Here is a 144,179-nt window from a genome sequence, read left to right as displayed (position 1 = left end):
AACAGCCTTTCTTTATACACTGAGAGCACAACAAGAAGCATTTTTATGTTTTTTTTTTAAACAATTCTTTAACCCTTTCTTTAATGTGCACCAACACAAATGATATATTATTTTTCCTGGACCGACACAGCTTTCTTTTGTAACTTTTTAGGTGTTTGGTTCCCAAACCAGTTCAGTTGAGCAAAATATCCCAAAATATATGAATTATTTTGTTTTGTATTGTTTTTTTTTTAAGTTACAGGGCACAAAATGAAACATGCCCGTTCCTTATTCAAAACGTTTAAGATTGTATTTTGTCAGTCCTATGTTTCATTTGGGACTGTTTAGCGGCCCATCAGCTCAAAATATCCCAACAAAAGTGTAGTTTTTGGAGAGAGGACAACACCACATCTCCCACCCCCCTTAAAATTACCTTGACTGAGGGTAATGGGATTTGTAATCAACAAAAGCAGGTGCACAAGAAAACTTTCAACTTTCATTGAAAATAAGTTGACTAATCTGAATCACCATCACTTTTCTACAACTTAAACGCCTCAGTTGAGATCCTGTTGGGATCAAACAAGGAAATCTAATGTCAAATGTAACAGAGAGAGCAACAACCAGATACATTACAAGAAACATCTAACGCTCACATTCTTCAGAGGTAAGATGCTTTAGCTAATATGTTTTTAACAGGTCTTACAATCTAGATATTACTGCGATTATAGTAACTTAATTGAAATTAAAATAATAATCCCAATGTTTGTAGATAACAAAATAACCAAGATGTTTTTTCTTACTTTGTAATTAGTATCTAAACTATAGGGAGTTATTTATTCTGATGAACAGCAACTGAATAATTCATCCAGTTGATAGGGACATCCCCTTGGTTGCTATGCTGCTAATACTATTTTTCAAACTATTTTTCTTTACTTGGGCCCTGAGAACCTCATATTTTGGGCCAAATCAAACCTTAAATCAAATAAAGACAATTCTCTTGCAAAAGGGCAACTGCACAGCACGTATACTAGCAACTGGTGTGTTGCTCTCTGCAATTCCTCTAAAGAAAACTTTAAACTGATTTATGTGATATCACCCATTACGTTTTAAAAAAAAATAATCTGTTAAAAAAAAAAATAAAAATGTTAATGTCACGTTTTAATGAAATTAAGAATAATGGCATTTCTTAAAGGTGCAGTTCTACCTACCATTTTTTTTTCCAATGGGGACTCTTACATTTGAAAAAACATTAAATCTGAAATGACATTTCTGCTTATTTTCTCTCTCTACATGATGCAACACTTCTCTATTGATATTTCATGTGGAATAGCATTTTTAATGTGGTCTTTTTTTTTACCCCTTACATAGTTACTGTAACTGGCCTTTGTTATCATTTTGTATATAATAATAATATTTCTAAAACATTTTGCCTGAATCTGTTACTTTCTTTAAAGGTTTGCAAGTCTACCGTGGTAAGGAACGTTAACCCCTGTGCTTGTGATTCCCTTTTCTAATTTGCATTCTTTGTACCACATGTTTGGTTGAGAAAAGGAGACCGGTGTTAAAGGAAAGCAGGACCTCAGGTGACCCTTCACCCAGTAAATTCATGTATTTCACATGTCACTTCTGCTCCCAATGGTATAAATTAGCAGTATGAGATTAGCATGTTGCTCTCAATTAAACTTCCAGTCTCCAGTAAACACTCCAGTCAGATTCAAGTATGATTTTCACTGGTTACATTTATTATTTATTAATATACATTTTGTGACAGCCAACACCTACCTCATCCTGGTGCCCCAGGGTCATGTAATTAAGACTTACCCAGCTAGTCAGTGGCAATAACAGGACTTTGATCAAATATGGTATGATGACATTGCCTTATTGTGCCCAGAGAAGGTAGTGTGATTAGTAGCATGTAATACTTTTGGTTGTCCATGATTTCATAGAACAACCCCTAACCTAGATGTTCCTGTTGGTGTAAAATGATAGAGGTGGAGATCTGTGGAGCCACAACCACATAACTCTCAACTTGTGATTCCTCATTTAGGTAGAGGCAAACACAGCGGTCCCACAGCAACAATTAGTGCCGCTTCTGTTCTCTCACAGCCCCTTACATTTCCTATGAGCAATATGAAAATGTCATAATCCTTGAGTGCTTTTTGGTCCCAAAAGCAAACATAAACTGTCCGAATATTGTCACCTGATTTTATGTAGTCACTGGTAGTAACTTTGGTCATTTGTTTGGCTGACAAAGACTAAGAAACCATTTGGATTTTACTTTCTTTAAACCATAGCAGACAGCTACATAAAGCTACATATTTTATGTCAAAATGTTTGTACCACTAACACTTCATTATAGCAACCACAATTACGGGTATGGCACATTATCCTTGCCCAGCAGTTACCCTTACCCATGCTGCTTCTCATTGTGTCCATGCCCTATCTATCTTATGCCCTAAGGTAATCTTTGGCCAGGGTGGCTGCCCCTTTTGCACCTCATAAAAGATGGGCCTAATGATTATCAGATATCCTGATAATGCCTCCTCTTGTACACCATGGCATTCTAAGTTATTTCCTCTATGAACAGTAAAATTAAGCTAGTTATAAACATCAGGAATGTATTTCTGAGAGACATACTGTACAGAGGCAGGGCCGGCCCTACCATGGAGCAGAGTGGGGTAATTGCTCCAGGCGGCACTTTTGAAGGGGCGGCACTTTGCCGTCCCAAGCCCCTTTTTTTTTTTTTTTAAAAGCGGAGGAGAGAGAGGGCGCCGAGTGGTTTTCGCTTATCCACTCGGCGCCCCTCTCTCTCCTCTGCGAGCCCTCTAGCTCGGTCTCGGTGCCGGCTTGTAATGCTGAGCGCCGGAAGATAATTACAATCCGGCACCGAGACCGAGCAGGGAGACTCGCCACAGGACTGCTGAAAGGTAAGTACAAAGGGGGGTAGCTAATAGGGAGGGAGAGGAAGGGTAGATAATAGGGAGGGAGAGGAAGGGTAGATAATAGGGAGGGAGGGAGGGAGGGAGAGGAAGGGTAGATAATGGGGGGGCGGCAGAGGAAGGGTAGATAATGGGGGGGCGGCACTTTAAACTTCGCCTCAGGCGGCATTATGCCTTGGGCCGGCCCTGTACAGAGGTACTTGTCTCCAAAATCCTACGGATTTCTGCATTATTGTACTTGCATTTGCAGAAGATAGGAAGCAGCCCCTAGGCTAAAAGACACTGTTTCTAAGTGAAACACTGCTCTTTATTGAACAAACACAATCAATAAAGCACTGTATGCATTTCTGATTCATGGTCATAATTGCTCCTTTAAAATGCACCTGTCATCTTACAGATCATATGGTGTCACTTCATACAGGGTTCAATTTCACCTCATTCAATTTGCAAACCTTTTGCGGCATTCTGCCACACAATAGAGAGGAATCTTGAACGCATGCACAGCCCACCCAGTGGCTTACCTGGCAGGTGAATGGTCTACTACCTTGTAGTTCAGGTACTATCTATTACCGTTTTGGTCCATTTGCTTTCAGACAATGAATTTTGTTTCCTGCCGTTTCAGTTTGGATGAAAATTAGAGGGCTTTTTCAATTCGGAAAGAAACTTGTTGTCACTCACCCGCATTCACTCACTCTCACTCAATGTCTCCCCTACTTTCTCCGCCAACTGCGTCCGCTTCTCCCTGCTATCCGCTGCATTATCCAGACCTCCCAGAGCGCTTCCACTAAAGTGCACGGCCTCCACGCACACCCCAGCGTGGGGGAGATGGTGTGCACGGTAGCTATGGCCAGGATAACGGAGCAGATAGCAGGGAGAAATGGAATAAGAAAGAATACAAAAGACAGACGAACAGAAAAGGAGACAGGAACACGGTTAGCGGAGAAGAGAGCGTCAGAGTGAAAAAAAAAAAATGCAAAGAAAATTCTGAGCTCTCTGCTTCATTTTCCTTTGGTTTTCTTGGGGTCCCTCCTTACTTTCGGACATTCGTAATTTAAAATTCATACAAATCCGAATGCATATATATATATATATATATACACACACACACACACAGGCACAGGTGTGTGAAAAAATGGGTATGAATGCCTTCTCTTTCACTTGGACTTCTAAAAATTCCTTGGAACTTTTTTAATTGCATGAGTAACAGACACCCTCTAGAGTACATTTAAAAGTACTGCACATGCTTGTAAATATCTTGGTTTTTCAGGCTGGAAATTTTTAATAATTCCAAAATAGGAAAAATGTAATTTATATGAATATAAATAAATACAAACACCCCCAATCTCTCCCATTAATCACTAATCATGCAACTCTTTAATTTCCGAGAAGAGAAGAAAAGCATAACTGTATATTGCTATTGGTTGTGTCTATCTATAATGTTATGATTCATCTATAAGAGCACAAGCCTGTAGCATTCATGTAAGCATAAGCGTGTTTGAAGAAATAGCGACCAAAAGACAAGGGGTATTTGAAAGGGTATATTATGGGGTGAAAGGCAGAAGTGAATAAAAAATGCATAGCGTCCTTGATAGGATATAAAATGAGGGCACCTCCATGCTTGCTCTGCTCTTAAATCACACTTCAGACACAGCCCTCAGTATCTACATACCTGCGCCCCTTAGTAGGTCCTTCTGTGGCCCCTAGAAAGCTTCTAGCCTAATTCACCATGTGAATTATCCACCTATGAATGGAGTTTTAGACTTGCTTAATATTAGGATATAATGATATTTATGTATAGCAGGCCAAAAAGGCATATATTAAAATTTGGAGAAGCTATGTCATTAAACCTCCTTTGGACGACAAGAACCATAGATGAAGAAGAATAAAAACACGTCTCCCCTCTGCCTGGGATACCTTATCAACTAAAATGAAAATGTCTCTGTCTCAGATGCATTCATATAATATTCTACTCATACACTGTCTAATAATGTTAACCTTCTTCCGATATAATCAGCATACATTGATCACTTTTAGTGATAGGAAGAAACAGGCTTTGTGGCAGATGGATCACAAGATGCCACAGATGTTCCAATGGTGTGAACAACACTGGTCTTCTTGCCAAGACATTTTGGGACATGATTACTATTCATAAGGATGTGAAATGCAGAAAAAAAATATTTCTGGTGGACAAAACCTGTATCCTAAAGATATATTTTGGATATCACAGTATTACACACGAAGAGCGCGTATGGTTGGTTGATACTGTATACATCCACAATAATTACCTTCAAGCAAATCCCAGCATCTGGCAGTGTTAGACACTATATATGAGGTAGATATAAAATAGTAATTTTCTATTGCCTTTCATATTAAAATCAATAAATACAATACAATCTAAAGGAACCTGTATTTGGAAATCCATGGAATGTGAATTAACATTAACTTCTGAGAAAACATCTTAAAAAATGTTAATATTTTATGGTGTAGAATTACCGTATGTGTGAGAGAGTTCTTAAATCTAGAAAATTTGACAAGACAAATAGCGTTCAGCATGCATTACAGAGATTTCATGCTTAATTACTTGAGGAACATATACTGTTTCCACCGTTCTGCACAACATAATCTTTTTTTTATTTCAGGGTCAAGGGTCATTTGGAAAGAGTAACAATGACAAATACATGGTAGGGAGCTACGTAGAGTGAGACAGATTGACGGATAAAAGGCTAGAAATAGACAGCTGGACAAAGAAATGGACACACTGGGTAACATTTAAATAAATAACATGGAAATTGTAAGATTGGATACCAAATAGGCTTTTAGGTTCAGAATAGAATGAAATGTACTTATCCATTTTACTAGCATTTACCATATGTTACCTTTGTTATAGAATGTCAGATATGTTACTTAGCCTTTCCAGAGTCAACCTCAAAGATAAGCTTTGAGCTGTCAGATCAAATAAAATTTTGAAGAAAGCAATTACCCTGGATACATTTAGCACTTTCAGGGTCAGATTGAAATTTCACAGCATCAAATAATAGTAACAAGAGTATGCCTATGTTAGGATTCTTGGCATCGTATTCACTGTGAATACGCCAGGTATAATTAATGCAGTTTAGTTGGCGGTACATGGTTTGAATACCTTTTTCTGTTGAGGTTTAAAAATAGTCTTATCTAACAAAGCAGCATGTGATGAGATTAAACTGTCTAGATAAAGATGTAGGAAGCATGAAAGAGAAGCACCAAATATGTATAAAATAATCTAAGACCTAGAATTAGTCCATAAAATAATCAGCACCTCAATGAGGTGCCAGATGAGTGGGAAACAAGAGTCATCTTAGCTTTAGTTAAATAATGATTTTCTGGAATATATATTAAAGACAATTGAAAAAAAATTGCAGTCTAACTGCGACTGGATGGCTCAGGACAAGGTGCTGCAGCAACTAAAGAAAGTCAATGTCAACAAAGCTCCGGGGCCTGACGGTATTCACCCTCGAGTACTTAAGGAGCTGAGCCAGGAAATAAGTGAACCTCTGTTTCTAAACTTTCGGGTTTCTTTTCTTTCAGGAATTGTACCAGAGGATTGGAGGAGGGCAGATGTGGTTCCTATATTCAAAAAGGGTTCAAACTCTGTGCCTGGAAATTACAGACCTGTGAGCTTAACGTCTGTGGTTGGGAAAGTATTTGAAGGCTTATTAAGGGATAATATTCAGGAATTCATAGGGAAGAACAATATTATTAGCAAAAATCAGCATGGTTTTATGAAACATAGGTCCTGTGAAACTAATTTAATTGCATTCTATGAAGAAGTAAGTAGAAGTATAGATCAGGGTGTTGCAGTGGATGTAATCTACTTGGATTTTGCGTTTGACACGGTTCCACACAATAGGTTAGTATTCAAACTGAACTAGATGCAAATTCTTGTTCTTGGTTAGAACATTGGCTTAGTGATTAGTGAGTACAGAGAGTTGCCATAAGCGGTAATTTTTCAAGCTGGACAAAAGTGGTAAGTGGTGTCCCTCAGGGTTCTGTTCTGGGACCACTTTTATTCAACAGATTTATAAATGACCTGGCAGTAGGCGTTGAAAGTCATGTTTCTGTGATTGCAGATGACACTAAACTAGGTAAAGTTATACAGGGCGAGCAGGATATTACAGTGCTGCAGAGGGATCTAGATAGACTGGGCACACAAATGGCAGATTAAATTCAATGTTGATAAATGTAAAGTTATGCACTTCTGGGTAGGGAATGCACAAGCAACCTACACCCTAAACGGTAGTGAATTGGGGGTAACGGCAAATGAGAAAGATTTGGGAATTGTTATAGGCAACAAACTAGGCAACAATGTGCAATGCCAGTCAGCAGTTGCTAAGGCCAGTAAGGTATTGTCGTGTATAAAAAGGGGCATCAATTTGCGGGATAAAAATAAATGGTAAGGACACACCTTGAATATGCTGTGCAATTTTGGGCACCTATTCTAAAGAAGGATATCATAGCACTAGAAAGGGTGCAGAGGTGGGCTACAAAATTAATAAAAGGAATGGAGCACCATAGTTATGAAGAAAGGTTAACAAATTTAAATCTGTTTAGTTTATAAAAACGGCGCCTCAAAGGTGGAAGTGCAGAACGTTATACAACTTCCGGTGCTGGAAGTGCCGGCACCGGAAGTCGTATACCGTTTTGCGTAGAATAGATGTCCCCCGCAAGACCCCGGGGATTCCGGGAGTCTGCACTGGTAAGGAGGATTGTTAAAGCTTACCGCGCAGACGTTCACCAAGCAGACGTACCGGCAGCGGAGGCTGTTTACGCGCATCGCCGCTGCACGTCGCGCCTAGACAACCTCCCGTGCCGGCACTCCCCCCCGTGAAAAGTGCCGGCAGGGGAGTGTCACGGGGTTAGGTAGCGAAGGCGGATCCAACTATGCAGATATATGGATGTGGCACGGAGCGGAGGCAGGACTACCCTGCCGACGTCGGGTCGCGGCGGAGGTGGAGCCGCGACACCGACTTGACCATACGGCGCCGGTGGCAGTGAATGGCGCGCCGCCGCGATCACTTGAGGCGCGTGCCGCGGCGGCGCGTGTGCCGCTCATCTGACGTCGGGTCGCGGCGGGGGCGGAGCAGCAACCCCGACCGCACGGCGTCATAGGCCGGAAGGAGAGAGCCGCCGCGAGCACCCGAGGTATGTGCCGCAGCGGCGCGCGTGACAGGGAGGCTGTCTGAGCATATCGGAGAGTAGGATGCAGGTCCCCTGCAGTGCTGCGGGGGATCTGTATCCTAATCCTGCTGCCTGCCCGGCGTCCGGAACTGCATGTCTAAGGTGTGAGTTGATACGTCAGGAAAAATAGGCAGACTAGATGGGTTACATAGTTCTTATCTGCAGTAAAAATCTATGTTTCTATGTAACAGCACCCTCATTGTCCCCCATCTTTTTTATATTTAGCTACACCTCCATGGTGTACATGGATTCGGCTCTATCCATGATGACTTTAAAAAGATGACACACACACATTAAAAGGTACCTCTGTATGATTCGGATTAAATATTAATCTCTAAATGCCATTACAATAGGGTTTACTAAGTGTACTAAACCTCCGCTTTGAGCGCAAAATAATTTTGCAACATACTGCAAATGGCCATAAGCTAACGTGGTTGAACTTGGAACCGTACAAGCGTTACATCTAACGTGAAGACACGCAACCATGTGAAGTCTTTATTTAATTAAAATTTGGTCTGTCTGCGTTCACAGAACGGCTTCATTACAAAAAAAAAAAAAAAAAGAACAGCAATAAAAATATTAATGGAGCGTAGCTTCCACTTTAAAAAATCCATTAAAAGGAAAACAAAAAAAAAAAGACACTAAAGTCCCATCATAGCAGAATACACTGGCGCATCTGTAAACAAAACAAAAGCGGAAATCAGTTAGACATTTTTCACATAGTAATTTACAAAACATTATGGCGACTCCTGCTACCGTCATTTATATGTGCAGAAATCTATAACTGGTACACATTTTGCATTATTGCTCTAAACACAAAGGTGTCCACAAAAAAAGTATATTGAGCAGATGTGCATGTGCTAATCACCTTCACCTCGATTAGATCATGGAAAAGCAACTTGACACAGGCTAAACTTTGTGATTTACAGCATATGTGTTTAGGAGATTAGCAATGATCCAGTAAACTACTACTCAGTAGTCTACCAGTGTCTGACCCACATATCAACAGAATGAAAACCCAAGTGTTATAAATCACAATCAGATGCATAAAGCAGAGCGGACAGTAACATACACTTCAGATTGTTATTTTAAATGCCATGGCCTGCATGCACAGGTAATGTCTAGTCAACATTATTAGGTCAGTAAGGAAAGTATAAGTATGAACAGTTGTCTGTTCAATAGAAGTATCATGTGTTAGGTCGGTGAAAGCAAGTGAGGGCCAGTCACTGAGTAGAGGAAGGGTCATCATTGCGGTCAGCGTCAAGGAGAATCTCATTGATTTTACTTTTTGGGCTGTTCTGATTCTCTGGCTCCGGAACTTTCCAGTCCATCTTACGTCCCTTTTCATACAGCCCTTTTAGAACCTTGCGGAAATTTTCTGGCTCTGTTCCATTCCGGCTCAGCTCCAGGTACTTGCGATATAGCTGCAGAGCAGTCCGTGCATCCTCTATGCTGTCATGTGTCTCCCCTTGGATTTTAAGGTCTAAAAAAAAAAAATAAAAAAAAATAAAAATCCAAATACATTGAACTAAAAACAGTACAAACTCTTAGAAAAAGCTCAAGTAAAAACAGGGGGGGAATAGAAGTAGGCAAACGTAAGAGTAAGAAGATGCGAACAAGAGAAAACATTTCAGTAGACTGAGGAATACAAATTGACACTGAAGCCAAGACATAACAGAAATACGCATAACTTGTTTAAATCAAGATAACAAAGCAAACACGATCCAAGCTCAAAACCTTACCAAGGAAGTACCAGGCCAAATAACGAAGCGAAATCATCCTCTTGCGTGGAATGTGAAACAAATACACTGTGTCGATCACCTGGTCTTTTGGCACCTGACAGGACAGATTGAGAGCAGTTCATCATACAGAACATCTCAAGTTTTTTTGTTTTTATTAACGTAATGAACATGCAATTTGTCATACCATCAGGTTTATCACTCTAAAGTCTTTCTGCAGTCCATGTCCAACAAACTTGACCCCCACATCAATTAGGAACCTTAACTTTAGGTAGGTAGATTTGAGGGTTGTCAAATGCTTGGATGAGATCTTGGCATCTAAGTCACCTGGTTTAATGCCGGAGTACTGTGTGAGGTAATCCACTACCTGCAAAAAACGCAATGCAACACAGCAGTGAGCAAGCCTAATAAAACAGTACTACAACCACACCATGACTATGCTTTAATTTACCGTATTGGCTTGATTATAGGCCGCACCCTAAAGGTTTCATGCTATTTTAAAGAAAAATGTAATAGCCATTTTAAGGTCCCCCCTTAATTCATAATACACCTTACTTATAGATATGCCACTCTGCCCCCCAGAAATGCTTTATGCTCCTTAGAAATGCACCCTGCGCCCCAGAAATGCTTTATGCCCCCTAGAAATGACCCCCCCAGACTCCCTGGTGTCTAGAGGGGCCGGCCGGTGGACGTCTGCGCAATGCACTTCGACAACCTCCGCTGCCGGCACTTCCGCCGGGGCTTCTATGGTGGAGGACCAGAAGGGTGCACTAAACCCTGAATATAGGCCACACCCCCACTTTAAGTGCGGCCTATACTCGGGCAAATACAGTATTTCATATGTTAATTTAATATTCAATGTCCAACTTTCGCTCGTACCTAGGAGTAGCAACTCACCTGTTCCTGTGTGGAGATGTAGTCATCAATAAATGGTACTCCCTCATTTGGTCCTTGGCCCCTAACGCAGGTGATCCGTGCCACAGACATTTGACTGGGTTTTATGGTGGACTTTGTACCATCGCTTCGAAGTTCAGCTTCCTCCTACGGTTAATGAAAGAGACAAAAGTTGGTCTAGGTGGATGGACCCCATGCAGTTCAGGAAACAGGGTCTGAGCTTTACAGATTAAATGAAGCACCTCCAGATAGGCTTTCCAAATTAGCACATTATTAATTTGACTAAAGAAGGTGGTACATAAATGGAACAGCCTACAATCAGAAGTGGTAGAGGCCAATGCAACGAGGGAATGTACACTAGCATGGGATATGGCCTGAGTCCCTACATCAAGAAAAAATGGGCAGACTAAATGGTTCTCATCTGCTGTCAGATTCTATGTTTACTGTCACATGAAATAAAATAAGATTTTCTACTGTTTTCACAATTAAATGAAACGTGTACCTGATTAAGTGTAACAAATTCTGCATCGAGCCCCACCAGCTCCCCTGCCTGCGGCATCTCATTTAGTAATAGTGGAATAAACGTGGCATGACATTTCCGCTGTTTCCTAGCAAGAGAAGCCTCTGCCAGCAACACGCTTGCTTCTATTGGGTTTTTAACTGAAAACGAAACGCACAATTACAGATGGCACAAGATAAATAAAAGACCGAGAGGGACTGTACACTGGCCAGGCCTCATTCTGCTTGTATCACACACATGCCAAAATCCACATCTTACTTGTCAAGTTGTACTTTGAATTCAGATTTCGTTTGGCATAGAATAAAATAGTTGGGACTTTCCAAGACATGTCAAACTGTGCAGCTTCACACTGGAAAAGAGGACAAGCTTAGAGTTAGTAATTTATAAAAACAAACAAAAACTAGAAAAACCTACTGTAAAAAAAAAAAAAAAAAAAAAAAAAACTTACCTTATCCACTGGTTCTATGAGAAAATCATTAAAAAGGTACCACTGCTGGTGTGTAACACCCTAGTAAAGAAAGTCAAGTCTGTTAGTACTGCAGTGTAAGAAACATTTAAGTAAAATGTAAGTATTGGGATAAAATAAGATACAGGCACATTATGAAATAAACCACAGATGGAAACCATCTGCAAACTGCAACACAAAGTTACCTGTATATTGTATTAAAAATCATTATGATCTAGGCTACAATATGGCAGGCATTAGAAAGAAATCTCATAAGTGACATCACTAAATGGTAGCAATATAAAAAGTCTGTATTATATCTTTCTCCAAAGTCTCATTAGAATTTGAGATTATTCTAGTATTTACAAATGAAAGAATGAGAGAAATTCCTAGAGTAAAGAAAACAAATCTAGCAGAACAGGATCACCACTCTCACCTCTTTCCTTTGGTGGTAGGTCTCTCCCACTTTGATGTGCGCCACAAGACTGCCACCGGTGCGTGGATCCAGGATATGAACAACGGTTGCCATAAGGTCATACACATTTGTTGCTTCATCCGTGTCTTCCTCTGACTGGCTTGGCTGCATATTAAAATAAACACGGAATTTCTTTATTTTGGCTGTAAATGGTGAATTTGCTTCTAAAGAGCCAAAAACGCATAGCCTACACCGGGGTTGTTTTGCATTACCCATAGAGCAAGATATAAAATGTGAAACAACAAATAAGCCTGACTCGGCTGTAGACAAGAAACTTTTCTGTTCCAGTCTATATAATAAACCAAATCCATCATGACTTCTTATTTCTAGAAGTACATCTCATGAATGAAACTCACAGCCCGGCATAGTACATGTTGGAACAATGTGTTTTGTGCCACTTGATTCACTACTCACCTCCTCAGCCTCTGTGCAGTTCAGAACCTCAAGCTCTTTGTTTTTTGAAAGTTTCATCTTGAGAGAGTAAGGAATCCAAACATTACGAAGTTCTTCAACTGAAGGGATGAAAGGTGCCGATGCATCAGGACCAGGTTCACCCCTACCCAGTAGAGAAGACAGGCTATGACTTCAGAACCAATGTTTCATTGCACACAAGAGCTACCGCAAGCTCATATGTGTACTCGCTAAATAGGGAGTTTGCAGGCAAGTACAAACATTTATCATCATAAACTTTACAATGCACTATGAAGGTCCAAACCATGGCGTTCACTGTACCTAAAGCGCAAAGCAAGCCCACCATAAGGCATAGCTAGCCTACTAGGAAATTTCAAGTTCTCACTGATTTAACTATTCATAATACAGGATCAGATTGGCACTTTGGCAGCAAAAGCTGGGGTTGCTCTTCACAACGCGTAGTTAAACAGATGAAGTTAAAATGTCAATCTATAGTCCACCTCACATTTTTGTATAAAATGTCTCTAGGAGACCAGAATTTGTCTTTTCTGAGGCTACATCTTGGAACCTTCTGCTTACTCTCAAAAGCAGAACATGTTACTTTTCACATGTGACTTACTGTAAGACTTGCCATCAACTTGAGAACACTGAACATCATGAGCAATTTTACATATAGAATGACATCATAAAATGGGTTATGCAATGGGTACCCACCATTGTCCTATGCTGGGCTCCTTGGGAGGGGGAGGAGGAGGAGGAGGAAACATTAACTCCGCTTTTCTCAAGGCTTTTTTAAAAGCATACTGAAAAGAAAATATATATATAAATTATCAAAATCATTGTTACTTATAATAGGCTGTTGATTCAAAGAGGATCCCAGTGGTGGGGTTGTTTTGCAGATCCATAAATCTACTTTATTAAACACACTTTGAATTCTCTATTTTATTTCAAAGTTTTAAACACCGAGTACTAAAGAACATCTTTTACCAATTTGGTCCACTATTGGTCTTCCATGTTGTTATTTAAAAAGACCAAAATTTAAATTTGAGTAAAAGTGGTCAAGACAATTTTCAAAGTTCTGCTATAGTTATGTGTAGGTTTCCGGCCTATGGGAAGAGCTACATTTTTTCCAGGTATTCATAGATACCTAGTTCAAGGTAAATCATGCATAACATTTTTATCTCCATTACCTCCCCCTATATGTCATAACAAATAACGAAAGTAACAAAATGTTCTCATAAGCCATGACCCTCAACTAATGGAATATAGGAATCCCATGCAGAAGGCTGCACACAAGCACCACAATAATACTACAGGAAATACACATTTACATGAACAACATCTTTTTTTCGCACCTCTATCGCCACCAAAGATTTCCCTTGTAATCAGCCCATGGAGTAGTGGTGCACCAGGCAGCTTGATCACCCAACAGGAGATTTGTCCCTTACTTTGCAGCAGAAGGGCAGCTGTCCCACTCAACCTACCACTCCATGCCAGAACACAGCACAGGGTACAGCTCTTGTAGACTGGAATCATTGTTTCTTCCACTTGATACAAGTTTTACCATAATATGAAGCCATTTAGTGTCTAACACCACCAAAGTGAACTTTGTCAATGTTTCCATGTGATAAGAATCTTAATACGCACTTCAATTCTTGCAACCACCACTTACCTCTGCTTGCACCCTCCAGAATTCTGCCTCCTTTGAGCTGTTCACCTCACAGTTTATAACAAGAACATCAGGAAGACAGCGAATGTTACGGGTCTGAACCTATGAGAGCATAAGATAGCCACATGTCAGCACATCAGATCCCTGACAAACGTCAGCTTATTTGCTTGTGCAACATGAACTAGACAGAAAAAAAATAATTTTGCCTGTCAGAAAGAGCTTTTTTTTTTTAATGAAAGTGGATTTAAGTGAATTTTTATTCTCTTTTTATATGAATCAGTGAAAATGGTTGTGTATGTCACTGACCCCCCCATCTTCCAGTGAAATAAGTGCTTTACAAAAAAAAAAAAAAAAAGCATGCTTTAGTTACCGAGTTAAAAACAGTCTAATTTCAGTCCCTACCCATCTACCTCTAATGAAACCAGGAAGCATCAGTATATAAACATATTGGAGAGCACACGATCGCATGCATGCCAGCAAAACATCAGTGCTTAGACAGCATACACGCGACTGACTGATGCTATTCCCATTCATTTCAGCCGGAGCTCAGATCTCAATAACTAGAATTAAAGTTCTATTAAGCCTGAGCGAGAAGCATACAGCCCATGCTCCCATCTTTCAGTAGAGGCAGCTTTGAAGAGACTTGAACGGTTGAAATATGTTCTCTGGAGTGATGAGTCACGCTTTATTAGCTGATGGATGATTCTGGATTTGGCGGATGCCTGGAGAATGCTGCTTATCGGAATGCAAACTGCTTACTGTAAAGTTTCCAGGAGAAGCATCCACTTCACATTTTAAAAGAGCTCTATTAATAGTCTATGCGGAACAGCACTTCATAGGACGTCTCTTTCAAACCCATTCTGAATGAGCACGTGATAAGGGTATAGCGTTTCTTCATTATTATGCAAACTACTGGAGACTTTCCCAGGGTTTATATGCTTAACAAACCTTTCATCGTTTGCAGTTGCTATTAGTTCTTGTTGAGTATTTAAACTAAATATAGTCTTACATATAATTAACTAAGAAACTACAATGTTGCATTTACGTTCAACAATAGAAGTCAGTCTTATTTTCACTATTTAAATCTATTGATTTTAAAGGGACATGTCTCACGCAGCCTCACCAACAGTACTTACCTTTAGAAGAAGCTGCAGACTTCAGGAGTATCAGGAAAGTGCACTCACTGAAATCAATGAGAGGGCACATGCACACAGGAGGTCTCTTCAGACCCCCCTCTGAAACCATCAAACCAACGCTGGAGCTGACTATTGGCAAGTAAATCACGTAGCAGGAGGTGTGTTCGGTTCAACACATCGCCTGCACTGCGAATAACTGGGAAATCCATATGTATTTGCGACACTAAATGCAGGGAAATGTAGAGGGATCACTCAGCTATTACATGCAATAAAGTGCATATCATTCCTGGAGTTTCCCTTTAAATTTATTATTTATCCCCCCCCCCCCCGTGAGCTCTTTAAAAACCCTAGCTCATCTAATGACTCCTACGATAAGGAAAACAAGCGCCCCCTCCCAAAATATAATCTGTAAATTAAGAATATATGGGACCAATGGTTATTTCCCTAGACACCATAATATTATATTGACCCCTGCTATCCTGAATTTACCGTGGGCTGATACTTTTCACAATTCTCACACCAGGCTTGTGTATTCTGCTCGAGACAAATGCTTCTTCTGAGCACCTCCACAAACTCAGTGTCCTGGGGGGCTTTATCTAAGGGTTAACACACACAAAAAAACTTCTTAGGGGATACAAAAAAACGAAAAAACAGATAAAAGATGACAAACTGACAATTATCTTGGGGTGGTCATTACTGTAATAGGTTTCAAAAGTCAATCTAGAATCTCATCCACTAAACTAAAAAGTGTATTTAAATTCTACACACCGTTATTGTGGAGGTCTGGGTAGTACAAGGTGAAAAGAAGAGTTGTAGAAACACGCACTGTTTCTTTGCCACACCGGCACATGCTGCAGTTTTCTACTTCACATCCGAACAGCTGACCGATTACAGAGCCTCCTGGAGATGCAAACGAGCTGCAGGGACACAGACGCCAGAACATCAGCATCAGTTAAGGAAGTGGGGAGACAATCAACATTCAATGCTAACAAGCCCTTTATAGGATCAGAAAAAGCAGGAATTTCTTTCACATTTTCTTACTTGAGAACGAAATATAAAGAGTGCTTTAGATAAATAAGCATATTCCCAGGCTAGGGTATACGTAACAAGGACTTGAGAAGACAACATTCAAGTGCTGTCTCAATCCATTCAAGTAATACAGTAACGTGTTTACTCATTTGTACTGAGATATAACTGGATTCTACTTACATGTGTTATATATATCCAAAAGAAAGGGAAAGGTGGTTGATAAATGGAAAAGCTCTCCAGCGCAAGTGGTAGAGGCAAATACAGTGAGGGGATTTAAACATGCATAGGATAGGAATAAAAATATCCTGTATCTAAGACAAGACCAAGGACTGATTAAGGATTGAGTCCACATGAGTAAAAATGGGCAGATTAGATGGGAGTTGTAAGTGGCATATCACAGGGAGGGAACGAAATGTTAAACTCCACTTACAGAAATAGACAGGGCACTGCATACCTAGTATTTCCAGCTCCTCTATAAGCTTGCGGTCCTTCAAGTTCCTGTGTCTCTTGATGAAGCTGGGTGAGAAGGAAACGGCACCAGCTCTGAATCAGGCGGCCTATATTCATTTTTCCAGTGGCTTCATCGGAATCAGCCAGAATAAGGCCAAGGGCTGCTGCCTCAGGAATGGTTCGGAATGCACGCAAGAAATTACTGGCCTTGTGAACAAAAGTAGAAAGCGGGTAAATAAATTTAGCATCCTCGTCATACCAGTATTTATTTATTTTTTGAGCAATTTTAAAGGGTAAAGGAGCTCATAGCTTTAATGTAGTAGGGTGACGTGACATCTTACCGACAGATAAACAACAAGAACACAGTGCACACAATTTGTTTATGCTCTAAAGTGAGAGTATTCAAGGCTGTTTTGGTGACGGAAGTACAAAGAGGACCTAATTAGCCGTGGAAGTATGCACATTAGTACAGATCATGTTACTCGTAGGGTATAAAGTGACTGAATGTGTATCTCCTGTTTTTGCACAATAATAATCCCTACAATTTTTTATCAGTCCTTCTAGATTGCCGACGCACGTGCTATGACCTTACCTGGCAGGGGTCACCCCGTGACAAATCCAACATGTGGAACAGGAAGCCCAATTCACAGCTTAGACAGAACTCTTTCTGGCAGAGGTGGTTTTGGACCAGGCGCCGGACCGGTTCCAGCAGATACATCACCTGGAAAGAGAGGCCCAACCAGGATTAAATGATGTAGGATCCGTGCCGCACTACAATATGGCCAGCCAGCAAACATGCACTTGCCAAACTACCTACCTGTATCATGCAATTGCAGTAGGCATTAGGAATGTGAGGCTCTAGCCCTGCAAACAACGTTTTGTTGTAGTGTTTAAAGTCAAAGTCTTCAAGTCCAAGCTTTGAATACTTAATAGTTACCTGCAGAAATAAAACAATTTTAATCATTCAGCAGTTTGGGAAACATTCTTTTAAAACACAATAGGATGTTTTCAATTCACGCAACTCCCCCTGCTGCCCCCACTAAAAAATGAAGGTTTAAAAACCACCTTAAGCCACCTGAAGAATTGCACTTACCTTTCGGTACTTTTTTGGGACCATATAAAGATGAGGTTCCTCCTCTCGCCCGATTGGAGATTCTGGAACTTGGTTAAAGTTGTCATATTCACTATCCAGTTGATATGGTACCTGAAGGTACGGTTAAATAATGCAGGATTTACTCAATCAATGCTTGCCTAGCACTTAATACAGAAATCAAAAAACGATCACCAATGTATTGCTGCTGTTGCATTTAACCAGGTCAGTTGTGAGGTTATGCTATGACCATATTGATTCAAAGATTGGACTGAAGACTGGATTATGAGACACAAGTCTAACATACAGTGTAACTTTCAGAGTAACCAGGAAAAAATCCTTAAAATTGTTTGGCGATTTCACCACAAAGGCCTTAGATGCCTTGCATTTTATGTGAAAGTCGTTACAATATGTGTATACCGCGCACTATAGCCATTTAGTAGTTATGCAATAATATATTAATAGAAGAAAATAGCATCTTACAACATGACGTTAGTTCATCCTTCATTTAAAGTGGGTAGCATTAAAATATGAGAATGATAACATTTTGTAGGATGTATCAATCACTACAACACCTAGCAGCACTCTATAGGGAAATAACACAATGACAGCATAGCCAGAGAGAGATTCTACCAATGCACCTGCTTTACGATACATTTAGGACCATACTGAAAAGGTGTGTCCAGTGTATAAAATAATCTGTGGTCACATTTAATGCAACGACGACTGAAAGATAGTACATTGACAAATTTAGATTATTGAACCTGGATGAAAATAAGTTTGGGTTTCTGTGCTTAGAAAAATAATCAGACTAGAACAAAATCAACGATGCCACTGCAATGCACTCACCTGGTTCCGAAGTTTTGTTCTAGGGTTGGGAGAGTAACCAATAAAGCCAACTTGCTTCATGTTGCGCAAGATCTCAGGGTCTACTGGAGGAGCACGTCTAAATGGGGTGGGGGCAAGGATAAGAAAGCAGGATTGATATTCAGTCCCAGCTGTTTGGAAGTCAGAATGTTATACCAACCAGAAATAGTACATATTGTTATAGTTTATTAGAATTCTCATAAATAATGTATAGCCCTTGCAGAGACAGAGTGTAATTTTCTGGAAGTATACCAGTCTAGGGTACAAGCAGTACAAGACTGCCCAAAATTTTACAGAAAAAAAAAACCAAACATTTACGAATTTACAAGGTACAAAACAAAGAAATTCAAACTGTATGTATAATAATCAACAGTGTTTGGCAAGCTGTATATGTAATAACTTCATTAGCCATCACCTACGCTTAAAATATGACAGCATTCACGAAGCCGCCTCCTAACTGGCTTTATTTATCTATTTATGTCACATCTTTGCAAAAAGCAGACAGAAGGTAGTAGAAATAGAACCCAAGGTAGTAGAAATAAAACTATTTTGATGACAAATTTCTCTTGGAGAGAACTATGAGTAAAAAAAATAATGACAGAGTTGAACCAAGTTAGCCACAGAAAGAAAAAGTGCAAAGGATGGCACCTTTACTTGCTAACTGAAGTATATGTTTCTTTAGGCATAATATCTGAATAACCTAGCTAAGGGAGGATTCTTGGATTAATAGGAGAAAGTTTGCAAGTTTGGAGTTTTTTTTGTTTACCTAGGAGCTGGAGTACAGTTAGCAGCAGGCCAATCTGAGAGAAGGGTCTCGTTGATCAGAGGCATAGGAATAAGCGAGAGTGGTAGAAGATCCTGTGTCCAGTCCAGGTGTGGTAGGTTGTCCACCATGCAGGGTAATGCAAATTCTGAGTCACGAGAGTATGTGTTGAAAGTTGCATCAGGAGTGGCTGACCAAAGGTGAACGCAACCATCAGAGTCTCCAAAAGCAAACACCTGCTTACTAGAGGAGACATCAAATGACATAATAGCTTGGCTTACAGTACTGACATGGAAGATGTCTGCAGGACTGGCAAGACCAGTGGGCTCACAGAACTGGCATTGACCTGTTAAAGAAGGAGAATAGAGTAAATACGGCTCTAAAAAGTTTCTTTATAAAAAAAAAAAAATACTTCATGTTCAATGTATTATAACATCATTAAAGGTTGTACTTAATGTTTCATGTATTGCAGGAATTCTTATTTATAACAAACCACTGTATAAGTTGTGCAATCTCAAACTCGAGAAGAAAGGGAGGGGCGAAATAAATAAATATCATTGCTATAGGTTAAGCAGGAGTGATTAGGATCAAAACACCTTTGCTGACAACACCATAAACACACATGCCAGTGTTAGAAAGGGTTTTATGTTGTGGAACAAGTGTTAGCACTTGGCTTACCCCGTTGCGAGATGATCGCTAGTCGAGAAGTGTAAGTTGGAACAAAGCGCAGAAAAAGAGGGTCCACGTGGACTTGAAGAGGAGTGATAGCCCGCATCATGCGTAGATCATATACTTTCAGGAAACGGTCACAAGTCAGTACATTCATGCGACTTGAGAAACCACAGGTTACCACAAGGTTTCCATGAACATCAAAATCAGACAAGCTTCCAGAATATGCATCAAACTCATGTTCCACGTTGAACGTGCGAAGATCCCGTAGGGATAACTAGACGGCAAGTGTAAATAACAGAATATTAGTGCACTAGAAACACACTTACCTTTAAATATTGAGAAAATGGAAGAACTAGCCAGGACAACATTATGACATGAGGTAGAGGGGAAAAAGGATAATATAACAAATTAAAATCAAACCATCAGGTGTTAAAATCCTCCCATGGCGATGTTTTGGTTGATATAACGGAATCTAATACAAACTAGTCCCTTAACTGGTAAAAGATGAGCATGCACACACAAACACATATTCCAGATTGCAGAAGTGCACAAGAACATACTAAGGATTTACTTAAATTGTGTGAAATCAAGCTGAAAAGTCACATCTTGCAACGTTACCGGGACACACAAAAGTTAACAGTCAATACCTTTCCTGACGAGTGGCCACAGAAAAAGAAGCGATTGGACTGCCTCATGACTGTAATTCCAGGAACCTCTGTTGTATACTAGAATATACCAACAAGAATCATGAGCTCTAGACTTGAAAGTAGTAAAGTAAAACAACTAAAGCCTAAGTTATGATACATTATAGTGTTTGTTACAATATGTCACAGCACATTTGTGATTTTTTTCTACATTGTATGAGAGTGGATAATATACTCAGGGAGCGAACTTTTTATCTATCTAGGTGAGATGTAAAAAGGATAGTTTGTGGTTTTCAAACTGATGATTTAAGTTTTCAGGCAGAACATGAAACAAAATTATTTTCATACATGAAGGTGACGAAAAGCAGCGCTAAGTCTAGTGTTCCCCTCTACACACTTAAAATAAAAAATAACTCACAGAAACAAATTTAAGTTGGAATGAAAAATTAACAGGTATACTATAGAGATTGTTATAAAGGGATCTAAGACAGGGAATGTTACTGTAACGCCCTACATTTATATCAAAACAGTAATTCCCATCACACTTCGGGAAATCTTCATAAACCGCCCCCCCTCGCTTTTTAATTTTTTTTTTACCCTTTGAGTCTCCTGCACCGTGTTCAGGTCCATCTGTATCACATGGCTTTGCATGCCTCCCATAAGCAGGGTGCTGTTGTCTGTGAGCAGGAGGCTGTGGTTGTCCACACTTTCATCCATCCTAGAAAGGAGTGTTAAAAAAAACCCACAGCAGTTATGCATCTAAAAGGGAAAGTTCTAGTCCATAAAAATACAGGCTACTAAGCAAACATGCGCAATCACAGGTAAATTCAATTTGACTCACAGAAATTTGAATTGTTTCTGCAATTAAAACTGGAATAAAAAAAAAAAGTTACCAACTCACAGGTAGTCAAAAATAATAAGCCCCCCACGAGTCATATACTTCAGATTGTTTTTGGTGAGGAACATAATCCCAGACTCTAAACTTTGAATCTGGCGGATGTCGTTAGAGGCATGCACTTGGAAGGAGGAGTATCTTTCAAGAGCAGGACTGAAGAACGAGGTAGCATGGCCCTGTGGAGAAAGTAAACAAAAAGGCCATTCTAATAAGAGTAATTCTATTATGTTATGTGACTCTATACACAGGACATATATATTAGAATATTAGAAGGGGGGGATGAGAAAACAACCTGTATGTGGCAGCACTTGGCAGGTTTATAATATTTAAATCTGTATAAATCATTTCATTCTTAAAATGTTTAGTTATTAGAGTAACTGAAATCAATGAGAGAGCTTTTTGCACACAAGAGGTCTCACTTCAACCCCCACACAGTTTGCTGAGCCAGTGTTGGAGCTGACTGGAGGGATGTACAGTACGGTGGAGGGATGATGCTATAGATATTTATTGTTTTCTGTTTTTGCAAAACACTTTAAGGCAATAAGACTACACTGAGGGAGTTGGGGAACATGATACTACATACATGCAAACCCAACTATTAATGTATTTAGAATGTTAGTCCCACAAGGAAGAGCCAAATCCCAAATCTAACATCAGCATCATATTTATTAATTTTAAACTCCTGTTAAGGGATAAGGTGTTTTTAACGCATATAATCAATTTAAAATTAAATATTTAACTCACTCCATGGTTGCCGACCCATAGCATTTCTTCATGGACATCAAAATGCGCAGAAGAGATAGGAACTCCAACTTCAGACACAGCACTATGAAGTTCAGAGTATATTCCATCCATGAGACCCACATTGTCTTGCACAGAGAGTCCATCCAGTCCCACCCCATCATGATCAAGCTCCACAGGCTGCAAGAGGTTGGGGTTTAAATGTGGATCAAGGACTGGGTCCAAGGGTGCATGAAGTGCAGGTGCATACTCTGCCAGGGCAGGGTCCAAGCTATCGAAATTCATGATGACATGCATAGGTAGCGATGGAGAGGCTAAAAACAAAGTCAAACATATAGTTAAACACTTGAGAGCTGAGGTGCTGGTCTGTAATAAAGGCAATAGGCATTTCAAGCAACACCTTTCAGGTTACTAAACTGAAACCTACTGATCCATCAGCCTCATGTTAAAAAAGAACTGCTTGCCCCTGCCCCTTCCAAACTGGTGCACGTTACCGCGTCTAACACGCCAGTGTGCCATTGTGACGTTCAGATGCCAGTAATCACTCAGTGGAGAGAAACGCATTGGGAATGTACTATAAATGACTGTGTTTGCACACGTGCAGTAGTGACAGTGTTGTCTGATTTGGTATAACGCAACTTCAAACATTGGATCGATATTGAAAGGAACAACACGTCAGTTTTCCATAGCTCCATCTCCCTCTTCTCCGCAATGCTTTTAATCTGGGCACTACTTTTCCTATAAATATCAATATTAGAAATTGCCAGTGTACCACGGCTCATCCCTTGAAAATGATTTCATCTCCTTACCCCAACTTACCTAAATCATTTTAAACTACATAGATGATTTTTTAAACTGCAATTGTCCCTTTTTCAGTGACAGATGCTGTTCATTTGGCTTCCACTGTCTAAGCTCCACACATACACATATATATATACACATACATATATATATATATTCCAAAGCAAGTAGTATCATATGTAATGTCAATTATTCACTGTAAACTACTTCAATGACCATCTCAATCTATCTCAGGATGTAATTAATGGGAGTTGCAGTCCATTAATGTCATCTTAAGCGTTCCAGGCAATCTATCCTGGATCTTTTCATTGAAAACAGGAACTTACCTACGAAACAGGTATTTATCTTAATTGGACACTATCTGATCCAAATGCAACGAAATGAGCAGAAAGAAAATAGATAAAGCCTTCCCATAAAAAAATATATATATATATTTTTAAAAAAACAAGAGTGGTACTGCTACAGCTCTCTATACACCGAATTCAAAGACACTAATTATTTGCGCACTACGTTTTACTTTTATAAAAACCATATGCGTTCCTCCAACACTTCTGTCATTTTAAATGCCTTCGAATTCTAATTTAAAATGAAATAAGCCCCGTGAATACCTGTTACGAAACCATCTTGAATATATAGATAACTGGGTTACAACCTAACCCAATAATCGCAAAACATAATGACAAACAGCAGTTTGTACCAATGAAAAGACCGTAATATCCGGCTTCACCAATCAGAAGTGTGATTGGACGGGACGAGCGTAGGAAAGCTTGTTGACGGAAACACCATGCGCTGGGGTAAGGTGAGAGTACAGTACGGGAAGGCCGCAGGGCCAAACTTCATGTGTTAATGCGGGAACGCGAGAGCATCGTTAATTGACAGCGATTTGGAATAAATCGTTTGCACTGGACAGAGGTTCGAATTCTTTCTCCTGAAAGGCGTCTCAGACCTACATTATTGAAATATTAGGGAACGCCTGGACTTATCTACTTCAATGCTTCGTTTTTTGGGCAGCACAAATGTTGTCGTAGGCATGCCTCTCAGATGGCCTTTTTTTTATATATATATATAGATAGAAAGATGTACATTGGTGATACTATGCTATTTTTCCAAAAACAACTAAAGCGCTGCTAAAGGCCACTGCCACCATACCCACGGTTTCAGCATAAGTTAAAAGTTGTCTTATAGCAATCAACTGAACCATCATGAGGTGAAATGAGCTTGGAAAGCGATCAGCGATTGCTTTCTTTGCTCAGCCGGTGTCGCGAGCGATACTATCAGCAACATCCAATAATGGTGACAGCTAGGCGTGTAATTGCTCAGGAAGGTGATCACCATTTGCATAGTCAAAGACAGTAATTATAAATGTATTAAAATATTGTGACCGTGTACAGCTCGGGGAGATATTCTGTGTGTATTTTGTGCACAAGTGATGTGCAAATCGCGTATGGGTCCTTGGCGTGGAGCATTTGGAGAGCAGGCTCGGCGAAAGCTCCAACTCCAGTACTTTAGCAGACTGGGTGCCTAAGCTGGGTTTGCAGTTTTCAAGCCTGGACTTAGATGAAGCCTACATCAGCCACAGGCGCTGGCCATTAAAACCCCATAGAGCCTGACAATTAGAGAGACTGCTACGTGGAGAGGAAGTTCCTGAGCCAAGTCTGTCTCACAATGCTTATGGGTCATTATTAAAATGTCCACTCCTACTGGAGCACAAGCCCCATCTAGAGTACCCCCATTTACACCCGGTCTATGGCTAGGCAATGATCCTTTATTTTAGCTACTAGGAAGGACCCTTATTTTGACAGGCTATATAAAATCCACCCCCTGATTACCCAACATGTTTGCAAAGCTTTATGCACCTGTAATAAATACCTGTGCGGATGAATCCCTGATGAAGTATAATGGAAGGTTGGGGTTCAAACGTTTTTTTCCTCCCAAGCGCTGCAGGTATGGAGTGAAGGTGTATAAGCTCCACAAGAGCGAGACTAAGTATGCTCAAGTCTTCTGGATATATAAAGAAAAGGATAGCCACCTTGACCCTTTATGTTGCCCAGAACATCTGCGAACCTGTCCCAAAATCATTTGGGACCTAATATTCCCTCTTATAGGGAAAGGTTACCACTTGTGTGTAGATAATGTCTACACAAGTGTCCCTTTGTTCAAGCGACTGTATTGTTTTGATACAGTAGCTTGCGGTGCTATATGTCTGAAACACATAGGTTTCCCACAACATCTTGCACAAGACCTCAGTTTTGCGCTGAGAGGGGCTCTTGGCATTAAAGTTTAACCCCTACATGTACAGGGTCACGATGGAATGCATTGGTGACAAAGCCCGTACACTGTTTTAGCCGGCCATTTTTTTTGCGGGGCAGAGTTTTCCCTCACATGATCCACTTGTAAGGCTTCTGTGGATTCTGCAAAGCCACAGTTTTCGCCATGACCGCTGCATTGCAGCTATTAAACGGCAGCCCGTACATGTGCATCGGTACATCGTTACCCCGTACATGTACGGGCTTTGTCATGAAGGGGTTAAGAGAAGCATTTTGGATCTTTGAACTTGGCACCTGTAAATCAGTAGGTATGAACTCTGAATGGGATGTAGGCAGTTATTTTTAATAAGCCTTATTGTTATATAATAAACATTAACAATATTTTTCTTTCCCTTTTTCGTATGAAACTTAATTTATGTTTTTTATTTTGCATTTGCTAGTAAATACTTACTGCTTTTCATACTACAGGTTTTTGGTGACCCCTAATGGATATTTCATTATATTTTCTTACGTAATTTAACATAGTGTTATAATTAGTGTTAAGTGTAGCCAAGTATCTTTTCAAAGTGTAACATACTATTTTTATACTCACCATTGGGTCCTTGCATCTAATTGATTGAATCGACCCATTTAACCCCTTAATGACAAAGCCCGTACATGTACGGGCTCAAAATGCATTGTTTTCAATGGGTTTAGGGACCGCCCATTGTCCTTAAGGGGTTAAATGTGCACAAATACCTTAGCGAACTATTGTATTAAACAGGTTTATTCCCTTTTCTCTTAATTATCGGGAGGTTGTGGTTTAGGTTACACGACCACCCTCATTTACATTCCATATATCTATATAACTTCTGTTGTTGATGGACGTATACCTATGACTAAGTCTGGCATTTTGGACGAAACACCTCAGGAGTAACTACCGCCCGGCTGAGGGACTTTAGCTTTGTGTCATCTGGCGTTATATATCTTTGACTTTTAATTTCATTATTCTTAAAAGTTGTTAATTATACCTACAAATGCACTTAAGGTAAAGTGATTTTCATGCCTGCTTGGGTTTTTTCTTTCTATTTGTTTCCAATCTGACGGCTTAATTCAACATACCCCGGAAGCAACACTTACTACTCTGGAGTTGCTGCACTTCAATTTTGAACATTACTAAACTCAAGACAAATATTAGAATATAGTTAGTAGTTTTATTTCATTAATTGTTGTGTATATATACTATTATTTCTATCATGTCATTTAATGTATCTAAAGAAAACACTCATTATTATTTGAGTGGCTACAGAAGCCTTGCAGAAATGTGTAAACAGCCACAGTCACAAAGGGTGCAACAATTTTAAAAAATACCCGGTCACAAAAAGGTTAAATGTTTTGAATTAGATCATACAGAACTTTTACAGTTATTGTGGGAAGCACTAGTAATATTAACTATTTTTCTAATATTATCTACTTTTGAGTAATTATCTAGAGAGTAAGCTAAGAATATTCAGGTCTCATTAGCAAGTTTGAGATCTCAAAGGTTTTGGCTTGCATACAGGAGATATGCGTGGTAATGCTCAAAATAATTAAATGCTTAGGGCAACAGTCCACAGCTGTTCAAGCCATCTTCTGCAGATATTTGCATATTTCATCTAACGTAGTTTGGGAACTTCCTTTGCTCAGCCATATTCACCTCAAAATAGCTGCAGCCCCTAAGGAGGGTTGAAACTGGAATGAGGTATCCAGATAAAATTAGAAAACATATTTTCTTATTTGTTACCATGGTAATTTGCAGGAGAGCTGCAGTTTCAACTCTTTACTGTATATTTTCAGGGGCCAGTTAAGTGAGCTTTTGCTGTACAAGGGAAGGTTTTTTCTGCTAAAGTAACATATCACGGTACACCACACTAACATACATACTCACTTACATACACACCAACAAACGTCCACACACAGTAAAACACCTCACACCCTTACAATCCTCTGAGACTAATAGACTGTGTTATATGACCCAACTGTGTCGGACTAGGAGGCAATTTCGCACCCTGACTATTCCGTTAAATCAGTGAGATCAGGAACTCGCATTATGTTTCTTGCAGAAGAACTTTGTCAGGGATGGTCCTAAATAATACAAACCAAAGCGAGTGAGTAAAACTCACAGCTCCCCAACTAACACATGACTGGACAACTGTGGCCACAAAGATGTTGCAGGATTATTACTCCCATATTGCCTAGTTAGCCTAATTGATGCATATCCTCAACCAAGTCATGCCCTCCTGCATAATATTCGCAGGTCTCACAAATTTTATTAAATATCCAACTTCCCACTATCATTCAGAACCGTTTCAAGGATGAAGATCAAAATTCATACATACATACATACACACATGTAACTCTCAAGCCTTTTTTTTTTTTTTTGAGGGGTCAGAACCTCTCGGAGCCCCAAACCCCTCTGCCTCTCTTTCTTCCCTTCAGTTAGATTTGACTTGACAGCGGTATGTGTTAGTAGGGCCAATATGTGCATAATAGTGAGGTTCTCCTGTTTAGCGAGACCTGGACAATAGATAGCTCAATTTGTAAGGTAACTTTCAAGAAACCTCACTAGTTTTAACTATGAAATATGCAGATCCAGTCTGGTGGTTTTAATCTGGTTGATCTTAATAAATGGGAAAGGAAACTGCAATTCCTACTTTAGTGACTAAATTCTGATGTTTCTCTACATCTGCTGAGTGGCCTGGTGCAATCGATGATGAAGGCAATCAACATGTAGTTGGATTAAACATTGCATATTGCATACCAATAAACCACTGTTAAATGTATTCAGTATCATAACCAGGGGCGGGCTGGGCCGGGGGGCAGGGGGCCAATTCCCCCCCAAGCCGCCCGAAATCTAATCTAAATGGCCGCTGGGTGCTGATGCCGCTGGCCGGCACTACTTTAATACTTTTTTTTTTTAAATTTAATATGGCAAGCCGGATCGGCTATTAAATGGAAAAAAAAAATAGTATTAAAGCAGCGCCGGCCGGCGGCATCAGCACCCAGCGGCCGTATGCGATGGCCTCGCACGGACCCTCACGCTGCTCCCATCACTAGGCGGCCATCAGATTGTTGGAAATCTAAACGGCCGCTGGGTGCTGATGCTACCGGCCGGCGCTACTTTAATACTTTATTTATTTATTTATTTATTTTTAATATGGCAAGCCGATCCGGCATATTAAATAAATAAAAAAAGGATTAAAGTAGCTCCGGCCGGTGGCATCAGCACCCAGCGGCCGTTTAGATCAGTTTTCCAGCAGTCTGATGGCCGCATAGTGATGGGAGCAGCGTGAGGGGTGAAAGGTGAGTGCGAGGGGGGCGGAGCTTTCACCCCTCACACTGCTTGCCCCCCAGGCCTTAGGCTGCCAGCCCTCCCCTGATCATAACATTATTTTTTTACCACTAGCGGGCAGGTAAATTAATATATAAAAATAAATAAATGACGAAGCTGAATAATACTACCAATACTACCAAATACACTCAGGGAGTTTTGTGAAAATGGTAGGCTGGTATATTTAATGTTCAGGAAAACTCAAAAAGCATTGAGTGCTGCCTCACTACATCTTTAAAAAGTGTTCAGCACATTAGCCTGCCATTGATCACAGGGAACTTAAAATCCAAAAAGGTTGATTGGGGTGAAGTCTGTTTAAATTCCAGACAATATTTACAAAATACATTATGACAAAAAATATAGCAAAACTGTTACCGTGTCATGTGCCAAATTTATGGCTAATGTATCCCATGGACTAGGTGAGTATTCTTTCTTTCCTCTTGTCTTGACATTTAGGAGGCCTTATAAGAATATTGAGTCATTGTGACAGAAACCAGTGTTGTAACGGTTACTCTTTGATGCTCTGTGACGGGTGGCTACCAATGAATTTAGTGCCAACCCTGCTCATGTTACTCGAGGGGGACAGGTGACAATGACAACCGCGCCTGCCCCCAGCTCAGGTAGTGCTAGTTAGTTCCCCAAGATGTTTAGAACAATCTACATATAAGAAACAATCCTGTTTTGAAGACAAAGGGTGATTGTACTTAATATTGATTTAGTTTTTTTCTGTTCACTCACTTTGCATTTTGTTAAATGATAAAAATAAACTATTAACATGTCTATTTTTGAAAGCATTCTTACGTGACAGCATTTTTTTCGGAGAAATGCTTATTCGTGTCGAATGTTCCCATTTTGGCGTTTCGTCCGAATAACGATCGAGTGCAATCGATATGAAAATCTGCGTTTATGCTGCGCCCCCATTTTAACTACATTAAGAGGAGGAGAATTACACCATTTTGCTTGCACTAAGAGTGGGGATATTGAGTGAGCTGATCGTCATTTGTCCAATCAACTCGCTCCTGTCCCATCATGGTGAGGGCTTGTCCAATGGCTGTGATGCATCTTTCAAAGAAAGAAAAAGCGGACTAGTACTGAAGAGAGCCTATATAAGAGCAGAGCAGGTAGGGGATCCGTTCATTTCACTGTGATGGCTTTATGTGGTGCTGCTGTTCTGCATCTGAGCATTTTACAGGGTGAGATTCTTCTGTGTAATGCTTGGTGAGCATCAGCTCATTTCTCACAGTGTCTAAGACTCTCTAAAGTTTTGATTTAATCAAGATAATTGAATTTAAGTCCACTACTATCCTATAACAGTAAGCTAATTTTGACCCTTTTTCTTCCATCAATTTCTATTTGGAATGTTTTCTGCATGTTTATTTCTTGTTTCCATGGCAACCGGACAAACAAATGGGAAAATTGTGTTGAATAAGAAGACAGGGGTGTACAAATATCGTTGAATATGAAGAACCCCCCCCCCCCAATAATGGACACGAAAGCAAACACGAACTTTCTGCCAGCGCGCAAGTCTACTGCAAAAAATTCAAAAAATGCGATCTTCACGGTACAAAATTCACATTTAAGCAGGACCTGGAGCAAATGGGGTTTTTGTCACCAATGCTACAAGGAAAATTAAAAATGAAACAAGTGCCCTTGGATATAGCAGCACTGACAAGCAATGACAGGTGCCCTTGGTGCTCCAAGTTGAAATAAATCAAAATGTACATAAAATTCAGACTTCAGAGTGGTAATTACAGGCCATGAAAATACCTTCCCAGCATGCCAGTGTAAAAAAAAAAAAGTGGAATGTCACACTGTCATGATTAACTCATGGGATATAGTGGATGCATGGAAGGGTAATCCAGCAGAGGTGGTACATTTCTTTGTGTAAGCGTTCAATGAGTTAATATGATGTTGATCAGTTTCTTTGTACATGCCCTCTGTATCTGTTAGAAGTGTCATCTTCCCAGAGGACCCCTGTGGTGATTCATGGTCTAACTGATAAGGAGTTATAGGAATTCCATTCCTAGCTTAAGTGGAGGGTTTTCCATCACCTTTACCCCACCATAAAGTATCCTCTAGTCCCCATTTTTTATTTGTAATGCATATTTAAGTCAAGTTTATATTTCATTAAAGGTTGGAGTAGCAGACCTCCTGTATGCTTCTTCTGAATTCAATAAGAGTACAGCTCTCATATCTGTGAACTCTTCAGGTTTTACTTGGAGCCTCCAGGTGAAGTGATTATTCCTTGGGTCTTTCCCCTTTTGATATTCATTCCCATAAAAGGCACTCTGGGATTAAACCGGCCCCAAATGTAACTAGTTCTGCCCCTATGCCCAATTAATCCTGCCCCTATACACAGATAGACCAGCCTCCACAAAAAGCCAAACCCCAATAATAAGGAAGTTGTTTTTAGATCCTTTTCTGTCTTGATTTTCTGCACCAACCTTCTTCCTCCAAATGTATTTCTCTCCATTTGCACTATACCCCCTTCCCTTTAATCCAAGCCTCCAGATGCAATTCCCTAGGCAAGGTTCTTTGTTTTTCTCTCCAATACCTCTCTACTCTAGAAAACATTGCTGAGCCTCTAACATTTCTCTTCATTTCTAGGCACAGAATGGGTCCTGGCTGCCCAGTTAGGTCTGATTATTTGTTGGAACATTCCCACAATGGCTAACTTTTGAAGTAGTGTCCCGGGATAAGAAGACATTATAATACAAGTACAAAGGCCATACATACAGCAATAAAAGAGGCTCCAGCAGTGGAATGTACAGCCCTATTATATATTTTTGTCGTACATTGTAAAGAAAATTAAGATGGAAAAACTCAAAATATAATATAAATTTGGACTTCCTTTTTGGAACTGGGTGATTCCCCTGATGGTGGCCAGCCCAGAATTATTTTTACATGTTGCCACATTTTTTTTATTTTTTACTATTTTTTTTCATTTGTTATTTTTTTTTTTTTATTTTACTAAATTCATGCTGTAATCCATGAGCAAAAGGGGGGGGGGGCAGCATCGGACGGCATTTCTGCACATGATGTCGTACTTCCCACCTGTGTGCAGAAAAAAAAACGTAGGCAGGCTTCACTATCATTTAGGGAGCAAGTTTCTTACAACCAATTTTAATAATAAAGAATTGTTTATATGACTGCATTGCTAAAGATGTAAACTATGTTGTAAAGTCTGTAGATGATTACCTGAAAGAAACACATAACACGTTGAAAAGCAAGAGGGAAAGAATTAGTTTACCAGTTGTGTAGGAAGGGAAACCCACAAGAGGGTACTCCTACCGAGCATACTTATGTAAATAAAAATGGGGAACCTCTTACAATGTAGAAGCAAAGTAAAAAATAGAACATCAACAAATAGGGGAACTCCATTTACACTGAGAACATCCGAGTTGTCTGCTCTGTTTAAGAACTACAGAATTTAGTAGTTTCTTTCTGATTAAGATGATTTCTGGTTATTCTCAGACATTTAAAAATAGACTTTAATGTATTTTTCCAAAATAATCTTAATTAGCAGATATTTTTGCAGACAACCCCCATAGTTCAGTGTGATCTGATGAAGTAACAGTAGATAAAGAAGAGGTCACTGAAATAATCATATTAAACCAGGTAATTTGCATTATTGTGTATTATGTGTGAGTAGACAGTTACTACCCGTGCTGATGTTAAAGTAACAGTTGTGTCTTTTATGATGGTGTTGGCCATTTTTCTAAACTTTTATTAAGTCTCTAAAACCTACCTGTGCTGAAAAGAATGTTTTTACTATGCTGCTCCGTGTGCCTTTTGGCTTGATGACATTTTAGTCTTCTCAGCCTTTGTGGAGGACTAATGCCGGCTGGGTCCAATATTGCAACCTGCATGTGGCGTTGATAGTCGAATTGGATTTTAATGTAATAAGGTTGTTTCCTGCATATCATTTTAGGCATATTTGAGCTTGGACCATTGAGACCTATCAGACATGTAATCCAGAAATAAATTTTTGCATTAATAAAATGTTTTGGTTTTTTTTAAGTTAAGTATAACTGGATTTATATGTCTTACCTGCTTGAGTCACAATTAAATTACATTTGTGAGCTCTTAGTTTTTGTTATGGTTATGAGTCGTTCTCATTATTTTTTTATTGTTAATCTAGGCTGTCCATATGCAAAAAAGTGAACAGTTGCTGATAAAATCATGATTATATTACGTAGAAATATATTTTTTTAGCATAACCCACTAAACTCCAATGTTTTAGCAGTTCAAACGGTTAACATCAGCGGAACTAAGCATGCCTGAGGTAAACTCATCTGTAGTTATCTTTTCCATCTGTGGGACGGAGATCTTCATGAGCTGTGAAAACAATCCTATAGAGCAGCAATAAGAAAGAGGAAGGTGACTATCTAACATGAAAACAGTTTAAACTAATGTAGGCGTTCAGTTTGTCACCAAGGGTGCCACTTGCCACGTTTCACCACAAGCGGAAAAATATAGTTTTACGTTAAAACTTGTTGGTTGAGTCATATGATATGGTTAAAATTGAAGGAAAAAAAAATAATTATATATATATATATATATTGTGAGATAGGTCTGGGATCGCCCCTCGCTGAGGTCAAGGGACAAGTGCCTGTCTTCATTCAAACCAGGCAAACAGCAGTAAGTTCGTGCAATCTGACACAGGGTCAGGTTTATTAGAAAGGTTGCAAAGACAAAAGAAATATAACAACACAGCAACAAAAGAAATACCTTGCCTGTCCGGCACTTACTATACAAGGGATGTCCCTCACTACCAGCTGGAGAGCTTCTCTCTGCCAACTTAACATAATATGTCCAGCAACCTTTACTCACTTTACTCAAATGTCTCTCCCACAGACAGGCTTTCTGTGTCCTCAGCCAGAGCTACCTGCCCTCCTGGCTTCCCTTTTATATCCGCCCTCTCATTCACCTAAATTAATCACCTAGCAGGTGGGAGACTCTGGTGTTACTTCACATAGGAAAGGAATCTAGGGGAAACATACCTCCCTTCCACCACCAATCCTACATGAATGTCACAATATGTATATATATAATAATTTTTTTTTGTTGACTTTCCCTGCCCAAACATCATATTAAGTTGATTATTTATGGCTGTCTGAAAAACATTATTACATTTGCATTATTATGCAAAATCTAGAACTCCTTTAAAAAATGTAATTTTATCTGATACTAATAATAAAAACTGTGTTGGAGGTTCCTCTTTAAGTCAGGGTAATAAGGGCAGCTGCTCAAGTGCCCCAGCAGGTCTTCCATGTATCCATCAGTCACTGCATGTTTCTTCGACTTCCTGTAAGGGGAACCCCACCGGCTAAAAGACAGAGGAGTCCCAGATGAAGGTATGGTAAGACCTCTAAATTGTAAGCTCGTTTGAGCAGGGCCCTCCTCACCTCTAAGTCAATTTGTTATGTTACATACTACTTGTTATGTCCTGTCTACCCATTGTACAGCGCTACAGAATTTGATGGCGCTATATAAAATAATAAATAATAATAACAGGTACTGGTATGGGGGTGCTTCAAAAGCCTTCAAAGCTCCTGAGGGGCCACAAGCCAAGTCTTGACTGCAGCCTCTTTAATAATAAAGATGGTCCTGTTTATCCTGTTTGTCCAGAGAATTTTTTTCCCCGTAAAACTATTATTATTACTCCACCCTATTATACACAGATACACACGGAAATACCCAACATGTTACAACAGACTGCATAAGGTTTCCCAGTTTTAAGTGCATTTTAAAGCAGACATCTGTGGATGACTTCGGTTAAAAATTATGTTTTAAGATATTTTACAGTCTCTTCCTAGGAAAGCCTGATGAAGGGTTTTGAGGTACACTTTACACGAGTGTCCACAGAATGGGGGTCAAAGCACGTATATTCTTAAGATGGAAGAAGAGAGTTCTGAGGTTCCAAAAGCTTATGTAACATCTTTTTCTATGTTGACCTAACACAAGATACCAACTTCAACTAAAGACTTCTGCTTCATCAGCAACTGACAAGCCAGTGGTGTGCATCTTGCAGGATTCAGGTGGTGGATGTAGGTGCACTGTGTGGTTTTTTGCCTTGTCTGATAAGCTGTCACTTCTAATCATTCTACCTGCTTGTTTGAAGAAAAAAAGTGCTGGGAGCAGCATTGTTGAGGTCACCGGCGCACATTTCAGTAACTGAGCAGCAAATGAACATCCTGCCTCTTCAGTACTCCCACACTGATCTCTGTGATCAGATAAGGTTACTCAGCTGCAGCATCCGGCAGTCTTCTCTCTCCAGCCTTAAAACATTTAAAGGGAGTTTTTTTTTAAAAAAAAAACCTTTTCTAAATGTAGAAGTTTTACTCAAAATGTAAGACTTATGTTTTGTGTCTATATTTAAATTAAAAAGTTAAATAAAAGCATTCTTTATTTTTTTTCCTATTTCCATCAGCCCAGGCCATGTCAATAGTTGAGCATCTGCATTAATCATTGATACTTTAAATCAGGGGTGGCCAAACGTGATTAACACAAGAGCCACATACAATATATTTCAAATGTTTGAGAGCCACAAGATATTTTGTTACAAAAAATATTTAAATATTATATATACATGTAATATTTATTTACTTTGTATGTGGTTTATAAAGTTTATAAGCTACACATATAAATAAATAATTTTAACTGTTATTTTATGATAGAGGTTTTGTAAATCATTGAAAATCTAGCTGATTTGTTGTCAAGGTTGTAGAAAGGCCCTGTCAGGTCTTGATTTGTAAGGATTCCACAATGCTTTGAATTCACACACTCCATTTCAGAGAACACCCTCTCCCATACTCACACTCTGACTCTTACAACCTTACAAGAGGGATTTTGGAATAATTTAACCCCTTCGCGACCTTTGCCGGTTCAGGACCGTCATGACAAGAAGGTCACTAAATGACCTTTGACGGTCCTGAACCGTCAAAAAGTTAAATAAGCTTAGAAAGTGATCAAGGATCACTTTCTTCGCTTAAACGGCCTTGCTGCAATGCCTCGATGTCGAGGCATTCAGCAAGGCCGAGATCGGCATCGGGGGCCATGTCTGGCCCCTCCCCGGGGCGTCAACAGCCGCCATACATTGTATGGCGGCGGACGCCCGTTTTAAAAGCGTTTAGGAGGCGATCAACGATCGTCTCCTAAACTTAAATGGTGTCGCTGGAATGCCTCGATCAGGAGGCATCCAGCGACACCAAACACTTACCTTTAGGTGGGCTGTGACCGCTCCGGAGAGCGGTCACAGCCGCAGCTGCCGGTGATCTTCGCCATCAAGTAAGATGGCGGCGGCCCGGGAAATAAAACAAGAGAGACGAAAAAGTTCGCTAGAGGGTCTCCAGACCCTCTAGAGAACTGGCTCCACTTGCTGGTTGAATACAGGTACTGCATTCAACCATGCAAGTCAATGGAGCCCAGCTTTCTAATCACTATGTGATTAGTAAAATATTCAAAAAAAAAAAAAAAAAAAATGGAAAAAAAAAAAAAAATGTGCTAACATTTAAAAATAATTATGCAGTGATGTCACTAGATGAACCATCCAGTACCAGCAAAATGTGTAAAAAAAATATAAAAAAAGTATTAAAAAAATAAAAAAATAAAAAAATAAAGTTTATTATTTTGAGCAAGTGCTAAAATTTCTCAAAAGTCTCAAAGAGTTAAAATAAAAGCACTTCAAATACCCAAGGGGTGTCTAATATATAAAAAAATGGCTGATGGGGTAAATTGGAGTGGCCTAGCTCACAGATAGGGCATAGGTACAGACTGACCAAAATGGAGAAAAAAAGCGCACTTCCCAAATGTGGCATTTTAAATCTGAAACAACCCGACAAACCCATGCATGTCGGGTATCACTGCACTCAGGAGATGTTCCTGAACACATATTGGGGGGTTGTTTGACAGTGGCATATACCAGAACCTGTATATCTATAACTAAAGTACAATTTGTGTGAAAAAAATTACTATTACAAAGTTTGACAAAGTGTAGTTCTATAATTGGTGCATTGAAAGGGTTAAAATAACAGCATTCGGAATACCCTGGGGTGTCTAGTTTTCCAAAATATATGGTTTGAATGGGTTAAATTGAGTTAACCGGCTTCAAAGATATTCCAAAGAGGAGATGGAGGCAGAATGACCAAATGACCACCTGAATTACGCATGCCCCAAAAGTAGCCTTTTACCAGCCAAACAATCTGACAAACCCATGCATGTGGGGTATCGCTGTACTCAGGAGATGTTCCTGAACACACATTGGGGTGTTGTTTGATAGTGACATATACCAGAACCTGTATATCTAATACTAAAGTACAATTTGTGTGGAAAAAAAATAAAAAAAATTACTATTACAAAGTTTGACAAAGTGTAGTTGTATAATTGGTGCATGGAAAGGGTTAAAATAACAGCATTTGGAATACCCTGGGGTGTCTAGTTTTCAAAAATATATGGTTTGAATGGGTTAAATTGAGTTAACCGGCTTCAAAGATGTTCCAAAGAGGAGATGTAGGCAGACTGACCAGATTTGTTAAAAAAGATTTGGAAATCATAAAACGCTGCTTGTACGTATTGCCCTATAACGTACAAAAAACAGCAAAAAAACATAAAAACATTGGGTATCTCTAAACTCAGGACAAGTAGTAGAATCTATTTAGCTAGTTTTTTTACTTGCTTTTTTAGGTGAGTAAAAGATTTTTCAAATAAAAGTCATAAAATGTCTTTTTTTTCAATTTTTCACCATGTTTTTTTATTTTTTTTTATAGTAAATAAGATGATACGATCAAAATAATGGTATCTGAAGAAAGCCCATCTTGTCCTGAAAAAAACAATATATAACCTATGTGGGTACACTAAATGGGTGAGGAGAAAATTACACCTGAACACAAGCACCACAAAAGTGTCAAAACAGCCTCGGTCCCACAGGGTAGAAAACGAAAAATGAGCCCGGTCCTTAAGGGGTTAAAGGTAAGCGAGCAATGCAAAGTGTCAAAAAAAATAAGCAGTTGTATAGTGCGAGGCATTAGTCACATTATAGTTTTCTGGACTGACCACACCAAAAGTGCATAGCCCTGGCTCAACTTAGCAGCCGGGGCTGCATGTGGTTGTGGGGATAAGGGGTCAGGCAGGTTAGGCAGGTTAGGATCAAAAGTTCAGTACTTCATTTTTAAAAAAAAAAAAAAAAAGGGTAGAATGTTCTATTTGCGCTTGCGCTTCCAGCGCTGCCCAGGACCAGCCTTAGGAGTGTGCGACCGCACAGGGCGCCATGGTAGCAGGGGCGCCTGCCCGGGACTTAACTTAAAACACCGTTTTTTTTTTTTTTTTTTAAACTTTATTTAACATCATTCATGTTAAATAAAGTTTAAAAACAAAAAAACGATGCTTTAATCTATGTCCCGGGCAGGGGCGCCGAGCGGTTGCTCGTGAAGTTCTCAGCAACCGCTCGGCGCCCCTTACTCTCTGTGACTCCGTCGTGGTGCCGGCATCTCATGTTGACATGAAATGCCGGCACCGCGGCAGAGCGAGAAGACGGTGCCTCCCGCACTCACCGCAGGACTCCGGCAACAAGGTAAGTGTGTGTGGGGGGTGTAGTTTGAAGGGGCAGAGGGGGGGTGTAGTTTGAAGGGGCAGAGGGTGTAGTTTGAAGGGGCAGAGGGGGGGTGTAGTTTGAAGGGGCAGAGGGGGGTGTAGTTTGAAGGGGCAGAGGGGAGGGGTAGTTTGAAGGGGCAGAGGGGGGTGTAGTTTGAAGGGGCAGAGGGGAGGGGTAGTTTGAAGGGGCAGAGAGGGGGGTGCCAGAGGAGTAGTCCGCACAGGGCGCCACAATGCCTAAGGCCGGCTCTGGCGCTGCCCATGCTTTTTTGCCCACCTTGCTCTCGCATGTGTGTCACGCTGCGCAAAGGGCGGGAATCTGTTCTATAAATAGCACCGTTTCTGAGGTGCTGAGCATTACCTGAGGTGGACTGCAAGCTGTCTGCACTGACCTCGTAGGAGCGTCTGGTGAGCAACAGCATAGCAGGAGAGCCAAAGGTGGAAGAACTTATTTTCAGGCGAAAAGACTCTCCCACCCAAAGAAAAAATTGTCTGTGGCTTTTATTGGGGTTAAGATCGCCCTTTTTTTATAAAAAGAAAAAAGAAAGAGAGGAAGAAAGAGAAAAGGGTGGATGAGGGTTCAGTGGGCCTTCTGGCTTTAGGGCGGATGTCCTGGAATAGTTTTAAAGTTTGTTCACTCTGGGTTTTGGCCAAGAGTGCTAATATGTTACAATGTGTTGGTATATTTTCATAAGTTACTGTTTTGTTTGGTAAATATATTGTAAGCTAAATAAAAGACCACGGCCTGTTGATCACGGCCTGTTTCAGTTGTTTGTCTTTATTTATTATGCGTTCATGTTTATAATTTGTGTTTATGAATGGGTTTGTACAGGTTTAGTTCATTTATCCCTTACAATCACATGTGTACACTCCTAGAAACCTCATGTTCATTGACATTTTGGGATGAGTTTATAAGAGGCCTGCAAAAATTTTGAATGATTTACAAGGTAAAAATTATCAAGAAGGACCAAGGGAACTCAATATGAATAGTTTGGCGAAAAGAGAAACAGGATGTGATATAAACACTGAAATACTTAAATGGACAGCACAGTATAGGAGGGAAGTTTATTTCAAAGGAAGAAAAATGTTAGAACAAGAGATCATAGTCTAAAAGTAGAGGGTAAGAAGTTAAGATGTAGTGTAACAAAGTTTTACTTTACTGAGAGCGTGGCAGATAAATGGAGCAGTCTCTGATCAGAAGTGGAAGAGCCTAATACAGTAAGGGCATAAAGCTAACCTGACTCCGAACAAGGACTGATTCATACCTGAGTCTTACATCTGGAAAATGGGTATAATAGATGGTTCTTATCTGCTGGCAAATTCTGTGTTTCTTTGTTACCCTGCTGGTGAGAGGACTGCAGCCCCAGACAACAAGGAAGTGTCTTGAAGTACAATGTCCTATATCAACTCTAGGTTGGTTTAAAGGACCTTAAGTCTATATTTTTTTAACACGTCTGTGATGCGTGGTATATGTAATATTATCAAGTGCTCCACATTATATTTTTGCCAATATGTTGCACATGGGACAGTCTTGACCAGGAGTTATGTGCCACTTACCAACAATCCTATCCATTGACATAACAGCCTGGTACTTTGTTTGCTGCACCGTCACAGTATGTGTTTTACATAGAAAAATATGAGGTAAACAGGTATAAACTTCAATATTAATATATAAAAGCATGTGTATAAAAGCATATGAAAACATGCACAATCCCCCTCAGTCTACAAGTGCACCTTATGTTAAACAAAGTTTAGTGAAGCAAACATGCTTTACTTCATGTCTCCCTGAAAAAAACAATAGCTAGAAATGACTGTCCCTATAAAATGGCCAAAAACAATTAACAACTCAAGGATTTACCCAAGGACACTCACTAGCTGTAAAAAAGAAAAACTAACATGTATAAAACGACATAAATTCCCATCCCTCGTGTCTTGTACTACATAAAGCATTCTTGATATATCCTTTAAAGTGACCTTCAAAGGCATGCTTTCTCAGTAAAAAAAAACTCAACTATTTATAATTCTGTATTTCCAGACAGTTTTATCTTTGCCATTTTTCTTTTTTCAGCAGAGTAATTTTGATTGTATCATGTACATTTATTCTGCAGTTTTTGTAATTGTATATACTGTATATATATATATATATATATATATAATTTATTTTTCCTTTGCGAGATAACTTACTTCCAGTAATATCGGCTCTTCACATGGCCACTGCCTACAACCTCATTCTCAAGCACATTAAGCTCTTCCAGATAATGCATCCCTTAAGGGACCCTCAACCATCCCTAGGCTCCTGCAGAGATATAACCCAAAAAAAGAGCACAGGAAGGATCCAGTCATCCTATATATGCTACCTGTAGTATTTGTTACAATAGACAATCTAGTGTCTAAACAAGAAAAGCTTCTGGTAGTGACCCTAATTCATTACATCAGAGTATCCCTTCTCTGGACACAAGGCTGATTTCCATGGCTATAAGACTCCCAGGGATATGGATGTGTAACAAGAGTAATAAAACAAAAGCCTTTACTTGGGCAAAATTGGTAAGGCTGCTCCCATCATGCCCCCCACCCATTCCAATCATACCTGACTGGAGGTCTGTGCTCACTGATGAGCACTGGGATATGATGTCATATCCTCACACAGTCCAAAAGCAGTTGGGGCCAGGCTTTTAGAAGAAAGTGTTAGTGGGAGTGCGTGTTTGTGAATGCACAAATCCCCACCTCCTAACTATGCTAGCTGTTCAGGGGCCCAAGAAACAGCTGCTGTGTGGCACTAACGTAAGCCTGGGCCAAGGGCAATTGCCCCCTTTGGCTCATATTAAAGATAGCCCTGAACACGAGGCAGTGGAGAGGAGAAGGGAGTGGAGCAACAAAACCAACAGTGGCAAAAACTAGAGGTGCCATCAGGATGGTGGTAAGAACATCACACATGCAGATAAATAGGATGGGTCGTGTCTCACACATAGCCAAAAAACGGCAGCCAAGCATCTTAGACTAATGGGTTTTTCAGTTATTTAGGGAATATATGCTAGATTGTTTGTCTTACTACATCCCTTTGACACTTTAGTTGCTAAAACAATAATCAATTTACACCAATGCATAATTAATGATCCATTTGAAAGCTTTTGTCGTTATTTATTATTGGTGTCAAGACAAGTGCTGTTATTTATATCTTGGCATAGGTCTGGGCAAAGCATTTATTTCATAATTATTAATTACTATTCTGGTTACCGTCCATTTCATTACACAGTTTATGCTAGCTATACTTGAATGTACGTGTTTAATAAAATGTTAACCTTTCTTTCCTAGGTTCCTAGGATGATTTGCAAGATTGTCAATATACATTATTTACATTATATACAGTACTTTTTAGAGCTTTTCATTTTTTAATGGCTGGGCAGGAACAAATCAATCGAGACAGCGTGTAAGGAGGATAATGTATTCTACAATTTGCTTCCTTATTGAGTAGGGTTAGTTTTCTTATAACATAACTTATGCAAAACATGTAGGCGGCCACATCTACAGCATAAAGGTTCAATGGAATAAATCCATAACCTAGAACAAAATAATAATAATTTTGACCACTTTTTTCTTATATTATAGTCCTATAACTTCCCATATTCTCTGGACAGACTTCTTAGACCTATGGGGGGATGGATGGGTAACTTCTCAGTGAGCTTATATGGTAGCACCACATCTGCTGCCTTTGCAATTAATAAAATACAAGGTAACAACATAGATATCAACTGCTGCTCTAAATTAAATATTACACGCCCTAGAAATGGAAAAGTTCCCATCTTGTCTACTTATGTTGCCTACCAGTCTGCCTTCATCAATAACCACTAAGCAGTGGCAACATAAGTAAAGTTACTCTATTTCCATTTCTAATTCACAAAAGGGGCATTTCTACCAAAGTTTTTTTATTGTTTTTTATTTCTTCAAGGAAATTTTTTTTTAAGAAATTAGGAAAAATAAAACTTATTCTGAATGCTCTCAACCCACCAAAAATAATGTACCGTATATACTCACTGCCTAGGTCTTATACCACCGGGATTACTTCCAGTTTATAAAGTCACAAATCCAACAACTGCGATCTTTGTGGAATCCAAAACAATAATAATGACAAATACATCAAATCCAAAGATTTATTCCTCAGTACATAATAAAAATCATAGCCTTTTAGACAATACTTGCCAGACGGACCACATCAGGATGTTTCTTTTGGGATTCTAATTATGATCATGGTGTTTTTATCAATGATCAATAAAGCCCTGGATTGTCATCATGGCTATTGTTTCAGATTCTACATACACATTTCAGTTGTAAAGAAGCCAGGTGGTTGTAGCAATTCAGACCCAAGTAGCTCAAGTGACTCCATGGCTATACATTTCATAATAGCCCTTGAAATGTTTCATTAATGTGAGACTGATGGACAGAAGTCTGGAAGAATAGTCCCTGCTTGCCGGTGGATCGCTAGATGGTTTTGTTGTTGTGTAGGTTTCTAAATTGGTTTTTACAGCAATGTTTTCTTTCCCATCAGGCCTCAAAACCCATTACAGAAAAATGCTATTAGTGTGTGTTCTGTCAGTTCTCACATTTGGACATCTTGTGTAGGTGTGCAGAGAAACCTTTCTTGATCACAGGCTCCATTTTGATAAAATTAGCAGTTTGCATTGATTGTTCTTGAAACATTTTATATTTATCGAAATGTGTTACCTCCTGCCAGTCTCTGGTTGCGAAGGGTTTGGCTTTGTGTCACACAATCGTTACTACTGAGAACTGAGTGAGTGGGAGGCCCATTGTGCAAATCAGACTTATCTACAAGCGTGTACAATTCTAAAAGTAAAGCCGATGCTTACTGCAATTAAGGAGTATATTTTAAAAGTAAAAACCACGTCCTCTGTGTTTCTAAGATTGAAGCTGCCAGTGCCTCAAGTTTCTAAGTTTGCGCTGAATGATAACTCCACAGAGAGAGAAAGTTTTTCAGAAAATTCCACCAACAGAAATTTCTTGATGAGTCGATAAAGAAATGACATAGTGTAAATTGAAGGATTTAACATGCAAACCACTGGATTGTGTGAAACCTGATACAGCCTTGACTTGGATTTCACCTGTTTGAGAGATGAGCCTGTCCTTGATTCATGCAGCCATTTCAGAAAATAAAAAAGGGGGTATAGTTTGTGAGCTAGGAATGGGGGTGGGAGGTGTTTTTTGTGTGTTATAGTCTGCACCTCAAAATTCTAATGTACATAAAATAAAATCTGTAAAAAATTGTAGTATGTTATAGAGCACTATGATCCAAATTATTAGCAGGTATAAGGAAAAAAGGTGTATAGGGCTATCAAAATTGACTTCATTATTTTGCCCAGTTCATTTTGCAGTATTGTGTTAAAAGAGCCGACGTAGGGCACTCCTCATCTAATGGCACCTGACATATCATTGTCATAAAAACTGTATTTACCTTAGGGAGAAGCTACAATTTCCCACCCTCTCCAGGTCCTGATGTTGTCACTGGGAGTCAGTGATTGGCTGCTTGAAGCAACCAATGAGTGGTAGGAAAGCGCTCCTATTATTCCCATGCCCGGAACGTACACCAAGTTAGCGATGAAGTTAACTGGTGGTTTAGGCTGAATACATCTCATGAACAAAAAATTGTATGAAGGCTGGGAAAGGCGCAAATGCATAATGGAGGATTCTATTAAAAGGTGGACACCATATAATTTAAAGGGACATCTAGGCTTTCATATGCAGTAAATGAAAGGTCATTTTAAGAACTTCTATTCTGTGCCATGTAGTATATCTATTATTTCATGCTTGATACATATAAATGTGTATGTAGGTGCGTTCTCTTGGAATGCGGCTTAGTGCTAGTATTGTTATTATTTAGTATTGTTACTCTTTTGGCCAAAGGCACTTTTTCTGTCAACCTTTTGTAAATGTGTTTTGGGGCTGATATCGCTGGTTCATTTGGCTCATCTTAATCACTGCCAGCTGCCCATTAAGAAAATGGCAGAGGTCCCTGCCCTAGTTGGCGTTTCCTACGGCCACTAAGTGGGCCTCCCACCATCCGTTTCTCAAGGCGACGCTACGTGTCTGGCACTCCTTGTTGCGAGGCACTACGCTGTCTATCATCCCGTCGCCGCTCACCCTGGTACGGGATAATCCGGAGTTCCCGCCGGGTATGGGTGTTGACCTTGTCTACGTGCCTACTTGTCTCGTTCCGGTCTAAAGCCTTTGGGGGACTTGGTGGCTCCGGGTCCTCCGACCCTGTTGGCCCGCTTTCGTTATGCGCAGCTTTGCCACTTTTTTCAGTCTTTGAGACGGCCCCATCATGTCCTAAGGAGCCTCACCGCGTTTGAGCGCCTCTGCGTTACCATCTCGCTCCCTGCTCATGGCATCTCCCTTCTCTACGGTCTCCTCCTGACAGTCCTGCACCCCGCCCCACCATCCTTTATGGGCAGATGGGAGTCTTCTCTCCACATGGTCTTCACGGAGGATCAGTGGGAGAAGATGTGTGTTCTTGCACACCGCTGCTCCATCAGCAGTAGGGACCAAGAAATGTCCTATAAGCTGCTCGCCCAGTGGTACAGGTCTCCTGCTTCTACTGGGCGCTACACCTCTGCTGGGTCAGATGCGTGCTGGAGATGAGGCTTTTCGCCCTGTTCCATCCTCCACCTTTGGTGGGAATGTCCTAGCATACGCCCTTTCTGGTCAATTGTACACTCATACCTTCAAACCCTGTCGGACAACACTATCCCCTTTACCCCTGAGTTTTTGCTTCTCAACCACGTGCCTTACCCGACCTCTTGGTATAAAACCTCTGTGATCCGCCACTTGGTAACTGCGGCGAAGGCCCTGATCCCCCTGCACTGGGGAGATTCTGCCCCCCCACGATTCGGGAATGGTTTCAACGTGTTGAGAGGGCGCGGACCCTTGACGAGCTTATATGTTCCGCCTCGGATGCAGAATCTAAACATCTACGTACCTGGTTCTATTGGATGCAACTCCTTTCTGATTCTCCGGTCAGCTCCTTGTTTGACACGCCCCGTGCATGGGTTTTTTTTTCTCCCCCACTTTCTTCACTTTCTTTCTTTCCTCTCCCCCCCTTTCCTTCTGGGGCCACACACACCTCTCTCCTTGGCACGCCTCACTTGTACACTCGTAGGTTACACTTTTCGTACAGCATCAACCTTGTTCTTACATGTGAAGTACTGGTGTGCTATGTCATCTCAGCACTAGATTCATCTAAGCACTAGGTTCCATATATGATTATGCTGGTGTGATCCTATGCCTTGTTTTTTCTATCTGCTGGGATTTCACCCATTCTGTATTAACGTTGCCTGCCACCAGTGGGGGTCACGGTCACGTGACTATGCTCATTTGGACTTCTTGGATGTGCTTCGACTGCTTACTGGTTTCACAGGTTATTGTGCTATTGTATGTCGCCTGCTGTAACCCCCTTACATGCTATATTGGTGTATGTGTTCCCTAATTTCGCTTCCCTGATTTTTCTTTTCTGTACCCCTACAAAATTTGAAAATTTCAATAAATATTAATTTACCCATAAGAAAATGGCAGAAAAGAAACACATCTTCATACCAGAATATCATACTAGAATACTTTATCCAAGAAATATTGTCCATTAACCATGTCATTGCTCTCTATTTCGTATTCCTTTAGCTCACAAAGGGTTACATTTCTGCATGAGTGTTCAGCTTGGAATTGTGTCACATGAATGGTATACTTGTTTGTCTGTTTTACATAAACTCAAACAAAGAAAATGATTGATTTCCATTGTAATACCCAAGTGTATAATTTAGTTTGTTTCAGCCACCTACTTGCATTTTGTATCAGACTGAAGAAACATGTAGTGTTCTGTGAGATGATTGATTGTGTTCTCAATTCATTTTCTTCTTTTTGCATTATATTTCGAGAGATTTGTTTTGGTAAGCCTTTCTTTTCAGGGTCGACTTCACATTTTGGTAAGGTGTTTGTTACCACTGTTACAATGTCACTTGTGTGTTTTATTAGACTTGCTTCCCAGATCTGGCAGTAAGGTCGCAATTATTGATCCGTGTTCCCTCATCAAGGGTAATTCTGCCTCTTATTTTGGGTATTCAACAGTCATTTTCTAATGTTGTGTTTAGTTATAAAAGGGTCCAATCCAGCAGGGTAGGTGCTGCACAAACTTCAAATATTTCCTTCAATGTCTCATCAAACATCTGTCGAGGACTCCTTCTGAGATCTTCCCAGGGTAAGCATGAAGTGCATAGGGGCGTGGCTAACCCCAGGCAGTCTTTATGTGGTGGGTGGGGCCTGACCAGACACCACTTCCCTGCCCATAGAAAGAAGAAAGTGAACCAGAGACTGGGGGAAGTTGGACTTCAACCGCAGCCTCTCAGTCAAATTCAAAGAATTCCTAAATATGGCAAGGTGCTGCAGACTAAGCTTGCATTCGTGTCATTGAACACAACTTTTTTTAAAAGAAAACATTTATCAACTAAAGACTCCTTCTAATGCCAGTCCTGGACTGACCGTGTGGCATTCCCATAGCCTTTAAATAACACGGCATTTATATCGATATCTGAGAGCTCCCCGGTATTTATTTACATGTGATATTTTAATTTGCTTATTTACTTAAACATACTGGTTAAATGAGGTAATATCAGATGCTGTAACTGTTCTTTCGTACATAACCAGCACCTGACTGTTTAGCGGCAAACAATTGCAGCCGGAAAGCTAGGTTAGTGCAACTGTTTGAAGAAGATACGTCATTCACATATGTGAAAGCCTACATGATACATATCACAGCTAAAGCTTGAAAGGAAATTGATTAGCATGATGACATATTACACTTTTACAAAATTGTAATGTACATTTCCCACATGTAACATCATATTGCATGTTTCTAATGACTCTTAGATTAGACACTTGATATTACGATGGGAACATTATTTTTTTTCTTTCGCTTCCCCTTCATTATGACTAATTCTTGCCAAAACTGATTGTATGCCCTGCAGGATCATAATTCCCTTTCCTGTTTTGAGCCTTTATGACTGCTTCTATTATTACTTTTCTTTGCATTCAATTTTGTTCTAAAACAAGTCATAGGGAGAACACAATGTATTCATAACCTCAATACAATTAAAACCTGGCAAAATGTTCAAACATGACTTCAAAGTTGTCCTATCAAACAGCCTCCTAATGTAAAAAGGGAAAAAAACAACAATAAGAGATTTCCTTTAAAAGATTTACATTTTGCTATTGATACTATTTTAAAATTCTACTATCGGGTGCAAAAACAAATCATATTAAAATTGTAGACATGATAAATCCCTAGTTTTGCTTTTTATCGGTGAAGAGGGAGGTCCCATGGGGGGGGGACATTTTTGAGCCTTAAGTGCAGGGCCGTATACAGAAATGTAGATTAGTGTTAAGGAAAACCTGGTTTTTGTTTAGCTTTGTTCCAATAAACTACCGCTTTCCTGATACAATGCATAATGTCCTCAGGTTCTTGACAAGTATCTTCCAAAGCACATGCTAAATAATAAAAAACAAAAGAAACAAATAGTGCAACATATTTCTCATAGGAATAATGAAAATATATAGTGAAAAAGAAAATGTATATGAATGTATAGTCCTGCTCCCAGGGCCGGCCCTACAATGGAGCCGACTGGGGCAATTGCCCCAGGCGGCACTTTTGAAGGGGCGGCACTTTAAACTTCGCCCCAGGCGGCATTAAGTCTTGGGCCGGCCCTGCCTGCTCCCTAGGTAGTAAGGTGTTCTCATCAGGAGATCCAGGGGAAAATGATTGGCAGAAAAGCAGGATAAAAATGCAATAAAATAGTGTAGTATGTTCGGGAAAATGCATTTTTATCCTGCTTTTCTGTGTGAGCCCTAGTACTACTGCTGCTCATCTCTTACCTGAGAGATCAGTTCTTATTTTTTCTGATATGGGGGGGGTCAGTTTTGTGGCTAGATGTGCCTGTCTTCTCTGTTCAGTGCCCCTGCATCTGAATGCCTTTCCTTACTCTGGGAAATATATATATAATAATATTTTTTGTAATATGAATGGGGGATGGGTCTTGGAGCTGGATGTGACAGCCTCTGTGCTCTGTCCTGTGTGTCAATGCCATTGTTTATAGCAAAGTGGTAGATGGTTGTGAGAGAGTTAGAGTGACATTATCTGCAAAAAGGGGAAATTTATATTGGTCGTGCCGTGATGCCCCTTATATGGTTGTGGTGCCTAATGCTGGCAGCTAGCACTTCAATCACTAATGCGAAGAGGGGGGCAATGGGGGCAATCCGTCTTGTGTCATTATGTGGAACCTAGGGGACTGATCCCCCACAAGTCTCAGGGACACGTACAGTTATAAATACAAAGCCATGAGGAATTCTCCTCCAGGTCCCACTGCTACCAGCGTGGTCCTCCATGAAACCTTGATCGAATGCTTTTTCCGCATCTAATGACGAAAGCATGGGTGCTCTCAGCGTTAGCGTGTTAAATAAGAATCCAGTGGATGTTATCTGGGGCCTCCCTTTGCTGAATGAATCCCACTTGGTCCTTATGTACAGTGCTGTGAAAAAGTATTTCCCCCTTCCCGATTTCTCCTATTTTTGCATAATTGTCACACTTCTATGTTTCAGTTCATCTAACTAATTTTAATATTAGACAAAGATAACCCAAGTAAACCCAAAATGCAGTTTTATATGATGATTTTGTTTAGAGGGGAAAAACTATCCAACCCTACCTGGTCCAATGTGAAAATGTAATTATCCTCTTTGTAACTAAATCAAGCAATTAACTAAATGTAAATGATAATTGGGTTCAATTTAACACACCCAGGCAATATTATTGAATGCAAACATTAAACACAATTAAATAGAACCTGTCTTGCAAAGTCATATAGGCTAAAAGGTCTCAAAAAGTACCACATGATGTCAGAAACAATGTAATTGACTTCTGTCTGTCAAGAAAAGGTTACAAAGCCTTTTCTATGGCTCTGGTACACCAGCAAACTACAGTATGAGTTGTTACCTACAAATGTAGAAAACTTGGAACAATGATGAACCTCGCCAGGAGTGGCGGGCCTACCAAAATTCCAAAAACAAGGGCATTGAGGACTAATCCAGGAGGTCACAAAAGAACCCAGACTAACATGTAAAGAACTGCAGGCCTCACTTGCCTCAGTTAAGATCAGTGTTCACGATTTCACAATAAGAAAGTGAAAAAATGGCATCCATGAGAGAGTTTCGAGATGAAAAACACTCCTGACTAAAAGAAACACAAAGTTTTGTCTCACATTTGCCAAAAAACAAGACTTTTGGGATAATATTCTTTGATGAGTCAAATGTGGAATGATACATATGCGCATAGGTGCCATTACATCTTCGTAAAACTAACACGGCACTCCACATCATACCAACAGTCAAACATGGTGGTGGTAGTGTGATGGTCTAGGGCTACTTCAGCACCATGGTGACTTGCCATAATTGATGGAACCAGGAATTTTGCTCTCTACCAGAAAATCCTGAAGGAGAATGTCCAGCCACCAGTTCGTGACCTAAAGCTCAAGTGTAGCAGGACAGTGATCCAAAGCAAATAAGTCTACCTCTGAATGGCTCAAAAGAAACAAAATGAAGGTTTTGGAGTGGCCTACTGAAAGTGTTAACTTGAATCCGATTGAGATGCTCAGATGTATTATCCTCGCCAGCGAGTACACCCCTCACATTTTTGTAAATATTTTATTATATCTTTTCATGTGATAACACTGACGAAATGACACTCTGTTACAGTAAAGTAGTGAGTGTACAGCCTGTATAACAGTGTAAATTTGCAGTCCCCTCAAAATAACTCAAAATAACTCAACACCTTGGCAACAAAAGTGAGTACACCCCTAAGTGGAAATGTCCAAATTGGGCCCAATTAGCTATTTCCCCTCCCCGGGGTCATGTGACTCGTTAGTGTTACAAGGTCTCAGGTGTGAATGGGGAGCAGGTGTGTTAAATTTGGTGTTATCACTCTCACACTCTCTCATACTGGTCACTGGAAGTTCAACATGGGTCCAGAGCTAATCAAAGCATATCATGAGCCAGAGCACATTTCCTGCACAGCAAATAACTGAAGCTGAGGAAGGGGGCAAATGCATTTGGTGGGGGGGGGGATTCTACAGAATCTCCTCATACATTTGCAACAGGCGCCACTCGGAAATGTAAAGGCACCGTTCATCATATGCTTGGAGGCTGCAGTGTCTTTCCTATGTAAGCAAGCTAGTACATGCAGGGGGAGGAATCAAAAATTAGCCTGGGGCACTAGAAAACCGAAGGCCGGGTCTGGATAAATTGATAAATAAGTAAGTATACAAAACAAAGAAAACCTTTCCATATACTCTTTGCAGTGTATTAAAGGAACGTTTTGGTGTTTTAGTGTAACTAAATTCATTTACCCAAACTACCTATAGCTTGTACTCTCGTTTTTTTCCAGCAGTATAATTTTTAAAGTGAACCTTGGATGTGGAGGATAACTTTCCTTAATTATTATTAAAGCCACATTTTCAAGAGAACACATTCACAAACTTTAATGATTAGGTTTAGCCTGACATACCAGTCCTGCAAGGGCCTCTGGTCAAACAGCATTTTAGTTCTTCTTTATCTACCATGTAATTAATTACCTAGGTTTACTATGCATGGCTCTAAACCTTAAAGGCAATCTGCTATATAAACAGTGCTTAACAATATTAGGGACAGGTGCAGAAAGCATATAAATGAGCAGATGGAAGAGGTTTAAAAATGGTTGACTGCGTCCTGATGGTTTCATCATGTGACCTGCATTTAGTTCAATCGGGTGATATTACAATTGGAGATGCTGATTACAATAATCTATACGTATGATTGTTACTTTCCGTAGAAATATATTTGATTTTCTATATCAGAACTTATCGAAATAAGTTGATCCAAAAAAGGCAAAAATACCCTACTTGGGGGCAATTACCAATTATGCCACAACAGGGAAAAAATTCCTTCTTGATTCCATAGCGGCAATCAGATTACTCCCTGGATCAACTTTTTAATACGACTGTCCTTTTAGCAGTTGTAGCCCTTTATGTTATGCTGAACCAGAAAAGTATCCAGACCTTTCTTAAAAATATCCACAGAGTTAGACACAACATCCATGGGCAGAGAGTTCCATTTTCTTATTGTTCTTACTGTGAAGAACCCTTTCCTATGCTGATGGTGAAATCTCCTTTCCTCAAGTCTCAACTGACGACCCCAGTCTCAACTGACGACCCCAGTCACAACTGATGACCCCAGTCTCAACTCCTTAAAGCTGGGCCAGTGTTTTCTGTTTGTTATGGGTAAACAATAAACAGGTCTGTTCATTAAACACCAATTTGTGAGTCCAGTTGGAGAGATAACAACCTATTAAAAAGGAAAGTCTAGTTGCTGCTGAGCTTAGGCGAGTGTTGTTGAGTTAAACTTTTGAAGATTGCTATTAAATTTTATTGGACATTAGACGTTTCTGAGTGAGTTACTGTCAAATGCAAGTTGGAAATCCAGCCTGTCAATTGAGTTTAAAGGAGTTCTGGATTAACCCACCACTTTGTAAGCAGTCACGTTAATTCTGTCATCTTAAATTAAGTTCAAGTTGGTCTCTGAGTTCATGAATACATGAATTCCACATTTCCCATGAGCTCGGTTGATGTTAGTTACTTGACCAATTGAACTTAACAGTCAAACAACCATGGGTGATAAGAATAATCTGCATGTCAATATCTAACTTCATGAAAATATATGTCAATATAACTGGAGGTAAGGAAAAACAGGATGAGTGCCAGACATTGCTTACTTATATTTGTCCACTCTTACAGCCTATAGCTGTACATGTATTTATTCCATTTTAATTAATGTATTTTATTTATTGAGCATTGCATCTCATTTCCTGTGCTGTACTCCAGAACATTTCCACTGTTTTCCTGTTTTTTTTATTATTATTATATTAGCCTTCTTATCCTTTTTATGACATTACTAGGCACTCAACCTATGATTATCATCATTAATTTATCAAGCACCAACAGTCAGCAGACTTGATTGAGCAGAGTGCCCATAAAGCTCAGTAAATGCACTGTGGCTAATGCTTTATGGAGCCGGACCATTGTCACGATTGAGGGTGGCAGAGCTAAGATACAAAGGTAAGTGTTGTCACTTTCATTCTTGGAAGGTATGCTTATAGCTTCTTGGTGAAGGTTATCCCATTTGTAAAGGCTGTCTGTTCTGTTTTCTTTTCTCATTTCCTTATCATGTGGTTATAAATGAAACATTTAACAAACAAATAAAATCAAATTTACATTAACAATCCTCTATCTCTGAGCAATAAAAAAGCATCAAGTCAATTATTTTTACAAGACACTTTGTGTAAAAGCCCTGTCATCTGGAAACTAAACATAAACTTACTCATATGCTGTGTTCAATGGTTTCAAAATGTTTTAGCATGGTTTGGTGAAGATGTCCTCTTACTTGCTATGGAATGTATTTTGGACAAATGTAACCTTCTTCCTATCTCCAGCTCCGATTAAAATCTTACTAAAATGTCCATACTGACTGAGCACCCAATCTAGAGGAGGGTGCGCTGATTGGCTAGCGGAAGAAATAATAATATAAGAGATAATATAGGTTACATTTCCCATTTTGGGGGACAATCATTTCATTTGCACAGATTCAGATTTGGACAGATTCAGCCAAGCAGGCCAAAAATATACCAAGTACCATCCAGTCCTGTACAAAACACATATACAAAAAACAAATGGGTAAAAAGTCAATTACAGGAACACATAAATACACAAAGTACAAATGCTTCCTAAAGCCCTTGCCAGCCCTCCCCTATTTTAAACTAGCATTACCTATTGTTTGTGTTTAAATATGTGTATATATAATATATATATATATATATATATATATATATATATATAAAAATGTGTGTGTGTGTTTATGTGTGTATATGTGTATATATATTATATATAACAGATCTACATCAAGTATGTTATTACATATCCACAGCTCTTCAGTAAAGAAACTCAGTTTTCAGCTATTTATTGTGGAAAATGATATTTTACTTTAAAATATATTAAACTCAATTTTCAATTTCCATCTGTTTATTCATGAACAATATCAGGTATTTCAAAATGTGAGACTGGCTTCTCATTTTAAATTGAAATTCAGTATGAGCTTTATTGATATTCATACCCTTGGAACTCATAGGGTTTAATCCAGTCTCCTACTCTCAAGGTAAAAATCCAGATTTTCACTTATTCTAAACCAGAATCACCTCATTTCTATACTAGGTTCATTTTGTTTTGCAAATTGATTGTAATCAATGCTTTTCATATTTAATAACCATAGAGAAATTGCCTTCTTGCATACAGATGCCAAAGAAAATACATTACTGCATGATAAAAAAAAAAAAATGCTATTTTGTTGACCGCATCAACCATGCTTTCAAGGATATATAATTTCCATCATATGCAAAGTGCTGCACTGCAGTATGTGAGCTGTATGAAATTATGGAAAGGGGATTTGGGATTGGTTAATCCGTTATACATCACACATACTGCAGGGTTGCACATATGATGATTATTTATTTAGCACCATCATATTCCTTTAGCATCTAAGGGAGAGAAGATGTGGAGTTCAGTTTGGTAGAGATTGACTTTTAGAAATCGTGTAGAAATCAGGTTAGGCTGTCAGTTACACAGTCTAAGATGGAGGGAGAGAGATCAGGAGAGAACAGGTAGATTCTGGGTGTCATTGGCATACAAGTGGTATTGAAAGCCAAAGGATGAGATTAGTTTGTCAAGTGAGGCAGTGTAAAGTAAGAACAAAATGGGTCCTAGAACTAAGCCCTGTGGGGGACCGTCTGAGAGGGGAAGGGGATAGGAAGTGTTACTGGAGAGGGAGACGCTGATCAGGAAGGTGGCATGTGAACCAGGAGAGTGCAGTGTCACCGAGAACAAGATCGCGAAGGAGAAGAGGGTGGTCCAAGTGTCAAAAGCAGCAGAAAGGCCCAGCACGATTAGCGAAGGGATGGGATTGAGGGGACGTGTGGCTAGACAGGAGGAGAAGAGCACGACCCTCGACTTCAGTGATGAGAGAGAATCTGTATAATGTAGAAGAGGAAGAAGGGTTCAGTATATGGGAGGGTGGAGACCAGAGGGAGGGCAAATGAACCATGAGGACTGTACAGATATTTCACATCTGCGTTTTATATTTATTATAGCAACTCTCAAAGTCAGAGGCGGTAAAGTTAGTGGAAGGAGTAGTTGTTATAGGGTGAAGAAGGGAATTTAAAGTACTGAAGAGGCATTTGGGGTTAAGAGACAAGAAGGAGATATGGGAGGTGACGTAGGTTTCCTTAGCAAGGGAGAGAGCAGAAGGAACGTAGCATGAATTTATAGTGCAGGAAATTAGACATAAAATAAGACTTCTGCCAACTAGTTTCAGCAGTGTAGGAACAACGTCAAAGGTGTCGGGATTAGTTCCATGTGGCAGGATTCAAGGCGTGAATGTCATCAACAGCAAGTAGTAGTTGGGGCTACGTCCTCTAGAGCAGTGGTTCTCAACCCGTGTATCCTCAGGACCCACATTTGTCTTTGGTCATTAAGTCGCGACCCAAAAATAACCTCAGAAAAGATGAGGGAGTGGAAAGGCTGCCCGCGGGCTGCAGCAGGAAGAGGGGAGGAGCAATCAGAGAAAAACTTTATTCAGCTTCCACTAGGAACAGACAGCGACTGCAAACCAATCAAGCAACTTGCTTTGCGGTTGGGGAATAATGCTAAAGTACATGCCGGACCGGAGGCTGCCTGATGGCCCTGATTGTTGCAGCCGCGGTCCTGACAGCCTGCTGCTCGCGGATTGCCGCTAGAATGTGTAAGGCAGCCCCAGGAAAGTGAAATTTTCCCGGTATGCCTCCAGTGCGTCCCTGACCCTCCGCGACCCTGCACAGTCAGTTGAAGTCCGGTCACCCTTACTAGTTGTTTGAGGGCTCCATCATGTAGAGAGAGGGGAAATAAGTAGAATTACTTATGTATTTTAATTTCTTCCACGATCACTGTCCCAAAATAGCAGGTAAATGAACTTACCAACATTGCTTAGCAACCGAGTCCTGCCTTGTATGTTACATCGCTTGACGAAGCTTTGCTGAAACCAATCACAAGATCAAGCACACCTCTGTGATGTGAGAGATGGCTGGTCTAAGCAGAGTACAGCAGGCTTGTTTCATTGCAGATTTAAGAGATCCCATATTATTTGTGTAACAATTACAGAAAAAAAGAAGTGTCTTTTAGAACAGAAGTAATCTCATTAGCACATACAAGAGAGGAACAGAATCATTTAAGTAATAATATTTGGGGGGAAAAATGAGTATTTGGAACTGCATCTTTAAATGATTACCTGTAGGCATTTTTGAGACTAGGGTCAGTTATTTTTCCCAATTTGCATGTCCTGCTAATGTGTTTCTATAAATTATATAGAGAGAGAGAGCGAAATTCATAGCGGAATTTGCTACTTCAAATTTGTAATGAAAATAAAAGTTTTTATTCATTCTTTTTGCATTGAGACTTTAACCATTTGTGATTAATATAGTAAGAGCAACAATGTTCTTTTCTTGCTGTTTTTAATGAAGTAAAAGGAATTTCCATTGAAGCCAATTTAGTGGTAACACACAATGAATGGGAAATGCAGATGAAGAAATATCTGCAGACTTTAGTGTGTGTCTGTCTGCTGAAAGCATGCAGGTGATGTAAGAGTGTAGCGTGTGAATGCATGTATCCAGAAGATGATCACACATGTGATTTATTGACTGTTGACCTTAAAGTGACAATTTTCATCCCCAGCCCATTCCTGTGTATGATAATGGACCTGGGGTCTCAGGACTTCTATAGCAATGTTAGGGTGAACAGGCAGATTCTTGGAGTCACACAGACATAGTATATAGAGAGGTTCCTTTATATTCCACTCATTTAATGACATCTGAGTATATATATATATATTAAGGCTGAAATCCTTGCTTAAATACTAGTTATCTTATTCATATTATCAGAGTAGAGGGTATAGAACAGCAAAGAGGAAACATGAAGTGGTTCACAGACAGTCATCTAGTAATATGACTAGTGGGTAAGAAGCCACATTTTCTACAAAATGAGTTATGTGACTGGATGGGAACACTGGTGGGCATCATGTACCTCTGTGTGTGGCCAAGTCTTGTATCCGATTCCACCTTAAGGTCTAAGGGTCTGATTATATTGGGTGCTTCTCTTCAAATGTGGGATGGGAGTGCTATCTCAGATCATGTAACCAAGGTGGACCCATAGGTCCACACTGAGTAAAGCAGGAAGCAATCCTGGCCAGAGGATCCCACCTCCTAAAAATGCCCCGTCTATGCTGCTGTTTTCCTAGTAGATGGAGGCCACTATGGTCACAAGGAGAGCTGCAGCCACACCACCTATATTTACATCACAAATAGAAAGTGCTTTTTATCTAGAGCTTTCATTTGTAGACTGTGTGTAACAAGGAATGGGGCGTTCAACAAAGTCCACGGCTTGTACTATATCTCTGACATTCAAGGAGCTTGAGAGCACCATGAACTGTTCACCACGGACAATCCACGACACAAAGTAACATCACCTCTCACTTATGACATCAATAACACAGTACTAGCTGTAGTATAAAAAGTGTGTCATCTCTACTTTTTCCAAATGTTCCTCTTGTTTAAAATGTATACGGTTAAGTACGGATAATAAGGTGTCCCGTGCTACCTCAATCACATGAATTGCTGAAATGTAAGGGAAGCAGAGAAATTACATAATGGAGGGCAATGGAGCTTCTTTGATATAAAAATATACTTTTATAGAATACAGAGTACTGGTGGTAAGGGTCCTGATAGTTTGTGTATGTGTGATTGTAGTTATGAGCGGCCATGATAACATGCGGCACATGTGTTGGTAAATATGTATCACCAGGCTGTCTATGGAAGGAATAGAGAGATCCGGCGCTTATCAGGACTCCAGCAAACATGGTGATGTGTGGTTTTAGGTCAGAGGCTCCCTCTTCCTGGATAGTACAAAGATCAGGCATGTGGAGGAGGCAGGGAATCCTCAGGCACTCCACTGGCGTGTCACATATGTGTTTGGGGGAGAGGCCGGCTCTCCATGGGTGTGATCTCACCGGGAGCCCCGCTCTGTCACTCAGACCCGCTTTCATCTTCTCGCTGTCTCTCAGAGACAGTCACGCTCTTAAAAGTTTCACTTCCTGACTCGGGTTTATTTTGTGTTATAGAATTGCTCGCCGCCCACTCGTTTCTCTCCGCGATATTCTGTCTATCTCCCTTTTGTTGTCATATCCTGTTTGAGGAAAGATAGAAGACAGAAGACCGACGGAGGAGAGGATCGTGCAGTGAAAGCCAGGTAGGAGCATTCCTTTCCCCTGCAGCTTAGCACTCTCCCCGACTCCCGCCACTTACAACAAACCTCACTTTCTATCTCCCACAGGGATAGCTTTCCTGCCCACACTACTTATATAATGCAAAGAAAAAAGGGAAACCTCACAAAAAAAAGCATTGTGTGGCACTTAGTACACAGGTTAACCCTTTCTGTGCTCCTTTCAGTGCATTAGGAACATCTACCCAGCACGGAAAGGGTTAAGCCCAGAGTACACATGTTTATTGAATACCTTATAGAGTAATCTATAGGTGTGTGCAGTAGTGTGCGCTGCTTATAATGCATATATCCTGGTTTGTGGCGTGGTTACCTTTCTTTAGATAATGGGTGTGAATCTTTGAAAATATGTTTTTGGACACTTTTTACCCATTTTCAATATGTATATAAGGTGTGGTTTTTTACTGTGTCCTTACTAATGCACAAATGGTTCAGGATCTGGACATATAGCCATTCTATATTATACGCAGAACTCATAGTATGTATAGTGTAGAATGTGAACCATATTTTAATGTTATATATAATTATAAAATATATTTATTGTACCGTAATATATATATATAAATACATGAACATTATTTCATGGTAAAATATATATCCTGAATATTAATTTTATTATAAAATGACATCTAATGCAACTTATATAGAAAGAGCGATTGCAGTGTAAAGTTTGAAATATGGTGTTATCGTCATGGCACCCAATAAAGGGGTCCAATTCTGGAGTAACTTTACATTGTTAATGTTAAAAAAAACCAAAAATCACCATTTATACATAGCCACCTATACATCTTATTCATCAAATGCGTATAGATTTGACAGGGTCCGGTATTGTACGGAATCAAATCTGCCTCTGGTCTGCCAGGCAACCTAATATGGATTATTTATATAACTATCTATAGGATGGCGTGGATTCCATTTTCACCATAACAGACATTTGTCATATTAACCCTTTGCGTGCTAGAGGTGTAACGAATGCACAATGTGTTGACCCTGTATTTAGACTTTTTTTTAAAATTTATTATTATTGTTGTTTGTAAATCACAATCACAGGCGTGATTCCGCATGTCTCGTATACATGTGTATGTCTTATGCAGAAAACAGAATTCTAAAGAGCACCAAAGGTTGAAACCATCTTATGTTTTGGTGCCAGTTCTGTACAAAAATAAACGTGGGATATGATAATATCTGTCATATACTCTGCTGGCAGGCGATATTAGTATAAAGGTTTTCCGCGCACCCCTTGAGCGCCAAGATGCCGCTAGTGCCTGTTAAGATACCCGTGAAAGGCAGTATTAAGACCTTTGGGTTTATAATTGTTGGCTTGCACTGACGTCCTGATAATTTATTGCTACATGTCTATTGTAGCAGCATTGTCATATCTTTGTGTACATTTGGGTAATGAGATAATGTGGAAGGAGTAATAAATCGTGTTCATATATATATATATATATATATATATATATATATATATATATATGTAGTGAAAGAGAGAGACAAGTAGTCAATGGTTATTAATTCTAGATTGTAAGCTGAATAGAGCTCTGTGTGTTAGCTTGCCTCTGTCGTGTTTCTCGTAACTCGATTTTAAATGCACCCCGATAGTAGTAATCTTCTGCAAGAAGGGCCAAGTTGCACCCTATATAATATTTAGTCTTTGATATTACTTTACCGTATGTAGGGCCAGCTGACCAGAGGTCATAATGCATAGTGAGTTAGGAATTTGGAATGTTCACAAACACCCATTCTACTGAATACAAGTGCGTGTGTCGTATCAAGTACTGCGTAACCTGGCAGAGCTATGTAAACAACAATAAGAATAAATAGCTCTAAGGTGCTCCTTGGCACATGTATACTTTACCCAAGTCACCTGGCCGTTGGAAAACAGATCTCTGCAATCTAAACGGTGGGATGCATTTGCTTTCCAAAACTGTACTTTATTTAAAAAATATACAAAATACAGTAAAGACATAAACAACATAATGGGACCAGTTGGATTGCAATACAATATTTGCCCCTCTTTAAGTTTACAGTTTAAATATTACAAAAACTAACACTGTTCCCAAGTTAGATGAGTATTTTGGGCCCAGCTTCCCAGAATTACTAAACACTGAACAATCGACGACCAGTTCAAATTACCTAGATAGTCAGGTCTGGCTTGGCTTCTAGACCAATAGTAGGGCAAACTGTGTTGATCATAAAGGAGGGACTGTCCCCATTGCCTCTCAGTACCTATTAGATCATCTTGTTCTAACGTAGCCCTTAAGAACTTAAACCATTCTTAGGAGAGTGGAGATTAGATCATTAAGGACCCAATAACAATGGACAGAAGAAGAAAAGAAGAAAGAAGGGAGGGGTAGAGGAATACAAACCGGCAGAACAGGGTTACCCAATCAGTGGCTTAATCTCTGGTGACATGTTGTATTCCAACCAAGTATACCAGGTTCAGCCATCTGATCTGCAGCGTATGTAATCTATAATCCCAAACTTTCATAAACCAATCCTGATAGTGAGAATAGTCATTGTCCACCAGTGGAGGGGAATCATACATTTAGCAATGTTGATAAGATGCATGAATCTGGGTGTGAATCTGCAACCAAAAAGTTTTAATATTTAGGCATTCCCACCCAATTCTGCAGCCCACGTCTTAGTGGCAGTCGGAATTTTGTTTTTGAATGCCGGAATTGTGGATCTAGAGCTGTCCTATTCAAGTATCTAAAAAAAATACATTTCAAGCATTACAAAATGTAGAAATACAGGGAGATTTTTACATAATTATATTTATATTTCCTTTTGGATGTTAGTAAGGATGTTCTTATAACTTGGTTTGAATTTTGAAAATCTCCTCTAAGGCTTTTACAGTTTAAAACAATAAAAAGATCTGCTAAAAAGCCATTTCACTAAGAACTGATATCATTATCGTCCAGCAAAATGCAATTGCAATGCTAATAGTCACATTTGCCTTGATAAATTCATAAACATGGTCATTTTTTAAAATAAGAAATTCACATTAATCACACAAAATAATATCGTAATGGTTTGTTTCATACACGAGACTTCTTTTAACGTGAAAAATGGTTTAACATTTTCTTTTATGGCACAGACTTTGCACGTTCTAGACAGGATAATAACGAAAGGCAATAAATCCACTGAACTGACCAGACTTGACTGAGTTTGCATGCTATTGATTGCAAACACTTGCAAAGCAACTTAAATGCAAACCAGTATTGATTGAACGGCAACTCGGATGTGTTTGCAAGGCCCGAAATTATCAAAAGAAAGCAAGGGTCAGGAGGACATGAAGATATAAGTCACTAAATTTTGAGTACATAGTAAAATAAAAATATGATCTAATCTTAAGTATCACCTACATCTGTCTTGGGATAGTCTAAGTACTAACATCTCCATAGGTCACCTGCGCGATGGACCCTTTAGCATCGTAAGAAGTAGTTATATGTCTTGCATTTGTGGTTATCACTGCCCAAAACAGCCTCAGCAAACAGGAATGCATATTAAAGCACTTAGTAAGTATGAAACGCCTCCCCAGCACATGTAATTCTCACAAGTTGAAATCTTGTCGCGCCAGATGGAGGTAAGTACTTTGCGCTTGTGCAATACGGAGCCGGAAATCGATTCGATGCATCCACGGCAAAGGAGCTGAGGCCTCGGGGAAACAGACCACACGTATAGAATGGAATCTGCTAATCCCGCTAAACATTCGGATAAATATAAATCAATTATAAGGTAATACTTAGTCAGCATATGTATTAAAGTGGATATGAGGGCTGGAGTGTATCTTTAATTTTAAAGAGATTCAAGAAAAGAACGGGTTTCCCGTAAATTTGTCAATAATATCATCTGCAAAAAAGAAACAGTTTATAATTCTTGTTGACTGTTTTAATCCCCTTAATGTTTTTGGGATTGTCGTATTTTGGGCATCGTTGACTTTATTGAAATTAGAGGGGACCGGTTGTTGCCTGGATCCACTTTATCTTATGGACATGAATGTATGGAGTGTTATATATATTGTCTCATATTGTGCTAGAACCTGGTTTATGATGTCATAGTTTTTAGTCTCTGCTTGCAAGAGCCAGCAAGGAGAAAGGGAATCAAATTTCACTGCCTCTCTGTCACTTACTTGATTGTCCACCTCGAGTCCCATTCCTCAGGTCCGCCAGCGGAGACTCCCAAGCTCCACCATCCCACACTGCGGCAGCATCCAACGAGGAACCCTCCTCAGCCATCCCCATGCACAAGATGGCTGCGGCTGTGTGTCCTGAACGGAGTGACGTCACTCCTTTCTCATATTGAGCCTCATATAAAACCTCAGAACACACTAAACCTGGCCCTCTGGTGATGATGTCATAGTGTGCCTGCCATAGTGTTTTCGATTCTAGTGTAGTCGTTCCTGTATTTGATCTTGGCATTGATCCTGACTATCCTGAACTCCGACAACCTGACCTCTGCATTTATACGCCTTAGCTTGAACTCCGGCTTACTAACTACGTCTTGTCTTGACTATTCTGCATGTGTACCCTGGAGTCTGTCCCCAGTCTCGGAGGATCCTCAAAAAGTCCCAAGGCCCATGGCACAAACCGAGGGGGATCCAGTTGGAGGATGCAGAACTCTTCTGAGACCGATGGGCTTTGTCTTGTGGGGACACCGTGTCCTACCTCAGCATCTCCCCTGCTATGCTGAGTGTGATACTCCCCACCATACAAGAGCAGACACCTCTGCATGAAGTAGAGGCAAGGCTATCATGTAAAATAATAAATATGCATGTTTATTTAACAGATTTATTAAACAATAAACAAGAAGTTTTTAAGAAAAAAATCTTAAAGATAATACAGTGTCTGCTACTAATAACCTTTTAGAAGAATATATCGTGTTAGATATAACCCAATCATCTTTACAATATAATGTTTTTTTGCACATTATACAGAGTTTCCTTAAAAAAAAAAGTTACGTTTTTAGTAGAATCAGTGAAAAACAGACCATAATAAACCACTTATAAAGCCGGCCGTTACTTTATCATGTATTCAAGGCATTCTAGGCCAGGTAGGGGACTGCTGGCTCAGCAGATAATATCCACTTATTTTGTCCAAGAAATGGCAGCTGGCCCAGCCTTGCATCAGTGAAGGAACACCTTGTGTCATAATGACATATTAATCGTTAGATTGGCTGGCATCCGCTCTTTCTTAATGACAAGGAAGTCCGTGTGCAAAGTGAATGAACCATTGGCGTGGGTGTAGCATTTGTGTGGGCAAAAAGAAAACACAGGCTTATCTCAAATGCATATAACAATGCACCTTACAGCAATCAGGGCTTAATTAGTTGAAAATATAACACTATATAATGACTACAACTTAGTCTTTTTAGTCTTAGTGCTAAAAATATTCTTTTTTTTCTCTTTTTACATAAATGTACGTTTATACGATCTCAGGGTAGCATTGTGGGAATAGAAGTCTACAGCAGCTGACGTGCCAGAAGCAGCCATAAAATATTGTATATTTGTATCCCTCTCTTGTGTGGTTGTGCAGCTGTGGTATTACCCGCTGTAGCATTCTGCGCGCATCTCCATCATCGCATCATACCTACACGCTAGCTCTGGACTTATTTAGATATGGATTAAGTTAGATTTCAAGGTACTTTGCCATTCAGAGTATCCATATTTCCATTTATGTAGATTAATACCACTGCAAACTTACTAAACCTATCGGTTTACAAACTACCACGACTCGACTGCTTTGCTTGGGATTAACGAAGTGTTTATGTCTCGGGAATACTTGCTTTCATTTGGAAGTAAAAGCAGTCAAGTTGCCGCACTTTGATTTAAACACATTTGCTAAGTATTTTCTTTTTTCTTCTCTCCTGGTCTTGCCGTAATAGTCACTGCCAAACTTAAATCCAAATTTAGACTGGCAGGGATTCAGGTTTGTCTGTAAATTATACAGAGCATTCCCTTAAAGGCCAAAGATTCCATAAATACAATTATTATTCTGGCATAGTTCTGATGGCATACAGAGATTTCAGGCTAGTTTTTCCAATCGCTCTTGTAAAATGTTAATTAGCGCAGAACTAGAAAATATAGGATTTAAAAAGGTTCAGGGGCAAACTTTCACATGGTTTTTATCCAAAACCACTTTATATCAATAGTAGTGGCAATTACCAGATTTTACTATTACATGACGTAAAGTCATGATTTTATTAATGACACGGAGGCGAGTATTATGCTATCTCTTTCTTTATTCCCAACAGCAGCAAAGAGATATAAACAAGGAAAACAAAAACAACCAATAAGCAGCTAGTGCCTGTAATAACATCACGCCTATTCCCATAATCCGCCTCTTTCTTGCTGGAACCGAAGATCCCGAAGACGGCAAACGCAAACAGCCCTTCAACAAATGTAGAAACCGGAACAGAAGAACCTCCAGAAGAGTGCTTCAAGCTGAAAAATGAAAAGATATACGGTAATATTGGCCCAAAACCAAACATCAGGTGAGATATAACAACATAGATGCATGATCAGAAAGATATAAAGAAGGTCAAATAATAACACATACCGTAATAAAGACAATAATCATACATAAAATATCACTCCCTATCAAACAAAGAACTTACCTCATGATGGAAAAATACCAACCCCCTAGAAAAAACAAGGGTATGGGAGGGAGGGAATAATACTCGCCTCCGTGTCATTAATAAAATCATGACTTTACGTCATGTAATAGTAAAATCTGGTAATTTTATTAAGACACGGAGGCTTCGTATTATGCTAGTTCAAAGCTGATGAACTACACGTAAAGCCAAGTGCTGAATGGGTCTAAAATAGAAATTACGGAATGTAGACTCAGATGACCAGTCAGCCGCCTTCATGATATCCTCCAAGCGACACCCTAAAGAGGAAGCTTTAGAAGCCATAGCACCTCGGACAGAATGAGGCGCGAAAACAGTAACATCGATACCCGCCTGGGCTAGTAGCCACTTGACCCAGCGAGCAAGAGAAACAGTAGAGACTGGAAGATGAGGCGAAAGCAATGATAAGAATAAAGGTGCAACACCGACACTCCTGAAGGAAGCAGTACGATCCTCATAATCACGGAGACATCGCACCGGACAAAGCCGGGGCCGATCGGGAAAAGCTGGATAAAAAACCGATGAAATAGAAGTCTTGGTTCGTCGAGAAATATCAAACCGCACACCCTCCGGTACAAAAGAGCGAGCAGTAATATCCAAAGCCCGAACGTCAGAAACCCGTTTGCAAGATATCAAACAAAGTAAGGTGACCAATTTAGCTGACAACTGCTTCAAGGATAAATCCTCATTAGGACCCCACCGGTCTAAGAAATCCAAGACCAAATTGACATCCCAGAAGGAAGCATAGCGCGAAGCAGGAGGGCGAGAAAAACGAATACCCCTAAGAAGGCGACATATAAGAGGATGACGACCAATGGGAACGCCCTCGAAAAAAACATGGCCAGCCGAAATGGCCGATCTATATACATTCACTGTACGATAAGCTTTCCCTTCTTCAAACAGCATAGTAAAGAATTCGAGGACCTCATTCAGAGGAGCAGATACGGGATCCACGTGTCTCCCCATGCACCACTTAGACCAGGAATCCCACGCAGAGCGATAAGCTCTTCTGGTACCAGGCGCCCATGCATTCGCCATAAGACGGAGAGTTGACTGCGGAACTCCAGGGAAAGACCATGGTCCCGGGAAAGCAGCCAAACCATCAGACGAAGTGTGCCGGAACACACCAAACCGTGCAAGTTCCCCTCCGGATCCGTCAGAATGTCCGGACGATCCGGGAGCATCCGAGGCATGTCTATGGACATCTCCAACAACTGAGGGAACCACGGTTGAGACTGCCAAAACGGGGTGATCAAAACGAGAGTGTCCCCTCGGCTCCGGAGCTGGAGAAGGGTTCTGGCAATCATATTGAATGGTGGGAAAGCATAATGCCTGCCCTGAGACCAATCTTGGAGAAAGGCATCCGTAGCTAGGGCATCTGGATCCGGTCTCCAACTGACGAACCGAGGCAGTTGAGTGTTGAGACGGGAAGCAAAAAGATCGGTATGTAAGGGACCCCAGAGATCGTGTATCCGACAGAAGACATCCGGATGAAGACGCCAATCGCTCGCATCTCGGAGATATCTGGAGTTCCAATCCGCCGTGGTATTGGAGAGGCCGGGAATATATTCGGCCACTAAAGAGATGTTGTTGTGAAGGCAATAGGTCCAAAAATCCCGTGCCAAAATTGCCAAGGCTCTCGATTTGGTACCTCCCAGATGGTTGATGTAACGAACCGCTGAGATGTTGTCCATCCTGAGGAGGATAGAACAACAAGCTTGAATGGGAGAGAGGCTGCGAACCGCGAATGAACCCGCCAGCAATTCCAGGCAATTGATGTGGAGGAAAGATTCGTCTGGAGACCATCGCCCACCTGTAGAGACGGTCCCGCAGCGCGCGCCCCAACCGTGTAAGCTTGCGTCCGACTCTATTACCAAGTCCGGAACCGGTCCGCATATCGCTCTCCCATTCCACGCTTCCATATGTAGAAGCCACCATGTCAATTCTTCCTTGGCCTCCGCGTCCAGAGCTATCTTGGTCTCGTAAGAAAGGCCTTGCCGCAGATGAGCAGCCTTCAGTCGTTGTAGCGCTCTGTAATGTAGCGGCCCTGGGAAGATGGCCTGAATGGAAGAGGAGAGAAGTCCCAGCATGCGAGCTAGATGCCGCAGAGAAATCAGTGGAAGACGTAGAATTCTCCGAATCTCCTTCTTGATGGCCACGACCTTCGTAAGAGGGAGATGTAATGTCTGTAGAACCGCATCGACACGAAATCCCAGGAACTCGATGGATTGAGAAGGATCCAGGATGGATTTCTCCCAATTGATTAGAAAACCCAGGTTTTGTAGTAAGGATACCGCCCAACTGAGATGAATCTTGAGGAGCGCCTCTGACTGAGACATGATGAGGATATCGTCGAGGTAGATGATAAGACGAACACCCCGACTCCGTAGGAACGATACCACCGGTTTTAGCACCTTTGTAAAACACCATGGGGCGGATGATAGGCCGAACGGGAGGCAAGTGAACCTCCATTTCTTCCCGTGCCATGTGAACTGAAGAAAATCCCTGTCCTCGAGAGCTATGGGAATCGAAAAATAAGCGTCCTTGAGGTCTAACTTGACCATCCAATCGGATGGGAGCAACAGATCCCGAAGACAATGGATACCTTCCATCTTGAAGTGATGATACACCAGGAAGGAATTCAAAGGCCTCAGATTTATCACCGGACGTACTCCACCTCCTTTCTTTGGAACGAGAAAGAGGTTGCTGACGAAACCTGGGGTATCCCAAGGAATCTCCTGAATGGCCCCTTTTGCCATCATTTCTGCCACCTCCGCAGAGATCATTTCTTGATCTTTTGCTGGAAACGCGAAAGGTCTCGCAGGAGCCACCTGAAAAGGAATGGTTGCCCATTCCAAACGATAAGCCTGTACAGTTTCTAGCACCCAAACATCTTGAGTCACAACATGCCAAACCTGAGCAAACAGAGCTAATCTCCCCCCTACTTTGACATGGGAAAAAGGCTGAAACCAGGTACTTACCGTAGGGTCTCTTCCCAGGAAAAGCTCCTCTGGAATTGCGAGCCTGCCATGGTCGCCCTCTGGACGGGAAGAACGGAGTAGACTTGGGTTCAGCATATGCCGTTCTACTGGTGAAGGAGCCTCGATTGTGGCGGAATGACCCGCGAAATCCACGGCCGGACAGACGGCCCCTAGTTCTGCCGGCCCCTCCAAAAACCTTAGGCGTAAAAACACGCTTTATGGAGCTTTGAGCCTTATCTAAGGCCGTGAAAGTCTTAACAAAAGACCCCAGATTCTTAATAAAAGAATCACCAAACAACAGGCCGTTGGCCGAGGGGCCAGGTTCATTATCAGCCATGTTGACCAGCTTAGGCTCAATCTTGAGGAGGATGGCCTTCCTCCGTTCAATAGCTAGGGAGGAATTAGCGTTCCCTATAAGGCATATCAAACGCTGAATCCACCCCAAAGCGGTATCAATATCTAGTGGGAAATTACCCAGTTTAGCGGCCTCCAACAACTCATATAATTTGGTGACAGGACCCAGTGAATCCAAGACTCTGTCTTGGCAATTCTTTAAAGAAAACTCAAGACCCTTTCTGGGTTTCCACCCAGTCTTCCCCAAAAACTGAATGATCTGTGGGTCTACCTCAGGAGTCTTACAAACCCCATCGGGAACTATAGGCCGGGGGCATTCGGCTCTCAATTTATTTCGAGTCTCCTTAGACAAAGGAGTCCTAACACGAGATGCCAAATAGTTTGCAATATGTAAAGGGGGCTCCCATTCCGCAGAACGAGGATGACGGAGATCATCCGGATCAAACAGTGGTGAACCTAGAGGATCCAGAAGAGGACCCCGAAACTCCACAGCTTTATCACCCGAGGTCTGTTTAATATCAGTCACCTTAGGAAGTGCATCCAGCCGTTTAGGGGAAACATCAGACCCATCCGAGTCTGCACCCTCCAGAGGATCCCTATAGGAATCCATAGACTGAACATCCTCACCATCACTGGCCTCTGATTCAGAGGACTCAACTAGGGCACGCGCCCTTTTCCATTTCCTGACCGATTTAGCCCGATCAGAGGCACAATTGCGCGGTGCATACGCGCCATCTGTGACAGTCTGGGGACCGTCCATAATAACAGGGGGAACCCTGACATCATGCAGTGAGGGAGATAAATGCTTGGTCTTAGCAGAGGCTTTACGCCCAGCTGACCTAGATTCGGAATGATCTGCGGTACGAGCCCCAGGCTGAACCAGGCCGGGACCCTGAGCCTGAGCAAAAGCCTGCACAATAGACTGTGAAATGGAAGATGACATAGCCCCCACAGCTTGAACTAAGGCTTGGTTGATAGATCTGGACATAGTAGTGTCCATCATCAATTGGAATTCCTCAGAGGAAACCAAATTATCCTCCCTAACTAAATCCCTAGTAGGGACAGAAGAGGGAACATTAGCCCCAGCAGGGAGATCATTACCTGAACTCTGCATGACTAGAGTAATAAAGAGTAATACCTGCAAGGAAATAATAAGGGTGAAATAACCCTTAAAATGAACAGAAAAAACGGAGCAGATGCAGAGCAGAAAACACTAGAACCGTTATGACAAAAAACCGCGAAAACGCACATAAAAAATGGCCGCCGCGCACAGAGAAAAACTGTGACAACCGGCAATAATGAGGACACCTAAAACGAGCCGCGAAGGACCCGCTGCAAAACAGAAAAGATGGCCGCCGCGACACCAGTGCGCATGCGCGGCCGCCTCAGCGGCCGCAAAAACAACGAGGGCGTGACGGTATAGAAGAGAACTACCCGTCAAGCCGAAACAAGAAGAGGAAAAACCCACGAACGGGGAGAAAGGAACATCAGCACCTCCGGCGAGACGCTGGTAAGGTAAACACGGGCAATAAAATAAAAGGAACACACAGAAGAGGGAGAAATATAACAATCCCCACCGAACAGAAAAACATATATATAGACAGAGAAAATATATATCGACAGAGAAAAGAAATAATAATATATAACGAAATATACGAAAAATACACAAACAGTAATCAAGGAAATATCCAAAACAAAATAATGATAACCATATCAAATACAAAATACGGAGAGCAAAAATGGTACTTAGCTGTCTGAGGGAGCAGCAAAGAAAGAGGAGGATTATGGGAATAGGCGTGATGTTATTACAGGCACTAGCTGCTTATTGGTTGTTTTTGTTTTCCTTGTTTATATCTCTTTGCTGCTGTTGGGAATAAAGAAAGAGATAGCATAATACGAAGCCTCCGTGTCTTAATAAAATTTATATTTTTCGAGGTTGGAAAGAGTTCCATAACTAAGCAAATGTGTAAACATGTCCTCATGGAAAATTGCATGGGCTATTTTTCTTTAACTCTCAGTAAATGTTACAGTAAATGAATACAATGCTTCTTGGCATTTTCAGCTAACCCTTTCTTTACTTCCAGAGCAAAATCAGGTACAGAGGTAAATACCAGGTTTGAATGAGTAAAGCAATTTAAATGTAATCTACATAATGTAATTGTCCTATGTGTCAATAAAAATGATAATAATAACCTCAGCTTAATCTACCACATACATATTGTGTATATATTAATGTGAAAATGCCATATATATATATATATATATATATATTGTGACAAACCCTATAGCAGGAGGGCCATACATGTCACTTTTAGGGGTCTTAATCACAGTCCTCTAGGGCAATCAGAGTCAGGAACACCAGTTTGTAACAAAACAGTGTTTTATTTTTAATTGCTCACACCCAAAAACCAAATCATAAAAACAAAACCTAGCTCCCAATTGGAGCCCTCTCTAACTGAACTACGCTGGTCCACACTGACCAGCCTAATCACTCACTACCTGAACCTCCCAGCCAGACCCAGCTACGCCAGGCTCTGGAAAACCTCCCCCAGACAACACACAAAATGTCCAGGCAGGTATTGCCTCACTTGGCTCAGGGATTGTCTTCTTCAGGGCCTCTCCTTGCCCTGGGAGCACAGGGAAACTTCCTCTTCCCCCAACAGTCTCTCTGAGTATCAGGCTCCAGGGGTTTTTAATGTCCAGCACCTGTGCCTGATGCCGGCCTCATAGAAATCCCGTACTGGATCCTGCAGACTTCTAGCCTCCTGGAAAAGCCGGCATGGAATTTCCACAGAATGGGGGAATGGAGCATTGGCCCACCCTGCTCTCCAATTGCTCCACCCCAGGGACCCATATGTATAATCTGCATAGCAGCTGTACCCAGATGCCATGCTAATCATCTCCCTGGGGTTTACAATCTCACAATATATATATATATATAACCAGTGGGTGGCGTTCTGTGCCAGTGGGGGGCGTTCTGTGTATACAGTGGGTCTCATTAAACCCCACTCCAGAAGCCTCGTCCACGTAGCATTGTAGCTGACTGGCGGTTCGTAAAACGTGGCTGAAGATGACTTCGGAGGGTAGGAAAGATGGCAAATAAATGACTGCAGAATCCCTCCATAAATTTTTTAAGGGACCATAAAAATTATAAAGGGATCACTCAGCTATCATATGCGTTAAAGTGCCTGCTTCACTATTATGCATAATCATTTCTAGGATCGATTTCAACAATACTAGAAATGATCTTTCTAAGGAGCATAACATTGAAGAGAACACGGCCTTTACTGCAGCATTCCAATGCATGATGTCACTTTAAAAATAACTTCAAATAAGCTTGACCCCAATTGAAGCGAGGACCCATCTGTATTCTCGGAGCGTTGCATTCTGCCTTCACTGAATATCTCAGTCTTTTTCTAGCTGTAGTGGACTTATTGAAACAGACTTTCAAACATTCAAAAAATAAGTAGCATTATATAGATAATATATAGCATTTTGACTATTTGAACTTTTATTGGGAAAGGACAGTTTACATCAGAATATGTAAATATATTAATAACATGAGGAGCATTTTATGACTGTAAATGGATTAGAATTTACATGTTTTTTTGTGGATCACTTATAATCTCTGGTACTGTATCTGTATATCTGTGGCAGATGTATTCCTTCAAGTACACTACCCTGGAATTCCCTTTTAAACGTAATCACGCAGGCCACTGGCAATCTGGACCAAGAATGCCAACGGCATATATAATGCGTGGTAGCCCTTCCATTCCATTTTCCTATAATCACAAGGGCTCTGAGGAAGGGCATCTCTCTGTATTAAAAAATAAAACTGGTCCCTGCATCTTAGTGTAGCTGCTATTACTATGATGATAGTATTTACGTTACCTGCTCGATCGATTCAGACAAAAATAGGGTGGCATTTTTAATTTGGAAAGAAATCTGTTGCCGGTGCCCACATTCACCCTCTCACACTTGCTAAGTATTTCCCTACCTTCTCTGCCAACCTCTTCTGTTTCTGCGTCCACATCTTCTTGTTCTTCATCTTTTATCTTCTCGCTCTTCCATCTTCTAACCTTTATCTTCTATCTTTGTGCGCATCTCCGCTGACATAACCCCACAACTTAACCGCAACTCTACGGCAAACAAAAACAAGTCTTTTTAGTGAATAACACCATATGAATTGTAATCTCTCCTCTCCACTGACTTTCAACTTACAGTTCAGAGATGAAACACCTGAGAACAATTAAATGTAGTGAAAACCAAGCTCCAGGAGAGAGATTCCACATATAGCATGAGTGCGTGTGAATCCATCCAAATGCATTTATGGTAATCTTCTTTTTCTATTGGAGTCTGAGGATGGACTTTATGAAACTATGTTATAATGCTAATCATGGATTTAAGTATAACTGACCTCTATAGGGACAGCTACGTAGGTGAAACGCAGCAGGCAAAGTTGGCTCAGATGGTCATCTCAACCTCCTAATAGAATGTAAGTCTTAAAATCAGATAATCTTATAGTCAAATTGTATATTGCCAGTTGTAATATTGTTTCTGCTGTCCCCCTATTACATTAAAACCACTTTTATATTAATAGCACCTTTAGGTTAGGAACAGGCAAGAGAAGACAATGAAACAGACATCTAATTAAGCATATTGCATACATTTTTGGAGACTCTAACATCTCTTTAATTGACACACAGGACGTTTCTTCTATATTTGCATTGTGCGGTACTTCTAATTAAATAAATTATGCTGGAATCCAAATTAGCAACCCTCTCAATATTTTACAAGAAATTCCCAATACTGATTGTCAACATGAACACGCCAGGTTAATGACCCAAGTCAACTTGAGGTCAGATGAAAGACCTCGGTTGTGCAGCCTGTTACAGTTGTGTTGATGTATGGGGGGGGGGGTCGAAGTCTCATTTTAAAGCACTGACAGGTCGGCATATATATGTTAAATTAATATAGCCTCTATATGTTATATGGTAACTTGCAGGTACTTGCAAAGCGAAGATGTGTTCAATTAACACGGCAGTGCTAAGGAGGCCACACAAAAAACAAATCCATCTACTTGTCTATATTGTATGAGTGTAACACTATGTTATGATGTGGATTTTTATGACGTTGTCAAAGCTAAGTAACTTATTAAAATATGGTGTTTTGTTGCATTTAAAGCCACAAAAGGCCCAGGCAGTTTTAAAATATAAATTATGCTTAGGCCTAAGTAAAGTTAATGGGGTGGTAAATTCTGGTTAAGACCTATGACTGCAGGTGCAGGAAGCAGCAGTCAGGAACAAACTGGGGATTAAAATCCTTCCAGATGGATCTGTGCGGTTGCCATACTTTCCCATTTTTTCAGCATGCAGCTGTATTCAGTAGGCACATGCGCAATAAAGGTATGTGGAAGCTCCTGGGGGGCATTCTGGGATTAGCAATTGTAATCATGTTCAACAATGAGAAAAAGATTATTGGGTTGGTTGGGGAGATCAGATGCCCCTTGTATTAAGCCTATCCATGCTGCAGTGGGACATTATCCATTAGGCGTGTGCTTAGGGCCCCCAAGCTTTAGGGGTCGAAGCAACTGTATCACGCAGGCTAACATACCTGGTAGGCTGGTGCTCAGTGACGGTAGCATTACATGTGTCTAAGGGGATCTGCTCAACCTCCAGAGGTAGCAGGATGTGATGAGGAAATAACCTGCCCCTTCAGTTGCCCCAGTTGTGTCTGGTTAAACACAGCCACAAGTGCTTAGATGAAGAAAACAAGTCAAGTAGGTGTCTGAAAAGAAAACTGATAATCTGCAGCTTTCATAAGAAGGAATCAATGCAAAAGCCATTGCGTAATCACTACAGGAACAAGTGCTTCCCATCCCAAGTGCTACTCGGCAGGTAGGAATAAATTGTTTATAACAGGGCACCTACCCCTTTAGTTACTAAATTCTGCTATCTAAGCAGCTTGTTATAACACTGAAGGCGATCTGAGCCAAGCAGGGATTTTGGTTGACCCTCCCCACGCCCTGAAACCCCAGGTGCTGCACACGTGTACAAGAATGCAGGAAGAACATATAAAGTAAGCCTTTGTTTTTTTTAATAAGCATATTTACCAAAGCTCCGCAGCATTTGTTTGAAAAGGAGCATATGGTGTGATAAGTGTTTAACCTATTGAGTACCAGACACTTTTCATAGCAATAATCTACCTCACTTGGACTAATGGTTACTGATCTATTGCGTTCACCTGTGTCATAGAAACAATTACTGGTTTCCTTTAAATGTAGCCCTGGATGCTGAATCTTTCAGTGTCCCCCCCAAATGTATGATCTGCTCACTTAACCTCTCACACCATCTGATCTAGTGTTTTCCAGATTGACCGATCCCAAACATAATAATGATGATGATAATTGCTCTCTTGCTGCTTCTGCACATTATAATGGATGTGGCCAGTGTTATTAGTGTTATTTTCTTTTACATTTGGCATCATTATACAGTGATAATGTCCATATACACCTTTTTAAATGTGTTCTACTAATGATTGGGTTTGATGGTTACGGGATAATGGAAAGTGATTTGTTTCTAGTACTTTGGGGGTTAAGATATGTCTGTAAAGTATAATACCTACAGAGCGTCTCTCAGCCAACATATGCCATGATACGTTTTAACCCATTATGTGCCACTCAATCAAATGCATTTTGTGACATTTCCTCTTGGTTCTACCGTGTAAATAATAGATTGCCCATTAAATTCAACAACCAATGTTTTTTGGCTTCTTCTAAATATGGCAAAAGGCAGAGCGTGTCTTTTTATAGGACCGTAGGAAAAGTACAAAGTGTTTTATCATTAAGGCTGTTTTCGCGATGGAAAATACACAGCTTGCCCCAAGCTTTAGTGTTCCAGTAGAGGAATAACTCCCAGCACAGTGCCCTGATTCTGGCAACCCACTCATGGACTGCAAGCCAAGCTCTTTTCTGTTACTATTAACCCATATTCTTCAGGTGCATGTAATATATATGTAATGAAGCTCTAGCGTATCACCCAGGCCTGCATTAATTTAATTGCTACTTTGCATGCGTTCAGGGCCATACATAGAGATTCTAGCGCTCTAGTTCAACTGTAATCTCTGGAGCCTCCTTTTGCATGCAAACATTAGAACCTCACTCCACCTGTCTGAGCAGGTACAGGATACCACCACGATGTTCCCTCTCTGCCCTGTAAACATATTTTATTAAGGACACCCAATTAAAGGACACCCACGGTATATGACACAAAAGTAATTAGACCCTGGATGGCTGGATATATTATCTAGTAGTGTTTCTCAACCAAGTAACCCTGGTTCCTGATTTCTCTAAACAAGCACCCTCTATGTACAAATTATGTTACCAGTACCCCTTCTTGTGATACATTTCTAGCAAACGCTGCTAGCTTTTTGACATTAGAGAGTATTTTTAAGGACTGTTTTTTACTGTTTGCTTCCCCTGACAAAGGATGACCGGTGTAGCCCTAAATCTGCATGGACTTATGTATTCCACTGCACTGGAAGGTTGTTAGAAGAGCGCTACACATTTCAAAACCAGTTGTGTATGTGTGTGCGAATTGAGTTGGGAAAATCTGTGATTTGTTCATTGTACATAGCATGTATTGTTTCTCTTTTATATGATTACAGTATTGCTGTAGACCTATGTTAAGCTGTTAAAGATGCATATTTAGATAAATATGCAAAGAGGATGGTGCAGGATCACTAAAAACACTAAAAAAATACACATCATAGTGTAATATGTTCAGAAATAATATTAATATATAATGTAACAATAATGCACTCTGAACAAAAAGTAAATGAGCCCATCAAAATAAGTATCTGTTTCAGATCTTCTCAGACCCAATCTTTAACCCCTTCAGGCCCTGGGGTTTTCATAACCAAAGGACCAAATATTTTTTTCCATTGTTGCCATATGTTTGTTAAACTGTGATTCCCTTTTTCCATACTTGCGGAACATGCACAAATTATACATCGTTTTGTTCAGGAGAAGTGGGGCCTTTATTAAAAATCATAGAACTACGTAAAAAATAATGATGTGTGATTAAATATAAAAGAAAAACCAAACAATACTACAACATCTAATTTTCACAATATTGCTTACATTTTCTTTAATACTGTAAGTGCCACAGCTAAACAGTGACCAAATTTATGTTCAGCAACATCTCCTGTTTACAGTCATATCCCACATACGTATTATTTTATGTTTCAGATGGCCACATCCATGCTTTACATATTATCCCACATTACATTTCTTTTAATACTATTGACTTAAGGGGTTTGGGGGGTAGTTTTTTACTTTTACTTATGGTGGAAGGGCTAAGGGGCATATTTATTTTCATTTGTTTTGCACTGTTCCCAGTGCTGTATGGTTCAAGATCCCATTGGGGATCTCTCATACATTTTTTTATGATATCACTGGGCTCCCATTTTTTTTTTATTCCTTTCATATATATTTTACTTTTTTCCCCTGACTACACTCTGATCAGCAAGCAGGACTCTGCCAATTGCAATAATTGAGTTTCTCCTGTCTTCAAGTGTTCTTCCAGAGAGTGTCAGCACTGACATGTCCCTGCTGCAAGTCAGGGACATACCTGTACGTCCTAATGGGCTTTTTGCCACAGATCTTAAGGATGTACAGATACGTCCTAAGGGGACTGAAAGGGTTAATAAAGTCTAAAAATATATATAAAAACAAAAGCAAACACAAAAATTCAAAATAAAATCCCCCAGATATTAGAGTCACTCACAATATGTTGTAGCAGACTTAAATAAATAAATAGTGCAAATAGGCAAAGTCTAGCAAACAGAGGAGAATAAGAAGAAGATGTAGATATTCACCACCTCGTAACACATTTCACCGGAACAGGTCACGGCTTTATCAGAGGAAATAGCAAGCCAATGCTGCAGGAGCGACATTGCTTCTCTTGGGAGCGTTGTCAGGCATCTGCAGGTATTGAGAGCTCCCCTAGAAACCTTTCATGAGTTACTGTTGGAGCATGCTGGATAGACCTGACTAGGTTAATTAAACGCTTGGTGCCTTTTGCAAGGCTCTTAGCGGTTTGTCAGTATTCCCTGGCTCCTACTGGCCCCGTTCTTGCCACCTGCTTCTGCCCACCAACCTGTTTTCCCCTCATACCTGCTCCTGACCTGAACTCATACAGTATTGATCCTATACATTACTCTCCATCATCAGGATGGAAACTGTGATGCTTGCTCCTGTCAGCAGAGGAGACGTCTGGTGTGGAAATGTCCCAGATGGTGCAAAATATCAACAACTATTACTTCCTTAGGGTGGCTGGGGCCACTTAGGATATGATGTTAACCCGCAAACACCAGATGCAGGGCAAACAAACTAAACATGGGTTAAATCCAGTACATGTTCACCTAATTTATCAAGTGTATGTATTTGATTGTGTGGGTGTATTTCTACAGTCCTAAAAGACAAAAATCCTCATTTGAACTGAGTACTGTTGAACATAAGAACCTGATGGATGTCCTTCACTTAGGATGTGTGGGAGTTGTGTTGTGTGACTGCTTACAATTAGTAGATAGGTAGGAGGAGGTTTCCCAGTGGGAACTGTTAGTCACTGACCTGTGGGGATTCAGAATCATATTATATAAAATCCTGGAATGTGGTCTTACGTGTTCTGAAAGATCCGACATACACTTTATGTTAACATTCTCTTTAGACATGATCTAAACACACCCATAAGTGCATCCACCTTAAAGGGACACAACATATATGCTATTAAGCTATCAATTAATTAGCAAAAAGCACACAACAGATATGTAAAGGGACTTCTAAGCTACTAATTACTTTGCTAAAAGGACACAACAGAAATTTAAAGGGCGCGCTAAAGTGCATATGATGGATGGAGTGTTACTTTAATATGCACTGAAATAAATGCACATACATAGCTACCCATAATCCCGACACCTATATGCTTAAACATTAATACATGGTATAATCACATACGGTATATGCTTCAAGCTACCTATATCCTGACCTAAATGAACATACAAGGTCTGTATACTTAATAACGAGTTTTGCAAGGGTTGTTTTTTTAGGTGCTCCATCTCACTGAGAAAACACTAACTGTAGTAATAGAGACCTATGATTTTATTAATTGCTAAAAAAAAAAAAAAAAATCCAGGGCCCCCCGGCTCCTTTTATTTGGACAATTTGCTATTTATGTTTGTATTTGGGAGTGCCAATATCGAAAATAATTCTGTAAATGCAAGTAGGTGCCAACCTGCCTCCATGACACACCATTTAGTTTAGTAATCATAAAGAACATCAGTGGAAGTACATAAAGCAATTACAGTACAGTGAAATGTTCCTGCTGGTTGCTCTGTACACAAAACAAGGGTGACATTGAGCATTTTTCCAAGACACATACATTATTATTATTATTATTATTTATTGTTTTATATAGTGCCATTATATTCTGCAGCACTATACAACGTGTAAACAGGACTTAACAAGTAATATATAACATAACAATTTGACTTACAGAAACAACAGGTAAGGAGGGCCCTGCTCAAACGATCTTACAATAGGTTACTAACCAGCATGTGTAAAGTGCTATCTTACACTGTGTGGGATGTATAGGATCGCTGGGAAAGAATCTGTTATTTAATGATGATCAGTCTATACTTTTAATGGTAGGCTTATTTGAACAGTGAGAGACAGAATAACAACAAAAAATCCAGAATAATGCATTTCAAAGAAGTTATACATTTATTTGCATTTGATGCCTTTGCAAAACATAACTTACTACATGGTGGCAAAACTCTTGTTGGCAATCACAGAGGTCAGATGTTTCTTGTAGTTGGCTACCAGGTTTGCACACATCTCAGGAGGGATTTTGTCCAGCTCCTCTTTGCAGATCCTTTCCAAGTCATTAAGGTTGTGAGGCTGATGTTTTGCAACTTGAAACTTCAACTCCCTCCACAGATTTTCTAAGGTATTAAGGTCTGGAGACTGGCTAGGCCACTCCAGGACCTTAATGTGCTTCTTCTTGATCCACACTTTTGGCCTTGGCCGTGTGTTTTGGGTCATTGTCATGCTGGAATACTAATCTATGACCCATTTTCAATGTCCTGGCTGAGGGAAGGAGGTTCTCACCCAAGATTTGAGGGTACATGGCCCCATCCATCTTCCCTTTGATGCAGTGAAGTTGTCCTGTCCCCTAAGCAGAAAAACACCCCCAAAGCATAATGTTTCCACCTCCATTTTTGACAGTGGGGATGGTTTTCTTGGGGTCATACGCAGCATTCCTCCTCCTCCAAACACGGCGAGTTGAGTTATCTTGGTGTCTATGGTCCCAGCTGCCTTGAGATCATTGACAAAATCCTCCCGTGTAGTTCTGGGCTGATTCCTCACCGTTCTCATGATCATTGAAACTCCACTTGCATGGAGCCACAAACCGTGGGAGATTGACAGTTATTTTGTGTTTCTGCCATTTGTGAATAATTGCACCAACTGTTGTCACCTTCTCACCAAGCTGCTTGGCGATGGTCTTGTAGCCCATTCCAGCCATGTGTAGGTCTACAATCTTGTCCCTGGCAGCCTTGGACAGCTCTTTGGCCCTGGCCATGGTGGAGAGTTTGGAATCTGATTGATTGCTTATGTGAACAGGTGTCTTTTATACAGGTAACAAGCTTAGATTGGGGGCACTCCCTTTAAGAGAGTGCTCCTAATCTCAGCTCGTTACCTGTATAAAAGACACCTGGGACCCAGACATCTTGCTGATAAGGGATCAAATACTTATTTCACTGAGTAAAATGCAAATCAATTTATAACTTATTTGTAATGCGTTATTCTGGGTTTTTGTTGTTGTTATTCTGTCTCTCACTGTTCAAATAAACCTACCATTAAAATTATAGACTAATCATGTCTTTTTCAGTGGGCAAACATACAAAATCAGCCGGGGATCAAATATTTTTTTCCTTCACTGTAGTTATACATCCATTCTGTTATTACAGGGCACTGGTTCATCCTGAGTAATGACAGCTAGTTTGTCACAATTGTAAGGACATGCTGGTAAGAAGCCTGGCAACAGGAATCAGATTGAAATGCCCTGGTTGACTACATTATTGCCATCAGGTGTCAAATACAGCATACAGTCAATACAACATCAGTTTTACTTCCCAGGTGGTCTGAGTCACAATACCGGCTGCTGTGGCTGGCTGCTGCCATCCAAAGACCCAAGGTTAACTTAGAAAGGCTTCTGATTTTTTACATGTACACAGAGCCAGACAGGTCGTTTATGTTGGATAAAGCAAATCAGGTATTAATCTTAATTAAGTATATTAACCTCCAGAATCTCATGCTCTGTGGTGCCTAGTCATTAATCATTTTAAAGAAGTAGAAAAGCTTCTTAGGGGTGGTCAGGTTATGACATCATATGCTAGCACTCCATAGTGAGGATAGCGATTGGGGAAAGGTTGACTGGAGGCGCTGCCCTGACCTGGGTCAATTAAAATATCGTAAAAATGCCTCTGCGCAATGTAGAGCATTACAAAAGTTTGCATCAACTGATTTTCAGTGAAGTCCATCCATCCTTAAATATCAAGGGCGCTACGTATTTAAATACACATGCAAATGAAGGAGGAACTGTCCCTTCCGTGGTAAAACTATCATTGAATATTGAAACCTGTTTGTCACATGTGCTCTTATTTAATATTTTTTTTTTTATACATTAATCAGAATTATATTGGTAAGCTTTGACACAGTGTCATTGAGCTGGACAGGTGATGGCAGTGCAGAAACCAATAATAAGCTCGACATGCAGCATTTATAAGTGAAATACCTGATTTACAGAATGAAAAGTTATCTTACTGATGACTAAACAGGTTTAAGCATTACCCCTAATTGAAAGCACTCTGTAAAAAATACTTTCATGTTCACTCCAAAGAGCTGTCACAAGCACCACTGCAAGAGATTTTGCCTCTCGCAAGATGGTGGCGCCTATTAAAAGATAAACAAGTTCTCAAGAGGGTCTCTCTGAGAATTATGAGCTCCCCCTGCATTCTAAATAAAAGTACTGCATTCAATCATGCAAGTCAATAGAGCCCAGCTTACTAATCGCAATTTTAAACATCAGCATTTTAAATACGCTGGGGTGTCTAGTTTGCCAAAAAATACGGTTTGATTATATGGTTGGGCATATTGAATTGACCTGGTTCAAAGATGTCCCAAATAGGACATGGGGCAGAAGGACCAGATGTCAAAATTCCAAGTTGAAAACCTGAATTGCACATGTCCCAAATGTGACCTTTTAGCCCCCAATTAACTTTGCAAACCCCTGCTTGGGTGGTATCACTGTACTGGAGATGTTGCTGAACATATTGTGGTGGTGTTTTGAAGTGACATATACCAGGAGCTGTACATTTATACCTTAAATACAATGCCCTGGGGTGTCTAGTTTTCAAAAACATGGTTTGCTAGGGTAAAGTGAAGTGGCCGGCTTTAAAGATGTCCCTAATAGCACATGGGTACAGAATGATCAGATTTGGAACAAAAATGGTTTTGATATAGCGTAAGGCTACTTGTACACATTGCCCTATAACTTGCAAATAAAAACATTGGGTATTTCTCAACTCAGGAGAAATATTAAAATCTATTTAGCAGGTTTTTTCATTAGCTTTTGCAGATGAGTAAAATATTTTTTAGATAAAAGTGAGAAAAAAGGTTTGGTTTTTTAAATTTTCACATTTTATTTTTTTTATACAAAATTTAAATGTGATGATCAAAACATGGTATCTGAAGAAATCCCTTCTTGTTCTGAAAAGGTGCTCAGCCTTGGTCACAAAGGGTACAAAAAGAAAAAACTGCTTCCAAGTGAATGTAGTGATGTTAAACCTGCATTCCAGAAGTCGTATTTCTAACTGTAGTGCTGAGTTTTATTTTTAGTTTTAAAGAAAATGAGTTCCAGAAAACAGCCTACAGTGTAAATCTGTGTGATGCCATTTAGAGTCGTAATGGCACACTTTGTACTTTCAGAAAAACACCATAAGATCAGAAAGCCTGTAACGCTTGAACTTTTGTTTGAACTTAGATTACCCACAGTCAACCAGATTACTTTGACATGTTTTCTTTTATCGGTTATGTGTGAATTGCATATATAGTTAGAACTGACACTATGGTAAAGATGTCTTTACCACATTATGCACAAATGAGGCTGACAACCTGAAAACATGTAGCCATTTACACCCACACAGACAATATGTTACCTGTAAATATATGTAAACATTAACTCCCACACAATGAGGCACGCAGTATTGCTACCTTCTATGCACATGCATCAGTATCTGAATAAAGCATATAAGGGTCCATGTTCAAGGTTGCATGCATTAATAATGTGAATGAAGGTTACGTTGTAATGTACCGTTTTATAGATCGGAACAAGTGGTGTTCCAGATAGTGTACCCTTTACACAAGAAAGTCAGCTTGAAAAAAGTTGAACAGGCTTTTCAAATTCCTCTCAGGCATCCAAATAGTCAAAGAGTGGCTTGTTTTAGGCTGTACGGTCAGAGATTTGACAAGGGGATAAGGATTAACAGACACTCTGTTTCCTATCAATAGCTATCATTGAGAAAGGTATTCAGGATAATACAACACATTTCTGTTGTTTATAGTCAATTATTACATCTTTTTGACAGTAGAGCATTGTGATAAACAAATACTAGCCAAGCATTCTGAACTTCTAGAAGTCCATCCTGAAGAGAGACACTTTCAAAAAAATAAGCTGGACTCGTCATGTAAAAGGGAAGAAAATGTAGATATGCAAATTCTGTCTGCTCTTACCATTAGGTGTTTAGTGGATTTTCCTCTTAAGTTATGCAAACCTGCCAGCTTTTCACCATGTCACTGTGTGTGCGGTATAACCACATGCAGTTTCATAAGCCTGATTCGCAAGATCTAAATAAAAGTTGGAATCGCCATTGAGCATTGGGGACTTCCGTTTGGACACACATTCCTCAGGAACCTTTTAGCCCCATGCCTTTAAGGTGTCCTTCTTTAGAAGATAGTCGCTCTTTAGGACCTAAATCCCTCTGGCTTACTTCCAATTGTCAGACATCACTCTTTTGTCAGAGCTCAGTGATTTGGTGGGTATGATTGTATTACAATGTTACAACAGTCCTAAAACTCACAATAATTTGAAATTCAAACAGCAGAAAATATGTTTTGGTGGAGCCTTTAGCTGAAGTTGATATTTTTTATTGGGTCAACGTAGAAAAAAAATGTCACATATCATTCATTCTCTAGGTTAATTCTACAGCTATATCCATGTTCCTTACTAAGTTAAATATTGGAAATAGAACATTTTTTTCTAAGTAAAACCCACATAAACCTTCTTTAATCCTTACCCAGTACACCTCTAATTGTACGCAAAAAAATCGAAAGTGTCCTTCTTTGGCCATTGAAAATATTGGTGAGTGTATTACCATAAGGTCCTACTTTATATCAAAGTTCAAACGGCCTCTTCTATACTTGCAATCCATGGACATTACTGTTAATTTCTTTAATTATTTTTGAGCAGAAACGCAGCTGTTCTGCTAATACAATTAGTTGTGCAGATGGTTCCATGTTACACATTGCCATGGCAATGGCCCTTTTGACCACGCAACTCTTAAAGCTGAACATTAACCCTTTTGAAAAAGGAACAAAATACAATGCAGAGTACAGGTTTTCAACAAGCCATTGTAAGAAATCCCTGAATAATGGGTCATCATGCTCAGCAAAGGCGATAGAGAGTGTATCCGGATTTTAGAAAGTGATAATAATGCTTTGTGTGGCTGGCCAGAACCCCTAAGAGTTCCCGAGTCAGAATATAGCACTATAGAGACTATTGGGATGCATTGAACAAATTGTCTGTTAATGCAAAATATTACCCTGCAACAATTTTGTGGCTTCCCACCAACACAAAAATATTACTTGGCTGCATCTGCTTATTTTGTGTTAGTTTAATTGCATCTTGAGCCATATCCAAAGTGATCTACCATAAGCCAACTGTAACATCATTGATTTAATTTTGGAAATGGAAATCAATATAACTATATTTTCCCAGAGAAGTACCTCCAATAGTTAGTGGACCAACATATTCAGAGAACATAATGTAGAGTCACGTTAGCTTTGAAGACCTCAGAGCCCTAATTAATTATTGTTATTAGCCAGTGTCAAACTTCCTATTATATCTTTAGAATGATCTAAAATATGAGAAAAGCAGGTTATTGCCAAATTTGCCTGGACAATGAAAAGAAGAAGGGGAAGCAAGGCTATCGGCTGATTGCCTTAAATATACAAATTGTATATAGATACATGGTTAAATCGGGAACTCTTCGCATGATTGAAAACGTTTTGTCATATTGCTATATTGAATATATAAAACTAATACAGCAAAGGATGCGTCCTGATTACTCATTCATTTTCAAAATCAACAAGAAGGAAAAAAAATGAAATGATAAAGACGCCATGTGTGTCGTGTCTTATTAGATTAACTGGCCTTTAACTGATGACTGGCTTTTTGTAATTCAAATTACCCACTAATGCTAATTTTAGAAAGGTTGTAATGATGCACAATAAACTGCTCAGTTTGAGTGAGTTTCCTGCGATGTTAACTGCGTAAGGGGAGCTATTTGCTTCATTAAGGCTGATGCGGAACAAATTCAGTTACGCTAAACACAGAAAACATACCCAAACCCAAATCATGTGTGTTGGCTTACGACAGACCTGTCGGGAGAGAGGGAGTGAAGAGGGAGAGAGGGGTAGAAAGCAGTAGAAATGGGGTATGTTTAAGCACCTGAAACTTGACAGAGTAAGAACAATTAACCACTACTCATCCATTATTAGGTTCCATGACATCATGACCTCCGTCAAGAAAGCATCCAATGTCATATCTTTCACTTGTTTGCTAACATGCATGGGAGCGAATAGCCAAATGATCCAAAACTCCCGGCTACAAAGAGGTTAAGGGGTACGATGGAGAATATTATGGACACGGTTATTGTCAGATGTGTGCACTATAGCATGTTATCCATTATAGTCATTTCCCAGTAATGTGGCTTCTACCAGAATAGCTTTTCTTTTCTCATTTAAAAACCAGAATCATTAGAGCTAAATGAAAGGAGAATCAAAACAATCAAATCATTAGTAATTTGATACAGGGAAGATGTGTTGCAGGGGTCCTTCCCATATCTGTACCATGTTGAAGATCCAAAATGGCTCAATGGGACCAATGTTGCTGTACCTTCTTAGTTCTGTTATATGCAGGTTGATGATGTAGCTTGAGATAGCCATGTTAGTCCAGTTATGATGAAATGGATAAATGCAAGGTGGCAATTTAGCACATTTAATAAACAATTATTCTGTATGTCTTGTCCATTTTCATTAATAAATAATTCCAGACACCATTAGCAGCTGGGCTTGCTAGTAAAGTATGGCTCCCCTGTGAACCGTGAGGACTATGAATGACCTGCACTTACTGCTGGTTTCAGGATGAATGCTACTATACAATGAAGTATATTATCCCATCTTTGCAATCATGCTTGACCACGATCAGTTCCAAAAATGTTCACGCAAGTACATATCAGTCCTGTTAAAAGAATACAGCGAAACGTTTCCACGTAGCATCTAATTGTCAGAGCAGAGCTAGAGAGAATCCGCGCTTCGGTGCATCACAGACTAGCTGTTGGAGAACGTGGCTAAATGTTTGATTTTAACTCCAGAGCAAGCACAAAGGAGCCAGGGTAAAGTGAGAAACTTGATATATATAATTACTGTGAAGCAGACTAAAAGAGATGGTTGTTTCTTTTATCCCTGGCAATAAATGATTGATTGTGTTTTGTGACAATATAAAATCCCCCAACTGATTATTTCTCCTTTGCTAATGCTCAGAATGTAATTCCAACCCAAAGACACATTTCTATTGTGTTTGCTTCCACAGTACCGATACCTGGAATTATAACCTTCCATTCTGAGTGTGCCTCAAAAAATGCCTATTGGCTGAAAGATGGGGTCTGAATTCAAGTTTAGGGTTACCAAGACCCTAGCTCAGTGCCTTCTCTATGATCTCCTCTGCCCCTCCACACTCTCCTCTTTCTTCTGTTTTGGATGGAGTTTTGGATCTACTTGCGGCACACCCCATACTATTTTCTCAGGTTGTTTCTAAAGCTTGAAGAAATGGCTTGTATTAAACAATCGCATATCATGTTGCTACATTAAACGTCATTATTATTGTTACTGTTTATCAAACCTGCTTGGATTCCTGTAATCATAGTCTTTGTATTTATGCAGTCACTAAGCTGCAACACAAAGAAAACAGTAGTCTGTTTACCCTTTGCCCTCCCTTAGTATAAAGTTGTCTTAATCCTTTTTATTAACCATGTCCTCCTACCTATAAAACAGTACCCAGCTGCCCCACGTCTGTATATGCTATATTTACACACCCAACCACCACATGCCGAGTTTAATAAATTCCTGATGCCGAAGACTAAAGAAGAGATTGGTGCCACGATAGCCATGAACATACATGAAACAAGTAGAGACAAGGCAATACCAAATGAGAGTGTAAGCTTACAAGACAACTCGCGTATCTTCTTCAGGTACATTACTTTGCTTGTTTACTGAATACTAAAAAGGATCTTCACTTGTAGTTCCCAGAACCAATTCCATTTATCAATATTGAACGGCAAAAATGTCAACGATCCTATGGTGAACACTTTGCATGTGTATTTTATATGAATGTTGAATGTGTACAGACATAAACCAAGAGATAAAGAATTCAACCAAGTGACCTCATTCAACCCATTCTCCTAGACACATAATTGCTCACGGTTATTGGGCCGTCAGAATGATGTTGTTTCTGTAGTGTGTGCAGGAAAAAGGAGGAATGACACAAGAAAGCATTAACCCATAGGAAATTGCAGAAAACATTTTTGTTTTTGTAGGTTATAGTGTTGTTTTATTTTATGTTCACGGGTTATCCCTACTGAACCATTTATTGAATATATCATCTGATTATCAAGGTCACTCTTGGTTGGCAACCTGGTTCCTTTTAGAGGCAACCTGGCAGTTTAAGCATATATGATTATAAGTAGGCAAATCCCAGGCACTCGTGGATAGGTGCGTTAGGTATTTTTTAGGTAAAGTCGCCATGCACCTTTTTTGTGTGCCCACTCGCTGGGGTGAGGTCATTGGGCAGCTGCCAATGCTTTATGATTTCACTTTGACACTTGTATTGACCCAAGTGAACATTCTTAGTTTTCACCACGGAATAGGGATCAGCCCAGTCGTTCCCCAATATGTCATAGATACAAATTAGGATTCATTTTACCTCCTTTATGCTAAATTAAGAAAGCTGTTCCAATGGTATACGCATAAGGTAGATTTCTGATATACAGTTTGAATCTATAATCATCATTGGACATTTTTAATTGCGTAAAATGTGGGAATTGGAAAAAGGTGACAGATCTGCTTTAAATGTGCTGTTCCACCTATTCTGCTGAATTTAACACCTTTGTAACGGAATTCAGCAACAGAAGCACCATTCCTAGGACGGCTTAATGTCAAAACCAGAAATAATTCCTTGTTAAAATAATGTAACAATCCACCTCTTGATATTTTGTGGGAACACCTAATTGTCCTATGATGATTAAACCTTACTTGATAGGCCTATAAAGCTCTTTTTACAAATTTGCTTTGCCTTAACAGGTTTTGGAAGAAATTGTCTCAGAATCATCTGTGTATTGCCATAATCACAGTTTTGCACAAGTTCTCATCATTTTTGCACATGGAAGCATACTTGATTTTCCTTTTATGTGAATGCTTCCATTTTTTATGTGATGATGAGCTGCCCTCTAGCAGGTGCTTTGCCTATGGAGACTGGGCCACTAACTCTTTCATAGGAATACAGTTATGGCACCTATCTGTTATTTTTTGTCAAAACGAAAGTGTGAATTGAAAGCATTGCTGATTATTCTAAAATATGTCTTCTTCATGTTGTCATCAATATAATTTCAGGTGTGGAAATTCCCTGCTAACGATACAATATCCTGCTGCACTTTTACATGCTGATTAGCTGCGTAAGATATATGTTCACTAGACTTGTGCATTTGTATTCGGGCGAACGTGAAAACGAACACAAAGGGTGCGTTTTTGGTTGTTCAGCCCGAATACCGAACATACGAAGATGGCAGTGGCAAAACGTATACGAAGACACACAACACGAAGAATATTCGTCTCCCTGGTCCCTTCCCCGTCTAGCCTACCTTATCTACGCAGCATCGCAGGGGTTAACGGAAGCGGAAATCCGTATGTTAGCCTTCAGGAGTTAAAAGGCCATGTGAACGACTCTATTGGTTGCCTGCAGGGTCCTCCTCTGGCATCAACCAATTGCCCTGCCAGCGACCAATAGTCGCTCGTACAGACCTTTAACTCTTGGTGCGGCAAATTGGCCGGGAGAGACCACTGGTCTCCCTGCTCCAGGAGTTAAAGGTCCATACGAACAACCAATAGAGTCGCTTGTACGGACTTTTAACTCTTGGAACGTGGAGACCACAGGCCAAGTTTGACATCAGGAGATGCAACCAAGTCTTTTTGTCGCCTGCAGGGGCCCTGCCAGCGACAAATAGAGTCGTTCTTATGGCCCTTTAACTCTTGAGACAGGCCAATTGGTTGATGCCAGAGGAGGCCTCTACAGGCGACTCACTCACACGGCCCTTTTACTCCTGACGGCGCAACTTGACCTTTTAACTCTTGGAGCCGGTGTACAGGTGTACTTCATTGGTTGATGGCAGAGGAGACCCCTGCAGGTGACCAATAGAGTTGCTCGTACGGACATTTAAAATCCTGGCACCAAAGCTGCTGCGTAGTGCGTACCACATTAACCCCGTATTAACCCCTTCTACAAAAAAGGAAGAAAAAAACGAACACGAAGAATGTATACGAATATTTGCGCAAACCGAACACAGGAACGGGCGAATATTTGTGGAATATGAAGATTTTTCCCCTCACGAAGATGAACGCGAAGAGTTGGCCGGCGCTAATGTTCACTTCACTGAAGTGGCAGTATAGATGCACCACCTCTCGCACTGTGGCCGGCAGGGCAGATGCAGCCTCTCGCACTGTGGCAGGCAGCTTCTTCTTCTTGGCTTGCAGGAGATGTTATCGGCCATACACAGTTTCTGCTTGCAAGCTTCCTATACTCAACTCGACTAAAATGGCCACTGCATACATGCGCAGAAAATAAGTCCATTAATTTTGAATAGGAGCCATTACCTGACTGTGACTGGCTGATTCAACCACCAAAGACTGGGTGCACTGCAGTGTCTCCTAAAGTTGAGTTTTTTTTCTTTCAACTTAACAATGCAATGAATAAGTACCTAAAAAATACTTTAGCAACTGTTCATTGGAGGAGCTATATAGGGCACTGGAGCGTCCCTTTTTAATGTTTTTTAATGTTGCAGTTTAAGAGTATATATTTCTAATAAAATGTCTGAATTGCTTTTACCCCTCCCTTTTCAACAAAGAGATCTACTCACCCTTTCTGGTTCTCCAAGTTCATTTTCTGCGTGGTGTATTGTGTGTTCTTTGGTAAGAAGAGGAAGTGTCTGGGGTGTTAAGCTTGTCCTTCCAGCTTGTCCATTTACTGACTTGTAGCTCATTGTGTTACAAGTCTCTTAGGACAGAGCATACTGAATTGAAAGTGGAAATGAACCAATGTTCCCTTTTGCTCCTCACATTGAGTAAGCGAAGGAGCCATTGTCATTATGGTCATCTTGAGGGAGGATAGGTGATGCTAGAGCGCAGCGTTAATCAGTGGTAACTGCTGGTCTCACAGACATCTGTTTTCTTTCAATTACTAGTTCAGAGCAGCACAATGCGGTCACAGGACCTTCACTTTAACGTATGTTGTTAAAGGATGGCAACCTGACTTTACTTGATTCACTTATCAAAGAGGTGTTATAAATGTCTTATTGTTATGATTGTAATTATTACGAAACATCACATCACAAGGAGTACAATGACATTTTTAAGCACAGTAGCCAAGGTCAGACTAGGGATGTCTAAGTTACCTGCTACTCATCCTTTTCGCTGGTGGCTCAGAGCAAGGCATCTGTTAGGTAAAAGCTTAGCCCTAAGAGACAGAGGCCTATTTGGCACCTTACTAGTTTGTTCTACTAACTCCGTGGGCCACAAAATGATGTCATAATCCAGCACCCCAACAACTGATGCATCTAAACTAAGGATGAAGATCAGCGATTGGTGAGACGGTCGGATTGTTCTGTAGGGGGCTTTTATTTTCTACGCTGCACTTCACATATCAAAATATGGTTTTCTACCAGTATCACTCATACCAATAAAACTTATGTTTTGGCACACATATCATGAAAATTACTTTTATTAGTTTGTAGTCATACATTGATTAACTGCACCACCATACATTTTAGTTATCATTCATCGTGGGAAGTGAACGAAAACAAGGTTTGCAGTTATCGTGTCTGCTTGTTCCACTGTGCAGGCCTATCTGGCAGCAGATCAGATAGCAGTAGGATTTTTCACTGAATGGTTAAATTTGATTACTATCAGACAAAGCATTGAAGCTGTTTGAGGAATGATAAGTATGTGCTATAATTCTAGTAAGTTGCTGAAAAGATTTGCACAGAACAAAACAAATGTCAGTGCTATGTTAATGGCAGATAGTGTCACTCGTCATTATGATATCTGGTCCCTCAGAATTGTCGGCTGAACGTGATCAGAGCAAGTTAGCAGACTGATACATGATTGCTGTGTGCTTATACCCAAAACGTTCATTGTAAGTCAGTAGCATTTGTATTAGATATTTATTGATTAAGGCTTAGATTGCTATGATATAAACTAGTGTTCTTCAAACTTTTTCCCCATGACCTAGTGTAGTAGTATAACACACGCTCACAACCCTATTTGTTTGGTGACAGGGGAGGGCAAGTAACTTTAGGCCCATGGTAAGTGCAGCAGATGGCCAAGTAACAAAGTGGCAGCTAAAACACATTTGGAAAACCATAATTAATCAGAGATCAGAATGTTATCATCATGTGTACTTCATTACCTCAGGAATTCTTTTATCTCTTGTGTAATGGGCGAGCTGGTCTAGGTCAGAGTGGCCCTTTGTGAACAATTTTGGACTGGCGTGGGGAGGTAGAAACACAATGGGGTCACATAACACAAGGTTACATGACCCCGCAGGGAAAGTGAGATTGCTCACGCAGTTTGCGTGTAGCCAGAGAGAGAGAAAACAGTCAGTGAGGTAAGTAGAGGGTGCAAGAGGGAAGGAGCAAGTGAGAGAGTAAGGGATGGAGTATGTATGTATGTTAGCATGATAATCTGTAGATAAGTGTGTGTGTGTGAGCATGAATGTGTATGTGAGCATGAATATGAGCATGGAAGTGTTTGTGTGTGCGTGAGCATGGATGTGTAAGGGAGTGTGTAAGTGTGTGTTAGTAAGTGTATGTTAGGGTAAGTATGTGTAAGCATGTATATGTGTGTTAGCATGAGTGAATAAGTTTGTGTGCTCATCTCACATTTGACAAAAAAACATCTTGATGACCCCCAAGACTTTTGGGATAGTATTCTGTGGACTGACGAGTCAAAGGGGGAACTTTTTGGAAGGCATGGGTCCCATTACGTCTGGCGTAAATGTGGTGGTCTGGGGCTACTTTGCTGCTTCAGCACCTGGGCAACTTGACATAATGTGGAACCATGAATTCTGCTCTCTACTAGAAACTCCTGAAGGAGAATGTCCAGCCATCAGTTCATAAAGCTCAAGGGCAGTTGGGTTACACAGCAGGACAATGATCTGAAGCACATGAGCAAGTCCACCTCTGAATGTTTCAAAATAAACAAAATGAGGGTTTTGGAATGGCCTAGACAAAGTCCTGACTTGAATCCGATTAAGATGGCAGTTCATGCTCGAAAACCCTCCAGTTTGGCTGAATTAAAACAATTCTGTCAGGAAGAGTCAGCCAAAATTCCTCCACAGCGATGTAAAAGACTCATTGTCAGTTATCCCAAACATTTGATTGCAGTTGCTGCTGCCAAAGCTGGTATAACCAGTTATTAAGTTTATGGGCCATTTCTTTTTCACATGAGTGATATAGGTTTGATTAACTCTTTAACTTTAATAAATGAAATGATCATCTAAAAGCTGATGTTTACACATTTTCTTTGTCAAAATTAGTTTGATCTGAAATATTTAGATATGACAAATAAGGAAAACTAGAAGAAATCGGTAAGTGGGCAACTTGTTTTTCACAGCATTGTAGGGATGATTCTTCAAGCTGGGAAAACTTGCTCTTTGTGTGGGGTGTCTGAGAAACTTTATGCAAGGTTCCATGCAGAATAAAATAAATCATTCAGCGTACAGATGAAATACTACTGACTGAGAGTAGTTTCATATACTCCGGCTGGGAGTACTTGCCATCTGTAAAAGATGCATGCTGTTGGCTGGGAGTACTGGTCCAGCGCTTCAGTGTCCTATTTCTGGGTAGAAGCTCTTGCTAATGCTGCATGTTACTATACTGCCAGTTAGGAGTACTTGTTTATTGTATGGTTGGCTTGCTGCTGGATGGTGTACCTGCTAGTGCACAGGTGATATAATGATGGCTGGGAGTATGTTCTAGTGTTTAGGTGACATCATTCTAGCTGGGGGTATTTGTTAGGGTACGGCTCACCTGCTCCTGCCAGGGATTGCTCACCAGGAGTATCTGCTGGGGTATTGGTCACATGCTGCCGATAAGAAGTAAATACTCCTGCACTTATGACATAATGCTGGCTCTGAGTACTCACTCCGTGTTCAGATATACCGGCGTGATGCCTTCTAGGAATAGCAATGCAGTGTACAGGTGACATAGTGCCAGTTGCGAGTTCTTGCCAGGATGCGTGTTGTGTGCTGCCAGATAGCAGTACCTGCTCAGCGTGCTGAGTGTCAGCTCGGAGTACTTGTTGGTGTAAAGCTGGCTTGGAGTACTCACTAGTTTACCCTCTCTTTGCGCAAGTGTAAGCTGTAAAATAACAGGAAATGTGTAAGTATTCACAGTAATCATATCATATACAGCCATATTGGAGGCAGGCATGATACGTTGTATTTGCAGTTATGCCGAACTATTTTTTTTTACTATGCTTAAAATGTCTTCCCATCATCTCTCTGTTTCCTATACCTTTAAATCTCCTCCCCCTACCTCACTTTTCTCTCTGCCTTACACCCACTGCTCACGCTCCATCCCTCTCATTCCAGCTTCACTTTCTGTAACTGGTTTGTCTTGCTCTCTTACCTTCTCCCTTATTTCCTTGCTGTCTATTTGATCGCAAGCTACAGTCCTGAATGGTGTCTCCTTCATTCTCTCTATCCCGTACCAGTAAGCCCCTCTTCTTTCCACACACACTCGTTACCATGTCTTTTGCTTTCCTCCCTTACTCCCTCCACCCCTCCTTGCCCCCGTCTTTTTCTGTCACGCTGCCACTCATTCTGTCTCGGTATTGCAGCAGTGTAGGGATTCTGGAAAACTCCGGGAGAATGTGTTAGTTCAGCTAATGTGTAATCCAAGGTTTGAGCCAGAATCGCAGCCCATTCATAGCGTTCTCCCCGCTGCCCCTGATTGTCTGCCTTGCCATGGATCATCTGCCTCACCTCCTTTTTGCTGTGTTGCCGCAGGGCTGTCGCAGAGCCAGTATGAGCGAAGAGAACAAGGAGTGGGCAATACTGAGCCCGAAGGAGTTCACCCAACTGCAGAAGTACATTGATTGTGAGTAAATGCATCTCTTCCCTCCCACATCTTGTCCGTGTATGCAGCCTTCGGTGCCATACCTCCGCTCCCCGAACCTTCAGCCTTGCAGTGATGTTAAAAGATCCAAAGCACGGAAGAAGACTTCAAGCTCTGATTATTCCTGGGAATGTGACATACATGGTAAAATTCAATTATCTTCTGTTTGCAGACAGCGCCAGGAAGGTTCAAGATGTCCTGCAGGAGTTTTATGGTGGAGGTAGTTTGAGCCATTTTTTATCTGAAGAGGTGAGATAGCTGTCTTTGTTTTATGTTTATCTGTGTTATAGTTCTTACCCCTCCTGGGTGTATTGTGTTGTTTGCAGCTGTCCTAACAAAGGGCATGCATGGGATAGACGTATGGCAATGCTTGATTAAGGTTTGAGTGTTTAAAAAATAAAAAAAGGGCTAGATGGGCCAAATGGTCCATATCTGCTGTCAAGTTCTAGGTTCTATACTGCTATGTCTTGCATCCTATGTACCAGTATGCTTAACCCTACTGCATGCAATCAGAATAGATTTATTTTGTATTCTACACATATGGCTGTTACCGGTTATTCACCTATCACTGATTTTCAGTATCACTATTTTTTATGGCACCCACTTATGATGTTTTAATAGACACAGAGGTTATGGACAAATGGGTTAGAATCCCAAGAATTGAAAAGTGTGGCTATTTTGCAATTGTGAAAATTCATAGAGACCTCGAATTTGACTGCAGATAAAAACCATTTGGGGCATCTAGCCTGACCACTTTCCCTGCTGTACAAAATATATACACTTTGAAACCGATTTCTCTTACTTAACATACATGCCAAAAACTAGGTCTGCAAACAAAAATCATACAATACAATGTGCTCCATATTATTTATACGTATATATGAACTGCCTCTCCTGTGTATAAAGGCTAATACATAGCTCTGCAGCGTGTAACATTAAAGGGATACCACGGTTCCTCACTCAGATGCTGTCTGTGCTCTGCTTAAGTCGATAGATTTCGAGGGTTTTAGATCTTTCCTGAAAACTTACCTGGAGGTGGAGGACATTTCCCCTGACCTCTGCGAGCGGCTCTTCATGTCCTTTCAGACAGGCTCAAGCAAACAAACTGATGGGGACCAGACTGATGGGAACAAAGGTAGGTTCCTCTGTCTCTGAACAGGTGACACAAATCAGTATATCTTACTTAGCATTAAGCTTGAGTAAGTGTGTCTACATATATGTGCCAGTGTGTATGTTGGGGCGGGCAAGGGGCCAATGGGGCCACTTGGCTTTACTTGTCCCCCTGGCCAGAAGTTGCCAGCCCTCCCCTGACAAGTACAGGTTACCTTATTAAAAATGTCACCCTGTAAACACGAAATGGTTCACCCTATTGTTATCAGTCCACGTTTTCCAACTCAATTTACAACAGAGAAAACCAATCAATTAATGTGATAAGAGACACTGATAAAATAATAAGGCATATCCAAGGGAATATTGACATTCACATCGTAGTAATCTTTAGCTGTTTAGTGTTCAGAAAACAAAATCAATTGAACAATGCCGGCCTCTGAGCCCGCTATGGCGAAACTTTGTACTATTAATTACAGTAGCAGGTAATGTATCCAAGCTTTCGCTACCTGGTCTGCTTTTTAATAGGAAATGCTATTAATTCACAGCGTTTTTGATTTGACAAATGGCCTGTAATGCACTTTGGCTGGGAAACAGTGCTGGTGCTCATTTCAGTGAATAAAACACATATTATTGAATAAAGGATTAGTATATGTTTCAAGGAGCTGCTTCTTAAACCTTTGCTGCTGGAATATGTTTTCAATTGATTTTGTACTATAGTTGGAAAAGTCTCATGCACTTCTGTGTGTGTTTGGACGTCTGAAGTCTGTATTCAAAATAACTTTCCAGATTATCCCCATCCCTAACCTTAACATATTTATATATTTCATATATATTTATTTCCTTTTAAAAGTATTAATATAAAAATCTGATATTGTAGATGGAAGCTGTTATCTTGCTGGTGCATCATGTTTTACGTTGTTGCGTCACTGAGATTGTGACCTTTGCGTTCGTAAATAATAGCTCTGGAGGCTTATGCTTATCCTGACAAAACAACAAAAGGTGGAGTAAAACATGTCATCTTTCCACCTGCTTTCCAATGCAATCCTCCCTAAGAGATGATTGGAAATGAACTAAACATAATTTGCATAGAACGCCACGGGTATCAAGGCTGGAAATATAAACCCAAGTGGCTTAAAACTGAACCTTCACTTAAAGGTAACAAACGAGTGTGTCAGTAATGAAAATATGTTATGGCTTTGCCATAGGTGGCAGCTCCCCTATATCCATACCATCACTGAGGAGAGTCCTGGGCACAATGTTGGGTTTATGGACATAGGGTGGGACCAAGATATTTTCAAATGACCCACAATGTCATGCTCAAGGTCAGCAGATGCGCAGACTTGTGAAATCACAGGAAGCTCAACACAACTTTCCTAGACTGTGTCTCTATATACAGAACACAGCAAAATAATAATAATAAATATAATATATATGTATCTCTGGCACTGGTTATGTGTTGTATTGGCTCCAACGCTTCCTGGATCCCTCTATGGGCTGTAGTGATGGATGTTAGGAGTTTTAAGTAAGTTAAAGTAACATTTACACAAAATGACAGCTAGCACAATATACGTAAGCTACCTTATGCTACCAAGTGTGTATCCCATCATTAAAAAAAAACCCTTACAGCATCTGATTTTCTCTCAGGAAGACACTATTTGGCAGCGAGCCTCTTGGAAAACGTAAAAGAAGATGTAAAGGAATACCAGGACTGGGGCTGAATGATCTTGTTGCCAGCACTGATTTTCGGGCACAGTTACACCGGGTAGCACATTAGCGAGGCTCCACTCTTTCAAATACTTTTCTTCTGTGTCCCTGCAGAAAACTTCCGTGTGAGCCTGAATGATGTATCCTGTTACTTCTCTTTGCTGGAAGGAGGTACTGCTGAGGACAAGCTCGAGTGTAAGTAGCCAAATTATTGTTCTAAATGTCGAAACATGGTGTACCGTGCTAGGAATATCAAAATATGGGCCATCTGTTGGTGACCAGTGATTTTTTTTGGACATCATTTGCAAAAAAAAATGTATTTCATTTCTTTTAATGAGAACTTTGATGATCCCTCTAAGGCTGCATGTTTTCCCGAATGGTGTGGTTGTGAATTGAATGGAATAGGTTGACCAGATGGTTTGTTTACCTGGGGAGCACATGATTTTAATGCAGCCATGTCCATCCACAGCTAAACAGGAAAAAGGGTCACCAAAGCTTTGAGAGACAAAGGTTGCATTGCAGAAGAAACTCTGCTCTTGCTCCTTAATCGGCTAGAGAACTAACTCGGGATTTAATTATGGCCGATATCTTTTTTTGAGATGTTTGATGACTGCACATAAGAATGGCTTAAAGGAAAATTCAAATTTAGAGACTGAATGTCCCTTTAATACATTGTAACAGCCCTACGGAACCTGCCGGCGCTATATACATAACTGTAATGTAACGTAACTAGAGACAATATCTGTTCCGGTCAGCAACAGATGTATGATTATTGTGAAAGATCACAAATTCGCCAAAGATGTAATTTAATGAAATATTTATAGTCCCCTATATCAGATCTGTTTGTGTCTGGCATAGACCATTAGAGCAGATGGTTAATGCAGCTACTCTAATAATGGTCAATATCCCCTTCCGCTGCTCTGTGTGCTCGTTCAGAATTGAGAAGTATTGCAAGAAAAGGATTTTTTTGTTTTCCCCCCGCCATCTAGTGAGTCATGGCAGTGCTAGGGAAAATCTTATTTTTGGAAAAATAAACTGATATTATTAGTGACAATTAATTCTATAAGAATGTGTAGTCTGATACTCATCTGTGTTATGTAAGTAACCAAACTAAAACTATCTGGAACAAACTTCTGGACTTTCCAGTAGCCTTTGTAGGTGGCAGCTGCTAGGTTGATATTGTTTCCAATTTTTAGTTTAAAGGCATACCCCCGCCATCATATGCACCTTAATGTATATGATAGCTGTGTGGTTTCTTTAGATTTTCATGTCAGTTTTGCAAATTCTGCAAAATTCTACCAAATCCATTTGCCCCTTTCCCACCCCATCTAAATGCCATGCTTGAGATGTGTTCACTGAACACATTTCCCTGCACGTGATATACTCATCTCCAGCACCGGCTTGGGGAAGACTGTGGGCCGGGGGTCTGACCCCAAATGCACTCAGGCTCAGGGAACACTGCTGATGGGGGTCTGACCCCAAATGCACTCAGATTCGGGGAACACCGCTGATGGGGGTCTGACCCTAAATGCACTCCAGCTCAGGGAACACTGCGGACGGGGGGTCTGACCCCAAATGCACTCCGGCTCAGGGAACACTGCGGACGGGGGTCTGACCCCAAATCTACTCTGGCTCAGGGAACACTGCGGACGGGGGTCTGACCCAAAATCCACTCTGGCTCAGGGAACACTGCGGACGGGGGTCTGACCCCAAATCCACTCTGGCTCAGGGAACACTGCAGACGGGGGTCTGACCCAAAATCCACTCTGGCTCAGGGAACACTGCGGACGGGGGTCTGACCCCAAATCCACTCTGGCTCAGGGAACACTGCGGACGGGGGTCTGACCCCAAATGCACTCCGGCTCAGGGAACACTGCGGACGGGGGTCTGACCCCAAATCCACTCTGGCTCAGGGAACACTACGGATGGGGTTCTGACCCCAAATGCACTCCAGCTCAGGGAACACTGCGGACGGGGGTCTGACCCCAAATCCACTCCGGCTCAGGGAACAGTGCGGACGGAGGTCTGAGCCCAAATGCACTCTGGCTCAGGGAACACTGCGGACGGAGGTCTGAGCCCAAATGAACTCCGGCTCAGGGAACACTGCGGACGGGGGTCTGACCCCAAATCCACTCCGGCTCAGGGAACAGTGCGGACGGGGGTCTAACCCCAAATGCACTCTGGCTCAGGGAACACTGCGGACGGAGGTCTGAGCCCAAATGAACTCCGGCTCAGGGAACACTGCGGACAGGGGTCTGACCCCAAATGCACTCCAGCTCAGGGAACACTACGGATGGGGTTCTGACCCCAAATGCACTCTGGCTCAGGGAACACTACGGACGGGGTCTGACCCCAAATGCACTCCGGCTGAGGGAACACTGCGGACGGGGGTCTGACCCCAAATCCACTCTGGCTCAGGGAACACTGCGGACGGGGGTCTGACCCAAAATCCACTCTGGCTCAGGGAACACTGCGGACGGGGGTCTGACCCCAAATCCACTCTGGCTCAGGGAACACTGCGGACGGGGGTCTGACCCCAAATGCACTCCGGCTCAGGGAACACTGCGGACGGGGGTCTGACCCCAAATCCACTCTGGCTCAGGGAACACTACGGATGGGGTTCTGACCCCAAATGCACTCCAGCTCAGGGAACACTGCGGACGGGGGTCTGACCCCAAATCCACTCCGGCTCAGGGAACAGTGCGGACAAATGCACTCTGGGAACAAATGCACTCTGGCTCAGGGAACACTGCGGACGGAGGTCTGAGCCCAAATGAACTCCGGCTCAGGGAACACTGCGGACGGGGGTCTGACCCCAAATCCACTCCGGCTCAGGGAACAGTGCGGACGGGGGTCTAACCCCAAATACACTCTGGCTCAGGGAACACTGCGGACGGAGGTCTGACCCCAAATGCACTCCGATTCGGGGAACACCGCTGATGGGGGTCTGACCCCAAATGCACTCCAGGTCAGGGAACACTGCGGACGGGGGGTCTGACCCCAAATGCACTCCGGCTCAGGGAACACTGCGGACGGGGGTCTGACCCCAAATCCACTCTGGCTCAGGGAACACTGCGGACGGGGGTCTGACCCCAAATCCACTCTGGCTCAGGGAACACTGCGGACGGGGGTCTGACCCCAAATGCACTCCGGCTCAGGGAACACTGCGGACGGGGGTCTGACCCCAAATCCACTCTGGCTCAGGGAACACTACGGATGGGGTTCTGACCCCAAATGCACTCCAGCTCAGGGAACACTGCGGACGGGGGTCTGACCCCAAATCCACTCCGGCTCAGGGAACAGTGCGGACGGAGGTCTGAGCCCAAATGCACTCTGGCTCAGGGAACACTGCGGACGGAGGTCTGAGCCCAAATGAACTCCGGCTCAGGAAACACTGCGGACGGGGGTCTGACCCCAAATCCACTCCGGCTCAGGGAACAGTGCGGACGGAGGTCTGAGCCCAAATGCACTCTGGCTCAGGGAACACTGCGGACGGAGGTCTGAGCCCAAATGAACTCCGGCTCAGGAAACACTGCGGACGGGGGTCTGACCCCAAATGCACTCCAGCTCAGGGAACACTACGGATGGGGTTCTGACCCCAAATGCACTCTGGCTCAGGGAACACTACGGACGGGGTCTGACCCCAAATGCACTCTGGCTGAGGGAACACTGCGGACGGGGGTCTGACCCCAAATTCCCATGAGTGGAAGGTCCTCCCACTGATTTCCGGTAAGTGCTTTTTGGAAAAATGCATATCCAGGTACTCACACACATCGTTGGCCCTTTTCGTAGAGAGCTTTTTGAGAGAGAGATATGTTTGCACGTTGATGTTCCAATTAGGAGATGGCACTGCCAGTTAGCAATGTGGTTGTTTTATGTCCTATTCATCTGAATATTAAGCCAATTTTGGAAATAAGACATTTATTTTAATGTTTTCTCGCAATATAAAGCACTAGCTCCATCTTGTGTTTAGAAATGATATTATTTTGTGATAAGCGGTATCTTTGCTTCACAGTCACCTTCAAGTTGTATGATAAAGATGGCAATGGACTCCTGGACAGTTCTGTAAGTTTAACCCTTACTGTTTCTATCTATTCACTTAACACTAACAGCAAGTTGATCCTTGGACCTGTTCTACGCTTGCTCTATTTTCCATTCTCTTTGCATTAATTCTATATCCAACTGCTTTTTGCTTTCTTTTTTCATTCATTTTTTCACTTTTTGAATCTCTGTTTATAGATTAACCAGGTTTTACATTTCCCTCATAATTTTCGTCTTGTTCATTGTTCACCTGCCACTTTCTATACCTTTTCTGTGTCCCTATAGGAAGTAGATCGAATAATAACTCAAATGATGCGTGTAGCCGAATACCTGGACTGGGATATTACTGAACTGAAACCTGTGAGTGTTTTCCATGTTATTCATACTAAATTGTTGAGCTTTTATAAGAAGAAAGGGTTGCGTAAAAGCAGATTTTACAATGTATAGGATAACTCAGAATTGAATAAATTCGGGGACCCGAGTTGCTATGACTCAAAACATCTTCCCGCTGGTGAGTTTTTTGTTCAATCAAATGATTGAACATGTGAATATATTTTATTATATTTTATATTCATGGTTTCAAAAACATCAGGCTCCTAATTCATACATAGAATTCTCCGATGTTCAGCTAACAAACTCCTATCTGTATGCAGGAAAGAAATGATTACACATATTATTATGACACATAACAATGAAGTGTTATATGCAGCACAATTTCAGGAACAAATCCATTAAATCTCTTTTCCATTCTTTTGGGGGGGGATATTGTCATGTGCCACGATTTTGAAAACTTTACAGTTCCTATCTTTATAGTGTATTGCATAAAATATGCTGTTATCATTGCACATAAGAAATGTTTTCCTTCCCTTTTTTGAGTGCCTTGTAAAAGTTAACATCAAATAGTGTTAAACAATGTGTTACTGGGAATTAAATATGTTAACAGTTGGAAAAGAGGGCAAAAAACAACTTCTGAACAGGGAGAATTTTGCCACTGAAGTGGTTTCCTGGTAATGTTTGTACTTCTGATGGATAGTTGCCAAGCCCTCAACCTACTGCCGTTTGTGATTGTGTTCCTATTTTCTGCCCCCATTTATCCTGGGCTTCTGTCTCTGTAGATGCTGCAAGAGATGATGAAACAAGTGGACTCCGATGGTAATGGGATTGTGTCCTATGAAGAATGGCTGAAAGGAGGTCTTACTACGGTGCCTCTGCTGGTGCTGCTGGGAATGGAAGCTGTACGTATGGGGTGGGTTAGAAGAAAACATGTGTAATAAATTGGATGTTTGAAATTGAGTTTACATTTCTCTCTCGTTCCCTTTCTTCTGTCTTTTTTTTACTCCTCATATATCCATTGCTTCTATCCTCTTTTTGGTTTGCTCGGCCTTGTTCTTTGGTTCTTCTTTCACAGAATATAAAGGACGATGGTCAACACTTGTGGCGCCTAAAGCATTTCAATCGCCCTGTGTACTGTAACGTGTGCGAAGCGCTGCTCTTTGGGGTTAGGAAGCAGGGACTGTGCTGCACCTGTAAGTTAACATGTATTCACAAACCACCATGCATATATAATCCGATTTATTATTGTACAAGTTACATGGACATCCCATGCAATCTGAATCCCGAACACGCAGCATTGAGTTTGTAAAAAAAACAAATAATATTCAAATAAAACCTAATGCCACAATATTCCAAATGTATCAATTCTGTGTTATTGTCATAGAACACACTGTAACGATCTGCGGAGTGCTGAAACGTGTGTGTTTCTCCTTGCAGTCTGTAAATTCACTGTGCATGAGCGTTGTGCTCGCAAGGCGCCTAATTCCTGCATCAGCACCTATGCTAAGTCTCGCAAGGATGCCAGCGTAAGTCAGAGATGCAAAGATCTCTCCTGTCCTTCAGTATATAATCATTCTTTCCTCTGGTTTTATTTGTTATTTGGTTTTTATCACATCGTATCCCTTTATGTATATAACGCTATCTAATCTAAGACCAAGGACTAATTAAAGTCTGAGTCTTTACCAACAGGAAAATGGGAAGACTAGTTGCGCCAAATGTTTTTTATCTGCTGTCAAATTCTGTCTTTCTATGTTTCTCTTCTTTTGTGTGTTTGTAACCCAGTACCGGGGTATACGAATCACAAATTGTCATCTTACTTCATCATATTGTTTAGACATTTCCATTTCTTCTACCCCCAGGGACAGGTCCATGTTTGGGTCAAAGGTGGTTGCGAGGCTAACAAGTGTGACAAATGTCAGAAAAAGATAAAAAGCTTCCAGAGCCTCACTGGTGAACGCTGTGTCTGGTGTCATATGAAGGTAAGAATGTTCTGAAAGCAGGCCGCTTTCTCTCCTCCAGTAGTTAACAGACCAACACCTCATCACATGGACCGCCAAGAATTCCAGAGACCTCTTCTACCTACTTCCTTAAGACATATGGCTATATATATATATATATACCTATTCTTTTATTATTTGAATTTTAGGTTCATGATGAATGTGCTCCTCTTGTTCCTCTGCTCTGTGATGGAGGTGCCTTGAAAGATCATATATTGCCTCCTGCTTCTATATATCCAGTTATTCTGGTGAGTCATGTGTCAGATGCCCCCAAGCTCATGGTCAAATTTATACCCATATAGTTCTGGCACATTAATGCTAAATGTGTCCTAGATAGATAGTAAACTTCCTGATTATATGCAAAATTTAATTTACCACCAACTGTTACTGTTACTCATTTTCTGTTTCCTTTATGTCTATTACTCACTTTTCTCCACCGTATTTATTTTTCTCATGTTACTGTAGTATAGTACATTAATTCCCACAACACCACCGGGAGTTATGCATACTCATATATAAAATGAGCAATATCATCTGAAATTATTGGTACTGAATGTGGGCTGCTAAGAGGAAAAGTGCAGTTTTATGACAGAATGTGCATAATGTGTATATATGTGCCCAAAGTGACTCCTTTCTTCTGTAAATTCTGCTATATAGCTATATGGCTTCCCCTTGTTGTTAGTCACCATTACCTAGACCTTGGCCATACATTTGTTTTCCCCTCAGGAACGTCAGAACAGCCAGAAGAATCTGCTTGCGCCCTCGGAGGAGTCATCGCAGACCTTCAGCGCATCAGACGGGCAGGCCCTGCGGGTAGGCACATCTTTGCCCATTACCCAGTCATTGCTGTCTGTGTGTATCCGTCAGCTTTCCTCTGCCATGAAGAGTGCAGTCACTCTGGAGCTGGCATGTATCATTCATCTTGCTCTCTGTAAAGCTGGCCTTATCGGTGACCTGTGACTTCATCTGGTTCGCTGGCTATTTGACCTCTCTGGAGAGAGCCTTAACAGTACTAATGCTATCTTAAGGACAATATCTCTGTTATTGGGATATGCCTGTCCTGTTTATTTCCTCCTGGCCCTTTGAGAACAGTGCTGATTTGCAGCAGGGTCACCCCGGGTCTTTCTTTGCAATCCATGCAGATATAATATGTTATTCTCAGCTGGCATATGCCCTTAATGCATGTGAGAGATCACAAGGAACTGGAGAAGACACTAAATGACATCCCTGCGGCCACTGGCTATGTTACACATACGGCCACTGAAGGACACAGTCTGCCGCATTTGCCCTGTTTGCCAAATGGACAATAAATATATCTAGTGTGGGCACTGGTAATAGATACAGCAGAGTTATAGGAAAAGAAGCACATTTTAGTTAAAATAAAATGCATACATCACCATACAATATGGAGTAAAAAAAAAAAACAACGTTTACATCTTGCTTTTGCCCACAATGAGAAATCATAAAACCAGTTACTAACATATTAAAAATCGGGGCTATAACCCCTTAAACCAGCTAATGGTCCACTAGAGTATATCAGTCCAAAAAAATCACACTTTCTTGTTGTATATAATGATTTAACGGTCAGTCACTCAGTCGCTGAGAATGATAGAATTATCTTTGTAGGTCTCCATAGAATCCATTGCCTTTACAGTAATGCATTTGCTTTTGTTGAAAGGTGGTCCCGGTTTCAAACACACATCCATTGCTTGTGTTTGTCAACCCAAAGAGTGGAGGAAAGCAGGGGGAGAGGTGAGGATGTCCGTTTACACAGGAACGCCGTTCATTGCTTGCGTGGAAACTCCCATCATGCTTGGCTAGTCAGATTAACTTCTGTGATATGGAGAATATGGCATTTCAACCGCTGTAACTCACGTTTTGCTATGCAATAGGACACGTGCTACGGGTTACTTCTGGGTTGCCTTTAAAACTTCACTTTTTTTGTCCAGACCCCCAGTGGATTTTACAACATAGATAAGCAGGAGCTCAGCATGCATACATAATGTAACTCTGTCTAACAAGGCATCATACACAGTTCATGATGTACTTTCGTAAGAGAACAGATTCAAATGACATTTCATTTCATTGTGTAACTTGTAGTATCTGCTATCCACTCCAGGGTTCTGCGGAAGTTCCAGTACCTGCTAAATCCCAGACAGGTTTACAACTTAATAAAGGGAGGTCCGGCCCCCGGGTAAGAAGGAACAACATGGATGTAGAAGCACGCATGTATTTCACATCTATATCATTTTTCACCATTTGAACTTTTTCTTCCATGTCTTTTTTTCTGGTTCCAGGCTTAATTTTTTCAGGGAGGTGCCTGATTATCGGATCTTGGTATGCGGAGGAGATGGGACAGTGGGTTGGATCCTTGATGCCATTGGTAAGATAGATTTCAACTACCAACTACATAAAGAAAATCATTGCTCAGTATCTCTGGATAAGAGAAAGTTGTCTGGGTTATAAAATATGTTTCTATGGGACTTAAAGATTGCTTGTATGTTTTTATAGATATAGATATATATATAGATATATATCAAAATAATTAAATTGTTTAAATAACAATAATTATATAATTCAATAGGGTTGAGGACAGTTAATATTTACATGTGACATTTTTGATAATCTATATAACGCGTTTTTTTTATTAAGCCGCTTTTTCCACCCAGTAATGACTCTCACTGACCTTTTCTTGTTTTGTTCATTTTTCCACTTCATCTAGACAAGGCAAACCTTCCCCAAAGACCACCGGTGGCTGTGCTACCCCTCGGCACAGGGAATGACCTTGCACGGTGCCTGCGATGGGGAGGGGGTAAGATTAAATTGTAAAAAAAGTGTAACATGCATTTATATCTGCTTATTCACAGTTTTTTGATATTTACTATGATATATAGCTTTGCTTTTTTACATTGTTTATGAGATCTTAATCTGTAGTGTTTTTTTTTACACTTTTTTGTCCCTATCAACCCATTTGCAGGTTATGATGGAGAAAATCTGGGAAAGTTCTTAAAGGACATAGAGAATAGTGCAATTCTTCAGATGGACCGGTGGAACATTGAGGTCATACCTGATAACCCAGCAGAGAAGGGAGACCCTGTACCTTATGAGATCATCAACAACTATTTCTCAATTGGAGTGGTATGTAAAAGATTCAGCAACTTTAATTCTTTGGCAATCAGGATAGAGCTCATAGTTGTAGCTACACCGTCAATACATTTTTGTGTAGAAAAATGTTGTTTATTTACACCACAATTTTTAAGACAATTCGGATTGTCACTCAGTGGCTCCGGTATCAGATGCAAAAGGACTCATTGGGGGTTATGTAGCAAAAAGTTTATTCTAATAAAGACTTTCTAATGTTGTCCCCTTGCCATAGCAACCAGTTGAATGGTCCAATCAGCAATGGCATCTCATCTGGTGGTATGTTGGGAAGACCACTTTATTTAGTGGTAACTTTTTATGTATAACTGGAGTAACAGGCTCTATAAATCTAGATCTCTGAAAAGTCAAGTAAGAACACCGGTTACCAAAACATTTTCTTTGACTTCCTAGATAACCCTATTAAATGTAAGGGGACTGACAGCCTTGTGAGTTGTCAGTAAGTGTGTAATGTGTGTACGGAGTTGTTCACTGGCTGTATACTCCTTACTAACGGCCGTTACTGATTTTCAGAATGTTTATGTGAGTAGGGGAAGTAAATTGGACCTCTCACTATTTTCTTGCATCAATGTGTGGCTTTGTTACTGTTCCTTCAACTTGAGTCCTCTCTCCAGGATGCCTCCATTGCTCACCGATTCCACGTCATGAGAGAGAAATACCCTGAGAAATTCAATAGCAGGTAATGTTTTTTTTACTGGTTTCCGCATACACTAGACGGGTTTAAACACATTCACAAAGGGTTGCATTCTGCGGCAGATCAGTCTTGATATCGGCTCTGTTAGTGTCAAGTTCCTCCACCCGCATTACAATATATTTCTTTAATATAGGTGTTCATCAGTCAGTGAACACATTGACCCAGTTCTGAATTTTTTCCTTTTCCTTAATTATTAGCAAATGTAATAATGTTGCCCATTAAAAAAAATAATGAAACCTCCATCTGTATTTTTTCTCTCTTCATATGAGCGTTTTCAGAGGGTCTGCTCTGTATAATGAAAAATGACCATGATTGTTTGGAAGCGTTTTAAACTATTAATAATATGACACACTCTGCCACCACAGAATGAAGAATAAGCTTTGGTACTTTGAATTTGCCACATCTGAGACTGTTTTTTCTACGTGCAAGAAGCTGAAAGAGTATGTTACGATTGAGGTTGGTATTCTCCAGAATTATGGCAAATGACTTTTAAGACGTACATTCTTGCAAAGATCCGCTGCATATGAAGTAGTGTAGGCTGAAGTTCTCATATGCTGAGTTTGCTGGTAGATGAGGCCAACAAGGGATTTTGCACAACATCCAGTCTATGGAAAGGGCTACTCTACAGCGTAAGAACAGTGGTATATTACCCACTCTTTGACAAAGCTGAAACTTATTGGGGTAAGCTACCCCAAGCCATCATTCTTCCGATAGAAGCACACTTGCAGAACGCATTGCTGGACCATTTTTCCAATTCAAAGTGACTCCACATGGCTTTAGGCCTAGAAACGAATTAGGGCCCCTTTTACCCTTTACACATAGACTGAATTCTCACTGTGCTGTTTGTCTCCCCTAGTGCTGCGGTGAACCATTAGACCTCAGTTCTGTGTCGCTGGAAGGGATTGCTGTTATCAACATTCCCAGCATGCATGGAGGTTCCAATCTGTGGGGAGAAACTAGGAAACTCTTGGGAGAAGCTCGCAATTCGTCATGTCAGAACCTCCCCGAGGCCATCACAGACCCTGAAGCCTTGAAATCATGTGTACAGGGTAAGAGCACATGTTGATTTTAACTTACACTTACTAACCTAGCAAACTTTTGGTTTTCCTTTCCACCATATATTTTTTGCTTAAAGGCCAGCCATTGTTAACACTTTCATGATGTATTTGACAAAATAGACTACATAATAATAGTGTTTGTAAGTTTGAACTGCATACACTATATACCCTATATATGTACTGTACAAATCATTTGCCAAAATCACCATAAATAAGCAATGTTTAAAGCAAGTCACACATATATCTGACTTAAAGGGGACATGTCGTAAATTAAAGTAAAATCAGACATAAGTTGCCCATACCCATTCCTCTCCAAAACGTCAGCAAAAAAAAACCAATGTTAATAATGGAACTGGAAGCACTCCCACGGGAGGTGTTATACGGGATGCCTTCGTTGCCAGCACAAAGGTGTTCTTGCTGAGAATACATGTTGTTTGCTGAAGGAATGCAAGACTTAAGCGTGTGCATGGCACGGACTGGGAGAACGGCGTGATCTCCCAGACACAAGGTCATTGAGAGGACTGCAGTACCACTCGGTGCCACCTCCGGAGTTCTCTGTTAGGGAAAGTAGTCCTTCCTTTTCTTTATTCTCTATGTGCCACTTGTTTAGCAGACGTCAGAAACCCGACCCTTAGCTCTGCATTGTTAGAAGATTTTTGAGTGTGCTTACTTTAAAAAGTAACAGATCCGCTTTAATTGAGAATATGGTTTTTCAGATCAACGTGAGCACATACAAAAGAATGGAATAATAAGTTTAAAAAAATTATATTGACAATAAGAGATTCTCTTGGCGTACTTGCGTGTATTTTGAAGTAGAAATGGACAAATGGAAATAAAACCATTGTGAGGGGCAATCTATCAGCTAAATTATATCTATAAAATACTGGAGATGGCTAGTATACCACCCAACAAAAGAATGACAGTCTGTGTAATAAAAATCATAATGTTTGTTATTCCTCAGACCTCAGTGACAAGAGGCTGGAAGTGGTTGGACTGGAAGGTGCCATAGAGATGGGGCAGATTTATACCGGCCTGAAAAGTGCAAGGAAACGGCTAGCAAAGTGCTCAGAGATTACTATCCGGTGGGTAATATGACCCTGTCTATGCTTTTCCATTCATATGTTAAACTGCTGTAGCAAAGGGGTAAGCAAAGCATAAGTTCATTTCACTAATTAAAGGGACACTCCAGCCATCATATGCACTTTAATGCATACGAAAGCTGCGTGGTTACTTAGCCCAATTCCGTGCAGGAGATGTGTTCGGCCGACCACATCTCTCTGTGTGTTATACACTCGCCTTAAGTCAGCTCCTGCTCTGGATCTGTGAGCGCGTTTTAGTCCCTCGTGTGCATGTGGCTTCAAGCAACCAATCGGTGACATAAATAGTTGGACCATTGAGGAAGAAGCCAGCTGCTGCAGCAAGTCTGCATCTCCGGTGTAAGTTTTGGAAGAATACCCACCAATTATGAGTTTGTTATGGCCAACAAAATACGAGTCGCGGGTTTCATGGTATTCACTTGTGTTGTGCTATATAAAGCTGTTATATGACGTTATTTTCTTTCGCTAGAACCACAAAGGCCCTTCCAATGCAGATTGATGGCGAGCCCTGGATGCAGCCACCGTGTACGGTAAGAATTCCATAGCCATTCCAGGGATGTTTTCTCATCAATGCTGCAAAGAATTTTCCTGTATTTTACATTTACTCTATATTAGATAGAACGGTATTAAGTACTGCAGGATGCACTTCTTTTTGTGATTGGCTGCTTTAAACCATCAATTGGAATGTAATAGTGCTTTGGCCAGAAAACAAGGAGGGGACCTTCCTACAAAACTACTGAAAACGAAGTAGAGAGCTCCAAATTTTCATTTGCTTTTCGTTCATTTTTCCACTGTCTCTCACTCTCTCTCTGTCTCACCACCTTCTCCACCAACCACTTTAGTGTAATGTCTCCTTTTACACAGCTCTGCTCTCTGTCTTGCCTCTTCTTCTTCTCCTGTCTTCTTTCTTGGTCCCCTTCTCCACCCTATCCACTCCAGGAACCTGGCCTCTCGGAGAGAGGAGCGGAGCCTCTGCACATCCATCTGCACTATTCTGGCCTCTTGGAGTACTTCCACAACAGGGTGGACCTTGGCCGAATTTCATTTCCAAATTAAAAAAGCCCACCAAATTAAATTTTAACCGAAAAGGAAAGTTAGACCCACGTTTAATAATAAATCCACCAAAAGTTGTTTGTTTTCTTTGTTTCTTGGTGCTTTAAAACAATTATGGGTATTCATTATGGAATTGTTTTTTAGGGGAAGCAATCCTGTAGCTTTCCATCCACTGTCAACATACAGCCAACCTTTAAAGGCGTTTGTCCGCAGATGGAGAACTGCAAGATACAAATATTGGATCGGTGCAGTGGATATACTGAATTTGTCCATTTTTATATTTCAGATTTCAATCACGCACAAGAACCAGGCACCAATGCTGTGGGGCCCTCCTCCACGATCCTCAAGCTTCTTTTCTCTAAAATAAGGGAGGACATAGTTATGCTAGAAAGTAAGGCCTCTAGAAGACCGTGGCTCACCTGCTCTATTCTACTGCCCAAGCTAGATGCTGTAGTCACAGAGCCGCGGGATGGGTCAGGCCCCTGGAAAATTTCCAAAACCATCCCTGCCTTCCCTTGCTTTTGCTTTTGCCCGTTTTATGTAATAACTGGGTTCACAAATTCAGAGCGTGCCAGAAAATTGCCCTTTACATGACTTGAGGTGAGAGGGGGAAAAAAGCGTCAGAACATGTAACATACGAGAATATTCCTATTTTAAAGGTTTGTAAACAGGGAAGAAGGATGCATTTTTGTTTAAAAAAAATATGCATTTAGGTTTAGCGGAGGAAATTTTCATCTATAACCGAGCTAAAAGTCCTCAACCAGGATCTTTGGGGGAGTCCTTAATCTCCAGGTGCCAAAATCATTGACGAGACATTCTGGACCAAAAAAGTACAGATTTTTTGAGTGTCAAAACAATGCACAACATACACTTTTCTGCATCATTATGTCTGTCAAAGGGTTATACCCGACATCACAGAAGACCCAATCTACAAATCCAGAGTAATGTAATGAAGACTGACGTGGTAAGGATCGCACCACTTTAACACTTGTTTACAGTATCCAGTGTTATTTTTCATTGAGATGTATAGCTACTGGATCATATCAGGCCAACGCTGATAGTACAGAAAATATAAGGCATGTTCTTTACAAGCAACATTCTAAATAGCTCAAATATAACTATGTGGCATATGTAATTTTAAACTGTAATAAAAGAAAATTGTATTACAGAGCCTTTTATCCTTACCAAAACTGGTCACATAAACATGAGAAATTGTAGTTTTAAATCTGATACCGGAAACCTGTCTTCATTCCTAGCTGGCTGACCTTAGAAGAGGCTATGGATCAGTGCTGGATAAACACCATCCTGAGACCCTAAGCACTTCTCACACGGCTTTCCACTCTGGGGCCACACTCTATGTGCCCCACTGAGAATTTGGGAATTGTGTAGCAGCCGGATTATCCATTAGAGCATTGAAGCATAATGGAAAATTCAGCACTGCTTTGAATTATTTTACTTAGGTGGGGTGATGTTGGGGTGACAGAACAGACGGGAGGTAAAAGATATTTATATAAAATGTTATCTGCTCAATATTTGATTCCCTTCTCCATAACCCATGGATCTAAATATGCATAGTACACATGTGCAATATGCGGTACCTGCATAGGAGCTCACGTGTAGCCAGTTGAATTATCTCCAATGCTGGATTTTCTTTCTTTTAACAAATGCAAGTGCAAAAGGAAACAAAGTAAATTAAAATGTGGCGATACAACTAAACAAGCCCTTTAATCGTAGCATGGTCAAACACTGAAAAACGGTCTTCATAGTTCATGGACATATCACATGTACAATATCAGATAGCAATGGTGAAAGGCGTTTTAATAGACAAGGATATAGTCATATTAAATAAAACACGAACAAGAGACTCAGCATTTAGTTATTTGCAGCAAGTCAAATATTCAATTAGCTTATATTAAAAATTACATACTTGCAACATCCCATAAGGAGCAAGGGCTGCAGTTTCCCTTTAATCCTGTGGGGAATTTTGGTCCATTTCTCTTTACAGCATAACTTCATCTTAAGGAAAACCTGGGGCATTCTTGGACAGGCAGTTTAAGTCTAGGTTATTCCTAAACAGCTGCTGTTTTATAAAGCCAATTAAACGTTTAGGACCATTGTTTTACACAGCCATTTGAACTTCACCACTTGTGATCCACAATAGGACAGTTTCCATCTACAAATGCCATTCTGGTCTATAGCTTTTCTGATATTCGAATCATGCAACACATCAGCAGGGTTTTCAGTGTGATCATTCACGAACACCTAATGCATGAAGCCCTGTAGCCCAAACTTGTGTGTGTGTATTGCCTTTCCAGACCTCAGATATTTTGTTTGTGGAATGATACCTTTCATGACGCTAATATGGTGAAGTGCAGCCTTCCTCTGGTTCTAATCCGATCACATAGTGGATGTTCCCAAACTTTAGATATTTTACCAACCAAAGATTGACTTTATATTAAATGGAAATGGTTTAACTTATTTTTTTTGGCACATGTCAAAACCTGTACAAGCTAAATAGGGGACACTAAATAACCATAGATCAAGAATGATGTTTAGTGTCCACTGTCTGGGAGGAAACGGAGTGAAGCAGCCTTTCAACCATGCTTGTATCACTCAGCTATTTGAGGTTAGTGACAATTGGGCATTTGTGGTACTACATGGTGGGCCAAGCCATTCGAAATGCAAGGGTCTGATTTGAGACAGATTAAGAGTCATGGCATTTGTACAACTGCTCTGCAGGCAAAGGAAATTTGAATAACTGTTAATGATGCTCTCCTAGAGACTTGGTGGTCCCACTCAAATTACTCCCCAGGTTTGGTCCCTCAACTGCTGTAGCCGAATATAAATAGCTCATGGTTTACTTCAGTGATTTGTGACACGGATCAATTAACACCGGACAAAACCCCTTAGTACCATTTGATGTAGTATAGTCGATTCATAATTTTGACCTATTACCCTGATCTAGAGTTCAGAACCGAAATGCCAATTGAGAGACTTTTCCCATATGCAGTGTATACAAAATAAAGATGTAAAAAAGTTTTAAAGAAATTTATTGTTGGTAGAATTCAGCCATAGGATGAAAAGAACTGAGCCTGCCAGCTGTTTCAGATGCACCTCAAATTAAATACTTCTGTAACATCCCAATCCTCTGGTCTGCTGTGGTAGACCTGGCTTGAAGTGAAGTTATGGGTTGATATATTGAGGTACATTAAGAATGAGTTTAACCGTTTGTTTTGGTACAACTTTGATTCAGATCTGGAATCAGCAGCACTGTAGGCAGAGATTGCCATATTATAATCACACAACTCTGCCATTAAGAAGGGGACTGCTTTCTCCATTCATGGAGCGGCCAACAAAGCTATTGAAGAAGAGACGCAAGGATGTGCGATTTGGGAACCAATTGACAGATGTGTGTTCAGTCCTCAGGGGCACATAAGATTTTGTACGTCTGAGGGAAAAGAAAAAAAAAAAATAAGCTATGTTCAAACACATAGATGTTGCTTTGTAACTGGGTGCAAGTCATAAAGTCTGACAATTTCAAAGTCTCCATAAGCAGGTGAATGGATCCTGTGCTCAGATCTTATGCCAAGCAGTGCTGTCATTAAACAGGGCATTTACTTACAGAACCGTTGGGATGATTTCTGTGTTTATATATAAACACATACATATGCTCACCTGTAGGTATATGCAACAGCAGCCACAGCAAAAGCAACCAGGAGCACACCAACAGTTATGACAACACCATTAGTGGAGGATCTGCCACCTGAAAAGATGGCATTAAAATTTAGACAGTTAGCGACATGGCCCGAAAACACGAGAACTTGTTACAAGCCCTACAATGTTACGTTTACGCCCACCTTAGAACTCATGAACAAGCTGCAGCTGCATCAGACTCAAGGCAACTCAATTGCCATGAGCCAAAAGCAAATCTAAAGCAATACATACCTCCTGACACTGTAACTTGTGCACTCGCGACAGCCAGGCTGACATCATCTGTTAAGGACACATTTACACAGAAGACACCAGTACTGTTGAAGACCTGTCGCACGACCATCTGGCAGTCAGACAAGGGTGCCACTGGGTTACACACAGTCTCTTGTGGAGTTTCACAACTGGAGTCGGATATTACTGTGCAGACTTGACTAGGTACACTGTAAGGCAGCAAAGTATAGAGTGAATAGAATGTTTTTTTTTTGGGGGGGGTGCGTGTTCAGGTGGTATAGAACTATACTTTGGAGGTGTAGCTATCTTAAACAGAGCTACCTTATAGAACAAAAAGCCTACAGCAATACTAGAATGAGAATCTACACATGTAGTAGATCAAGCCTTACCTCCCCTGGCATGTAATTGTGAGATCCACAGCGTTCTCTACATCAGCAGCTAGGATCGGCTCAACTTGCACAATCTGCATACTTTCAATGCCCTCTGTAGATGATAAATGCGATGGGTACAAAGTGTAGCATTTACAGTTTTCCTAGAAGCCTACTGAGTTGGACTTACGGACAATATCCAGTTCCGTCGCAAACGTTCCATAACGATAAAGTGTGCATCCTACAAGTGGTCCTTCAGGAGCTTGTCTTTTAGCAACAACTATCATAGCTCCTTGTTCTGTGGTAGCCATCTGAACATTTGAAGTTTCTAGATGTGGTCATATTGAAAGAAAGATCAGGCTTCTGTTTAAGTAATGTTTCTGCACAGATTAGTTTTCAAATTTCTATTAAACTGTTTTAATACATATGCTGGCAGAGGTAGATTTTATACCCATACACCACAAAACTCTCCAGTCATAGACCCTAGAGTTCTATATGTATGATGAAGGCAATTATCCCCATCATAATATGAAAGGCTATAGAAATAACTTACCTTCGGTTGATGGGACAGTAGGAGACACACCTTCAGGTGTACCACTTGATGCAGTTTCTTCTGTATTATCTGCTGATGAAATTACAGCTGCCATTTCCTGGATATCCACAGCTACCGCCTCACTAGGTACAGCCTCTGGTACAGTCACAGCGGCTACAGTCACAGCAACATCATTGACTGTGGTCTCTCCCTCTGTAGACACAACCGCCAAGGTCACAGCTTCGCCCTCAGGTACAGTAGAGTCGTCCGCTTCCGTCTCCCCATTGCTGGCTACAGTGACTCCCTCTGTAGGCACAGCTTGCTCTGCAGGTACCACATCACTGGCTACCGTCTGCCCAGTTGAAGGCACAACTGCTGGTAAAGTCACAGCAAGCGTCTGAGCATCCTCCACATTTAACTCATTAGCCATTGGTGCCACAGTTGCTTGTTCTGCTACAGCCTCCTCGGGTAGAGTTGTATTACTTGAAGCTGGGGCAGCTGTTCCAGTGGAAACTGCAGCATAAAAGGAAAAAATATATAAGTCTAGGCTACCTAAAGCCTAAATAGGTGACAGCAGCTACAAGCCACTTAACCCAATATCTTTTTTAGTGCAAAAGTCTCAAAACTCCTTTTGGTTCTTGGACTTTTGTCCCCAATACAGGCAGAGTCCCTGTTTTAAGTCCCTCATTGTACCAACTTTTGTCACAGGGCTGCACACTAGACAATATTTGTACATGTCCGAGTGAACACAATGCGATTTAACTAAGCCATTTAGGTTTTCCGGCAAGGATGCACAGACTTATTTTCGGGTATATTTTTTCTGAAGCCATTCTACCATATCTGCTGGAAGGCTGTCCCTTTTATCTACCTTAGTAAAGATTATATTACACCTAGCTTCAGAGTCTATTTTTTGGGGGATATTTCCCCTAAAATACACGTTGACAGAGTCTTTACTGATCATTTTCATATTTTAACCATTCTCTGTAAGATCTATTCAACACCTATTCAATGATCTAGTTTTAAATAATGGTATCCCGCTTTTATAAACACAAGACATTGCTACAGTCATTGACATTACTTCTACTAGCAGGTAGATGTGCATTTGGTGTACCCTGCTGCCTCACATCACCTGTCACTTCACCGGTACTTGTTGTAGCCTCTGCTCCAGTTGTGGGTTCTGATGGTATATTTGTGGTAACCGACAGCTCTGTTGCAGCAGCAGTACTGCCACATGGCAATACAGGAATGGCAGCTTGGAGAACAACCGTCGGCTTGAACACACCAGCAGAGACATAGGTGTGGGTGACACCTGTATTCCTTGTGATAAGTGTACCACTCTCATCACCAAAATCCCATGAGAAGGATATATCGGCAGCCTGAAGATAATGGCTGGGGTCATGAATTGCCACTGAAAAGGACACTGCTCTGTTCTGAATGAAACGCTGGTCCTCCTGATCCAGATCAAGGAGCTGTGATACGGATACAGAGACAGGAATCTGATCTGTGGGAAACATGAACAGTCTTAATTTGTCACTGAACTTGTCCAAGCAATGCATGTCTGCTTATCCCAAATTACACATTTAATTTTAAACTTTGGTGCAGTTAGTCTTCTCCTTGAGGTGCCAGTCTTGAACATTGGCAAAGACCACCGTTAGACACAGAAGCATTTGCCAATAGGACTTACAAGCTGTTATAAAATGCCCGCTTTATCCATTTACTTTGTTTCTGTCAAGCCAGATATGACAACCATCAAGTCAGAAAGTTTTCAACAAGACACACTGACATTTAAGAGCCTTACCAGTGATTGTAAACTGAGAGGAGATGCTGCCAATAGGAATGAACTTCTGGTGGCCACGGTAGTGGTAGACCACAACTTCCATGTTATAGGAGCCAAGCGGTATGCCGTCTGTATCCACAGTCAGATTAGAGGAGGGTCCATCCACCACTTGCCAGTACTTTCCTATGAAGAGTGGGAGGTGTCGTTTATTGTGCAATGCTATAAGATTTATACCCTTAGATAAAACCCAAGTATCAGATTTCCTCACCCCATGTCTGCCAGACATAGACAAACTTGCTTCGTCTTTTCCCAGCACCATGTGGGAATGGGCTTCCATCAGGGAAAGTGCAGTCACTTCTTTCAGTGCCTTCATCAGGATAAACTGGCTCCCCTGAAGGTGTCCAGGTACCTGATGGGAGGGAAGATTAGTGCAGATCATGTTGAGGTAGGTTTCCATAAAAACTCCATGGTAGGTGAAGTGGATTCTTGGTAGTGAGCATGTAAAGTAAAAGGCTAGTACAAACCATTTTCAGTACGATTCTGGTTCCAAACCACCTGCCCATCAGGAAGCACAGTCTGGTTGTGAGGAAAGTTCAGCTTTATGAAGAATGTAGCTTTAGCACCCGTCAACGTAGGTGCATCATTGATCAGATCAAACGTCACTTGGCCTCCTGCATGGAAAGTTTAAATTAGACACTCTAGGTACAGGTTAGAAATAAGCAGCATGAATACAATTTCCCCACATGGACTTGCCTCCTTCCAAGTGCTTAAATAAAGGGCACTATATTGAAGTTTAGTCAGATGGGTGTAGGACATCTTACATATGATGCTTTAGACCAGTATGAAGTTAGATTTAAAAACCATGCCCAGACACAAGATATGTTAACTACTTTGAGTTGCCAACGGCTGTTGGCTTTAGAAGAAAGCCATGCATGGAGCCAGCCAAGGGTCTCGGGAAGCCAACTAAAGTCTTGAGGTGTGAGCATTTGTTCCTGCCTTAGCCAACTACACAAAACGGTGCCAACATTGCTGAATACACCAAAAATCATAGGGGGAAAAAAAAAAAATAAAAAAAAAAAATTAAAAAAAAATTACCTTTCCAGCAGTCTCTCTGCTGGGTGTCACCTCCTCGCCAAATAGGGTACATCTGGCTGTTCCATGACCTGAAGGGTGGGCGTTTGCTGGTCCTTACCCGTTGATTGCTCTGCTGTACCCGGTTTGGAGAGCCTAGTAACAGAAGTAGAAAACAGATAAAGCACTGGAAGATAGCGCTGTAACTACCTGTTCTAAGGGTTAGGTTGCAGATAACCACTTCATTTCAGATGTGGTCCAGTAGCCTATGTAAGTAGGGTTTAAGACTGTTGCATAGCCTACTTTTTTTTTTTCCACCTACCAATTTATTGCAGGATGTTAAACTGGTAAATAATGCATATTGCCCAGCTGTTCTATGCAGCCTATCCTCTAAGATTGTTACCTCTAAGATTGTTACCTATAAAACGTTCAAGTGCACTAATCTTTAGATATAAAGGGCTTATAAAGAGGATACATATTAAATCACACTGCACAATGTAAAACCTTTAACTTAGTTGCTTATTGACAGTTTGTTCACATCTGCCGACAATGATGCTGGACAAGATGCGTTGTGTCCAAAACAAAAAGGTTGGAGAAAACCAGAGTGCCCTTTTCCAGAATATTTAGGTCATCATCCAAGCACCCATTATAATGCAACTATAATCGTCAGTTGCCTTGCAGCATTCAACATAACTGCTAGACAAAGGCATCCGACACCCACCCTTCTCAAAGCCCCTGGGATCAGCATGTGATGTGCATGTTTGAGTCGTGCTGAGGGGCTCTAGGCAGAGACTGTCACATGGACCTTCAATCCTGCTTGGAATCCCACATGTGACCATCAGCTGAAATACCTGACCTGATGCCTTTTGAGGACCCAAATGTTAACGCCAACACTGATCTCCCTTCAAAGGGAACTCCAGCAACGAAAGTTTCTTTACAGGACAAGATTTTGTTAATTAGGCTAGAATTATTACTTTCCCACATGGTTTCCAGCTAAAGCCAATGACCACTAATCAACTTAGAGGGTCATACGGTGAGGCCAAGGAAACAATCTTAATGAAAGCTAGATTCACAGTAAACAGATTTTTTACACTTATCACAGGATACCCAGCTTGGGTGAGGGGATAGCAAGCCTAGGGGCCAATAGACCATAACCGGTGTTCAAGCAAGGTCTTAATATACAGACAATTTGAAAAGCAAGAGGAGTGGAGACTAAAGTAAAGATGAAATATTCTTTTAGACTGAGCCAGAGAATCTTCTCATAAATAGAGCTCAGAGTGGATGTTAACATTTCAGTGGCATTAGGCATAAACAATGTCCTCTAGGAAGTCAAAGTCTAATATATTAGGTTGCATCATTGGCATTAAGTGCAGATCATAAATTGTATCTAAAGTAGTGCAAAGACTACCAAGCATCAGGTTAATATACAGGAAGGCTATGAACACAACAGCAATTGCTTGGTAGAGAATGTTTCGAGGCAGTCATCGTATAAGACCGATAGGAGCTGTAACGCATACCTACATAATTGGACAATCATATGAGATCCTATATCTGGCAATTTTTTTTTATTTTATTTATTTATTTTTTTTTATCATCATTTTTTAAATACAAATTAGGAAGCATCTAATAAAGGACCAATACCGCCTAATAAATTACAACATACTGTGAATGATCTTGGTAGTTTCTGTAAAGAAGCGTAGATTATAGTATAATTTTTATAGCGCCATCTACACAGCACATAATACAATACATATATTCAAGGGTTATGACAAGACGGGAATTGACAGACTAAGACAAACCGAAACATTAGGTGGAGAGAAACCTGCTCGCAAGATTATACTTACTGCTCTGAGCCTCTATGCCAGCACACAGCACCCAGAGTACCGCCAGTAACAAGAGTCCATGCATCCTAAACTCGGTATTGTCCATCCCAGCCAGCAATCAAACAGCAGAAAGAATGTCAGCCCTATAAAGAGATAACAAGAGCTCATTAGCATAACCACTCCCATCAGCATGAGGATTAATACATTCCTGTCCATCACAGCAGATAGTCACAGGTTGAAGATTTAGAGAAAGCCTGGCCAACCGTTTCATGTGACTTTCCACCTCCCCTCAAGCAGATTTTTTTTGTAATGGAACTTAAGGCGTACTCGTTTGATGCAGGGGTTATAAACCCAAGGCCTGCATATATGCATTTTAGACCTTTGAAATGTTTAATTATTTTGAGGCATCTAAACCCATTCCCAAAGTTGCTGCGCTCTAGTTGTGCTTTCATAATGCAATAGGTTATACGCATGGGGAGCTTACGGATATGGAACACAGCTCCCATATTTCAGCGTCTTCACCTGTACGTTACCCATATACCTTAAGGGTATTTCTTTGCTGCCGATGTGTTGCTTTCCTAGCCAAAAGTCCCATTAAGCAACTCCAGCCATACAAATGATTTTATTCCCCTCACAAATGAATAGGGGATTCATATGACTTTGCCCCTTTTCCTCACTAACTTTCTGTGCAGGAGATGCGTTAAGCTGAACACATCCCAAGCATGGGCTTGGTGACCATCATGGCCCCACTGTGCACATGCAAGAACCCCCTCCCCCATCAGTAGCAAGAATTATCAGCCCATGGAGGGGGAAGCTGCAGTTTCTCCCCAGGGTAAGTACCGTACTTTTCATATGAACTTGAACAACTCATGAGGCTGTCAGACATTATGCTGTAAGCGCAAGTACTCAGGCAGAGACGGCTGCGCTTTTGCCATGTTTTAAGAGAAAGCTGCCCCCTTGTCTTGGTTAAGGGGTTACACCCCACTTACCTTTGAGAAGCTGCAGCTCAAGAGCACCACCACTTCTGAAATTAATGAAGTGCTTACACAGCATGTACACAGGGGGTGTCACTAGCCCCCTGCCAACAAGAGATGTGCAAACGCATCTGGGGTATTCTACAGAATTCATCCACGCATTTGCATGAGGACCATTATGCAATAGGCAAGCTGGTCCCAAACAACATAGATGAGGAATTGCTTGAATCATCCCACACACCGCTATTACTACAAACGTTAATCAGTGTTTCAGTAGAAGACTCATCCTATTCTCATAGCTGGCAGCTGCCTCTGACCATGTGTCAAGACACAGCACCAGACATACATGCAATGCATTCAGTGTATTCTCCAATAAAGGAGATATTTAAGTCTCTACACAAAGACAGTTCCTATAATTACATATTAATTAAAACCCAGGACTAGATATGTATTGAGCAAACTAAAACATTGCAATGTATAGGTCACTAACTAACATCGCTGCAATGAAAACTCCTAGTTAACCATCTATGACCCTACATATTAGCATGCCAGATACAGTCACAAAAACTCAGGTTTTTGAAACTCCCATTTTGCATACATTAGGCAATAAAGATGTTTGAGATACAGTTATGAGTAATCTCACACTATAACATGCTTCTTCCACAGCAGACCTAGACCCCGAAACAAATGTCACACACAGGCCAATATATACTGCCTTATCTAGGAAACACCATTACCACCAGTAACAAAGAAAATAAAAATCACATTATCATTTTTACCAGTAATTATAGTTTGTTTTTTTTCCCTTTTTTTATGTTAGACCTTACACTTACCAGCATACATCAGGTTACAATACCATCTACCTTCCTACGTCCCAATTTATAGCAAGACTTAACCCGCCTCCTGCCCCACCAGCTGATGAACATTCTCATTAGGGCCAGATTTCTAATCATGGACTGTAATTAGTGGGAGGTCAAAGAAGTCTTTGATGCCCCTGAACTGTAACATTGCAACTGAGTAACCTTTGTTACCGGATTATTTGGTGTTTTGGGAAAAGCTGTAGAAAAATCTATAGAACTAGTAAAGTGGGAATATGATGTGATCAAAGAAAATGTTTTGGGCATCAGAGAATTGATGTGGTTTAATTAGACAGAGGTGTCCTGACAACAAAATGTAGAAGATTATAGACACTTGTATATAATTGTATTAGGAGTAATTTGGAAAATTCAGGACATTAAAATGGTGCTTTTTGTGTTTTAATTGCACTCAGTATAAATATGAATTGATCTTTTTTTGGACAAGGTTCATCTGTGTTCTATGCACAGAATATACGGTAATTTAAAATTACTCAACCAGCAGTGCAATGGTTAATTCTCATAATAAGTATGTGCTTTTTTTATAATTTACTTTAATATTTTAAAGTTCTAAATTATTACATCCCTGTATCATTCCTTAAAACTGGATTTGCCAATTTGATTGAGCAAGCATGAAGTAATAAGTAGGCACACAAAAGTGCAATATGGGCAATTTATATCAGAAGAATAAAACAAATAAACTGAAGTGATTTCATCAGAATCTGGGGTTCTTGTGCTTTACTGTCATTAAGTGGAGAACAGGTGAACATGTAAGGCCACAGAGGACCACCGGGTCCACAACCTCCTTCTAGGGAGGTCCTGATGTTCTTGCTCACTCCTCTGTAGAGCACAACCACCAAAGTCTTCAAGGGGAGGTAATAGCCAAATGGCCAACCCACCTCCTCCACCAAATAGATGTCTTTGGGGACATTTGTGGCATTTTTAGTGTGTGTGTATAATAACCTTTATTAACACAAAGATGTTTCACTTTTTAATGAATGGTATGCTTGTACCTAGTTGGCCTAGTTGGGTGAAGAGAAAGAAGAGCTGGCCAGCTGGGGACATTATGTACAAGACACCAATACACTCCAAATATATTTTAGAGACTATTATAGAGTGACCTTCCCCAACCTAACGTTATGTTTCACATCTGTGACAAAACACATAGAAGCGAATGTATTTGGGAAAATGAGTATTTGAACTATGTTCTGTGTACTTGTTTCGTCATTTAAGATTATCACAATATTAGCTGCATGAAAGTTGGGTCATATTCAGCGGTTGGCAAGGTGTTCATCACCGCAATTTGTGGTGTCCTGTACGCCCTGACAGTGCTCTCCAGAGATGGAGAAACAAGGTCAGTTGGGGAGATCATTGATCTCCTTCTAACCTGTCCAAAATGAAGGAAGTGTGAGGTCTCTTGCTACGGATCTTCATTTCAGTGCTCCCTCATGCTCATAATAAGCGCTGGGATATGATGTGATATCCCAGCACTCAGCATTAAAGGCACGTGCAGCGAAAGGGAGCCCTAAAGTCAAAGTCTATAGGAACACAGCTCACACTCCCACCACAGGACCACCAGGAAGTGATGAAAATTGTAAGGAGAAAAAGAGAGGAGACAGCAAAAAAAGAAGACAGAGAAAGAACTTGTTTTGAAAGTGTCTGAAAGAACTAAAATTAAAAAAATAATAATTAGAAAGCTTATATGGTGGGCCATGTGTGTCTGTAAGGGCACATGTGAATATGCATGTGTGTGTGTGTTGAATACCTAATCATTACTACTTCTGTTCTGTCCTTTATTATGGGAATAGAGTGACCCATTTGAACATATTTTAACATATACATTTTAGTATTATTTTAAAAAAAAAAATGATTGTGCTTATCACTAAAAGAGTCTAGTAAAAAAAAATGGCCACCATGAACCATTCCCCTCTCTAGTTATGGCAAGTCCAACTATTCCCTACTTATCGGATACCATGTTTTCGCAGTGAGCTGCCTGTATAGTTTCAGCACTGTGTCTTAATGTGACTGTATATATATATATATATATATATATATATATTTAGGAGCAATTCTGCTTTCAACTGTAGTCTTAAAAGCTTGCAATCTAATGCAGTTTTGTCCCTTGTATTCTATACATTCGCTATGAAATTGTTCGCCATAGACATGTTTTTTTACAGTTCCTGCATGTTTTTGATGACAGGTGTATTTTTATGTTACGGGTTAAGAATTCGGTACCTGTGTATATTCATTTAAATGCCCAGTTTTATACATAGCTCAGTATTTAGTGCGTGTGTTTAATTTTCTGAGGTAAATCAGCCCCGTGCCTCACAGTTACACGGGACTTTACACAATTCCCTAGAAACCGGTGAGCACAGAACGGCGCTATAGTTCATGACATCACACAGGGTTTACTACAAGGACAAGTTCCGACCAATCGATCGTATAGGGGGCGTGGTCAAGCGGTGGCGGGAATTTTTTCGGGAGGTAGCATTGTAAGGGTCCCGGAAGTTAGAGACCCTTTAGTGTCCGAAATACACAACAAGTTCGGGGGGGACACGAGGCCCAACTTATCCACATCACCCGCCATGGAAAACTTCCAGAAGGTGGAAAAGATTGGGGAGGGAACTTATGGTGTGGTGTACAAAGCTCGGAACCGGGAAACCGGGGAGGTGGTAGCTCTGAAGAAGATCCGTCTGGACACGTAAGTTCTGTTCACATTTTTAGTCACACAAATACGTGGCACATGTTCTCCCGTCACGCGTGGACTGTCGCCCGATTCAGCATTAGGTTATAGGATTTAAAGGGGTGAATTATTTTTTTTCTTCATTTTTGTTCTCATGTGTTGCTTCGGCTTTAGGGGACTAAAGAGTTAAAATCGAGTGCATTTTATAAAGCTGTAATGGTTCGAAATTAATGTTTGGAATAGGTTTATGCCTAAAATGAACTGGGTTATGAGCTAGACCTACATACCAAGACACATAGAACTGCTGAGCTGTGGCCGCATAGAGTTTCTGTAAGAAGTGATATTGTCAGTGCCTAAGCCCCATCTTTTTGATGACGTCAGCACTCCAGCTTGTTTCACAGATATCCTGACTGGAGTAGGGGGGTTGCCCTGGATGTGAGTGCCCGCCTTGCCCTTGTGTTATGTGCACCCGCTGAGGGGAATTACTGCTTGCTTTGGTCAGTGAAGGAGCATTCTGGTGGAAAGTTTATAAATGTGATCTTATCTCCATAGTAACCAGTGGAATGTACTTCTTGTCTGGATGTTCTGCTTGTTAACCACATGGTATTGCTTACATCTGCACGTTAAACTTGTTCACAATGAGTGGCCACATATGTGGCTTATGTTCATTAGACGGTTGCGCTCGCATGGTGATGGCATGTGCTGTGTGTGCGAGAGCCGACAGGTGCGCTTTAATGTGAAGGCTTTATACATATATGTATATAAGCTGAATGTTTTGTGTTTGTTTTTATTAATATGTTATGCCCTGAACTCCATTCTGACTTCAGAGTACTCAAGTTAAAGGGAACCATAAACGTGAACGCACGCTACTCCATTGAAACGTGTGACAACAGAATGGCTTTAAATTCTATGACATCACACAGGGTTGAAGTTTGGACCAATGGAGCATTCAATGGTATATGTGATGTTGCTTTCACCTACGTATTGCAAAGTGGGAGTTTTGATTCACGAGTGAGCCGAAGCCACCCTTGCACAGTGATATGGTGTGTATATAAGAAGTCATTATCTGGTGTTTTTCTCTTCTGGTGAGAAAGAAGCTCCATGGCCTGGCCTCATAGTCAGAAGGACTAAACCAGCATTAATCTTGCTGTTACTATGGCAAACCTACACTTAAAACAGTGTGTACTTGGGGCAAAATGTCTTGTCACGTCACTGGTCCACGGATAGACCAATTTATGTAGCCTTAAGATGCTGCTTGTGTTTTCTAGGAAGGCGTACATTGATGAAGGTGAATACAATACTAAAAGTTAGGCACCCGTAGTGAAATTTGATGAGATATTATTATTCTGGAGCTAGTCCTGCTGTGACTACACCTGTAATCGTGTAGAAGTGTAGCTGCTGAGAGACCGGATCTGGGTATGTTAAATGGGACAGATGCACCTGTTGAAACGTTCTGCAGGGAAATTATAGCGATCCTCCAGCCAACAAATTCACTTTACTGCATACGATGAATAACAGATCCCTTTGTTTCCACTGCCCCTCTTTTGGCAAATGAATGGATGAATGGGTGGGATTCTGCATTTGCCCCATTGTCTATCCCCAGCTATTTTCAGTGCAGGAGATGTTTGGCTGACCCGGCAGAGGAGCAGCACAACTGCAGAGTTGCAGCTTCTTTTTTTATTTTATTTTTTTGGTTGCTGTCAGTGAATGTTATATACTTCTTTAATAGGGCTGTCCCTTTAGGTGGCTGCATGTTAAAACTTCAGAGAAATCCTTATTGAGAGACACTAGAGATGGCGTTATTGAGGTATGCAACACAGGACATTCCCGTATTTAACTAAAAGTGTTCACAGATTGTACCTGACACCACTATGTATACCAAAGAGAGCAAACACGCTTTATTGCTGCTTACTGATAAAGTTGTCAGACCTACATTATTTTATTCAAGTTCTCTCGACTTTCTCCCCCCCAACTTAAAAGCACAGGCAGGACAATATGGTATGTCTACAGTGCGTGGATAAGAAATATTTTCTAGAATTTATTCATTATACATTATATTGGTTAAAGGGCAGTTTAGGCATAGAATTAGGAAAGCTACGTTTAGTTATAAAAGTATTAAATTCAGCCGTGTAAATGTGCATTCCCTCCTTGGAAAAATGGCAGGCTGGCTTTTGGTGCTGAAAAGGAAAGCATTTTTATTTACCTATTAAAAAACGCATACAGGAACACAAATTACACGTCGACTTCAGAGAGAGCAGAATAGTTTTTGGAGGTTTTGAGGGGTCACAATCCACTGAGCCCCATGCAGCTCAGAGAGGGGATTGGGAATCCCATTGGCTGTCAACATGCTTTGTTCATGAAGAATGGACATTTTTGGAACCCGTCCACCCCTTAATGGTACAAAAGCGAATTCCCTCAAGTCATAAGCTGATGGCCGCTTCCAGGTACATTGGTGCAGTGAAGAAGGTGCTAAGTGTCTATGTTCCTTGTAATTGTAGAGCAATAATAGAGGTGGTCAGCAGCACCAAAAAATCAACAGGTACACGAGCCGGGCCCTCAATGACAAATAAACAGACAAAGGCTCAGCACTTGTGTGCACATTAAAACACCACAAAACACCATAGACCAGACTAAAGTGCTCCGTGTCGGGTTGGATCAGCAAAGGCATTGCGGGTATCTTTTAAATTCCCTTTTATTTGCAGCTGGTGAAGCAGCGGAACATGATACATTGATATTGTTACACATGTAGTGGTATTTTGAATACAGTACTTTTTTATTACATACAGAACTGAAGTGTGTTACCCTTGAATAACTCTTAATTGAGTGGCCCATAACACTAGATCCATTGTAAGGCTATGATTTTTTGTCATTGACATTGCAGTACTCAGCTCTGTATTTAAAGCTCAAAACACTTCTCTATCCGCGGGACTGCCACTTTACAAACAAAATGGCATAACGGCTATGTATTTCAGCAGTTAATACACAAAAAAAAGTCTTCATGGTATCAGGCTTTAATGTTCCTTCAACACGATATTTGCTTTGGTTCTTACCGCTCTTCCATATCGTGTTCTAATACAGTGCAGGTTGCAACTGCTTCTCAAGTAAGTTGGGCAAGACTAGAGATTTACCATATGTACACCGATCAGCCATATCATTATGACAGGTGAAGTGAATAACACTGATCATCTTGTTATCATGGCACCTGTCAGTGGGTGGGATATATTGGGCAGCAACTGAACATTTTGTCCTCAAAGTTAACGTGTTGGAAGCAGGAAAAATGGGCAACCGTAAGGATCTGAGTGACTTTGATAAGGGCCATATTGTGATGGCTGGTTCAGAGCATCTCCAAAACCGCGGCTGTTGTGGGGTTTTCCTGGTCTGTAGCGGTCGGTACCTATCAAAAGTGATCAAGGAAGGAAAATCGATCAGCCGGCAACAGGGTCATGGGTGGCCAAGGCTCATTGATGCACAGGTGGGGGGGGGGTAGAAGGCTGGCCCGTGTGGTCAAATCCAACAGACGAGCTACTGTAGCTCAAATTGCTGAACAAGTTAATGTTCTGACAGAAAGGTGTCTGAAAACAGCGTGGATCGCGGTTTTTTTCCTTATGGGGCTGTGTAGCCGCACACCAGTCAGGGTGCCCATGCTGACCCCTGTACACTGCCAGAAAAGCACCTACAATGGGCACGTGAGCATAAGAACTGGGCCACGGAGCAATGGATGAAGGTGGCCTGATCTGATGAATCACGTTTTTTTTCTACATCACGGCGATGTCCTTTACCTGGAGAAGACACGGCACCAGCATACATTCATGGAGACCCCACCTCGCAACGTACAGGAGTTAAAGGATCTCCTGCTAATGTCTTGGTGCCGGATACCACAGCAGAGGTCTGGTCGAGTGTATGCTTCAATGGGTCAGGCTGTTTTGGCGGCAAAAGAGATCGTAATGTTATGGCTGATCAATGTATATGTTTATTTATTTTTTTAAATACGGTGTCTTTGAATAAAGGGTCCCTTTAGATTCATTTTTTACACGATTCTGAAAAACCCTTGCGGTTTTATTGTAATTTTATGAAGATTTAATTTTATCTGAATATGATACTTTGAATTCCAGGGCTGTAACTCCCATTAAAGAGAGAAGTCTCACATCTACTCTTAAACATATAGGCTTCCTTCACATCTGTCAGAAGCCAATCTCAACCAGCGGGAAAAATACATTCTTGCTGGCTGCATGCTGCTAGCTGATCTGATGTTTATATGGTTACAATCTATGCGTAAAGGATAAGGAGAGATCTTTGTATCCCCAAACCACTCTTATTTATCTCTGGAAAAATAAAAATGTAATAAAATGCAAACATAAGCGGGGTTTTCTGTTTGCGTTCAAATGCTTTGAAACGTTCATCAGAATCCTCTCTGTACATTTGATCCGTTTCTCCACCTGTGTTGCCGAGGATGTATTCTGTCAAGTGCATGATCCGCAAGGCTGTGTGCGCTCATAGATACTCCCATCCGGGGGATATTACTTTGAATATACATAATAGACATTGGTGGGGCAGTTTGGGCCCTGGACTGCCCCTTTATTAGGTTGCTCGTATGAAGGCAAGGGTTGGAGACTGTAATCGGCTGTGAAGCCGGAGGATATATTCTGGGGATTTGTGTTGAGACTTCTTCATGGGACTGAAGTTTTACTTTGTGTTATCTTTGTTCTTCTTCCTGACATTCTGAACTGAATTGCTTCCTTCCAAACACAGATCTGTGCCAGGAGGTCACATGAGGCTTTGTGAAAATAACTTTGGTTTGCTCGCCTCCTTCACATGAGATGGTGGCTTAAAACATTTTGCTGAAATATTTTAGGTGGACCCCTACTGTTTTGTACCTGTTTAGTACAGAGGTTGACAAATTTGGTACGGATCTAGGTGCCAGCCAAAAAGTTTGGGAGCCAGCTTCTTTTTTTCTTCCCCAATCATGTATTTATTTTCATATATTACCCACTGGCCTGCAGTTAAAAGCTGTTTATTCGGAGAGTACAACATAAAATACGCGTTTCTTCAGTGCTGTAATACAGTTACACCTTCATGACAAGGGGTATCTTACACCATAAAGACTCGAGCTTGTATGTTTAACGCACAAAAGAGGAATAATTATTTATTCTTTGGTAGGTACGCTATTTTAATAATTCATTTATTATATATTGTACCTGGACTTGTTCAAACGCTCTCATATGCTGTGCTGCCGAATATGTTAGTGCTTATAAATACATAATCCTCTTATAGATCAGTACCCACTCATACGTGCACTGCTCCCGCTCTCCCCTTTTTTACCCCGTGGATACCTGTCACGTACTTTCACACACTCTAATACCATACTGTATACACCAATACACCTAACACTATATGCTGACATGCATCCTGTAACATAGGCAACGCTTCTGCCTTATGAACCATAATAAATGACATATACAGGTTGGATTGACACATTAGGAATATACCTAGGGAATGAGGGTGTGTGCGCAGGGGTAAGGGTGAATTTAAGGGTTGAAAAGGTGAGTGGACTAGGAGAGTCGTCCTTAAGAGTGGCCACTTAGTGGAGGAGCCTGCAAGAGTCTTGGACAGAAACGTTCTTCCTCCCCAACAGCAGGCGGTTCCTGGCAAACTATACAGTGTGCTTTATACAGCGCGTTCGGTTCCAATGATCAGCAGTGGTGCAGCTCCAGGCGTGTTCCTGGACACGATCGCTACAGTACAGAGTGATGGGACTGGCACTTTCCCCCGTGTGTGATGTGATATACAGTGTGTGATATGTTAACCATCTCTGAGACACTTTCTGCCACAAAAAGACAACATTGAGGCACTTCAATGATTAAAAAAAAAAGGGTGCATGATACCTGTTTAAAAACACATTATACATTTCATCTCTACAAACTCTACTACATACGGATATACATGTTATGTAATTCTAAACTGGAGCCTTTATTTTTTAATATAATTTAGTTATTTTGAAATATATATTTTTCAATTATTTATTAATTATTATTAATTAATTATTTGAATTGATGTAACTACTTGCTCCAGTGCTGTATAGTATTCATGTTTAAAAAGAAATGTAGTATATTTGTAAAGCTTGAACTATCCTATAATTAAAATGCTCTTTTTTTTCCTTCCCAGGGAGACAGAAGGGGTGCCGAGCACAGCTATCAGGGAAATATCTCTTCTCAAGGAATTGAACCATCCCAATATTGTCAAGTAAGTGGTGTTGCTTCGTGGCTGTTCTATGCTGACTGTCCTGTTCGCCAAGCCCCAGCTGGTCCAAGCATTGCGGCCAGATGAGAACCTTAATCTGTCAATTCCTTAACGAAACTGAATGCCCAGCTCGCTTTCCACTGCCAGGGGTTCTTCTGCTAGATCACATCCCAGCAAGGCTTTTATTTTACAAGTAAACAAGAATTATGGCTACACTCACTTGTGTTTCACAAGTAACATTTGTAAATATAATTGCTACATTTTGTGTGTCAGACACATGTGTTCTCACTCCATTTCTTTTGCTATCCCAGGCTTCTTGATGTTATTCATACAGAGAACAAGTTGTACCTTGTCTTTGAATTCCTCAATCAGGATTTGAAGAAATTTATGGATGGCTCTAATATCACTGGAATCCCCTTGGCTCTTGTTAAAGTGAGTTGTTTTGATCTATTCTGTCTATTTAGTTGTCGTATCTCACTCTTGGACATTCATCCATTGGAATGGAGAACAAAATGCATTTTCTTCTTCCTGTCCCCCTTCAGAGTTACCTTTTCCAATTACTGCAAGGATTGGCGTTCTGTCACTCTCATCGAGTGTTACACAGAGACCTCAAGCCACAGAACCTGCTTATCAATGCTGATGGAGCCATCAAACTTGCAGATTTTGGGCTGGCACGTGCCTTTGGTGTCCCCGTGAGGACTTATACCCATGAGGTGAGTGAGATTTAAGTACGCCTTTCTTGGTATATTTAAGGTTTTTTTATTTTGTTAAAGGAGTGTAGTTGAGCTACCTCATGGGCTGCGAACAGGCTGAGGTAGCCACTTCTCTTAAAACATTGACTTGCAGGTGCTTAACTATCTGTGTGGTGCTTTAATTTGATCCCCATGGGTACAAGAAAAGTAAGAGGGCTTCCAGTCAACCACTTAACAGTATAATATATATGTGTGTGTGTGTATTATATATATAATCTCACATACAAATATGTGTATGCATGCTTAATTTTTTTTGGCCTGCATAACTATCTACTCACACCATGGAATGTTAAGGGCCAATTCCTGACTTTCGCCCCATTGTCAAAGATTGCAATGGGTTAAGATATTTCCTTCCTAAAACTTATTCAGTGTTTTTCAAACGAGTTTACCTTTTGTTTCCTTATTACCTTATGCCTCCCTTTGCAGGTTGTTACCCTGTGGTATCGAGCTCCTGAGATCCTTCTCGGCTGTAAATACTACTCCACTGCTGTGGACATCTGGAGTCTGGGTTGCATTTTTGCAGAAATGGTATTTTTATTAATATAGAACTCTTTATGTCTTTGCTTTACATTCCCTGATTAAAGATAGCAGACATCCATACATTAGCCATAAGAGTAAATCTAAGTAACTGTAATATAGGTACTGCAAATCCCGCTTAGTCTGCTGATTTTAACTTTCCCAGGAAGTTGATAAGATTTTGTTAACGCACTTAGTTTATCAAGAGTTGAGGTTGGGCGCATCTGTCTGCTGCTGTGTGTGACCCCATCAGAGAATAAGACCCTTGTTTTACTGCTTGTGACTTGGATGTGCGTCTGATACCAAGGCCGTTTCCTCTCCCAGAGGGGTGTAAGGATGGATTGGACTTGTGCAGGCTGTGAAGTGGCTTTCATTCTGCATAAGCTCTGCTGATAAAGGAATGTGAAGCTTGAGGGCAGAATCTAGCTACAATAAAGAGTGTATTGCGCTTGTGCTGATGTAGGACGCCCTTGTGATAATCAGTGGAATTTGATTTTTGTTAGCTAGAGGGACCATGTAACACATCTTGTTTAAAAGTACTGACTTTTTTTTTTTTTTTAGTTCATCCTATATTTAAATACATACATGATAGTTAGAACGTATCCAAAAGTAATACTTAAAAAAAAAAAAATAATAATAATAAAAAAAAAAAAATTATAAGGTTCCCAAATATACCTGCCGTCTGCAGCTTTTTTTATTCCCCTCTCTCCATTTAGCTTCTGAGTTTGAATCTTCTTGTTACAGATTACTAGGAGAGCCCTGTTCCCAGGAGACTCTGAAATCGACCAGCTTTTTCGTATCTTCCGCACTCTGGGTACTCCTGACGAGGTGTCATGGCCAGGAGTGACGTCTATGCCAGATTACAAATCAACCTTTCCAAAGTGGGCTCGACAGGACTTTAGCAAAGTAGTCCCTCCTCTAGATGAAGATGGCAGAGACCTTTTGGCTGTAAGTGTGTGATGCAGAGCGCTGTCTCTACACACAAACTCCTTTAACCTTGCCTGTGTTTTGTCCTTTCATTTATATTTTTCCTTTCCTAATGTATTTAGTATCCCATCTCGTTAAACTTGCTGTGGCTTCAGAACCCAAGTAAGGAATTAAAAAGTGTAACTGTATAAGAATGTGTAGCTTGTCAGACTAGTATGGTAAGCATTAGATTTGCATTGGTGTCTTCATATACAATTTCTATTCCTTAGACAACCCTGTATCTTGTGTGAAGAGAGACAGAGAAGTTACTTTCTCAAACGGTTTACTTCTCTGTTGAAACCTAATCAGTAGAGCCCTGAAGAAGAAACCCATGAGTAGTCACTGTGCAACCACATTTTATCTTTGCCTTTTTATCCAAGGCTATGATACAATATCAGGAGCTGAATATATGTTTATATAGCTTCATAAGGCATGTTTAATACTCTGCGGTGCCGTTGTTACTGTTTAATGTAATGTACATTCTTGGCTGAAACCAAGTTGTTTGAACTGAAAAGCATTTTTTATTATAAGTTGCTTTGCTTGATCAGTGAGTCGTGTGACTCCATGGTGTCATTGTACCCATACATGCCCATGATTCTGCTTTTTATTTGGTTGTAAAGAAAAAAAAATATTTGGACTAAATACTGGTATCTTTATATATTGTTGACAGACTCTTTATCTTCTTCTTTCAGCAAATGCTTCAGTATGACTCAAACAAGCGAATCTCCGCTAAGGCTGCCTTGACGCATCCTTTCTTCAGAGATGTGACCAGACCAGCCCCACATCTGCATTAGCCACATAGATGGAAGAGGCTTCATTACAGTGATGTGATCGCAAAGCCATGGCTGACCAGAAGGACTGTGTTTGAATGGGACGCTTAAACTGAGAACAGCATTCATTAGAGCGTGCCTTATCATTTTTTAAGGCAGTGCCACATTAGAACAGCATCATTTTACTATATTGTAATTTATTTACAGTGGATAGCAAGATGCTGCATGTGATACAAAGCACTCAGTCTCTTTCTGCCAATGTGGTACATGTTCTTTCACCCCCCCCCCACACACAGATTAGTTAAGCAGTTAAGTTAAATCTGTCCCATGTGTTAGTCTGTCCGGGGGAAATAGTTAATTTAGGTGTAATGTACACCCAATTCCAGGTGTTCAAGTTAAGTATGTATCTTCCCGTTAAAAGCAGCTTCACTGAGAATTGTACTTTCTCCCTGAAAAATTGTACCTTCTTATAAATGCAGATGCTGTGTAACTGAAATTACAAATTGACTGCAATGCTCTAGATTAGTGATTTGCACCAAGCATTGCCTGTGTTGCCATAACTTGAGTCTCCAGGCTACTGGCACACAGATACATAAACTACAAATTGAGCTCATTTGCATCTGGATGTCCCCATATTGCTGTGTGTCGTGGTAACTGCACACATTGCAAGGTGTGACAGGACTGACTGCATAGAGGGGGCACATGGCCTGTTCAGGGGCCAGACAGTGGTGTTCAGGTATGACAGCCTCCCCCCGCACCACACATGGAAGTGTATTCCAAATCCAGCAAGCCAGTCACTTAGTTTTTTGAAGTGGCACATTTATAAAGAGTTAATCCATGCACAGATTTAAAACTTCTGTTATAGATTTTACTTAAGCAACAAATTCAACATCCTAAATATTTTAACAAAGAATCATTCAACTGTTAAAAGCCTGCTCTTTATTTTAGCTCTGGATGTTACGCTTTTAAATTTGTATTTTTTAACTTCTTGCGATGTGTTGTCATGTTTGTAATTGTTTAACAAGTTAAGGTTAATTAAATATTATTATTATTATTATTATTATTATTCCTTTCACTTCATCTGTGATGCTCCTTTTAGAACACCACAATATCAGCTTTATCCTTGAACAAATAATCCTCCACAAAACACTTGCTTACTGCCTCCAAGTGGCTGATTTCCGATTGGTAATACGGTAGGAGGGAATTGTGAGCTTTTTCCAAAGTTGAAGGTTAGGGTAGTTGAGTAGTTCATTCAGTTTCTGATCTAATGCCAACATATAAGGAGACTTCGTATATCTGGTTGGAGTTCACTGCATCTAAAGATATTGAAGCACTAATGAACTAAGCAAACACCCCAGGCTCCTCATCTCTGGGAAACACCCTGCAGTCGTTCCACACCTTCCACTGCTGTTTGTGTTTTTGGGGGGTTTTCTTCCAGCTTTTGCATCTAGGTTTGGCCTAGACTTTCCAGTTGGTGAGCACTCTTTTCCATTGCATACGCACCACCTGGCTGGTGTTTTTACCATGTTATTCTTAACAGCACAGGTGAAATATAGTCTCCTCTCATCTGAGTTAGGCCAAGAAGAGCAGAACTGAGAGAGAGACCTCCCCTCCCACATGCCCAGCGGGTATGACCTACCTGTAGGTAGGAGTGAGACCATCATCCCGTTTCTTATTTTTTTTCTTCTCTGGTTCCATGAAAACCGGATGTAACGCCTCCCACTACTCGCTCCCAGGGAGTGTCTTTTTAGGGGCATACTGTCTTACCGGGCGTCCCTCGGGGTCTCTGGTGAGCCACCTTCTTCCTCTTAGGTTCCCGGGAGACCGCAAGAGTCAACGCCAGCTGGTGGCAGGGCTTTTAGAGAGCAGCACGCGTGCACAGCCGGGTTCTTCTGGGTTCCACTTCTGCCACTTGAAAACCATTGCTGCCAACCAGTGTTCTGAGCATGTGCATCCTGCCCCCCTGAACATGCTCAGTTCAGTGTTTTTTGTTTTCCATAAAAAAAAAAGGGCCTTTCCTCCTCTGTCATTGACGCTATGCTGCATAGTAGGAAGCAAGTTTTATTTATCTTTCAAATATATTTATATCAAAACCGTTTTTAAAAATACTTTCTGATATAAGTTATGCGGTATCAACAGCACGGCCACAGATACTACTACAAATTATTGAAGGCACCATCTAAGGCGCCCAACACACCAAGCAGGCGCTCACAAGGTGGCATTGCAGACTTGGATTCAGAGCCTGACCTGGTGAGAGGCACTCACACTAAAACACAGTCTCTAACACACACCTGCACTTACACATCCAAAGACACACGTGCCTTGCACCACAGGTAAGGAAATTTATACTCTTTTACCCCCACCCCATTCTTTTACACAGATGGCAATATTTTTAATGCCTAGCAGGATAGAGCAGTGAAGAAGCCATAGTCCTTAAACCTACAGCTCTATTTACAGACCTTCTCTCCCTTCATTATGTGCTTGAATGTTGCCAGGCCCTGGTATCTGTTTATGTACAAGTCGCCATTCCCCTTGTGTTCCTTGCTACACCTTCCTGACCTTACCTGACCTTTATTGACCTCCTGACTTTTGACCCTTGGCTTGGTTCTTGGACTATGCTGCCTGTATCCTGCTCCTTGAATTGTTAACCTACTGTGCACCAGTTTTTAGTGTTTTCTAAAACAATACTAAATAGTGCCCCTGGTTTAAATATGTGTTCGATTGAATAAGTACTTCTAGGCACAAAACCGTAAAAGTAAGGTACCATTGTACCTTCTTCATTGGAAATCTGAACGAAACTCTATTTACAAGAAGGCTTACACTGAGATAAGCTTTACTTTCTCGGATCAGCAATGGAACAAATGTTCTAGAAGTCACCGTGATTCTTCTAGGGAGTTATGTCTCCGCTTACTGAACAAGGAGACTATTTCAACGCCTGTAGTTAATTTTATCTGCGTTGTATTCTTCAATGTGCAGCTTTTCTCTGAAAGGAAACCGCCACCTAGCTGTATTTAGGTCTACATTTCGCCTGACACACAATCGGTGTGCAGGTTTTTACCAGACTTCGGAATCATGTGAGCACAAAGCTCTAGGATTATCCTTCTTTCTCCTAATAGGGGCATTTTCACCATTCTTCCTACTTTAAAAACAATTAGGATTAGGATTAACCAAACTATTCTTTCTCCCCCGTGTTCCATGAAAGGCCTTTTTCATAAAAATAAATTTGAAAATACTTTAAACGTTTGTCTCTTGGTTTTTGTTTTAAATCTGGTCTAATGCAATTGAACTTTAATCTCCTTAATATTTTAAAATATATATATTTCTGTATATATTGGGATGATTTATAACCCCTTCCTTACTGGAAGCGTTTTGTGCCCAAAAACCTGAAACATTTCAGCATTTTTACACTTTCTCCTTTTTTAGGACTCCTAATTTTCTTAAGATTGCTCGCGCATGATTGTGTTTTACATGTAACTGCAGAAAAACCCACCAAAATGTTTTCAGCTGTTTCTCTAGATTACAGAAACATCCCACATGGATAGGCTTTATATGGGTTTTGGAAAATATGGGGCCCAAAATGGAACAAACCCTGTATTTTCAGAATATTATGTCTGGTTTGGGACTGTTTAGCAGCCTACCAGCTCAAAATACCCCACAAAAGTATATGCATTTTCACAAGTATGCATCCTTTCTTGCTTTTCTCGTGGGCCACAACTCCCATCACTGGTATCAGTTTGTCTACAGGGTCACCAGTCAATTTCTAAAAAAAAAAATATATACATAAAATGTGGATGTAGGGTTATTTTTTCTTATTTTTCTTGTTTGTGTTTTGTGATTTATTGATTTTATTTGCAGGTGGGGGTGGCTGGTTGTGCATAACAGCAAGGATCAGAGAGTTTTCTCAGTGTCAAGTTAGTCTATTACACTGGGAAGAGCACAGGAGAGCACGCTGCTACATTCTTTATGAGGTTCCATGCCGTCGTGTAGTTTTGGGACACTTTATTCATGCTGGCATGGAACGTCATTGACGTTTTAATGAGTTAAAATATCTACGCCAATTAAATAGGACATATACTGTACATGCCTTGGAATTCTCCAGGTGCAGCGCTGCTTCTTCTGGTCTCCGTGGTCTCCTCAGGGGCGTGGGAGTTGCGTTTCACCATGCCCAATTCCCATCCTATCCTGACCTGGGGAGCTCCGATTTATTGGCATGTGACATTAGCAAACCTTCAGCTGGCATGCTTAATCAACTACAATTTAAAGATTATGTTTACCTTTTTCTGCGTATATCCCTTGTCCTTTTGCAGTATGCTGTTCTATACACTAAATTAGCCTATACATTGTTGTTGATAGATTAAACTAAGTTATATATATTGAAAACTATCTGTATACCACACAAACCGGTATCTTAAGTTCCTGTTCCCGGGACCTCTTTCATAATTCCTCCTTATTAACCTATCTCTACTATTATTATCTTTTATTTATATAGCGTACACAACTTACACAGCACTTCTTGCAATATATTTATTCTAAGTGTATGATCTAGACTAGAATTGACAGACTAAGACAAACCGATACATTAGGTGGAGAGAGCCCTGCTAGCAAGTTTACAATCTTGAGGGAATGGGGTGACAAACATAAGGAACAGAGAAAGCGAGAGGTAGTGTGGAGGTTGTATCAATGACAATGAAGTTCTAGCAGCTAAGATGGTATACTTCTCTGAAGGTTCGGTGGGAGTAGATTCCAGAGATATGAGGCAGCCCAAGGAAAATCTTGTAGGCAGGAAGAGGTGATAAGTGAGGAGGAGAGCCTTAGCCCATGGGAAGAACATAAAGATCAAGTAGGGTAGTATTTGCTTATGAGCACAGAATTGTATGGAGGGCCTTATGCATGCCCCCAACTGTCCCATTTTAGGCAGGACAGTCCTGATTTGCAGGGGCAGAGGAAGGGTGAGGCGAGAGCGATACTCACCTCAGGTGCAGCTGGGGGGGGGGCACACACAGATGCCCGATCAGCAGCTGCAACCTACAGACTAGCTGGGAAATAGCAATCTCGCTCTAGTCGGCTCAACATTAGGGTGCACAAGGTCTGTCACTTCAGATTCAGACCTCGCGCTCCCACCATAGGATGCAGGATGGAGGAAGAAAGATGGAGGAAAAGGTAAGAGATTGGGGTGTAAGGGCAGTGTATGTGTTTGTATGCTTGTGTGTGTGTGTGTGTACATGGGCCAGTGTGTGTAAGAGCAGTATAGTTTTTTGTTAGCTGGTGTGTAAGGGCAGTGTATGTGTATATATGTGTGTGTGTAAGGGCAGTGTATGTGTATATATGTGTTTATGGGCAGGTGTGTGTAAAGGCAGTGTGTAGGGGTCCTGGGAGGGAGGCTAACATCAGCCTTTTTTAATTAAAAAAAAAAATCTGCTGCTGTGGACTACTCTTCCAATGATGCTCAGCCAGCATTATGGTGAACATCTGGCTGGCTGAGAATCATAGGAATTTTAGTTCACAGCTAGCATCTGCAGCTTTACTGTTGCTGCACTTCCCATGATGCTCAGCCAGCATAATGGAAGTAGTATGTCTGGCTAAGCCTTATAGGATATGAGAGAACAGAAGTAGAGTTGTTTAGCGAGAGAGTCAGGGGGATAAGGAAACAGGAAGTAATTTGGTTAGTGGTGTGCTGAAGCCAATCTACCTAGTAGGCCTAGAAGAGGGCCACCCATGAAAAAAAAGATAGCTAAGAAAAGGGGTTGGAAAACATGGGTGTGAAATGATGATGAAACCTAAGCGACGTGGCTGTTTGAGAGGAGGGCGTCGGATATCATTCTGAAGCCCCTCCCACAACCACAGGACAACCAACTGGCCAACCAACTTTTTACAGCTAACGCTGTACTCTGTACGTTTATAGAATAATGAACCGTTTTGGTTAGTTATATAACTGCAAAAGTGCGTCCCCGGGACTTTCTTTATCTGGTCCAAATACAGTGGCGTAACTGCAGGGGTCGCAACTGCAATGGGGCCTGTGCCTCTTGGGTGCCAGGGTGTCCACTGCGATCACTTGTCCCTGTCACGGAGAGTCAGGAACGTATTGAGGTCATGTTAACCTGCCGTGAAATAGAGGCTGCGTGCAGGCAGCGGGACAGAAAGCACAGGGGAGGTGAGGTGTGTAAGCAGGTGCAGGTATGTATGTTTGATTGTGAGCATGCATGTACATGCATAAGTGTGTGTGAGCATGAATGTCTGTATAAGTGTGTGTGTGTATGATCAATGACTGTGTGAGAGACTATACGATGGAGGGTAAGGGCAAAGATGGCACAGGTAGGCTGCTTGGGGGTTAGGATAGCACTGATAAGCTGCTTGGGTTTAAAAGGGGACACTCACAAGCTGTTTGGGGCAAAGGTGGCACTGTGGGCATTCTGCAGTTGGGGGTCCCTGGGGCATTTTTCGCCCCAGGCCTCTGTGGCTTGTAGTTACGTCACTGCCTATATACTAAACATTTTCACCGCTATCAAGCTTATCAATAAAAAAAAGTATTATGCCTTCAATTTCAGGAGAAGAAGCCGTTGACGGAAAATATAAAAATGAAGGAGGAAAAACGGGACATTAACGCCGTAGAACACTAAAATTCATGGATCGCGAACCTCCAAGCCGACTCTATATCTGAATGACGTCATTTCCTGAGCGGAGTAACTTTAATGCCAGCCGTCGCCGCCAGCATTACGGCAACAGCCAGCGTCCCATAAGGGCGTTTCCTTCAATAATTCGAAGACAATTGCCCCGCCCTTTTGGGTCATCTTATTTTGTTTATGATTTGCTTCCTCCTGTCACAGGCGTTTCCTGAAAACAGATCGGGCACGGCCTAAAGGAAGATCGTCTGCGTTTTTCTATTGGCTGTTATCCTTGCTAATCATTAAAACGCAAACTTTCTATTGGCTTCTAGACTTAAATGTCAGCGCTCGGCCTGCCTTGTCACAGTAGCGCTAAACGCCTCTTGAAATGGGCGGTGTGTGGATAAGTATACTTAATTTCTATTGGTGGATGTGACTGTCGTTCTGCGGGGCGATCGGCTGTCATTTTCCTTTCTCGCGTTCCGATTTGCTGGCCCTCATCTCGTCAGCTTCGGACCTCCTCCGGCTGTGCCGCAGGGTTTGGGTGACTCTCTGCAGTGTTAGTGTTCGACATCTGAGGCAGAGTGGGAGGTTTTGTGTGTTTCTAGGGACTGGGAGACGGTGGCACCCGGTGTCAGGTAACTTCCTTTATGTGTATGACCCCCTTACCTGTTAATAAGCCGGCATTCAGGTACCAGACCCCGTCCCACCCCCCGTGTGCCTGCTGTACATATACTCTGCACCTCATCTGAACTCAGCTTGTGCCTCTGTGTCGGCTGGACATTGCCCGTGACTGTGCACAATTCTTTATAAATATATATATATATATATATATATATATATATATATATATATATATATATATGCATGCATTGAGTATATACCTGTATACGTGCTGTGTGTGTGTGTGTGTGTGTGTGTATGTATGTATGTATGTATGTATGTATGTATGTATGTATGTATGTATGTATGTATATATATATATATATATATATATATATATATATATATATATATATATATATATACTGTGCATGTGTAGGATCAGAGGCAGGTTTGCTGTAATATCTCTGCATTGTTAGAATGGGGTATATTCGTTCTGTTCCGGTAACATATATGCTACAGACATCACATGATGCTCTGGGTATAGTTTACCCTGATGGATGTTTTAAACAGATCACTTTAAGTACTTGCATTATATAAATAAAAGATAATAATAATTCTGAACACGCAGACTGATGAGGTTGTGCAGAGTTTTGGATTTCTTATGGGCCATATATGTGTTTTTCTTTTTATAAATGTGTCTGTAAAAATACTTAGATGCTATGGCCTATGGCTCCACTGAGTGTAACAGCGCTACGGCCTCTGCTGGCGCTATATGAATAAATGTCACTTATGGCTGCCAATCCTTGCATTAACAACAGTACAGAATTGGAGAGATCCTTAAAATCTGGCCTGTTAACTGCAGCCTAGGGTACGCCAGGATGGATAATTATGTGTTTTCATGTAGTCTGTGCTGTACTGTACTCTAGGCCATGGCGGTTAGATGAATTTAATATGATAAAATTGCCCATACTGGGCAGAAAGTACGTTGTGAGCTATTACAAAAACGTCTAAGCCTTTCCCTTAGATCTCGTTGGCACCATTTAAATAAAGCATTATGTGAGCTTTTTAACTGCTTTCATATACTTATTACATTTAACGCATCCACGTACCTCCCTGCTGTGGCACCCAGCTTTTTATTACATCTAAAGCAAGTCCTGTGACTGTCGGGTTTCCGCCGGCGGAGTCATCGTTCTGCGCCGGGCCGTTTGACACGCTATGGCTTGCTTCATTCCGCGCTAGACTTTGACGTGACGGTTGGGATTAAATCTCTAATTCTGAATAGTTTTGTGTCCTGTTAGGCAAACAATGGCACCTTATTATTATTTACATATTTTAAATGTTTTTGCCGCTTAATACGCGTTATACCCGACATGGTTCTGAGTAATTTGGTGTTAGTTTGCAACGTTTGTGTCTAAAACATATCGTCTAAATTGTTGGGGGTATTACTTGGAAAGCTTGAGGAACGTGCAGTAAATCATCGTTCTGAGTTAGTAGCGTGAAGCGGTGGCTTATTATGAAGTGCGAGTAATGTATACTTTGTCAATCCCTAAGTGTTTTTTTTGCGTCTGTTTTTGTATTTACCTTTTTCTTCCTTCCATAGTTTAGGAGGTTTTTTTACCATTGTAGTTCAGGAAACTTTCTGTTCTGATTCCGGTAACATCTTTGTCTTACTGTCCCTGGCGGGCTGAGCCCCCGACAGATCACCGTAGAGGGGTGTCCTAGAAGTTGCTTTATGAAGTTGAGGGTTTTTCTGCTAGTGACACAAAAGGCAAGAAACCCAAACTAATAGTACTCTCCAGCACCTATGTGCTCGCCCAAACTCTCCGGGAGGGTTCTATGGGACCCCCAGGTATATGTGCATATGGTACACACACTGATTCCATTGGGAGCCATTCCTGCTCCCTGATTGGCCAGAACTGATGGCAATCATGGAGCACAGAAGGGGTGTTGCGCTTCAGCATTAAAAGAAGGTAAGTACTAACTTCAGCCATCATATGCACTTTAATATATATAGATATAAATATGTATGTATGTCTATATATATAAGCTGAGAGGTCCCTTTAAACCTACATAGTGTCCACCTTCGCCCCAATTTTTTCTGTGCAGTAGATGTTAACTTTGTGCCACCTTTTTCAGTAATGTATATTAAACTACTTAGAGATGAGTATTATTGCGTTATTATTTGAAAAAGCTGCCTAGGACAGTAAATTGCTGCATCTGTGTATAAACTCTCCACGATACAAGAAGTAGAAGCACAGGACATGCGATAACTTTTATAATATATCCCTCGGCCGTAAGAATCTTCATTTTCTTTACATAAGGCTGTTTATCCCGCAAGACCCCGGCCTTTCAGCGTCCCCCTTACTCCTGTATTTCTAAATCCTTACATGAGCCATTGTGTGGCTCCCATCACCCTCAGCTATACAAAAGCATCTTAACGCAAAGGCTTCCTACACTCAACTCGAAAGGGTGTTAAGACGTCGCCATTATTAAGGGCTTGCTGTCCGTGACAGCCCTTGTAAGGAGGAATGGATATTAAATCAGTCTTTGAGTTGAAACAGTAAAAATAAAACCGGAAAGGAGCTCGGGGCGGCGCGGGGCCGTCCTGCGGGGCCGCTCGTTCCACGCGATGGCTGCATTTATATTGTGGTTAGTTGTAGCTCGTATTACTGTGCGGTTGGCAGTCGCTATAAACTCCCAATATGGCTGGCGGGTTGGAAAAGTGGAGCAAAATCCCCGTTTTTGCTCTCTAACTACTTGATAATGTTATTTAGAAGGAAAACTTTCTCAAACCAGCTTGTTTCTGTTTTTTCTGGCTGAGCTCTGAACGTCCCTACTTCCATCTTTCCATTCAGTAATAGATCTACAGGTTGGCTTGTCCCGCTCTTGCGAATGTGTATCAATTTGTTTAGGTTTAAATTTCTTTTTGGATTTTTAAGAAAGTGGCTGATGTGAAGGTTCTCTCCCCAATCCGTAAGGAAGTTGAAGTACATTTTACCCATTTCGCTATCCCAGGGCATCAAGAACGATTCCGGGCAGCGAGCCGTTTGTCTTCTAAGAGCGATGAGCAGCTTATCCGTCATTCTTTACGGCGTGTGACGGTCTCCTGGCTTTTCTCGTTTGTACTTCTTTCAAGTATTACTGTGTGTTCTTCGCACACATCCTTGGCAGTTTCGCTATTTCTCACATGCGTACGTGGTTTTTTGGTTTGTCAGAGTGTTTGTGAGGGAAGTTTTAATATATATATATATAAATGTGTATATATATATATATATATATATATAATATTTGAAATCAACACAATCCAGAAGTGAGTGGCACGCTCAAAAGCCTTAGCAAATATGCCCTGGTGCTTCCAATGACCAAGAAGAATATATTTAGACAAACAGGAGCTCTAGTGGGACTTAATTCTTGTATTCCACTGATTACAAATGTTAAATGTTGACACTTAAGCCTCCGATGAGGAGCCTTTCTTAAGAGAAAAAACACAATGTATATTGTTACTGTAAGAGGTTTTAATTACGTGTGTGTGTGTTAAAGTATGTATCAAATAGTCCCGCAACCCTGATTTCCACAAGTAGTA

At 40.8% G+C, this 144,179-nt stretch overlaps 5 protein-coding genes across 6 annotated transcripts in view; 3 read left to right on the top strand and 2 right to left on the bottom strand.

The window, feature by feature from the left end:
- Nucleotides 1–8,596: 8,596 nt before the first annotated feature.
- Nucleotides 8,597–24,046, bottom strand: PAN2 (poly(A) specific ribonuclease subunit PAN2). The gene is made up of 26 exons (XM_053455639.1): nt 23,982–24,046; nt 22,576–22,886; nt 21,838–22,007; nt 21,534–21,654; nt 20,940–21,017; nt 20,299–20,566; nt 19,624–19,966; nt 18,840–18,936; nt 17,994–18,104; nt 17,718–17,837; nt 17,493–17,621; nt 16,905–17,107; nt 16,190–16,338; nt 15,911–16,017; nt 14,289–14,387; nt 13,331–13,419; nt 12,620–12,761; nt 12,167–12,310; nt 11,734–11,793; nt 11,544–11,634; nt 11,268–11,425; nt 10,769–10,912; nt 10,059–10,238; nt 9,875–9,968; nt 9,418–9,615; nt 8,597–8,808 (listed from the first exon to the last, which is right to left on the bottom strand). The coding sequence occupies exons 2-26, from the start codon at nt 22,867–22,869 to the stop codon at nt 8,774–8,776; spliced, it is 3,624 nt and encodes a 1,207-aa protein (XP_053311614.1). The 5' UTR covers nt 22,870–22,886; nt 23,982–24,046; the 3' UTR covers nt 8,597–8,773.
- A 33,731-nt stretch (nt 24,047–57,777) lies between these two features.
- Nucleotides 57,778–110,508, top strand: DGKA (diacylglycerol kinase alpha). 2 transcript variants are annotated; one of them, XM_053455640.1, is made up of 24 exons: nt 57,778–58,037; nt 93,769–93,859; nt 94,050–94,126; nt 94,865–95,012; nt 96,806–96,886; nt 100,707–100,756; nt 101,018–101,092; nt 101,848–101,967; nt 102,141–102,258; nt 102,503–102,591; nt 102,925–103,044; nt 103,212–103,310; nt 103,789–103,875; nt 104,741–104,814; nt 105,182–105,256; nt 105,360–105,445; nt 105,785–105,874; nt 106,040–106,200; nt 106,836–106,900; nt 107,281–107,371; nt 107,772–107,964; nt 108,935–109,055; nt 109,540–109,600; nt 110,410–110,508. In XM_053455640.1, exons 2-24 carry the CDS (start codon nt 93,787–93,789, stop codon nt 110,488–110,490), a joined length of 2,235 nt encoding a protein of 744 aa, XP_053311615.1. In that variant the 5' UTR covers nt 57,778–58,037; nt 93,769–93,786; the 3' UTR covers nt 110,491–110,508. The 2 variants fall into 2 exon arrangements, with proteins under 2 accessions (XP_053311615.1, XP_053311616.1); XM_053455641.1 differs by lacking the exon at nt 57,778–58,037 and adding an exon at nt 93,534–93,661.
- A 2,648-nt stretch (nt 110,509–113,156) lies between these two features.
- PMEL (premelanosome protein) lies at nt 113,157–119,779 on the bottom strand. The gene is made up of 12 exons (XM_053455642.1): nt 119,658–119,779; nt 117,838–117,969; nt 117,267–117,413; nt 117,011–117,151; nt 116,764–116,925; nt 116,095–116,466; nt 114,987–115,478; nt 114,624–114,761; nt 114,455–114,548; nt 114,069–114,274; nt 113,799–113,886; nt 113,157–113,571 (listed from the first exon to the last, which is right to left on the bottom strand). The coding sequence occupies exons 1-12, from the start codon at nt 119,740–119,742 to the stop codon at nt 113,421–113,423; spliced, it is 2,208 nt and encodes a 735-aa protein (XP_053311617.1). The 5' UTR covers nt 119,743–119,779; the 3' UTR covers nt 113,157–113,420.
- Nucleotides 119,780–123,932: 4,153 nt separating this feature from the next.
- On the top strand, nt 123,933–133,728 carry CDK2 (cyclin dependent kinase 2). Its single transcript, XM_053455645.1, has 7 exons — nt 123,933–124,165; nt 130,310–130,387; nt 130,696–130,816; nt 130,927–131,097; nt 131,563–131,664; nt 132,397–132,600; nt 133,311–133,728. The coding sequence occupies exons 1-7, from the start codon at nt 124,050–124,052 to the stop codon at nt 133,410–133,412; spliced, it is 894 nt and encodes a 297-aa protein (XP_053311620.1). The 5' UTR covers nt 123,933–124,049; the 3' UTR covers nt 133,413–133,728.
- A 6,771-nt stretch (nt 133,729–140,499) lies between these two features.
- The window catches only part of RAB5B (RAB5B, member RAS oncogene family), a 14,812-nt gene continuing 11,132 nt past the window's right edge, over nt 140,500–144,179 (top strand). The window contains exon 1 of the mRNA XM_053455646.1: nt 140,500–140,628. The gene's annotated coding sequence lies outside the window, so the exon portion shown is untranslated. The remainder of the gene's footprint in view (nt 140,629–144,179) is intronic.

This window comes from Spea bombifrons, chromosome 2 (assembly GCF_027358695.1).
Source record: "Spea bombifrons isolate aSpeBom1 chromosome 2, aSpeBom1.2.pri, whole genome shotgun sequence".
NCBI classification, from domain to species: Eukaryota; Metazoa; Chordata; class Amphibia; order Anura; family Pelobatidae; genus Spea; species Spea bombifrons.
Note: the sequence above shows the minus strand (reverse complement) of the source record. Positions and strands in the feature narration are given on the sequence as shown.

Excerpts from the sequence above, each read along its gene's own strand:
- CDK2 (XM_053455645.1), top strand. The coding sequence starts at position 124,050 with ATGGAAAACTTCCAGAAGGTGGAAAAGATTGGGGAGGGAACTTATGGT. Across the intron at positions 124,166-130,309 it reads AAGAAGATCCGTCTGGACAC|GGAGACAGAAGGGGTGCCGA; the intron begins GTAAGTTCTGTT and ends TTTCCTTCCCAG. Across the intron at positions 130,388-130,695 it reads AACCATCCCAATATTGTCAA|GCTTCTTGATGTTATTCATA; the intron begins GTAAGTGGTGTT and ends TTGCTATCCCAG.
- PMEL (XM_053455642.1), bottom strand. The coding sequence starts at position 119,742 with ATGGACAATACCGAGTTTAGGATGCATGGACTCTTGTTACTGGCGGTA. Across the intron at positions 117,152-117,266 it reads CCAGAATCGTACTGAAAATG|GTACCTGGACACCTTCAGGG; the intron begins GTTTGTACTAGC and ends CCCTCCCATCAG. Across the intron at positions 114,549-114,623 it reads GACGGAACTGGATATTGTCC|AGGGCATTGAAAGTATGCAG; the intron begins GTAAGTCCAACT and ends TATCATCTACAG.
- DGKA (XM_053455640.1), top strand. The coding sequence starts at position 93,787 with ATGAGCGAAGAGAACAAGGAGTGGGCAATACTGAGCCCGAAGGAGTTC. Across the intron at positions 95,013-96,805 it reads CCAGACTGATGGGAACAAAG|AAAACTTCCGTGTGAGCCTG; the intron begins GTAGGTTCCTCT and ends GTGTCCCTGCAG. Across the intron at positions 96,887-100,706 it reads TGCTGAGGACAAGCTCGAGT|TCACCTTCAAGTTGTATGAT; the intron begins GTAAGTAGCCAA and ends TTTGCTTCACAG.
- PAN2 (XM_053455639.1), bottom strand. The coding sequence starts at position 22,869 with ATGCATGTCATCATGAATTTCGATAGCTTGGACCCTGCCCTGGCAGAG. Across the intron at positions 21,655-21,837 it reads CTTATTATTTTTGACTACCT|GATGGATGAAAGTGTGGACA; the intron begins GTGAGTTGGTAA and ends ACTCCTTTCTAG. Across the intron at positions 10,239-10,768 it reads ACATCTCCACACAGGAACAG|GTAGTGGATTACCTCACACA; the intron begins GTGAGTTGCTAC and ends CGTTTTTTGCAG.